We start from the raw sequence: 125089 nt of genomic DNA, 5'->3' as shown, positions 1-125089 counted from the left end.
TTTTGGTAAGCTAAGCTAAGCATTTCTATAACCATATTTTTGACATGCAACAGGTTCCACTTAAAACCCCAGTCATATTTCTGAGCCAAAGCTGTGTATGTTTACAATTGAGACACCACAGAAATGGCGGTTTCTTTACTTCTGCCCTTAACCCAGATTTGCTCCTTTAAAGCTCAGTCTGATTCCAATCACAAAACCAAAGGGCAGCACTCCTTCTACGCAACAGGAACACACTGAAAGGATCTATGTCTGTCTGGTAAAAGTTTTTGGTTCATTTTGTAAGGAGCGTGAAATGCCTCATTCAAATCTGCAGAGAGTATTTTCCAAGTAATGCCAGATGTACAGTACATGGTGCTATATTGTAAGTGTCCATAATTAAGGTGCTGAGCCAAAAACTCAGAGATTGCACCTTGGGTTAAACAAACCAACTCGGGGTCAAATTCTGAAACACATGACTCACTGAAAAGCCTTTTAGCGCTAAGAGCAGTCACAAAAATAGAAAATGGTGCAAGCTGAGCCGAGATTCAGTGGAAATAAAAGTACTCCAGCAGCACAGAAGATAGCTGCTGTAGGCACTACATGTATAGCATTTCAGGCTGTCATGACCCTTGTTACTCCAGCACCTTCGCGGAATGTGACTAAAGATTATGGTGCTTGGAAATGGCAGAGTGGCGCTGCTGCATGTTCACAAATTGAGATTATTACAGAACACCCTCAGTGCACTGAAATATAGATGAGGTAGAGGAGCATTTTGGCACTCAGAGCTGGGTCAAGCAGCACCAGTCAAGCAGCCTCTGTAATGCTCAGCTGTAATGACACGCACACAAGTAATTTCTTTATTTACGTAATGGTGGGAACTGATTACCAAAAGCAAAGAGACCTATGTTTTTTGCTGGGCTACAATTCACATATATTACAGTGACGAAAAAACAAGGGGATGAACATTATAGCGGAGAGGAGAATTCATTCGCTCATGTTCAAACACAGCATGAAAAAGAAGCAGAGGAAATGAGATGAAAAAATTCTATTCTATGAAGCAAATGTATGGCTTTTATAAGAGGCATGAACAAGGCTGACTGCCTGTCACATCCACTTCAGCAAATCACTGTGACAGCGGATGCCAATAAAGAGGAGGGGAATGTGGCGTTTGTGAGTATAGATGAGAAAAAGGAACAGAGAACAGAGCTGGGGAGATAAGAGGGGGGAGGAAAAGACAATAACAGGAAGTGAAGGAGTGAGACACGGAGAGATAGATAAACAAATATTTCTTGCCTGTAATGTTTGGCGAACTAGCACAACGGCTGGCTTTGTCAAATGGGCATATTAGATGAATAATTCAGGGCGGCTGGCACTCTGGAAGTTTGGAGGATGGTGTCAGTAGGTGACAGGGGGAGACACGTTACAGGCTCGAGTGGATGTCAGTGATGCATTAGAGGGAAAGAAAGTGTGTGTTTGTGTGTGAGTGTTACGATGGGAGAAAACAGGCTTGTTTTGGTAAGAATATGAGAAAAAGATACAGGGTGAAGAAGGGATTGTGTGTTTGTGAGCTTCTGAACCATGCATGAACATAGAAATACCCACACTCCAGAGGGACTCACATGCAGAGTTTTCAGGAGTCATTAGCATTTTTCGCTCAGTCCCTCTCATGACCGATCATGGGAGAGCTGCTACTGTTTTCATGGGATTTTTTCCGCAGCACAGACTATGGAATCAAGGTTTTTTTTTCCGTTTGATGTTGCAGACACACATTTCCCTGTGTCCATAAACCAATAAATCCTAAATCCTGACAGATCCGAGGGCTGTTATCGACCAGTAGACCTCAAATCCAGAAATGCTGCACTTCCTGGACCAGAGATAGAGAGGCGAGGGAGAACAAGAGAGAACCAAAGAAGAGAGGCAGAGATCAAGGCAGCTCAAAGGCTGATTTGATCTCTGCCATCGTCCTGAAGTGGCAAACCTCCAGTCTCTGTGGTGGTGGTGGTGGTGTGTGTGTGTGTGTGTGTGAGTGTGGGTGAGGTGTGGAGATTGAGAGGGTGCTTATGTTGAATTTAAAACCTGGGTATGGGAGTTTATGTTTTCACATTAACAGCATCTTGACATTGAGGCAGTTGGAAGGCGTCAGTACTGAACTTGGTGCCTTGCAGCAGGGAACTGTATCATTTGTCCCGCCCCCCCTCCACCTCAGTTGGAAAAGTTTTTCCACTGCTATTCTTTTTACACGTCTACAGCTGTGTACCTTGAAACAGCAAACAGGATGGAGGTTGAAACCTGCCACAAGTCTTTGCAGAAGTTTCTATCTATATCTCTACAACAAACACATTTTGACAGAGGAGGGGACGGTATCTGTTAATGCTGGTATTGTAACACCAAAGCAGATATTTTGTAATTTAACAGACTGATATCAGTTTATTCTCTGTGTTAATACAGAATTCGACACGTGGTTATAGCTTAGCTGGCTATTGTAGCTACTGGCTGCTGGATTTTACCAGCGAGAAAGAAGGAGGATGACGGTTTGAAGATGTTGCCCACATGAACTGCACTGCGTGAGCTGCTCGAGAGGATTGGATTTTCACAAAACAGAATAAACTGTTGCACTTTTAACCCCACCTCATTTCAATGGTCAAATATGTTTTGACAAAAATCGCGTATCAAAGATTACTATACTCCTAAAGCCATTTTCTCTTCTTCCTATGATATGCTGATATAATTTAAAAGTATTCATTGAAATAAAGTATAAACATCCTTTAAATTCCTGTTAGGCCTCTGTCTCCTTTATATGTGGACAAATGTTATATTGGATGGTACTATTAAGCCTTATGGTACACCCACACAGGTGTTTTCACTTTGCCTAATTGGACCTCTCATTAGGAATGTGTAGATACATACAGATTGAGCCGGATCTCCCTGACTGCTGTAAATCACAACAGACCTTTTTCTGGACAGACATTTTGACATCCAAGAGCTTGAAAAGCACAGGTAACAAACACACACACACACACACACACACACACACACAAATGGATGACATTTGGACTCGTCAAACGCATGTGTAACCAATAACATCAATCACGCCTGTATTCCTTTTAAGCTAATGTTTCAGGATTAGGTATGGATTCCTCTTTCATGCACAAATTCCCAGTCCTGGTGTTGTGCATAGTGGTTCACTCTTTATTCACTCATTCATGTTATTAGTCACACCTGTGTTTTTCCTGTTATGACATGTCAAAATGTCTGCCCTGAAAAAGGTCTAGGACAAGTTATGCTTATTGGTGCAGCGTCGAGTGACTTCACACAATTCCCAGAGAGGCTGAGCCCAAGTCTAATCAGCCAGAATAACTTAAAAGACCTGTGTGGGTGTGTAGTTCCCAATTAATTTAGTCTGTATCTATATATAAGTGATTCACCAGTGAGAGACGTTCAGCTACAGGGACTGTAAGTAACAATGCGCTGAACGCTATAATTTTATACTTAATTTCATCTTTTATTCATGACCATGTAATCACCTTGGATGAAAAGCGGGTTTGCTAATTAACATTAGTGTATGGACCTATAGTATGTTTTGAATTCAGGTCAGCTAGGCTAACCAGCTAGCAGAGGAAATGTCAGGTACGTGGTGTTTTATGTGATTATCAAGACTCAAAGTTTTAGGTCTATATTGTCAGTTCCAAAGGAGATGAGAGACAGGGTCAACGTTCACGTAGAAGACATCTAAAGAATCGCTTGCTCTCATTTTGACCTACCTCAGTTCAGGAGTACGAAAAGAAGGCAGCTGGGAGAGTGGTGCAAGGTCTGCACTGAGGCCAGTGTGCTTACCAAGAGTCAGTGGAGGTGCAGGCACGTAGTGAAGGTTTAGTGAATGCGTATATGCAGCATAAACACTACTTCACATACACACACACACACACACACACACACACACACACACACACAAAGAATTACACACTTATCCTTATAAAAGCCAGATAGCTGTCAAGCGTCTGATGCAGTAAGTCAAAGGCAAAGGAGGATTTCAAACATTAGCATTCCTCCATAATTCCTCCTAATCCAAACACTAACATAACAGTAGGAAGTTCAGTCTAATTGAAGAAGGGATGAAAGCCAAGGATATCCTGTGTGGGAAAAGATATCTGGATTAATTGGTATTGTTGTGGTAGTGTATGTGTGTATTTGGTTGTACGCATGTGCTTGAATATGCCAGTGTAACAGTATACGTGCGTGGACGTGTGTTAGTGTATTTGACAGTGTGCGAGAGGGTAATTGTTACTGTATTATATCCTATATGTGGAGCCGCCACCTCATCAGCGAATGTTCACTGTCGTAAGAAGCATGTTTGATTGGATTTTCCTGTTTTAATCACTGCCTCTATTTTTGCTTGTGGTAGTGGGGCCTGGCTAATTACAAGTACGGATTAAATTTGAATGTCAACATGTTAAAGGTATGCAATCACAGCCATAATGTGGGGAATCAGGAGGCACCATTTTAATAATGAATCTTATCGTATCCTTGTGAGGACCATGTTCATATAAGTGCATGTATAGGAACATGTGCTTCTGCATTTTGAATGTGAAATGAAAGAATACTAAAACTTATGCTAAAAATAAAAGTCCTGAACTGAGAGTGCTACTAAGATAGGTCTCAGATAATCTGCTGAAGTAGCTACAACGGCTGCATTCAGATCCATTGAAAATGTCTAAAAGTGACAATGTGTAAGTTTTCTCTGTAGCCGAACGTGGTTTCTTGCCGGTGTAGATGATTGTTGCTTGACAAAAGCTTCGGCCATCATCCCGTTTACAAGATTAGAGGTTTTGATACACCCTCTAAGCAGCGCTATGTGTTTCAGGGCAGTTGGGCAGGTGCTGGCTAGAGATGTCACAATACCAGAAACTTAGCAGCCGATACCAATACCAGTGAAATTCTGATTCTCGATACCTATTTCGATACCACAGTAAAAAAACAAACAAACAAAAAAAAAACAATAAATTCCATGTACTTTCTCTTTCACTCCTTTATTGAAAAATACGAATAAAAAAACAAAAATCAAAGAGCAGTGGGATGTAGCCTTCAAGAATTTAAAATATAATAAAAAAATTCAATTAGCTTTTCAGCTATAGTGCCCTGAGACAAAAAAATATGGACATATAATAGATATAATAATAAAATTAAACAACTTTTGACACTGCAAAAAAGAACAGTAAACAATACTAAAATATAAGCGGCAAACTTTTTATTGCACAGCATTTTAACCGTGGTTTGGAAAGTGCGAAGGCACCGTTTACAAACGGGCTTTTGCGGGTCAGTAATCAACCCCTCATCATCCGCCTCGAAAGCAAAATATTTCCATAGCCTGGTCGTGGACGTTCCTGATACCACGAAAAAACGGGTACCGTTCTGTTTTTAACCACGTGGCATCGACTTGGTGCCGAAGTATCGGTTCTGGTGACAACCCTAGAGCTGGCTGGTTACCGTGCTAGCTTCAGTAGCAGAAAAAAAACGTGATAGAAGAGTTAATATTGCTGTTGCTTCCAACAGCTGGAGACAACTCTCGGTGAGTAAAGGAATGAAGTTTGATGCTGAACTCGCAATGTTTCTTCTAGAATGGCAAGTAAACAGCTGTTAATGCTAATGCTAGCTAAATCACACGACGTTGACATGGGAGACAATGGTTCAAATCCCACACCAACATGCATACGTTTTTTATGCGTGACTATACTACAACATTTTTATGACTTAATACACTATATCTTCTTTTTGGGTCGGCTGGTTTAGTAGTTAGAACTGTCGTCTCACAGTGTAAAGGTTCTTGGTTCGAAATCCCAGAGCAGTGACCTTTCTGTGGGGAATTTATGCATTACTGTACTATGTCGATTTTATGACTTCTTATTCCATACTGTACTAAGATGATTTGTTGACTTTTCATGCCTTACTATACGACTATATGACGTTTTTATGTCTTTCAGTACTATGACATTTTTATGACTTTTTATATCTTACTATACTGTGAATTTTTATGTCTTACTACTGACGTTTTTATCCCTTTCTATACTATGACATTTTTCATGATTCTTTTATGCCTTACTCTACTATAATGTCTGATTGTATATTTGTACAATATTCTCACAAATCAAAAGAATAAAAGAGTAACTTGTTCATACTACTCTTTAATATATTATTTCACTGTGTATGAGTCGTTGTATAAGTACCTAGGTATGTCCTGTTTATCCTTATATTTTTTCATGGTTCCTTTTAAGTGAGGTTCTACTTCATCTCCAGGGACGAGTGCAATTGGCTGAGGTGCGTATACATATTAAGTCTGGGCTTTCTTTCTCCTCCTCTCATCCTTCTCCGAGAAACTGAAGAGCATTAATATTTAGAATGATTGTTGCCTAGTTTCTCACTGCCTTGCCCTAGAGGCGCATTCAGCGATGCGCAGCATGTCGGCACCCGTCAGTTTAGTGTGTTGTTAGCCTGCATCTTGGGTGCTAATGTTCCCCCACAGTTTATTGCTTGGTGAAATGGCTCCATTAGTGTTGAAACCCACAGTAATGGCATGCAGATGGGCTGTCATGCGCTACAGCAAGCCAAGAGTAGTGAGAGGGAATGCTGACTGACAAGCAGGAAGTCAGAATGTCTACCTAACTTCATACTCTGTGTGTTATATATACATATATATATAGTATATGGCCTTCACCTTTACATGTGAGTGTGTCTCAGAGTGTGTGTGTTATTATGATTGTGTACGTGTGTTAATATGTGAGCGTGTGTGTGCACATGCATGAGAGAGAAAATAAATGTGTGGTTGTGTTTGTGTGTGTGCCATCTCCTCTCAAGGGATAGCAGTCGGTGTAGAGACGTGCTCACTTCTATTCAGCTGTTACACTCTGCTGCTCCTTGGGGGTCTTAAAGAGGCGAGGCAGCAGTGAGGGGAGAGTGTTGTGATGACAGTGGGAAATGGCCGCTATGCCAAACTACAAATTGCTCTGCTGGCTAAAAGAAACTTTAAGTTGGTTAGTGATGGCCTGCAGGAACTCTGAACTTTCAAAGTTCTGTGAACATATTGCAAATACCGTGATGTGAAATACACCCAGATCTGCAGTGGCAGCATGTTGATGAAAAAAGATAGAAATAAGTCATTAACATGTTATCTGTGGTTAATGATATAACCCATCTTCTGGGAAGGATCAAATATGCGTATGATATTAGATGAACATTTTTTGGCTTTATAAGAGAGAGTCACAAACACTGAAAGCAGAATATTGCTGTACCTGTCCCTGTTGTGTTTTTTAATTGTGCTGTTGTTTACTTGTGTAATGTAATAACTGCATCATGCCTATTGGTTCACACAGGAAACAGACATGCTATGGGATTATAGATAATTATTGTGTTGCAGTCTTACTGCTATTTCACACACATCAGGAACAGAATGAGAAGCAAACTAAAGCTAAAAATATCGGATTCATTTTCATAATTTAAATAACGATTTGGATAGAATCCAAAACCCACAGAGTGACATTAAAAGGGATGTTGACACTCTCTGTAGCTGAAAAGTAATTTCCTGATATAAAACACTTAAGCTTGTTACCTAGCTTGGCAAACAATACACGCTTCAAGCTATTAAGCAGGAATATAATTTCCACATTCTCTCCCATATAACCTCCAGGATTTCTGTCAAGCGGAGCTTTTAATAGTGATTAAATTGTTACTTTTGTTGAAAAGGTTATATGTAAGTTTTAACAAGACTAAAAATATATACAGCCATGCTAGCAGCTCTGTGAGACTGTATTTATCCATAGCAGTGCTTTGAACAACATCAGCATGCTAACATGCTCATAATGACATTGCTGTTATTGGTCAGCAAATGTTCACCATGTTCAAAATCTTAGTTTAGCATGTTAGCATGCTAACATCTGCTAATTAGCACTACAAAAAGTTCGGCTGACGCTGATAGGAATGTCATGGTTTTTGCAAGTATTCAGATATAAACAAAAAACCACTGGACAAAGTTCACAACCTGACTTGATAATGGCACTAGAGAAAAAGTTATGGGATGACCAAGGTTATTATAATTAATCCAGTGGAAAACATGAATGAATTTACAAAATTTGGTAAGCTATCCAATAGTTGCAGAGACGTTTCACTCAAAACCACAAATATCAACTATATGGTGGCGTTAAGTCGAAAGTCATTGGGCTTCATCCTCTGGGGAACATGAATGTCTGTGCCACATTTAATGGCAATCCATCCGCTAGTTGTGTTTTGCGTTGTATCATATTGTATATTTCAGTCTGAACCAAATGACAGATTAGTGACACACTGAATAACATAGACCGACGTTACAATCCTGGGAGCTAAACGGCTGGTGTGGATAAATCAGGGGAAATGCACTTTGATACTATAGTGCTTAGAGGTTAGGATTGCTTAAGAGTAGTTTTCAGCCATGTTGTTTCAGTGTGCAGGCTTGTAACAGTGGAGCAGGAGTACTTGGAGCTATAAAAAAGCAAAAAATAAAAGCTCCCTTTGTTTATGTTAATACTGTTATGTGTGAAAATGCTGACATCATTAACAGCACTCCAACAGCTCTTCAGTAGCCGTCCTGGCAACTGAGCTAACTTTAACATATAGCTGTGGTGCTGTGATCACAGGAATCGCAGGAGACCACGTCAAGTTTGCACATCAGATGGACACAAGTGACGCAAAACTGTTGCATATATTGGCGCAGCGTTAGTTTAACGGAGCCAAAATGTTTCTCGTTTATCCAAACTATGATAAAAAAAGGTGTTGATGCTTTCTGGTGTTAGTTAAAAAAAAGTGTTACAGTACAGCCTCAATATGCAGCAATTATAGTTAATGATTCTGAATTCAGGGTGTCACCCAGCAGTTTATACTAATGCGGCGACACTATTGTCACTATATGTTACAATTCTCCTGCCCATTTCCTCACTTGTACCCAGCTGGAGTGAAACACACAGCATACTGTGCAGCTAGATGGGCGCAGGTGCTCCTTGTTGTCCTGACGAACCACTCCTGTCTCTCTCCGCCTCTCAGCCACTACATTCACATCCTGTGTGCTGGTAAATAACAGCGTTCGGCCATTTTTAGTCAGCAGGTGGCTAGTTGTTGGGGAGGTTGTGTTCTAGTGTCCAAACAAACTGTTGAAACAATCTTCCATCTTCACTTGGAGAGAGTGGGAGTCCGGTCGGTGGTGGTGTGAAGAACAGTATTGTGGGTAAATGTCACAGAGAGCCTTCTGTTCCATATGTGACTAAGTGAACAAAAAAAAAAAAAACCTCCAGTTTATGCAGCACTTTGTCTGCTCTAACAACAGCGTGACGACAGGACTCAAGAGCAGGAGTGGATTTCTGCAGAGTAATATGTCTGGGGACTGTCAATGTCATCTTTAGTACTGAGACACACACAAACTGTGCAGCCATTACATTTTCTTTCTTTTTTTTTCCCACACACGAACACATTGACTTCTTCCTCTTGAAATTGAAATTCACCTCTACCTCTTGCCCAAAGTTGTGGTCGGTGGACACTGCAGTGTCTCTCTATGGGGCACATGCAGACGGCACATGGAGGACTCATCTAACCGCTGACTGCTGCAGACATGTGGCTCACTTCCTGTTGTGGTCATACGTCATACGGGATGGATAGTAGAGGTGGAGAGATTCCCGTGTTCACAACTTGCGAGTGTTCACATCACCGGCAGTATGACGGCACAGCTGCCTGTGTGAGGGTTAAAGTGCTGTGAACTGACAACATATCACGATATTCATTAACTTTTTGGTTTGAACGACCTTGAAACACGTATTCTTAAAGAACAACTCCCATTATTCCAACAAGGGAGGGTTCCCATATTATTCCAATACGGTTACCCACATCGGTGCCGTTTGTAGTCACACCATATAAAAAGCCTAAATAGCTTTTGGCTGTGTTGCCTGTTTGGAGTGGAAACCAGTTGCAGACAAACTGCCTTATTAAATGAGCTGAATAGATCGTAGCTCCTATAAGTGTTAATATTGGATCATATTTAGTTGTAACTGGCAACAATGGAGGCAGTTACAACTAAATTGTGTAGCCACTTTAACATTGCTTCGTAGTCCTGTCATGAATGAATGCTTAAACACAGTTCCTATTCAGGATGCTGAGTGAACTGGGTTAAATGACTTTTTAAGTAAAAAAAACTTTTCTGCAGAATTTAAATGAGAAAAAAAGGGGGAGGCTTTTAGTTCAAGCAGGAAGACAATTATGATTTTAATTTTCTCATCGCACCCGGTCTCCACCTCCTAATTATTACCAGTGAACTCACTAAGTTATGTGCACGTACTTCTCTGTCAACCATGATTAACCTAGCCGTAGGGTATTTAAACTCTCTTACATGTTTCTCCTCCACCGGCTAGCGTCTCCCCCCAGAGATTTATTGCTGTGATCGTTGGAGAAAACTCTGAAGAAACCGGAGAAAAGAAAAGAACTGGAGATCGTGCGTCTGTGAATCCATCTCCATGTTTGGTTGCCGTGTTTTAATTTGTGTCAACGCTGCGTTTACCTCAGATCACTGGTGAGTGGAAGAGCGTATCAGACGAATCAGTACTATTCTATGAGGCGTTATTTATGGCCTTAATGCAACAGTTGGAAATACAGTACATCTGTGACCAGTCAGACTACGTGGCTGAAACCAACACGCCGCATTAAATAAAGTGAATCACGGACATTTTCGACCCCGCTGAATACTAGAATCATCAAAACACGCTCCAGCTTGGCAAAGCGAGCGGGCTGATCCCTGCCAGCTCTCCCAGTCTGTCTCGCTGGCTGCAGGCCCAGAGGGCAGGGCACAGCAATGGATGGGCCTGTCGCTGCCTCTCTGCTGCCCAGATGGCTCGCTCTGTCAGCGGGCTCACCGCCAGGAGGGGTGGCACCCTGACGTCAGGCCATGATTGGATACGCCAAGTTTCATTTGCTTCCCCCCCAACACCTGTGGACTGCACGGAGAAACGGAGGGGGGGGGTTGTGGTACTGGAGCCTTGCCGAGTGTGTGTGTGTGTGTGTGTGTGTTCTTGTACTTCTATCTAAATGTTACACTTGTAGCATGAGGATATTCACTGTATATCGAGGGTAATTAGAAGTTTTCGATTGTATCACACCAGCAGACAGAGTTTTCACAGTTGTCATGAAATTGTCGACGTTGAAATTTCCATTTCTCTTCAACGCTGCTGTAATCAACGTTTTCATATCAACAATGGATCAAATCAAATATGTGTGATGTGGAGGGGGGGGGGGTTTCATTGGAAAAACTGTGGAAGTAACTGCAGCTACTCCACGTGCCCAGCTGCAAACAGCCCAGAAACTTTAAGTGTTAGTTATGTTAGTTATAAAGTGGTGATGGCACGTGCGTGTCTTTGTACAAGCCGACATGGAAGCACCAAAAACTGCAGCTCTTTGAAGACTGGCTCCTAAAGTGAGTCACTTCCCTTTGACTCCCGTGTTAAAATGGTGAATGTTTATTTGACTCTTCTGTTTAAGTTTTATTATTAAGGCTTAAAGTTTGTGCCACTTTGAGAGACAGGTGTGGAGGGGGGGGGTATGCACTGAAGTCTCAGCTCCCCATCTCTTTGCCCATTTTTGGATTAGCTGGGAGTTCAGCTATAAGTTTAGTTTAGTTGTTGCTACATAGCCGGCGTTACAAGAAATGTGATGAAATGTTATGCGTCATCATATCGTTAGGAAGCTAAGGTTCTTGTGATTCAGTTGTGAGACACAATGAAACGTGGACAGGTGTTTTACACTTGTGCAGGAATGTTTTGGGGTCAACTGGTTGAACTCAGAGTTACTGGTTCATACAGTAACTTCTTTGGGAATAGAGCAACCGTGACCAGACATTCAATTCTTGTAATGCTTTCTACTTAAGCTGATAATCACACCACAGAATTATGCCATAACTACACAAATCCGTTTACAAAGCAATTCTCAGTTTGGGTATAATTTTTGATAAAGCTCTCAGTGGTGTCATTGTTTACTGCATAAATCTCTCATTTTCTGTGAGTCCTTCCAGACTCCGGCGTGAAGTAATTTGAGTGAACCAAACAAAAGTGGATTTAAGTCCTCAGGCATTATACTGCAGTAGATTTGTGTTGTGAAATTACTTTCTCCATTCCAACAATAGGAATGGGAGACCTAACTCATGGAGCATGTAATTTAACTGCCTCAGCTGTCATTACTTTGAGTTTGAAAACTCTGATGAACCTCGGATGAATAGAACCGTCCGTCTTCAATTTTTTGAAACCGGTTCCTCGCGAGTTTCCCCAAATACCAGCTCACAGTGTGGAGCCACGAATACCTGGCGAACCACCGTTGCCTTTCCACCTCCATTAGCAGCCGCAACAGTCAGGCGAACATAAACTCAGCTCTCGTTCGTGTCTCTGGCGATTCACCCAGCTCACTTCTGAAATGTTAACATCCCCTTCATGCTATCAAGCTGTACATAGACCTCTCATGTGTGTTCAAAAGCTGCTGACCTACGACCCCAGTCCCCCACGTGTACTTTTAGTGTGCTCTTCTATGAGTAAAAAACACTGAGGGAAACATCAGTGTTGTGGATTTTACACCCAGGCAGCTGATGAAAGTGTTGTGGAGAGACTTGTGTGTCTTTTATGTGTGTATAGTCTGTGTATGTGCACGTGTGCGTCTGGACTTGGCGTGCGAGCAGCGGAGGACACCGCGACAGCGTTTTGGATCAATAAACAGGAACTAGCTTTCATCTGTCACAGTAGAACAAATCTCCTGCAGGAACAAAGCAGAGAGCAAAGGTCACCTCGCTGACCTCAAGTCCGTCCAGAAAGCTGCCATCCTTTTTTTTTTATTTATTTTTTTTATTTTCATGTTGCAATATCTCAAAGATGAGCCTTCATGTTCTTTCAAAGAAATGACAGGGATGGTGATTTTTACAAATCATCGCAATTTCGCAGCAGAAAAGTACAGGGCTACACCTCAATTTCAGAGCACAACAGCTCTAAATGTGTGTGTGTGTGTGTGTGTGTGTGTGTTTCAATGAAGCGTTGTCCGGTAAGCAGTCAGACTCACATTCAGTCTCCGCTGTTGTGTCCAATAACAGCCATTTGTTCGACTGCAGAGTCCACGAGCAAAGCAGTCCCCACCTGCTCACTCCCCCTGGGCTGCGCTGGAGTCAGCTAATCTCTAATTTAACACAGATAGAGCAGAGAAAATATGAATACAATATGCAGCAGGCGTGAATTGGATTCAGTTGAAGATGAACGTGTTGATATTTTCATGTTGAAATGCCAAGTCTTATCAGCAGCTGTGGCGATACTGTATGTTTTTTTTTTTTTACTGTTTGTTATGCAAAGCCGATGATGCATCTCCAGTTTTGTGTGTGTGTGTGTGAGCGTGTGTGTGTGTGTGTTTTTGATGAACGAAGGATTTAAGAGAACAAACTTTGAAATGACGGATACACGTCATCGTCCATTTAGCCGGCGGGACCGAGGAGCCGGACGTGTTTGTGCTTTCTGAAGAGGATAAACCCAAACTGTGTCAGCACTAAAACAAACTGACACACTCCTGTTAAAATTTAATCAGTCTACATCACAGAAACACGGACTGAGATGTGTTTTTACAAAGGAGCCTCAGAAAGCTGCCTTTATTGTGAAAAGCCTGGTTGTAATGATCCTGACAACATAAATAAAACAACTTCTAGCTGCTTTAATTGGACTAATTCAAGTCTGGTTAAAGAACTGCTTTTTTTTTTTTAATAAGAAACATCAGACACAAATCATATTAATATGTGCTATTTCTAAATTGTGAATTAAACATTTAACACAGAGAGTAAAATAATGAAAAAACAAATAGGAGCTTTTGGCAGCGTGTTGTACAGCAGCAGTGAGCTCAGACTCTGACACCGAGATTAACTTGTTGCTGCTGAACGCCTCTGTTGACTCATGTCATCAAAGGTTCAAGTCCCATGTGAGTAATGTGAATCTTCTCTGTATCATAAGTGCTAAAGATGAGTGTACAACATGTAAGTATTAGTATTATGTAGAAACTAAAGTACTGCTCGGTTCGTACAAGATACATAACAGCTTCCCTGTGGTGAAGATACAGTTTAAATACCTTCAGACTGGCTTTCTGCGCTTTGTGTAATTTTAACAGACTTAAGATTTCTGAGTGTGTGTGGACACGGATTTATAAAATGTTGCTTACTGTGAGAATACAGCAACAGGTGAAAGTTTATTGATTTGTTTATATATTTAGTAACTTCCAGAGCCTTTAAAAGCACATGCTGTATGTTGACAGAAATACTACACAGATACTTCATGCCAGAGGTTTCCAAACTGAGATGCCCTCACAGCTTATGGTGGCACTTGAGCAGACTTCACTTTAGCCGGCTTCTAGCAATTTATGTCAGAAATACTCAAAGTCATAATTCAGTGGAGAAATCACACATATTTTTAGACTCAAGTATCATTATGTCCTCTGACCTTCGTGAACAAGCATCGATAAATCTGCTTAGAAACCAGAGAAAAAAAGATGCAACTTACATCTCCAGGACTCAGAAGTCTCGAGACGAACTAATAAACACAGCAACACACAGGAACCATTAGAGAAAATTTACAGAACATTTATTATAAAAATACAACCAGTTATGTCACAGTCGTGGCGTTCAGTCATTCATTACAATTCAACACAGGAACAAGTCAAAGTGTGTGATGATCCTCCAAATTCATAGAGCGAATGTGCTCTAAAACAAATTCTCACACACTCTCTCACACTCACACACACACACACACACACACACACACACACACACACACACACACACACAAAGATAAAGATAAAGAACAATGTGATTGGGCTCGGCTACCATGAGGATATAAAAATAGATAAGGACATAAGGTTCCTTCTCAGACAGGAAATGAAGGAGATGGACTGAGTCGTCTTTCACACATCACACTCATTATCCATTCCTCTCAGACGCCCCCTCCTCCCTCCATCACATGCTGACTTTTTGGAAAAGAGACAGAATCCGTCAGTGTGAAATGAGGTCAGTGATCGCGTCGCCCGATGGAAAATCACCTACAGTACCCACCAGACCACGGCTGGACACACACACACACACACACACACACACACACACACACACACACACACACACACACACACACACACACACACACACACACAGACGGGGAGTACGTACACTTTCTCTCCAACACTCGCAGTCTCTCTTTGAGACGCACACAGACACACAGATGTGTTGCTAAAGGGTTGCCATGACAACTCTCTTACATTCCCAGTCGGTCAGGGCAACTGTGAGAGTCTGTGTGTGTGTGTGTGTGTGTGTGTGTAAAGTGTAATCGAGTGGAGTCATTTAGGGCTCACAGAGAAAGTAATTTTGTTGCAGAAATGTTCATTTTTAAGACAATTTCAGGACTGAGCTCCAGAATAAGTCTGTAGCCAGCAGGCTGTAACACTGTTAGGCTGCTTCAGCTCTGACTAAGCAGTCAGGAAATACTGTTCCTCCCAACATTAATCACCAACACATCACTATCAGTTCTATCAGCCTGACACCAGTCCTTTAGTTTGCCATTCAACAACACAAATCACACTTCCATCTTATTTACTGAGCACTTCTCTGTGTGTGTGTGTGTGTGTACAGTTCATTGCAAAGGATCTCTAGCTGATGTGATTTGGTGATCTGGTGTGATTTAAATGTGAAGTGTTGCATCATAAATTTTGATTGAAACCATGGTGATGAAATATTTTCATCACAAAAACAGCACAGTGAGGGGAAACCACAGTCGGCTCCCGCAGTCGCACTTTCACAAACAAGTAACCAGGAGAAACCAAATGCATACTGCAGCGTTCCTGCTACAGAAAATAGACATTTGTGATTCTATTGACGGGCTCATTTTTCTCCTGCTATAGCCGTTCTCCGTGTTTGTATACTGTGATCACCTCTTCATATACTAGTTCTCCTTGTTAGTGGCAGAGTTTGCCGTTCCCGTGCTGGCTTTAAACGGCCATCAGTCGCATGTGAAACAAATTTGTTTGCAAATTTATGCAACGGAAATCAGCCTCATCGTTCACACGCTGGGTTGCGGGGTCAGAGCTTTCTTTAGGTGCTGCCACCTGCTTCATGTTAAAGGGGCTTTCTGAAAGTTTCCTCTGCTGCTGAATGTGGTTTCTTGCCAGGAGCGGGTGGCGGGGATTATCGCTCGACAAGAGCTTCAGCCATTGTTGCGTTTGCAAGACAAGAGGTTATAATACGACCTCAGAGCAGCGCTACGTCTTCAGGGGGAAACCGGAGGCTACAGTGAGCTGCTGGTTGGCGTGCGAACTTCAGTAGAACAAGAGACGTGATAAAGACGAGAGATAAAATTTGTGTTTTTCCACCACTGGAGACGACTCTTGGTGATCTTCTTGATGCTAACGTTCGCTACGTAGCAGCAGCACAACTTACAAACAGCTCCTTTAAAACGCAAAACACGGGTGGCTTTTATTGTGAAGCACTCCCAGGGAAGGCAGTGTGTATGTCGTGACAGTGACATCACAAATGCGTCTACAAAATAAGACAACAATCATTGGGAGCATTTATTTTCCTTTTTACTATAAATATTGTGACTTTATTTTTTTAATCAACCAGGACTTCTTTAAAAAACAAGATTTCCATTTTTGTTATAATCTAAATGGATTAAAAATAATCTCTCATATCAACATGGATTCTCTACAACAACAACAACAACAACAACAGGCTGAACTGTAAAATAAAAATCTCAGTTTTAGTCTCAGTTTCTATCTTTTTCCTGGACGGGCAGTGTGTGAGCTGATCAGAGGTCAGGAGTCAGCGCTGCATCTTCCAGGTGAGTCAAACAACACACCGAGTTAAACAAACAACAACAACAAAAACAAAACACATACACAATATAGTGATGTGATTAGTTTGCATAGGATGGCCGACCAGGCGTCACGCTGCGGCTACAGCAGACGTACAGTGTGGAGAGAGCTATCGCAGCTGGATGTTTTAGCATCATTAAAAGTAAAACTCCAACCTTCAACACCAAGATGAAGAGCTGAAATCCATCTTTTCATTGTCCACACCTCTGGAAGCTGCTCTGATCGAAATGTCAACATCTCAGGGACGACTCTTCCTCGAGTGATCTAACAGTTTGGATACAGTTTAAGTTACTCTGGCAACATCTGACTACACCGTCTTGAACCGTGAACATTTCACGCTGCACAGACAGACGGAGCGGGAGTCAGAGGAGGTAATGCTACTTCAGATATAGGAGGACTGCGCGGAGAGGTAGCGCTACTCCACAGAGGAACCACCAGCTTCAGAACACATTCACTGATCTTTGTGTGGCCCCGTCGGGGCAGCGGGAGCAGAGATAATAACATCCATTCTGCTGAGAGATAATCCTTGGGAAAACATTCAGCACAGAGAACATAAAACCCAGTTTAATTTCATCATAACACTCTATAATATATAATGTTTAGATGGCGTGTTGTCTTGTTTTTATGGGTTTAAAATCACTGCCTTTCTCTGATTTCTTATTTCAGGGCAAATATACAGCACATGTCCCTATATGAATCTTTAAGTTAATGTTTTTACTTTATTGAATACACAGATTTTCTGGGGTTATTGGTCAAATTCAACATTATTAATATCTCATCAACACACCAAACTCCAGAAGCCTCTAAGAACAGGGGCTCCAAACTGTGAAATCCAAAAAACCAAAAAACCAAAAACCAGAAACCAGAAACCAGAAACCAGAAACCCAGCCAAACTCCTCCGAACAGTCTTTGCTCCCGTCACCAGCCCTCAGGCCTGCAGGAGCTTCCTGAGGTCCTGGTCCACGCCTCCCGCTCTCAGCTGCTCCAGGCTGTGGTAGCGATGGACGATACTGTCGGCAGTCACCACCACCACCCTGACGCCGTGGGTGTCGCCGCCCAGCTGGCAGCCGATGGCCGAGCTCACCACCATGTCCAGGCCGTCGTGGCAACCGCCGGCATTTCGGTGGTAGTGGCCAGAGAAGACCGCCTTCACCCCTGTGGTGGAGAGAGAGAGAGAGAGAGAGAGGTGTGAGTGCTAAATTTGGTACAATGAAGAAATTATATAAATCCTGGAGGGAGAAGCCTGGATTTGTTTTTGTTTTTTTGGTGGTTTGTCTCCGTTTACGTCGCTGCTCTAAAACTGGGATGTTACCATAAATAGGCAACATGCTGTTTAAGGTGGCGTGTAATACACACCACGTCTGACCCTGCGTCCCTCATGTAGCCCAAAGAAAGGTGCAACACACTCAATTATTAATAGCTCATAACAGAAAATGACCGAAATATATCTACAAGGAGTTGACAGGGTTAGAGATCAATACCAGTGACTCAATGTTTACTCCAGCAGAAGACTTCTGTAAATAACTTCCCTCTTCAGCCTCTGGTGCATTTTTAAACAAGAACCTGCTGCTCAACTTCTTGGCACTTGACAGAGGGATTTACATTTAGCTCTAACTCACTTAGCATTAGCATAATGTCATCATTATTGGTGGCATCTGCTTAGAATATACATACATTCAATAGAGCTGAAGCTTTAATGGTAGAAAGAAAAAGAAAGAAAGAAAAAAGGAAAGAAAAGGAAAAGAAAACATACTCTGGAGCCTCGCACATGTAGAATATTTTGAAATCCCGGGGAACTTTCATTAAGGCAGCCACAATTTTCAATTTATTTTCAATTACCAACGACATGGTTAATAGAACGGTGCGGCTACGGCTCGGCCCTGCGGCACTGATGCTGTGTCAACCACAGTTGAAATGACTACACACTTAAAATGGCCACGCCAGACGAGCGCCACTTGGAATGACGGCTGCAGAATGAGTCGCTTTGCTGCGTGTGAAGGTAAAATTTGAGTCCGTGAATTTGTTTCCCCTGTTTCGTGGGAGAAACAATTTGACTCTCTGACAAGTTGGTGTCGGTTTTGGTCGGCTTCCACTTGAACAACAACATAATGTGAGGATTTGAATTGAGGGAAAAGATCTGGATGAAGAGTTATGTTAGGATAAGGTGACAATCATACCCTACACAGTGTGTGTGATTGCACATGTGTAAAGTATATGTGTGTGCTTGCATTGTCAACTGTATAGGTAAGGGGATCTTTAAAATGAGTTTACTGCAGGCTTTTGGCAGAGAAAATGAGCTGCTCTATTTTCCAACTGCAAGTGTTTCCATGGAGGGGAGTCTGGCTGCTCGCTGCCTCGTCTCCAGAGAGACACCCAGCCAAAAAAAATAATGAAAACTGGCAACAAAAGAGGATAAATTGCAGCATGTGCATGAGAAAGACATCGGTCTGTCCCAGAAATCTGCACAACAAAGACAAGGAAGATCCCTCCGAAAAACTCTTTTCTTTCCTCTCTCCACCGCTGATACTACTTCAGCTTCACTTTCCGTGAAATTGCCCTGAATCATCACGTCCGCCACTCTGCATAATCAAACAGCACCAGAATACGAATGTGACCTAAATTTATATTAATGTTCTGAGCTACGGGAGGACAACGGTTGCACATGCTGGACCATTAAATAATTAATCTGCCATAGATGGAAATTGATGATTTAGGCCCCTATGTGTCTGAGCTAAATTCATTCACAATCCAAACCTGAGGCAGCGCTGGCGGCCGGCCTGCAGCTACATCACTATGGACCATACATGAATCTGTTTGCATATACTTCTGTGTGGCCAGGAATAATAGCATTTCACATAACCTTGCCTCGGCTCTAGGTGACCGAGTAACTGGCCAGGCTCAACACGTGTCTAGTCATAAATGTGTGTTTGTGTAAATGTGCGTCCTTGGTGTTGTTTCTAGATGAGCCACAAATGCCCTTTATGCCTCTTGGCCAAAGCGGTTACTCATTACTCTGTATGACTGTGTGTACAGGTGTGTAGGTGTGTGTGTGTGTGTAGGTGTGTGTGTGTGTAAGTGTAGTTCTTCAGTGCTGATAGACACTTTAGTATTTTTTATGCGTCCTACGAGGAATTATACAACTCGTCTACAATTATTCAGACGCTGCAAACGAAAACAACGTGAAGCAGTAATGGTGTGTGTGTGTGTGTGTGTGTGTGTGTGTGTGTGTGTGTGTGTGAGCCAGGGAAAATGTTTGATGTGATCACCTGATGACTCAGTTAGCGACACTGATTGTGGAAACGTTGGATCTGTTTCAGTATCCACAAGAGGGTTGTGACTTCTTTGTCACCTCAGAGACACGAGGAAGTGGGAGGAAGACGCTAAGACGGCGATAGTAAAGAAGTGATAGACGAGAATTAATCCTGTAATAATGATGACGAACGAACCACCGGGAGAATAAAGAAATCTTTTTGAAGCTGAAATGGTTTTTCTGAACCTCCTCTAAAACTCCCAAAGATGCTGTGATTAATCATGCCGCCAAATAAAGTGTGTGGGAATGTGTAAGTGTGCATATGTATACATGTGTCAGTGTGTCTGAGTTCTGTTGCCACGTCTTTGATGATCTGCATCCCACACATACGCTGCACGACGCTACCACGCAGCAGCAGTGAGCTTCCCCCATATGTGTGTGACATATTTGTGATGCATCCATGTAGCCGAGTTGTGTTGTATGTTTGTTGGTCAGAGTGAGTCACAGAACATCTACAGGAGGAGCTGCTGCTGTTGGGAATGGGGCTGCAATTAATGATTGTTTTATCTATCAATTAACCCGTGAATTATTTCCGTCCATGGTGACATCATCACGTCTTTTTTTGTCCACCCAGCAGAGTAAAACACAAAGATATAAAACAGACAAAAAGCAGACAATCCAAACCACGAGAGGGAATTTTTTCTTTAAAAAAATGTCTCAAAATGATTAATTCACTATCAAAATAGTTGCCCATTAATTTTCTGTTGCCCAGCGAATCGATTAATTGTAATACTTAGTACTTAATATTGGGGAACGGGAATAGCAAGACATCAAATTGACTTATGTGACTTCTTGCTGAGAGTTTGAGCCAGCAGCTGATTAGCTTAGCTTAGCAAAAAAGCATCCGGCCCCACACGACCCCTCCTTCCGAGACACAGAGGTCCTGAGAGAGTCGCACCTGGCTGAACTCCCGAGTGTCCATCAGGCAGAGTGGGATCTGTGTTAGGTCGTCATTAAGCGCTGCAGGTTTTCTTTCAAACATCTGAAGTGTAGCTGAGGACTGAAGTGGACCGAATCAACAGACAATTTTTATGTTGTGGAAATGAATTGTCTCGCTCCGCCGGCTTGTCCCGCTGGCTCTTATAGAGCAAAACCGATTTCATAGAAACAATTTAGCACAGGCCCGGCGATAACACCCTGACCTGAATTCATTTGAGCACGTCCCTTTCAGAGCGGCATCATTACCCAGGCTTTAGAAGTCAAACCACTCCACCTGGGTCCTTGTCTGCTAAAAGAAAGAAAAAAACACTCTCTGATAGAAAGGATGGCCTGTCTTAGGAAGAAAAGCAGTTTCAATCTCCACAACATTGTTTATATGAATAAAAGATAGACAATTGAAAAAACAAAACAAAACAAAAAACAAAAAATAGAATAAAGAAGCCAAGAGAGCTTTTCCCTTCGCAGTGCACTTCACAGCTGACCTCTGAGATCGGCTACATGGAACTGAAAAACACACAAAATACAAACCAAAAAAAAACAAATTAAAACCCCTAAGTTGCCCTTGAATTGCCTCAAAGACTTTCTGCAACATAACTACTGATTGGTGGACAACACAGTGAGAAGGGTTACATCCAAACTGACAACCCCTCTGTCCTGACCTGGACTGAATACAAGCACCTTGGCTGTCTGAGACTGACCGAAGGATTGCTTTGGTGCGATCTGACCACTGATACAAAAGGTTACTCCATCGCAGCAGCAACAAAATTAGCAGCAGAAACGAGACTAACACGCTGTAAACACACTCAGACAGAGGCAGGCTGACCTGGCGTTGCAGCCTGGCGCCGCTCGCCGAGAGACAAAAAAGGAACAGTGGCACCACAGGTTGAAATTTAAGGAAAGCTCACCTTTATGCAAATCTCCCCCTATGCAATGTGATCAACAATGTTAGTGCCATGGCTCCAGCCACTGAGCTACATCAAGGATAAAAATCCTTCCTCCTTCCGCCGACATTATCAAACTAACCCCGTTCAACCACGCAGAGAATGGAGCATGTGACCGTGAGAAGTGTAAGTGTCTCGAGCTGAACGCAGACAGGAGACACTATACGTGTTCAGAGAAATCACATTCAGGAGAGGGACTGTCCAATTCCCCCCCCAATTTTTTTTGTCTCTTCTCCACGCTTTGCTGCTTTCTTTCCCTTTCCCTCCTTTCGCTGAGTGGGTGCTCTCGCGAAAACACACACACACACTCCCTGCGCTGATAATTCCACGTCTTGTCTCGGTCTCTCTGCGGAAATCCCATTTACCTATCAGCCTTGAAACAGTGCTGGTTTCTTTTGTGCTTTTCTTTGTGATAAAGACTCCCATCTGGGGACTGGCCTTTGCTTTGACAGACAGAGGTGGGGAGGGTGGAAAGGAAGGGAGGAGGGAGGGAAAGCGCTCAGAAAATACTCAGAGTAAGCAGTCAGAGTGATGAAAACATATTGAATGCAAACGGAGGAAAATTACCCAGAGTCAAATTGAATTCTGGTCAGGAGTTGCAGGAAAAATGCACAGCAAGGAGACGGGAGTCCTTTCCTCCAATATGTGCCTGTACTCTAATTTTATATGCTGAAGTCATTAGATCCATGTTCGTGTTAATTGGTGGATCTATTGGACACACCTTTTACTTTTTAAATGCTAATAGTCTACATTGATGTAGTCTGCAAAATAAAGGAATAAAAGAGGTAAAGAAACGCCCGTCCACATCAAATCATGTTTGATGTTTGTGCCCCTTCCTTCAATCTGCCCCCCCCCCTTCTTTCTCTTCCCACTCTCCATCATCTCCCTTTCATCTCTTGGTCACTCGCCGGCTACAAGATTGGATTTGCTAATTGCAAGCTAAGTTCTATCACTAAACCTCCTCTTATCGTTGATTACCTCTAGGAGAAGCCATTTTCCCTCAGACCTTTTCCTCCTTTTCTCCTACTTTCTCTTCGACACAAACTCCTAATGGAGTTCTGAACAGAGCTGTCATCTGCACATCTGTGAGAATGGGCTGCGTAGGAGTGAACATGCAACGTGTGCGCTCGTATTGAAGGGCGGTTGTCATTAAAGTGCAGGTCTGGGAAATAATTCATCATGAAATGGTAGCTGTTGATAATTTGCATGACAGAGGGATACAAAATGATGTAGCGTGGTGAGGCATGTTGCAGCCTCGGCTCCCCATAAATCACTCTCAGCCGTCACTGTGCAGCATCCCCCTTCCTGTGTCCTCCAGTCACACACATACACACTCACACACACACACACACACACACACACACAAAGGGAGCTGGGAAATGAAAGTAGTGAGCGTGTCATCTATCCCGCTATGAGAATGCATGTGTTTTGGCCCTTCGGTGCCGACTGTGGTACCTAATCATCCTGAAATCACCAAGCTATGATCCCTGTGTTTCTCTAAGAACCAAAGGCCTTCAAACAGTGAAGATGTCACAGACGGATCATGAGGGGCCTGTCGATACGACCGTGTATTAATCGTCAGACGAGAAAGTCACGTGTACTGAGCTCAAATGGAAAAGGAGTGGGCCTGTGTATCAGCTGTAATGTCATGATATCAGCTGGATGACATATACTTTGAGATATAAAGATATTTTTTGATTCAGGTAAGAAGCAAGTTCCATTTTGTGTAAGCACAAGAACTTTGCCTGAATGAAACAGTGTGAATTGAGTAAAGGTTTGACAAAATCAGCAACTGTCTGATCTAAAAATAAGTTAACGAGGTTAGGTAATCTGACCAGAGCGGCAATCCCAGGTATGGAAGCACTAATCATACAAGACGCAGAGACGAGCTGTGGGATCAAGCTGAAACAAGGCGCGGCCTTCATCAGCAGCCAAATCGATAAAATAGTAAATGAAGTGGAAGTGTTGAAGATTACTTACTTGGTCATCGTCCACTTTAATGACTCTGATGCTTTCAAGCATGAAGAGATGACGGATCAGGTCTCCGCTGCTTTGGCCAATCAAATCCATGCAAGTGCACTGTTCAGATACTTGTGCGAGAACCAGTGCAACAACTGTTTTCTGTCCGAATGCCCGGTAACTCGTCCCTAACCCCCCCCTACACCTTTGGGTGCAGCAGAAAGAGACGACGACAGAATAAGAGAGCGAGGTACAGAAAAAGCAAAAGCCTTATTCAGCCTCATCATTAAAACAATGGGGTTAAAGGCTTAACCGTGGCCTCTTATCAACTCCCCAGTGGGTGATAAATGTGTCCTCGCTTTTGAACGGAGTAGGATCCTCGCTGATAAAGACAACCGGCAGCAAGAGAGCGAGAAAGAGTGAGAGACATAGAGGGAAGGATGGGGAGAACATGCGGAGCAGCGCGCTGCTTATCTTCGCCTCTAATTAGCCACTGTATGTACAACTCTACAGCCGCGAGCAATGTTGGGAATTCCAATGAATTTCTCAGCTGCGCTCTTGTTTTTGTTTTGTTTTTCTTTCTTTCTCTCTACATAAACAAGGTTTGGAGGCGAACAGCGGCGGCAGGGAAGCGTGTATCCGTGTGTCTATCTGTGCATTTGTTCACCCGTCCTTGTTTGTATGTGTGCTGAAGGTTTCCTGAATGTAAGATATAAACCTGGGAGCAGGAGGAGGAGGAGGAGGAGGAGGAGGAATGGAGCTAAGAAATCTAATTACAGTACTCCATCTATGAGGAGAGGAGAGGCTGAGAGCACTGCTGGGATTTCTGCTACTCCACTAGCCTCTCAGAGAGGAGACATCGGTCCCCAGCCATGGGAATTCAATCTTCACTGAAGAGACTCCGGATGTGCACAAAACCTGTTCTCTCTAAATTCAACTTCTTCAACGAGCAACCTACAATTTTTGCTCGTCTTTCCTCCTTCGCTCGGAGTAACTAGACGCCAGCTGAGTCGCATCCATACAAATTGGCATAGGTAGGGGCAATAAAGCCCAAGAGAGCATTATTTACTATGATTATGGGTATGACAGTGACAAGGCAGCGCAGGAGTACATATAATAAGAGTAAAAAACTTCCTCCAGGGTGTTTAGGGCTTTGTGTGATTGTGACAAACGAACTGACTGTACTGTAGTGACTGAAAGTCTCAAGCAGTAAATAACACAAAACAAGTTAAAACAACTATTTTTGTTGTCATATCAGACTTCTTTGTGCATTTGACAAATATCGGTTTAAACTCAAAGATATTAGACACAGAGAGCGAGTGCAAAATTAAAGGTTAAATTAAAGATTTAACATCAACCAAATCACTGTCAAATCACAAACCATAGTAATTGCTTACGTAATTAAAAAAGGAGAGTGCGTGATACCCGACTTGTCCGAGAGGAGGGTCATCACACAGAGACAGTGCATCATTAATATGAGCTGGGTTGCAGGCAACAGTTCTCAGGGCGGAGCTGCTCGCTCTGATGAGCCAGGGGATGACTAACTGGTGTCACACCTTTCCCATGTGCGGCTGTTTTGCTGAGATAACATACAGATACTTGCTGCAGAATATATCATGCATAGAAAATGCACCACTGCACAGCGATTTATTTGCAAAATGCACACACACACACACACACACACACACACACAAAACATGCACACGCAATTACTCAAACATCTCTCGACACCCATATCCTATGAGAGGGAGAAGAAGAAGTTGGTAGGGGAATGAAAAATACTTCAGTGACGAAAAATCAATTAAATTTTCTTTGTCTGCAGGGGACAATATTCTCCATTTCCATCATGTGTCAGTGGATTGGTGGGGGGGGGGCTGCAGGAACCCAGCAGCAGTAATAACAACCTCACAAATGCTGAGCCAAATCCCCAGCTGCTGTAAGTTAACTGACACCACACACACACACAAAAAAAAAGAAAGAAAACCACACCTCTGGAGTGGTTGGAGAACTCAGTTACATACGGCAGCGTGTACGTACTTACAAAGTACGAGGACTGATTTGATGCCAAAGAAACATTTGTGTAACATCCAGCAATCCCATTACAAGGCAGCTTTCTGTGGAATTTGAATTAGTAGACAAAGAATGAGGAAAGTCATCCAATTTTACCTCTTTGTTCTTGCCAGACGGCTGTTTTGCTTTGCTCAAGTAAGAACATTAGGGCAGCCAACAAAGAAGAATAATCTTGAAGAGTTGTTTTTTTTTTTTTTAACAACACCCGTGTGTTATTGGTACAAAGAAACATTGTTAGAGTGTCATGACGCATTTTCCAGTGTTCCAATAAAGGATCTTGAAGCTCAGTACTTTTTACACCATAAAGTGTGTAATCCTTCAGCTGCTGGTACAGCTACATTTGTCTTCCAGGCCCCAAATTATACGAGAGCTTGCTGCACAAACATAGACTGAGACTTATCCTTGTCAGCTGCTCCCTTTAATGAAAAATCTCAGCAGAAAAATGACATTCATGCGTTATCTGTGCCCAAGCTTAACTGTTCCTGCGTGGACTTGAATCTTTCCGAGAATAACACTGGATACAGAAGTGTGTGTGTGTGTGTGTGAAGTTAATGATGCTGCCCTTTACTGTAATGACAGTAATGATCACCAAGGTACAAGAGCACATCTGGAGGATAGAGGATCACAGGGTGCAGCGGTGAGGACAGACCGACAGCGGAGGGAGGTGATGTGTGAATAAAGCAACGGCAAAGAAGAGGAAAAAAATTACCAAGGCCAATGTATGTCCAGAAGAGATATCATTTACCACGGATGAGAGGAAAAACAGCCCCTCACCACACGGACAGGAAGACAAACAACAAACACTTACCCTAGCTCTCCTTTTTCTTCAGTATGTTTTCTGTAATTCTTCACTCATTCTCATTGTTTTCTGCTCTGAAAAGGCCCCCAGTCTCTCCGCTGGGATATTTTTACCAGGCGCTTGCTCGCCCTGCAGGGAACTCCTGCTTCATGCAAGTTCATACAGTCCTGAATCTTGCAGCTAACATGAATAAAAAAAAAAAAATGCACAAGTAAATATTTGTTTCATCAAACTTGGTTTTGTGTGAAGTTCACACACAGAACTGGTGATTTATCTCTCTTGTGATGTGCGTGGGTGGAGTTGATTATGTATCAGTGCACACTGTCTTTGTGAAAATATATGATTTTCACATGTTAAAATTCCCAAATACTTTCAAACGCTTGCCTCACAAACATAAAACAATTAGACTGAGAGTCTAGAGCTCACAGCTGCTGTACCTGAGGCTGCACTTAGACACAGCAGTGCTTTGAGCTAAATGCTAATGTTAGCATGTGAAACACACTGATTATGACAATGTTAACATGGTGATGTAATGGTGCAGGTATGTGTTTACTATGCTCCCTATCTTAGTTTAGCATTAGGCAAATATTTGTTAATTAACAGTAAACCCAAGTTATAGCTGACGTCTTTTTTGGGGGTATTTAGTCATAAACCAAATTACTGGACAAATTAAACCTGATGACGCACAAAAAGGGAATCAGCTACTGAATGTCGGAATGAAATATCATGTCAAGGCATCACCAAAGTCATTAGGAAACGTCTTCTGGGGATCATGAATGTCTGCACCAAATATTATGGCAATCAATCCAACTGTCTGCAGGAAAGTGTTGAACCGAACCAACTAATCATTTTTCTAACTTATTAACACTTATTTGACGAACAAATGAGGTATATTCTCCGCCGCTAAATACCTCACTTTATGGCTAATTTGTAAGATTTGTCTTTCCAGCCACCGTGTCATTTCCTGCCCCGGCGGTGACCCTGATGATCACAGTGTATCTGGTACAAATGTGGAAGTCGCAGCTCTATCATAAACTGACACAAGAGTACGATGATCACAGGCACGCTCTTTTTTTTTTTACAAGCATGCCTCCAGGACAGACTCCAGAAGATTCAGAGTACAGATGTTACAGCATCAGTCATCACCAGGATACTGGGAGTAAGAGATGAGGGAGGGAGCAGAGGGAGCGTGCCAGAGAAAGCAGGGACTCAGAGGAGAGCAGAGAGAGAGACAAAGCCTGTGTTATCCAACATTAACTGGGTTGATTCTGAGCTGATTTTTGTCAAGTCATCAGATTTCAATTTTAGATTTTATACATTTAACTGACTCAAACGAGTATTTCATTGCTTTCTTGTAATTTTCTTATGCAACTACGTAGATTTCCTACAATCCGAATCTAAGAATCTTCATAAACGCACCAAAGCTTGAGGATAACTGTACTGTGACATTGCACTGAGCCCGTTGTTCTCTGTGGGAATGACAGTGATGAAGAAAACATGGCTGCTCATATATAAACCACAGAAATCACATCCTTCCTCTTGCTCTAGTAAGAAGTAACAGATATTGTACAAACACACATGAAGCTAAGTGTATATGCATACAAAACATGAGAAAACCATGTAGTGTACGCAGCCTTACAGTGAACGGCCGCATGTCTCTCATCAATTAATAAAAACCACGTGCATGTGAGTATGTATATAGTTCATACAGTACATGTCTAAAGTGCACTCTGAATCTATAATTGCGTGCAGGACGTGTGTGAACAAGAGTGTGGATGAGAAAAGGACACTCGCATGTAGCATGTTCTCCATGTGCAGCGCAGTAACACCGACCGTTCCTCCATGTAAAAAGCCTGGACGGACTGCCCTTTGAATGTTTAACCAGCTCCCTCAGAGGACCAATCAATTAAGAGAGAAAGAAGGGTCATCAGACCAAAACAGGCCAACATGGTTAAATACATGCTGGAATAATGGCTAGATAATGAAATGAATACAATCCCCTGCCAGTCACCTTGATGCATAATTGAGAAGCGTGTGGCGTGTGTCTGTATGAGAGGTCCCGTCAATCAGCTGTGCAGAAACAGCTGGACGTGATGTGTACATGAGTGATCGAATGTGTTTGTAAGTGTTAAGCCAGCGCTTACTTAAATACTTATTGTCCTTGTGAGAGTCTCCCTGCCCGGTGCCCTTGTATCACGCTCCTATAAGCCGACAACAGTGGATTTTCGATTATGGAATTATTCTTCTCATAGGAAGTCAACTCATTAATTAATTCAATTATGTCTGCATTGTTTGTGTGTGCGTCAGGAGCTCCTCCTGTGGTTCTGGCTAATGGCGTATTAATCCTCTGGGCTAGCATCTTAAACTGTGCTTCAGTTAGATATGCTAGAAGTGAACAGGTTTAACAGGAATATTAGCTAAGAATTATTAAGATAAGACATTTAAGACCACTTCACAGCGGCTTGAATCCACAGCCAGAGAATACACTGCTGATATTTCAGGGTTGTGGACAAGGCGAATCATCTCTTCAGTGACTTCTAATCGTAGGAAAAGAAAAAAAAAAACGCCACAAAACTGGACCCGAAGACAAAGTAGCTGGACGAGACAAAAGATTCGTCAAGTTTAGGTGCCCTTGAGCAAAAATACTGGACACAAACTTGCTCAGTCACTGTGAGCTGGTAAAGGCAAAGTAACCGGAGACAAAGGTAAACGAAGCCGTTCTCCTACCGGCCTTCTTGAACCTGTCCAGCAGGTTTTGTCTGACCGCCCTCTGCAGGTTGAAGTAGTCGTCCTCCTCATCAGGCGTCTTCAGGTACAGGGGAATGTGCTGGAACACCAGGACGTGTTTGGGTTTGGGTTCCTGAACGGAGACGGATGTGAGGGGGGGGGGGACGGGAAGAGAACTTTAAATTGTTGTGTCATACGGCAGCAGACAGCAGCAATTACCTAAACATGGCGTCCAGACACAGCAAAAAGAACTTTATCCGTCCTCATAAATCACACGAGAACAGGGTCGTGCCGCTGATGCCATCCTACCGTTGAAGAGGAGGCGGCGGCGGCTCTGCTCAGCTGCTCCTCCAGCCACGTCTCCTGGGCCTCCTTCAGCTGAGGGCAGGCCGAGGCGTCGTAGAACAACTGGGAGTTCAGAACCAGGCAGAGGACTCCACCCACCTGAGAACACAGAGAAATGTGGTAAATGTTAGTTATGTGTATAGTTGTAATAAAGGGTTATTTTTACGGTGCGTTTCAGACCACCTACACAAGTATTTTTTTTTTTCTTCTCCTGAACTAATCACTACAATTTAACTCCTGCAAAAGCCTAAGTTCTGCACAGAAGATCGTTGAATCGCCTTATTTTTAAAAAAAAAGTCTACTACTACACAGGTAAACACAGAGAGATGCATGAGCAAAGTGAGCAGGGCCCTGGAGTCAAAGGGGGCTTTAATGGCCTTAAAATGTTTTTTAAGTGGGCAGAAAGATGTAGAATGACCTACTACTCCTCAGTCAAGGAATTGTAAATTTAAAAAAGAAACAGAAGCTACAAATGCAAGACAGAGACAGAATCAGACAGTGTTACAGCTGAACACTGATATCGCTCTGATTTAGACGAATGTCTCTCTGATGAACTGATGCACTTCAGATGTTTGATCAGGCCTGACAGACGGAGCGCGCCTCCATCAAAGCTAGCTGGCTAAACACAATGCTAACTTCGTAAAAACCACCGCCACCACACTGACGTCTGAACATGCCGTCACTTACAGCCACTGAAAATCAACTCATCTGGGTGATGTTTTTTGTTGACTTGATGCTATTTTGTGTAGGTTTTTCTGTGTTGTCGTTTTAATTCCCATTAATGTTTTCTTTTATAATCAATAGGGTGACATTTTATTAAAATATCAGGATTTACTTGTGGCTTTTGTTTTGATTTCACACATGAAAATCATTAAGTGGTCATGATTAATCCTGCTCAGCCTGTAGCACAGTTTTATAATGTACGGTGGCTCTGAAGGAAGCTTTTTGAAGTCTGATAAAAGTAAGAGTTTGAAAAATGTGGATTTTCTAATTAATGACAAGTATTATTGAGTTATCCTCTTGAGTCGACTCATACTGGAGACTAAAGGTCAGGATATCTTGGAAGTAGCTGCTTTCGACTTTGACTATTAAAAAAAAAAACATCTGTCTTTATGGACGTACAATACTAAAATGTCGAATTACTCCTTTAAATATAAATAAACATATAAAAAACATGGTATACACAGAGCAAAACAGAACCAAAAATGTTCTACTACCTCTACTAAATGTCTGAGGTGTCTGCTTACCCAGAAGCTGAAATAGTCGTCCCCCCATTCACTGCAGTACTGCTCCACTGTGCCGGGGGTGGGTGTGTTGCCCAGGTCGTGGTTCCCACTGACAAACACCAGTGGGATTGAGGGATCTGCTCCCTTCAAGGCCGCCTTCAGGTCTCTCTCCTGACCTTCTCTGAACGGCGTGTCTGGCGGGGAGAAACTCAGCTTGTGTCATTGTGACAAATGAGGCTACAGTCTGTGGTTTCAGTCCACGTAGAAAAACAAAAATAATAATAATATTGACTTGGAGAAGCAGCTGCTCCATAACAAACAATAACAATAACTTGAACACGATAAAAATGAGACAGAGAAACAGAGAGAGAGAGAAACGTGCATGAATGCTGATGAACCGTGTCAGATTGAGAGTGTGAAGGGTGCTGTAGGTGAGAGTCGCCTTGGGGAAGGAGGATTATTTGGATGATAATGATGACAGCTCAGAGAATGATCAATGCTCTGTGCAGCTCGACTTTATATCACCATGGTTACTGACATGATGAGTAGTGTTCTGGTGAAAACCCTCTCCGCGGTCGGCACGGCAAAACCCGACCTCTCTCTGTGCGGAGCTGTGCGCAGGCCGCCCGCGTCCATCGGACGAAGACACGCGAGGATACTCGTCGTCTCACGAGGTCGTTTGCGTCGTGTTAAAAAATCCGGCCGTTCTACTCTGTTTCGCCTGGAGTTCACAAAGAGGAGAAGCATGTAAAGAGGAGGGAAATGTTTTGAGTGAAGTTAATTCAATCCCAGCATGGGTAAAGGGCAGAGAATGGTTGAGACTCAAATCTATTTATAATTCAGAATGTGTATCAAACAAACCTATCAGCCCCTGCTCTGATAGTTCTTAAGTTATTCCTTCCTCTCCCTCTTCTCCTCTCTCTTATTTCTTTAGCTTTTTATTCATCTGAGTAATTATTTTACTGGCCTACTTTTGGAGCAAACGTTTCCTTGGATGTTTGGATAGCACTCATTACGTAAGAGCCTCTTTCCGACAGAACATCTTGTGCGTGACAGAGTGAGAGAATGTGGAGTTTAAAAAACGTAAAAAAAGGTAAAACATCTCTTTCACCTCTCTCTTTTTTTTTTTTTTTTATAATTAAGCCACTGTCAAGACTCCAAACTGTCAATACAGCACACAAGCATGCACTCAGATGCAACGAGAGAAATGAAGGCCCTCTTTGTAATGTAAAACAGACTCTGTGACACATTTGTATTCAGCTTTAGAGAGTAAAGTGCTTCTGTGGAATTGCTTACGGTGTATTAATTTCCTCAAGTGTTAACAGGTAGCATGTCAACAAGTACAATCGGCTTAGCTAGAATGTGTTCACAGATCATCGCTTGCAGTCGGCAGACTTTTACCGCACATGACGGCAACGACTCGGAGCCGGTGAAATGTCATGATGGTGTATTCTGTCCCAAACTTTAGAAGAATTATATTGAAATTAGAGCTGAAATGATTCGTCGATCAAGAGATAATCATTTTTTAAAGCCAAGAAGTAACTGATTAAAAATGTGAATAATGAACTTCGTCTGTTGCTCAGACGAAACGAGACATCTGAAGATGGAACCTTGGACATGATGGAAAATCTGGCAGCTAAACACAAGACGCTTTTTGTGCCAAGAAATATTTCACGCTGTGGCAGACAAAGCGTTCTGACAATTAGGCATGAGATATTTGACACCCCGGAACATATTCAATTGCTCTTGTAATTATGGGATTAGGGGTGTTGCCATATACTGGTATTGACGATGACCGTGATACTTAATTAGTAATTTGGTGATTTTAAATGTGGGAAATTTGGATTTGTAAAATAAATATTTTATGAGAAAATACTTGAACACAAGTTTGAAAGATCGATGGTAGCTGTTGCAGTTATTTTTTATTGGCAAATTAACCAAAGGATTAGATTATTGTTAGATTAACTGAATAATCAAAAAAGTAATCGATAGATTAATTGATTAAAAACTGTTAGTTACAGCTCTAAACACATATATGCCTCCAGTGGGTGATGCACAGTGACGATTTGGAAAAAACAAAAGATGAAGGTTGTTCTCTTGGGAGCCGACAGTCTGAATCTCGATGAAAGCGATGACACCGACTCATTATTCCACAATCACAATATTTGACCGCTGCATCAATTACATACAAAAGAAACCTCATTAATGAAGCTGGGATGGAGAAGAGGGGGCGCAAAGGTCGTCATTTGAAAAGCCGAGGTCATTGTCAGCAGCTGGTAACTCTCAACTAATCCTGCTGTTACAGACAAGTGGATTTTAACAGATTCCATCCGTTTATTCACAAGTTTTTATTTCAGTGTGGTCCGTTTCCTCCGGTCTTCAATAATCTTAGAGAATCTGTTATGGGGAAGTGAATGAGAGGCGCTCTCCCCTCTTCTAAACAACATCAATGTGCCCTTCAGCAAGGCACCTGACCGTCTCAGCTGCTCCAGTGGAACAGCAAAGAACAGCAAAAAAAAAAAAATGTTTTCTGCTTGACACCATCCAAGTGTGAATGTGTGTATTCGAGTGATGCAGGGTGGGGCTCGTCGAGAGCATCTAGCACACACTTAACTTTCTCTAGATAAATAAATGTGAATAAATAGCACTGGTAGCCTCGCACAGTGGCAGGGACGCTGTGCTGCCTTCTGCTTCCTTGCACCTCCAGCTGCCTGCCCTCAACTGCAGCCATCCGCTAACACAGCATGTTCATGAATCATCCCTCCGCGCTACACGGTTCAAACCAACGCTCTACCATACAGTAGCCCTTCAATCCGCATTTGAGACACTTTGCTTCAGAGTAGCGGGATTCGGTAAACCCATTAAAGTAACAGGTGTCGATTTAAACAATCGTAGGTGATACGTTAAAAAACAAAGAAAAGAGTAATACAATTCTGCAGATACATTCACTTCATAAATAAGGAGGATTCCTTGTGCTCAGAAAACAATGAGGACTCATGAAAAAAAATGAATTTTAAGGATCCATTTTCTCACCCTGCTTTCCTCTTTTGGAATAAACAGTATATGTACAGAAAAACCAAAAACAAAGAAACAATGCTGCTCTCCGCCGTCTCCGCAGCTCTGACTGAAAGGCCTTGTTCATTTAATGAGATTGCAGCACTGTGATTCTCAAACCCTGACAGGAGACTTTGGCAGGTTCTCGTTCAGCTGTCCAACACTGTAAGCACTTCTCTCAATTTCCCCCAAAGACTGGCTGTCGACACTGCACATAGGTCTCAGTGCGTGGGGTCTTGCTGTCGCATACATTTTCTACACTTTAACAACTGTCTTCTGAATGTGTGGGGACCTCTATGTTTGTGATCGACTCGAGCATGTACCGGCACTGACAGGTTGTTCTGATCTGGCACCGGTTTGGCAGGCAAAGTGATGTCGTTTAATTATGGGGGATAATGGCAGACTCTCAGACTGTCACTCCTTGAAGGTAATACATCCAACAGCTGGACAATTCCTGCGTCGAATGAATTCGGCGTGAATGTCCGATCACTGGTTTTGAACGCCTGCTGGACGCCTCTCTTTAGAGGTTTTCTGGGACAAGCACAGTGCATGCTGGGAGGATTGCATATTCCCTCTGGTCTGGAAAAGTCTCAGGATGCCACTGAAGGACCTGGAGGATGTGGCTGGGGAGAGGGATTTCTTGGCTACTTTTCTTAGCCTGCTGTCATCATAACCTGGACTTGGATAAGCTGTCAAAAATGGATGGATGAATGGATTCACCCTGACATTTACCGGGGTTGTCTTACAGAGTCTAAGAGGATCTTTTCACACTGACATTTGAACCGTGTATCTCCTGGGTCTTTACAAAAGTGTGAAGGTGGTGACAGAGAGACATTTCTAAACTTAAACACTCCTGGCAGCTGCAAACCCCCCCTAAGAAACCTATTACTTCCCACAAGCCACCGGATGAGCCCATTAGATAAACTCACACAGAACATCCCCATTCAGCCACCCGCCTCCAAAAAAAAAAAAAAATCCAAAATGCTTCCACATGTCACAAAAACAAACTCTCCCTAGGCAGTCAATCCTTCACGCTCTCCTCTCCTCTGCTTCTGAATCCCACAGAGAGAACCAATTTATCTGCCTTCAATGGCAATTAAACAGGTGTCCACAGCTACAGAGAGGGGACAGGGAAGTCCCAAGGTAACCTCTACTTCACCTTTGTTGAGTTTTACACACGTGCGTGCACATACGCAGATGCACACACGTACTTGAACACTTCTCCGCGCCGTATCATGCTCAACATCCCTCGTGAACCCCAAGAGACGCAGCTTGAATCCTTTGTAGTGCTCATTAGGAGAGTGTTAAGTCCAGCATGTTTCTCTAATCTAATCAGCTCTGATATCTTCACCCACCCACCCACCTCCCCTCCTGCCGCTGTCCCCCCTCCCTGCTCTTTATCCCCTTCATTTGTCAGCTTTGAAAATAAGTGAGAGAAAGACACAAGAGGGTGAAAGCGAGGGAGAGAGAGAGGCAGAGATAGGGAGAGAACGAACGGCGAGATTGAAGGAAGTCCTTGAGATGAGAAAGCGTCTCTTGGGGGTTAGCTTGGATTGGAGAGAAGGCGGGGAATCAGGATCAAGGAACTTTCTGTCAAGTAAAGGTCTGGATGACATGATGCTGAGGGAGCAAATACTAGCCAGCATTTCTTTAAGGAAGCATGACCTGTTTAGTTTTGGGGAACAGGATTGTTCCTTGTGGACCATCAGGGTTCTTCTCCATCTTGTGTGCACGAGTGCTTCTGATCACTGCCTCACCGACTGCTCTTTGATGAGAACATGGATTTATTAAGTGGTGACATCACTATCCGGCCTTCAGTTTTCCTACCACGTTCAAAAAACCCATTACTGATGAAACACAAAGACCTCATTGTTTTTTCATGTTTGTTCCAGAACAATTACAAGAACAAACTTTTGATTCCTCAACACCAGACTTAATTCACACCGATGCTTCAAATAGATTAATCACAGGCAAGGATAAGTGAGTGTGTTTGTGTGCAGTGTCAGACTTGCAAATGAAGGTTGTCAAAATAAGGTATGAGGCATGAGACCTCAGCTGTTTATAAAAGAGAACAGACAGATGATGAAGGAAAGAGAGAGAAAGGAAAAGAGAGTGCGCGAGGAGGAGAGGGAGAGGAGAGATAGCGAGTGAAATCCGAGGGAGCAGAAATACAGTTGCCAATTTCCCGTCGCCGACAGGCAGCAGTGTTGACAATGCCGGTTGACAGCCAGCTTCCCCTGGCCGCCCCCCATTCATTCTGTATTGTAAATAAACAGTTTAAGGGGAAATGTCAGCCGAGAGACGGAAGGAGCAGCTCCTAATATCTCTTCCCTCCTTCCCACCGATGCAGCAGCCCAGTTGCCAGGAATGTGACGGACATGGCGAGTAATGAGGATGGCACACACAACCTGTTCTGCTGGGGCTGACAGTAACGAGGGCTGACGCCTCGGCGTTCGTAGGTCCCCGAGGCCTTGCAGTTTAAACCCCCTGCTTACACTAGCTACTGTCCCACTGTGCATCTGAAACAGATCTCGCTGTGACCTATAAATGCGACTGATCAGAGGGAGACGGGGAGACTGGTGGAAAATGGACGGCGGCCATGTTTTAGTCTAAATGGTGCAGTCATGGAGATGATAAGGATACTCGGACGCCTACAGCAAGACTCTTGGATGATAGGGCGAGACAGCTCCTGGAGTGTTCATGACTGTCCCTGTGTAGCTAAAATTGGTGGTCATTATGACCCAAAAAGGAGAAGAGCTGCTCTGTGACTAAGCTAAGCCAAATCTGTGTTGCATATAAATAGTTTGCCTTAAGTTAAATTTTAGAAACAGGGGCCAAGGACATTCTACACATGACACACTGCACTAAATATCACAAAATGTTCCACTTCTGCATAATATCTTACGTAATCTTCAAATCAGGATCGGGCTCAGCGATACTTTGATCATGATCCATTCAAACGTGTAAACAGATGCGGCGAGAGAGAAGATGTGCAGAGACGGACAGAGAGACAGGTTCGCCTGCCGACTTCTTTTCTCTCTGTGTGCCCATTCCTTGAGGCCAGGCAGTCAGGCAGGCACCTCATGCTAGCTCCCTAATTGTCATGCAAAGGTAGTTTGCATTGGTTGGCAGCTTGCGGCTCTTTTTTGCTGAACATTAACTCTGCAGTGGGTCCCGCCAGCCCGTTCTGCTTACCCTGTCATCGAATCAGGCAGCTGGACATCGAGAAAAAACTCACACCACACCGCAGTCACTCATTTCATTACAGTTACTTTAATAAAAGCATCCGTTTGCCTCTGATGCCTGCCGAGCTGCACAGTCAAGGTCTTCTGCTGAGACACACAGGATTGGCTGGTTGATGTTTACAAGTTAGCATTAATCATCATATCTCTAGTCACTACCGAAACCGAGACACAGACAGACAGAAGGGAGCACAATTGAACACAGCATGAGCCAAACACAGCATGTCAGCTCCAAACAAGGTAGGAAATGAGCAGCAAAATGATTATTTTGTTTACTTGGCCAGCCATTTGTGGAGGTATCCAACTATTTTCAAACCCTGTTCTATTCTGAAAATCTATTTGTCTGGCCAGAGAGTGAATGCATCTGGTGAATTGGGGAAACCAGCTGCCACTGTGGCAACAGAAGTCGGCTTGCTGTCCTGCTTCAAAGACATCTAACACGGCTAACTCAGAGCAGAAGACTGATGAGGAGAAACCAGTGTACACCACAGTTAGATATTATTGAAAAAAGAAGTGATGGAATACAAAGGTCTCACATTCTCCATCTGTAACCAGTTTCCATCTGCTGAAGCATTTCAACAAAGCAAAAATCTTTGCTTTCATGTAAACAGCTTCGAGGCAGCCAGGTGCTTTTTTTGGTTATAGAGAAATATCACACGCTGTTACGGGGGGTCTGATGTTAACAACCTAGACTCCAACATCAGGGCAGCGAACTAACTTTTCTACACTCCAGCTGCAGCGGGAACAGAGTAGGCGCTATCTTGTAGATATTTAGAATATAAAGTCTGGCTGGTCTGATCAACAGCTGAAAGCTTCATCAGCTTTCCTGTAGGTAGTGAGACAGCCTGTGCTTTCCCATAGACAAATATCAACTGCTGTCATAGGTGAGATGTTGTTTACAGGCTCTGGCCTAACGTTCAAACCTCTCCAACTGAACCATGCCTTAGCTGCTGCTCTTCACAGACTGCATTGATTAGATTAGTACTACCTCCAAGGGCAGCTGAGAATACATTAATCAATATATATATATAGATATATAAATATTCCGTTCTCTTTAAAGACTGATGAATGTCAGAAAGCTCTCTTGGCTTCTACTAACGACATATCTGAGATTCTGCAGCAGTGAAAACAGTGTGAGGAAGCTTTGAAAATTCAAGGCTTTCTGTATATTTACACACTCCTGGCAGCTGTGAAATAATTCAGTATAATACAACACCACCTCTATTATAGGTCGTCCCTTGTGGTTTTACCGCATATTTCGGTCAAATGGTCAAATTTCCAGAGACACATACATACATTGATCACAAACCTCTCCTACCTGCTGCACTGGGACGACAAATAATCAATTCAGCCTGAGGCTCAAAAAATGAAATTCAGATTACGCTGCATGTCATTTTTGGAACTCTATATGACAGAAAAGGCATTCAATTTTTAATGGTTTCAGTCAGAAACATTCGTCACATTTTACCATTATGACAAATATATTTCAGGCAGCCATCATAGCTCCTCTCAGATCAGCTTTCCTCACGCTGGGCAGGTCAGAAACTAAAACCTGCAGTGGAAACCAGTCTGACCTCGACACATCACGGGATAATATAAGGTTGAAATATCAGAGCAAATGACTGATGTATCACATATGTGTTTAGTTTAAGTTATAATCGAGTAATCTGCTTAAAGTGAAAACGCAGAAATTAACTCTACAAAATTATTCTAGGATCAATAGTTAATGTAATAAACTGAACATAAAAAAAAGTAGATTTCTTGTCAAGTTACTGTTTAAGCATCAGATTTCGTATTCAGACCAGGGCTCTCCACAAGGTGGCTCACAAGCTACCAGTAGCTCACCCAAAGGTTCTGAGGATGCACGGTTCAAACTTTAAGCAACACAACTTCACTCAGTAAATCTACTCCATATGCAACTGAATCTAAACAGAAACAACCACAAACAAAAATTTCAATGAGGGTTTTTGCGTGTTTTAAGGGTTTCCGCCACGAGGAGTTCGGACAGGAAGCAGGATGGCTGCGGCTTCCTTTTAAACGTATTATATAAGGCACAATGCGTGTGCTAAATGGACAGCGCGTGTTGTCTTGCACATTTGAAAGACGCAATCCTCAGTGCGCACCGCTCAGCTTGCACGTTTGTTTGCGGGTGATATCAAGTTTATGCACGTTTTTACACAAGCTTTAGTAAATCAGGCCCTAAGTGTATTGACTTAACAATTTTAAGTTCCTGTTTGTTATGTATCACTGATGTACTGACAATTTTCTCTGGACTGAGGAGCTTCTTTTGGCTCCGATTTCTAAGCGGATTTATGAGGTTAATTTGCAGCGGTGTTTTCATGTCTGTGTGTTCAGGTCTGACTGAATCATGACTCAGATTTTTGTCTGATGTGAGTTTCAGATGTTTTTGGTACAAAATGTGAGTTTTGGATATTGATATTTGATGACTTTTGCTCTGGAGATCAGTTTGACCGTTTTGATACGATATGTGAATAACTGTAATATAAGACACGAGGAGCTCTCAGCCCCTTTTTATTTTGTCAAAGGAGCTCTCAGAAGAAAAAGGGTTGGAGACCCCTGATTTAGACATATGGAGCGGAGTATTTAAATAGAACACTGTAATGTAATGTAATTGGTGTGTAGTTGGCTGAGACCAGCTGATGAGGGTGGCACAGATTGTCTTCTACTCCTGCCTGAGCCTACAATAAATCTTCTCCAGATCCATACTGTTAGTGTCAGACACCAGATCACTTCTTAGTCATAACAGAAATACTGATTAGCAGTGAATCTGATGTCCCTCGTTAAAAACCTGCATCGTGCGTATAGTTAGCAGCCTCATGACTTCAGTAGGAGGTCTGTTCACCGTCCAGCACTGCTCACTGAACTGTGTGTCTTTTGCTGAATACAAATGAGGCGTACAACAATGTGACTGGTGAAACAGCCTATAGTGTGTGAAATCAAAGCTCGTGTTTCTAAACAGTTTGTTTTTTATCACTCATTAGGGAGAGCCATTTCAAACACTTTGAAAATAAGTGCAGCATTTGCATGAGCCTGCGTGAGGTACCAGATGCCATGAGATAACACTCATTGGGCCGCTGCTTTATCATTTGTTTTGACTAAGAGAGCCTGAGCAGAGTTAAAGCTCACACAACTGGCATCTGTGAGTTCACATTATGTCCTCCAACATTAGGCGGATAATTGGCAGCTACCCTGGTTGATGCCAATATTTTGTTTTTACTGTCCATACGGCTGTGTGCCCGCTGGGCGCCTCTCTTCACTGCTGTGGCTTGTTTTCAATAGTAAGCATGTGCTGCTATAGTACAGCCCTCAGAACTCAGCAGGAATTTATCACTCGGAGAAGTATTTTAATGTTTAGCGAAAAAAGCAATGTACTTCAAACAGTGTCTCATCACAATGCAACAGCAGGACCCGCACTCAGTGCTTCCCCTGAACACCTGTTCAGGCCAACAGCTTAAAAGAGTGTATTCTTAAAAGATTGACACCGTCAGTTGAAAAGCTTCAACTATAACGTCTTTATTTTTGACGGAGGAGGGCAGCAGTAATCCTCGCATGTAGTTCTTAAACGTGGGTTTCAATTTTGCTTAATGTGCTCTATCCCTACCTGGCATGGCGTGGACCAGGTCCCCGCACAGCACCATGAACCTCGGCCTGGGTCTGAGCTGGTTGACGGCCTCCACGGCCTGCTTGGTGAGCTCAACCTCTTCGGCCCATTCGTCTCCTCCGCCGTCGCAGTCTCCGTCCCTCCAGGCCTTCATCAGCCCGAGCTGTGGGTCCGCGGCCTGGATGAAGCAAAATGGTCCCGTCCACTCACGCTCTGCATCTGAAATAAAAAACCTAAACTTAATAGCTGTGTTGGCAGAGACAGACACTCTGGTTACTACCAAGACAACAACGCAATGAAAATGATTTAAGGCTGCATCAGAAAACTTATGTTGTTAGTAAAAAATGGCGACGGCACTAATACCTTTAGAGTAACACACGATCAAGTTGCAATGTAATAAGAAGGGTGTTTCTCAATTAACCACCTGACTATGCATCAGCTCTCCACAGCATTTTAGCATCTTTCAGCTCATTGTTTTGCTTTCATGGCCAACAATGTTACTGTTTGCCAAAACAACTTCATAAGGTGATAAAGTGTCGGTGTTGTATTCTTCCTGCACTGCCCTCTGGTGGCCAAACAAATCAATCAATGCAGCTTTATTGATGTTGAGGTGACAGAATTAATACAGCTATAAATTTCACAGCATTTACCAAACATTGAAAAAACAAATTAACTCTAATTCGCTTCACTGTTTCAAATGTTTTTTTAGTGTTGACAAATTTATGGAAAAAACAGCAATTAATACTGATGTGCAAGTGTGTTTATGTATTTTTCAAAAATACAAGAAAAACAAGTGTCAGCTTTAGGGCTTCTACTATGAATTGCTTTAATTATTGATTAGTTTGGCAATTATTTTTTTCGACTTATCATTTTGTCTTTGAAATGTCAGAAAATAGTGAAATTCTCATTAAAAATCCCCACAGCCCGAGATAATGTCTTCAATTGTTGTTTTTTTTTCTGTTTTACCCTAAAAAAGTTTCAGTTTATTATAACGTGAGACAAAGAAAAGGATAAAATCCTCACATTTAAAACACTGAAATAAATGTGGATTATCTGTTGATTAATCAATGAATTGTTGCAGCTCTAGTCTATTAATGGAAAATGCGTATAGTCGTTAGTACTCTTTTGTTCAAATTTAAACTCGTTCGCCGAAGCATTTAATGGACACAACTTTTACTAGCAGCCCATCTTCTTATTTATCTAACTGGTATTAACGTCTCATTCTGGCAGCATCTGAATATTTTCATTTCAATACGTTTAGGTCACGGGATTCTTCCACAGAACACTGCACAAAGTAATAAGCAGCAAAATAAAAAGCTTTAAGGATTAGGTGTCATCACAGCATTAGTCATTCAGCGGTATAAGGCCTGCTGTGAAAGCTTCATGTAGAAACCTCATTATATTCATTGTTGGAATCCAAACAACACTTTATTTGTTGAAAGCACTGTGATCAGGATTTAGGACTGGGAATTGAAGATACAAGGAGGGAGGGGGGGGGTGAAGGGTGGTGGTGGGGGGTGTTACTCACTTCATGAGTAACCAATGCTAAATAATTAACAAACAGCTACATGTCAGAGAATGAATGGCAAAGAACAAGTGTTTTACATAATCCTGATATTACGTAACAGAAGGGCCCTACAATCTAATCACCCCTCAAACATTCATTGACAAGGCAATCTGCGCCTGGTTCTCCATGTAAGGAACGGAAGCAGCCACTCAACGCTGCTTGGCTGATGGTAATGACAAGGTATGACATGAAGGACATGAGAGACAGCCCAGCAAAGTGATATGGAAATGGAGAGATGCTAAGAGCAGATGCTAAGAGCAGGTGTAAACAACAGCTTTCTGCTCCACTCATTTCGTTTCCGGAGGATGTGGAAGCAGTGCTGTAGTTACGCACTGCTGTCAGCGTGGAGAGTCTGCATCTGCATTCTGCACAAATCCCCTCACTCACACTCAGCAGGGGCTAGTAGCTGTTCAGCATCCTCTGTGTTTAACATGCTCTCCATGTATCGCGCTCCCAAATGAGTTTATGATAATTCCGTCCTCAAGAGAAACTTGAGCAAAGATAGGAAACGAAAGAGCCACAAAGAGTGTGTTGCTCCTGGGATCTAGACAAATGTAAAATTAACAATGATCCCATTGGTATAATTGACATTTATGAAACCACTGGGGGAAACACATTCTACTTTTATGATTATCGTCATCATCTCTTCAACCAAATTATTTACGAATGCCGTCAGTCCAAACTAGCCTGGCCTTGATCTTAACTTTTGACCAGACAGTGAGGATTGCTGATGAATTCTGAATTTAAACCAGCTGCCATGACCATTGTAGAATAAAGTTAAGTTTCCTAACTTTATCTCAGCAGTCTTTGACTAGATCTGTCTTTTAAACAGATCAAAAACTTTCATCTTGATCTCCTGCAGCTCAGCAGAATACTTTTCAAACTCTGCCTCAGCTTATGAGTGTTTGTATATGGAAATCATTGCCTAACAATACATACCTCAGCAAGCAGATAAAACCTGCTCTTCTTTCCAAAGGAATGTATTCAAGTCACACAGGAATGCACATGTTGTGTGCACCTGCATACACACACAACATGTAGATGTGCATATACATCTCCATGCATGTTGGTCCTGCTCCTGAGTTATTAACCATCTTCTTTCGTTAGTGCTCCTCACAACAGGCACGATCAGTAAAGATTTCATGAATCTGAAAGGCACTCTCACACAAATCCTGCAGGCTTTTTGTTGCACTGAATATACTTTATAGTACAGTATCTCTCTCTGGAGTCAGATGTGTGAACTGTTTCACAGAAGAATGAAAAAGAAATTTAAAAAACACAAGGACTTGGAGGAGTCAACATGGATCCTACGACAGGAGATGAGAGGCAGCAGCCTTGTGTGTCTGTGCTGTGTGAGCACAACTTCAAACATAAATCGCCGAGATTTCTCAGGTGGCAGATGGTACGCTCCAAACAAAGCTAATCATCATTTGAGATGAAAGTGCACTGGGATTTGCTTTTGCAGCAAATAATAAAATACTGAACATTTCAATTTTTTCCCTTGGGTTCCCTTATACTAACAGTTTTCCTATACATGGCTGTAAAGAATTAAGCCGATATCAAGGTAGAAAACTGATGAAAAACATAACTGAGCTTGCCACAGTGATTATGTTTTTAATCCTTGAATATTCTGACTGCGAGGCTGCACCACACAGCTTCACAGACAACCCTCTGAAGCTAATTTACTCAACTTTATTTTAGCCACGGAGACAATAATTCAAATTGTGATACAACAGCCTGTCCCAGGGCGTTAGGTTGTGACACAAACATAACTTTTTAGTGTGGAGTTTGAATTATTAGCCCACTCCGTAATTATTCCACAGTAAATCACTACAAACTATCGCTATTACTTTCGAAACAACCACAACAAAGAAGTCAGCACTGTGCTGATTTGATTCATTACTGAAACAGAGCACAACACAACACAACACCGATGATTTATTTTGTTTACACAAGCTAGCAAGCTAGCCGTGTAGCCTAGCTTTAGTGGAGAACGGTGGCCCGGCTATTTAAACACAGCGACACAAAAGCTGTCAAATGACAGCGTTTGCCCTGTCACACCACTGACCTGTAGCCAACAGCAACAACTTGTATAACAGCCAAGCTACACAGCGCGTTAGCTAATGCGTTAGCCGGTAAGTTGGCTAACTGAAGAGGCTAAAACAGTCGGCTACCTTCAGTCAGTCCGTTGAATGTCCGATGTTTTGCCCTGAGAAAGATATCCACGCTCTCAGCCATAAGACCCACTGCTTAGCGAGTTGTCCGAGAAAACTATTTTGCCACTTGTGAGCCTCCAAGCAAGTTTGTTTGGTTGTTGTTGTTGTTGTTGTTGTGTAGCTCCAGCTGGCTCTGCGGCTAGCTAACACTGGTGACTATCGGGGATCGACTACGCTGCCTGTTTGTGAGTCTGTGAGTTTCGCTGCAGCGGCCCCCAGTGTGCCAGCAACACGCAGGTCTCACTAACATACATAGAGACAACAACGCATTCACATACAGGTATAGATCCAGCACACCAGGTACAACGTTTAATGTTTACTTTTTTAATTAGGTAGTTATAGCCTGCAATATCGTTTTCTTTTTTTCTTTTTCTTAATGAATACTGAATTAGCCTAATTCTCCGAGTGATTCCCTAACTACACCACGGGGAGGCCCCGGGTCATGAAGGTGCTGCGGGATATTTCAAAATTAATTTAAAAAAAAATTATGCTTTTATTCACAAACTTTCCCACAATTCCATGGTTACTCTGTAAACATTAACATTACGAGCAGGTGGTTCTTCTCACTAAGCAAACACATCTGCCAAGCGTCAACCTTAACAAACTGAACATCTGGAGTCCAAATCATTTTTGCATTGTGTTTAAAAAACTGCAGGGGGTCCTGTGATCGCCCGCAGCTACTTGTTCACCCAAAACTTTAGGGACCTTGGACAGAGGCTGGAATCTTTCAGCACCATGGAGAGAGGTCGCTCCAACCCCAGCATCAACCACCCATCCTCTTCCTGGCAGGGAGGGCGAACTGTTTATCTGGCTGTTTTAATATTTTTAAGATTTGACTGAAAAGGTCTTTCAAGGTCTGTTTTTTAACCACAACATGAATCTACATAGACCAGTTTTTTTTATTTATTTATTTATTTATTTTTACATCTTTAGGCTATGTGTGATTTGCAGGTGAAGGTTATCAACCTTTTTTGCTCTTGCAAGTTTTATGAATTTATTTGACCAAAAACTGCAACAACTGCATTTGAAGAACTTGATATATCCACTAAATAGAAAACTGACTCCTAGCTTTGCATTGTGTTTTACGCCTACTGTGTTTGCGAAATGCCAACACTGTTTTTAAAAAATATATATATTAGTTTTAAGGGACAGACATTTACAATCGTCGATGTACCATTTGGGATTGAGGCTTAGGATTCTAGCTTAAAAAATCCGTGTCAAGCACTGTGCAAGTTGTTTTGAGGAATGAGGAATAAAATAAGACAAACAAACAAACAAACAAAAAAACAAACAAACATATGACTTCTCTTCTTATTTGGTCTGTCTCTTGGTTAGGTCTGCATCTGGGTGAGTTTTAACGTGAAAAACGTTTGGAGAAAGTCCCCAGGGATCTATAGACATGATGTCTTGAGGGGACATTTTTGGTGAAGGAGCTTTTTTTAAAAATGTATCCCCTGCTTTTAGGAGCTTCCCATTGTAACACATGAAGCTACTTGTGATTTAAAACAATTGCAACCTACGACTGAAAATGCGTAAAGTGGGAAAAAAAAGGAGGGGGGTGTCTCCCACGCCTTTCCTCGACGGCAAAACAAAATAGTGATGTGCGTATTCCGGGGCTTTTCTCATATTTCACAATAAAGGCTCTCTCTCTCTCTCTCTCTCTATCTTTCTCACCCGCTATCCTCATCCCTCGCAGTCTTCCTCTCTCCCTCCCTCCCTCTCCCTGTTTTCCTCCTCCTCTCCTTTTGCGCACCAGGCTCTCTCACCCTCGGTTCTTCTCTTCGCTCACTGCGCTCTCATCCTCCGTGCGGCTCGTGTCTCTGCCTACTCCTGTGCGTAAGAGCGCACCGATGGATATGTGAAGTGATGCACTCCTGAAAAACGCCAGATCCGAGCCCGCAGATGTCTTTCTGGAAAGACGTGGCGAGCAGCAGAGAGCGCGCGTTGAGGAGCAGTTAGTCAGACTAAGTCAAGTTCATTCCACGGAGATTTGGTTTTATTCTGCGTTTTTTTCTTTCTTTTATTCTTTTTTCTTCTTTTGGATGATGATATGTTAGTAAAGATGTTCATCAGCGCGGATGACGGTGCGTTGCTGTTTGGATGTATGTTTCTGGACTTTTCAGCATATCATGACCGCGCGCCTTTCCTCCTCTCTCCAAGTCTTTTCGTTTCTGCGTGAAGTTGAACGGAGGGGAGAGCACAATGAGAGGGAAATACTTTCTCCTCGGCTTCTTGTTGCTCAAACTTATGGCTCTGGTGTGCAAGGCTGACGGGGAGCCGGGACTGTTAGGAGGATTCGTAATGATCTCGACCTCCAACGGCTCCAGGGAGGAGGAGAGCGTGTCCGAGGAGACCCCACACACGGAGGACAAATGTCGGGGTTACTACGACGTGATGGGCCAGTGGGACCCGCCGTTCATCTGCAAAACGGGCAATTATCTGTACTGCTGCGGCACCTGTGGCTTCCGCTTCTGCTGCTCCTACAAGCACTCGCGGCTGGACCAGAGCACCTGTAAAAATTATGACACTCCGGTGTGGATGAAGACCGGGCAGACTCCCTACAACAAAATGAACAAGATGCACGACAGCACCAAAGACAAGACGAACTTAATCGTTTACATCATATGTGGAGTAGTGGCCATTATGGCTCTTGTGGGGATTTTCACCAAATTGGGGCTGGAGAAGGCGCACCGGCCCCAGAGAGAAAACATGTCCAGGTAAGTCTCTCACTCTCTCTTCCTCCCATCCTCTCTCTCCCTCTGCCTCTCTCGGTGCGCTTGTTTACAAAGAGACTTGCAGTAGTAGCCTACGCACGGAGGGATCTGGAGCGCGCAACGTGTCGTTCACTCCTTCACCTGCCTGTGTGTGTGAATATAGAAGTATATCATGAGAATAAAAATCACATTGTAAAGATACAACTTGCTTTAAATGCACCGGTGTTGTCATAGTCCACACCCAGGCTGTGGTTTCTGGGCAACCAGAACAACTCTTCTATGTTGAGACTCTTTGTGAACAGGAGTGGATGCTGCACGCTTTCTCCACTCCTGTCTATCCATCCATTGTGATATAACATTACGTGAGCCACTCTCATCAGGCGGGGGCGGCTTCCTTCACTGGAGTAAGGCGGCATTGCGCTCCATCGTGTTTGTCTGATTTGAGATCGGTGAAAATGCTTTTCACACACCTCCATAGTGTAATGCAATAATCAAGAGTGCATGTGCAATGACTGCAGCAATAAAGAAAAAACAGCACAAATGAAACCAAATCTTTCTTCTTTTTTTTTTCCATTCATCAGGGAATCACATTTTTTTTTTAATGTACACTCAGCTGCACCTCACAGTGTCATGAAGAGATGCTGTGCAGCGGTGCAGCCCAACTGAATAATTAAATTAACCGTGTTATGCACAGTTCCTCATGTCTGCACCCCTCATCCATCACCGCCCCCCCCTCCCCTCCCCCTGTCTCTCCTCTCCTCTCTCCGTCTGTCTGACAGGGCCGTGGCCAGTGTGCTGCAGGGCGGGTGTCCAGGTGAGCAGTATCGGGGGGAGGAGGCCCTGGGGATGCATTCCCAGCACTATGTTTCCAGATCCACAAACCTCCGTGAGTTTTTTGTTTAAAATATTTTCTTTTCATTTTTTGGACAGCTCATTACTGGCTGTTGTGAACTGTGAGTATAACTTAAAGCAGCATATGGAAGTGTGGGTGGGGTGTGTGTGTGTGTGTGTGTGTGTGTGTCAGCAATAAAAAGCTGCTTATTTAAAGCGACTTGAATGTGTCCAGGTTGGTGTCAGAGGCCCCTCTGAAGGCTTTTGCAGTGATGTAAGGGATGTGAGGGATTGGGATTAAGTCAGTCATCTCAGCTGGACTCACCAAAACTCATATCTGGTGTGTTAGTCAGAAAATCCTCAAAGATACAGAGTATGTGCAGAGGGAGAACACACACATCCCTGCAGGCGTTTGCCTATTTTGTTTCAAATGACAGCATTGGGTTTTTGTTTTATCGCACACCGGCCAGATTTCATAACGCGCTCGAAAGAGAATATCTGCCTGCCTTTTTCTGCTGCTTCTCAAATCCAACCCGTATTCACCGTTTTATTTTGGTTCATGCCCACATGATATAATGAGAGAGAGAAAGAGGGAAGTGGGAGTGTGTGTGTGTGTGTGTGTGTGTGTGTGTGAGTCGGTGAGGAAGTGGTGGTAGTGTGTGTGTGTGTGTGTAGGGGGATTGGGATGGGGGCTGGCTGGGAGTTTGAAGGGTGGTGGTGTTGGTGGTGGGGGTAGAATACAGAGCACATGAATGCCATCTATTTCTGTTGCGTCCCGTGGGCTGCTACAGTACCAAGCTCCTTTGTGTTTTTTAACACCGAAGATCAAACAGATGAATGCACACAACAAAAACACACACACACACACACACACCAGCACACACACACCAGCACACACATCATGGGAACAGTGGGTACACAGCCTTCACATTCCCTCAGAGTTGCATCTCCAGTCCGTCTGTTTCTTGTGCCAAAACAAAAAAAGCAGATCTAAAATGAATCTCAACACAAATGATGCGTTCGAGACACTCGGAGTCTGCACCGACTTTTGTATTGTCAGAGCACTGTTTTTACCCTCATTTCTTGTGTTACTATCGAGTTATACATGAATGGCACCTTGTTCAATTCCATCTGACTGCAGCTGAAATCCTCCCACATCAAAAAGACTGCTGCTTGGCTTTTTGAGTGCATTTCATCACTTTGGTGCACAGCAAGAAAAAAATAAGCAATCTCACAATGTTATTTCATGTGAGTTTGAGTTTTTAAGTTGTGTTTTCATGAAAAGTAAGAAGACTTACCAGTTGGAGGAGATTCTTTTGGAATTTTCCACCTGGCAGCACGAAGTCTGACCAAATTGTTGACTTGCTTTCAAAATGTTTTTGCTGCTAAACACAAGATAAAGAAGTTTTTTTTTTTTCATGCCATTGTTGCCTTTTATAAGAACAGTTCCTGATTGGTTTATAGCACCAACAGCGTCGCCAAATCTCTAAATTTTTTCCCTCCAGTTCACAGTTTGTGTTTGGAAACCATCAACAGAGGAAGCGAGGAAGTGTACATGTAAGGAAGCGGTGGGGGGGTGGGGTGGGGGGTTGAGGAAGTACTTCTATTTGTGTGAATGAGATAAATATGTAATCCTACAACAGCTCCCCTGGCTAACGACAAGGTGACATAACCCTACTCAGCATGAAGCACTACGCCCACAGACACCATCAACATCATGATGAGAGCGCAGCTCATGGACGGGGGGGGGGGGCGGGAAAAAAAAAACCCCACGGGGCCCGGGGGGGGGGGGGTATTCATTTAAAAGGTTTGCTTTCAGAGAGGAGGGGGGCCAAGTCTTCAAAAAAAAAAAGAAACATTCTAATGTGAAAAGAGATAAATAACGCTTGGAGTAGGGGTCGGGGTCCGTGCGAGTCTTTTTCCCTCTCCTCACAGTGGGAGAGATGAGATAGCGTGGTGGCCTATCACCTGACCGGCCAATAGGACGCCGCTGTGAAATAGCCATTATTATTTGCAATGTGGATCCTGCTCCTCTGAACCCTTTAATCCTCGGGCTTGTGGGTAATCATGTGGAATGTCATTAACCTCTATGATCTGGCGGGATCCTCCTCGACGGCCACCTGATGGGTTTATGGGTCCCCTCAGTCGGCGAAGGAGGCAATTTATCACGGGGTGGGGGGGGATGGGGAGGGGTCGTAGGAGGAATTAGATATGGATTTTGCAGGATACGGACATGTTATTCTTGTTTTAAGTGATTAAAGGAAGATAAATAGAACGAAAAGGCCCAGATGATTTTTCAGTGCGGTTGTCGCTCTGAATGCAGACGACACATGAGGGAAGGAGAGAAGAAGAATGAGGAGAGTGCTAATTGCAAAGTGTTCAGGTTAAAAGGACCACGTACGTTTGCACGAGGGGACTTTGCCCAGTTATAGCGCAGGATTGTGCTGGAAAATCTATTTTTAGTGCAAACCACATATTGATTATAGCTTATGGCCAGATTGCCCTATTACTGGCATCAATGAATCTGGTCTGGCAGCTCTCTGCCGCTGCTATAGGAGGAAATTCCTTTGGGCCTCATGCGAGTGTCAGTCACAGAATGCTATTTGTCTGTAAAGGACTCGGAGATAACCTGCGCTGCGTAGCATTTATACGGTTCCCCTGCAGCATTTTATTCAGTTTATTTGTCTGCAGAGGTTTAGAACAGCGAGTGAAGCCTCTGCTCCCACCGTGTGCTTTGCTGTGTCTTGATAAGTCATAATCATTATCATATGTGCAAGTGAGAGACGCACACTGTCAATTAGCAGTACAAAAGCCTGAGGTTCGGCATGTGAATCGAGCATGAGCCCCCCGAAAACCTGCTGCATATTAAAAATGGACACTCTGGTAGCTTTGCGAACCAGAACCATGCCAGCCCACCTTATTCCCCAGCCGGGTCGGCTGGCAGACTTTCATGTCATCTCAAAACCCAGAGACTTTGTTTGAATCCTTAAAAGGCTGAAAATCCCGAGTCTCTTCGCTTTCAGCATCAAAGAGGCCGAAGAGACAAAGATGGGAGGAATGGAGGAAGAGAAGAAAATGAGATCGGGGAAGGAGAGCGCATGGTACAAATGATCTTGGTGGCAAACGTCCAGATTGATTGATTTCTGAACCTCTGAAGGCCTTTGTATTTATCATATGTTTCATATTAAAGCTCATGCTTGGATTGCCATGGCAACCTGTGAAAACATCTTTAGCCATTGCCATTTACACTAGAAGACTTGAGTGTTTGAGTCTACTTGACAAAAGCAGCAGCTAATTTCATTGCTACTACTCTTACTGTATAATCTAATGAAGATGTTAAATGTGAAATTTAATTGGAAAATCGAGGTTATACATGTGAATTATTACATCGAGCACTTCCTCCAGACCGACATCGCACTTTTTAATTCTGTAATTGTCATTTTGGGTTTCACACTAAAGAGCTTTAGGTGGGCAGCGCTGTTAGTTTTATTAAGACAAAAACATACACAGCTATGCACACAATCACACACACACACACACACACACACACACAGTGCTCTGTATTCACAACTCAATTCACCATTTGCAGGCTTAATTACCTCCCCAGCAGTTATAATCTTTTCCTAAACATTCAGAGATGGGAAGGATGAAATTTTAATAGGTAATTGCTTCTGAGATTGCACAGGCACGAGAAAAAGGCCCTGTCTGCAAAATACTCCAGCTCCGCCTCGCCACTGTGTATGTTTGTACATGTGCGCGCGCGTCTGTGAGCAAGCGAAGGTGCACGCGCGCGAGCACACTGTGTGCACGTGCAAGTGTATGTTGGCTTGTCAGAAGGAGCTGTGCGTTAAAAGTAGGTGACTGTGTGACCTTGTCTTCCCGGCTGTCATCTGAGCCTTCAGTGTGTCACATCTGATTGCGGAGTGTCAGAGCGGAAAGAGGAGCTCCAGCTTGTGAACCTACACACGGCCGTGGAAACAAGCAGGGAGCGGCTGTGAGGGAGAGAAAATGACAGAGCTGGAGGTAGTTATCTGTGAGGCGTCACTCCAGCTCCAGCTCCGTTTGAAGCTCAGCTTCTGTCCTCGTGTTCAAACAGGCAAGAAAAGCAGGTGCAGTTGAAGTTCCATCCCTGAGTTTGTCTTTCAGGCTCATAGCCCGCTGCAGTGACAGTAGAGCTTCCACTATATCTACAGCCAGTTTCCTTTGATCCAAACCAATCGAGGAAAATGTATGCTCGATCCATTTTTTAATTTGATATACTTTGCATAGTTCACGCTGCTTGCTTAGAGGAACACATCACGTCACACAGACACACACTAACTTATTTATCGGACCTTTCATACACACACATAACGTAATGTCTGTCACCCTGGATTTGGCTGTACCAATCACCACCGGACAGTTTATTCAAATTTGGGCGAAAATGTGGAGATTTAATTCGTGATCCCAAAGACTTCGGCACTAAGTTTTGATTTCCATATGAAGATAGTGTATATTTGTGGTTTTAAGGACCAAAAACAATCTCGAAATAGTTTGACATCTTCTCTCTCTAGCAAGAACAGGGTGTTTTGTGTCAATCTCTCCTCTGATTGGTTGACTATTTTCTGAGTGACACACGGCCAGGTCAGCCACAGGTAACGGACTGTAGCCTACAGCTGTTAGCTTGGTAAAACCTTAACCACTGGTCAGAATATTACTCCTTGGGAAGGCTGTGCAATGATATACTGGCTTCCTGACATCCAACAGTTGTGCGGTGTATCAGTGAAGAGGTCAGTCCGAAGCAACTTTATAAAGTGTGATTTGATTTCATGCTACGCCTGGTGTGAAAGGCAAAGTTGGTTTCCGTTGCTGAGGAGTGTGGAGCCTGAAACTCTTCAACGAACAGTGAAACAAATACAGAGAGTGATCGCTGTCTTCTTCTGTGTCCACACTTCTCATCAACATCTCCCGTTCAACCAGCGACAGACAGACACACTCTTTTAATGTGGAGCAGCAGCGGCAGCAGGACGCTCTGTTAGCAGCTCCGATGCAGCTGCAGCAGAGTGAACGGTAAACTCTGCGCTTGTTACCAATGAGATCAATGCGCTTGACCACGTGCACGCTTCCTCATGCGTGTAATCGTGCGTCATGTTCCGTGAATCCCTTGTGTTTAAGGCAGGCGATCTGAATCCAGGCAGACCAATAAAAATGTCTATATTGCAAAGTAATAATCTGAAAGTAAACACACTGAATGGCTCTTGCAGAAAGAAAATCACAAATATAAATAGTATCAAAAAAGAAACTGTCAAGAGACGCCTGTCAATCAAAAACACACATGCTTTGCTTAATATCTTACTAACTAGCTGCTGAGATCCATTCGCCCGTTAGCAGAACTGCGTCTCGGGAGACATTTGGATTCAGCCTCTTGGATTTAGAAATGATAATGCACATGTCCATGCTGTTATCTGGCAGCAGGTGACAGATCAGATGTCACTCCTCATGTTGTAACTTGCCTGAATTCTCTCCATTCTTCACAATACACCTTTTCTCCTTGCTGTCACACATCACTCTGTCTCATAACACTTTGCGTCTGAGGTGATTCGCTCGGTCCGAATAGCCTACCTCATCATCATACATTACATAGTTTTCACCATATATATATATATATATATATATATATATATATAGTGAGGGAGTAAATTGGGCTACAGTGACAAGACAGAGAAACAGAGAGTTACAGGCTCAGATTCGGAGAAACATCAGCAGCGTCTCCTCCTCCTCTCCAGGGCCTCATTCCTGCACCTTCTCTCTGCCTAATTATCTTAATGCGAGTCCCCTCAGCAGCACGGGGACGCCATTAGACTCCTGTTTATTAGGGCTCTGGGGCGGCACAGCCAGAAAGCATCGACCAACGGCAGACATTCACTCAGTTTAGACACAGAGGGAGGCCTGGGCCAGGGAGGTGTCAACACAGCCTGGGGGAGGGAGGGAGAGTGTGTGGGACCAGCAGGAGAAAATAGGCAAAGAGATTTGGAGAAAATGAGAAAAGAGACACGGAAAGAAAGTGTGTTTTTCCCCTTAGTTTCCTTTCCAAAATCCTATGGAAGCAGCAGACGACCCGGAGCTGCGTCACGCTGCTGTTCCTGAGCATCAGGCTCTTGGTGAAAAAGGTAAATGTAAATTGGAACAAGCGCTCATTCTGTGGACATTTCAAACAGTATGTTTAAAGAGCAGAGCGAGAGGTGTAACGCACGCCGCTCATCTCTTTTCTGTCCTCAGCGTTCTGCATCTTCCACTGTGTAATTTCCCATCTTGTCATTTTGGTGTTGTAATGAAAGAAGCAATAGGGACAGTGAATATCTTAACTTCTAATCAGCTCAACCCCCTCCCTCCTGCCACCCACCCACCCACCCTCCTCACGAATATTAATCAGTTCATTTACTCCCAGGAAGTCACATCTTGCATTTGACAGGTAATTATGTCTGTGTCTCCCTGTGTGTGTGTGAGTGTGTGTGTGTGTGTGTGTGTGTGTTTGCGGGGTGCGCACAAGTGTCCAAGACTGTGTTCACTTACATGCTCAACATATGCGCCCGTGCAGGCACATGCACGGGCGCATATGTCAGCTGCAGAAAAAATAAATAAATAAACAACCTGCGGTGCCCTTCAGTCAGATCCGGAGAGCAACGTTACATCCATCTATCTTCATCTATTTCAGTCTCATTTACGTTCGACTATCTGTAATGGAACAGCACTGGCAGGCAGTCATGGGATAAGGAGACAGACTTCCCATCTGTATGTTTGAACAGGTGGTTATCACCACTGGTTTCTAATTAACTGCTACACTGACTCTTCTTAATCGACTATTCAAATTAATGAGTCAAGCCTTTTGCAAATATTAGGATTATTTTCCGTCATATGAATTCACGCAAAAATTTAATTATTAAGGAACATAACTGCAAACGCTTTTCAAGCTGAGGATTTTTTTTTTTTTTTTTTGTAATTCAGGCTGTATTTAAGTTTCAAGAGGCGCTACGCTCGACGCATGTTCTCACTGCAGTGGAGGAGCTATTGAGAGAACAGCCATGATCCTTTTTAACAATAACAAGCTCACTGTAAGACACAGAGTGAAGCAAGCTGAATTACATAGTGGCATTATAGCTCTATTTATGCCCCCTAACATGTAGCGGTGTTACACGGCGTCTGAAATCCTCAGTAATCTGCAGCTATTGTCACAGTTTTCCTTTTGATACCGGTTCTAATGGGGAAATGGAGCTCTAATCTCCTGTGTTGCCAACAATAATAGTGCATATATATATTATATTATATTATATATATATATATATTCCTGCCACTTTCCAACAGTGTTCCAGCTGTGATCTGACAGTGTTCACAGTGGAAGTGCTCCTCTCATGGAAGGCTGTACATCGACCATTCCCAACCGTGGTGCTTGTGCTCCGAGGGGGGGCATGAGAGGAGGGTGGAGTAGCACAAGTAATTTGACCAAAAAATTTAAAAACACCTGCTCACCACCAGGCTGAGTTCTTCAAAACTAGTTAGCGGGCAAACAGAGAAGCTAAACAGTTGGATAAAAGTAACAGATAAGCTAATAGTATTATAGGAGCTACGCTGTGCCACTCACGTCTCCGTGTGTGTGTGTGTGTGTGTGTGTGTGTGTGTGTGTGTGTGTGTGTGTTGAAAGTCTTGGCTTTGAAAAAAGAACAGTCTGTTTTGGGTGAACCAGCCAAAGCAACAGATCACTTCCCATGTCCCTAAAGTGCTGAAGTCCCTTTTTCTTTTTTTTTTCTTCTCTCATCCTTATGCACACACATGCATATGGACACCAAAAAAAGCGCCCACACATGTACAGCCTCCGTGTGTACACACACACACACACACACACACACACACACACACACACGCACACACACACTCTGTTCCAGGCTTGCGTTTCGCTCAGGGCCTGGGGGCAGGTAGCAGATTTGCCTGGCTAGCTGACTGATGCCACCAGCGATGTTAAGTCACAGGCAGGGAAAGCTCATGCTGGAAGCACAATCGTGAACCACCGCCCCACCCCCACCCTTCTCCATGCACTATCCACACTATCCATGCCATCCCTCCCCACACATACACACCTATCACCAAACTCAGGGCGGCGGTCTTGGGAGAGTGAGCTCCACCTCCTTCTCTCGCTCGCCTGCGGGCTTCAGTATGGCCTGGCTCGCTCACCACCCTGCCCCCGAGGAGGTAGGGACACTTTGGCAGCCTTCCCGCCATCCTCATGCATACATATGGACACACGCAAACACTGCAACACACAAACCCGTGGACAGGCTTACAGCCCCCCGCTCCCACCACCCCTTCCCATCATCCTGCTGGGCGCTGGCCCACGGATAGGGGACATGTGGCTAGGCGAAATGCGTCACGATGCTGGGCTCTCACTCCGACAGATCTTGTGCCTGTCTGCCCGCCTGCAAATTACCAGCCTGGAACGCCTCGCAAAAACAGAGAAGGAGTTTTGTTTTCCACCCTTCTGAATTGCAGCAATCGCCCTGCTCTCAGCTCCCCTCGGCTTCTGGCCACTGTTGCCCGTTCTCTTGGCATTTCTTGTCTCTTATGGCAGTCGCTGGTTACAGAGTCTGTTCTTCTTTCTCCTCCTGGTCTTGTTTTTGTTGCAGTTTCCAGACGAGATTCTCACCATTTTTTTCCCCAGAGTATCAGAAATGTGTGTGTGTGTGTGTGTGTGTGTGTGTGTAGCCATTTACACTATACGTATGCATCACGCTTAGAAGGTGCTGATAAATACGTGCAGATTGGTGCATTGCATAATCTATCTTCTGCTGTGAGACTGCAAATGAGTAGAAGCTACAACTGAACAACAAATCTCCGTCCTTGGAGGATTCAGACTGGGAGATCAAACTGCTTTTTATTTTTTTATTTTTTGGTTTTGTTTGTTTTGGGAGCTTTTCTCTCAGGAAAGGTCAGATGTTGTCTTTCTTTATTTCATCCACATATAACCCGACGCTGTTAGAGAGAGCATCGCACAGCCAGAACCGCTCCAGTGTCAAAGAAGAGAGTCAAGGAGAACACACCGACCGAATGCTTAACTTTATCAGCGAGACTTTCAACTGTTCTCGGCTCAAAATCTTTTAAAGGACTGATCCACTGAAAACCTATTGTTAGAGTATAAAAGAATGTGAGTACAGAGCTCGCTTCCTCGGTAAAGGAGGGAAGACAGCTGTGCAGACAGCTTGAATTAACAACAGTTACAATGGATTGCAATGGTGACCCAGTTTCACAGCATTAGAGGAAGAGTTTGACATGTTACAAAACATGCTTGTTTGCTTTTCCTTGCCAAGAGTTAAATGAGAGAACAGATACCACTCTGATGTTAAATATAAAACTACAGCCAGCAGCCAGCTAGCGTAGCTTAGCATAAAGGGGAAAACAGCTACTGGTTGCCTAGCAATCTCATGGTGATGACAAGATTCAAAGAAGTCGTCGCTCCCAGCCAAGAAATAATCCAGAATTAAATGTTGTTTTTACTCTTTTTTTTGTTGTTGCAAGAATTCAAGGATTGAGATATAAAGTGTTAATTAGTGATCTTTATGGGTCTGTAAGTCGCTAGAAAAATGCAAGCTTTTTTAAAAGTCTACGCATGTGATTAAGCCTCAGACATGAATAAATAATATTTATGTTGCATTATCAATTTCAAACCTGATTTCTTGCCAAAAGTAAACTTGATTTTCATTTTTGATCCTGTTGATTCAATATGGAAATTCAGATTGTTTTCCCGCCCTTCCATTGGCCATGCATACTGTATATGCAAATGCACCATTTCAGTATCTTCTCATCAGATCACAGGCAGCGGCACGCCACTGTGTCTGCACACAAAAGCTACTTAATGAGTTTCATAATCCCAGCGGGCTTTACCTTATTGGAAAATCAGAGAGCGCATTAATTTCAGCAGCTGCCCAGTAACGTATGACACACAGTACTGGGCTTGTGATGATGCATTCAACTTTTATTCCGCTCTATGATGATGAGTAGGTAACTCTTGCATCGAGATTTAAAGACTTCCCTCGAGTGTCTACCCCGCGGCCTATAATCATACAGCTCCATACGTCGCGGCACACAGGATAACCATCTCAGATCACACAAGAAAGGTACTTTTTTTCACTCTGGCAGTTGCGAGTGCTGCGGAGAGGAGGAACAGGAATTCTACAGAAGTGTAAGAGACAGACATCCAGAGGGAGCGGTACCCTTAGATGTCACTGTCAACCTAACCAGCAGGCCGCGATTGAATCAGTCCCCCTTAGGAATCTTGGGAAATGGAAGTAGAGGGGATGTGAAAGTGCCCCCCCCCCTCCTTTTCTGATATACGGCGCCTGACGGAGAGTAGTCGTACCTGCCAAGTCTGAAAGATAGAGACAGAGAAAGAGAGAAATAAAATGAGGGAACAAAAAGGAGACGGGCAGAGTGCAAGTGGAGGTTGAGAGATGAGAAAAGAGCGGCTGAGGAGGAGAGAGAAGAATGGAGCCGACGGCGGGGAGGCTGAGAGTGTTTGACGAAAAGATGGAGTGAAGAAATCCATACTGAGAACATCGATCTCTCAGGCTCCTCCTGATATGAAAGTAGGAAGACACAGAGCAGATTGGGTTAAGACAAACGCTCCCTGTTGCGTTTTCACCTTCATGCACACAATGGCAGCATTCCTCTGTTATGGCAATGTGGCTTCAGTGCTTTGACAGTCATTTAGTCCTGAATTGGTCAAAAGCTCCTCTGTGTACAAAGTCCCCATTCGCTGGGGCGCCGGCGAGTGCGTCATGTCATGTATGAACAAACAGCATCGATGTGAATGAGGCGGCTGCATCAGTCTTGTATCGTGCAGGTCGAAGATGAGAGACATGGATTTCATGTTTTTGCTGGTAGACAATGAGTGTGTTTACTGTATCCCAAATTATCATTTCTACCAGCTTGTTTTTAGGGTTTATTACTACCTACGTCTTTGAATAGCTTTGGCCACCATTCTGGATGGCAATAATGACATTACACATTAAAACCCAATGAAAGACTGAAATCTGGAAATACTGACAAACAGTCAGGCTTCAAATTAGGCTTTAAAAGCCCCATATTTTACACTTTTCCTGTGTTTTATTTGATGTGTTGATGCATAAGAAGATATATTTGTGGTTGTTAGAACTAAGAACCATCTCAATGTAGTTTTTCATCTCCTCTCTCAGACTTCTCTCTAGAGATGGTCGGTGCGCTGCCATGCCTGAGAGTGTTGACTGCTTTGTTGTGACATCACAAAGTTACAGAAGTCCTGACGGCTCGTTTTAAGGCTCAGTCTCTGAATACAGGCTGTGTGCATTTCTCTGTGGACTGAGCGCTTTGATACTTTCACAGTGTTAATATAGAACCTAGACCTGCTTTATAATAAAAAATTTTTAAAAAACACATGGAAATTTCACTTTATACAATTTGGGACCTTCAAACAAATACCCAGGGTGACTAATTTTATTTGGAGAAAAGGTTAAGGGTAAAAACACTTTCCATTGTAAACATGCAACATATGCTGTGTCCCAGCACTACTTCTAAGCAGGTTTATACTACGTAGTGGGTTCACACTGGAAAAGAAACAAAATAAAGTACTGCACACTAAAAACATTGCATATATTTGCATATTTATATTTGGTTGTGCTGTTGATGTTTAACCAACTCCTCTCTCACAATTAAACTGTGACCCTCTGTACTTGCCGTAATTGTGTGCACACAATTTTCCAGTGCAATGAGAGAGACCAACATGTCTGCTGCCACTTGAGTTTATTGCCCAACAGACTTTGTAGAAATGTTGCTGTGTTCCCTGATCTTAGTAATTACTTTGGTAAGCGCAATCTTTCAGGTCTCTAAATGCCTACCATTAAATTAAAATGGCATCTTAAGAATTTCCTGTAGCTGTGATAGTGTTTTATACAAAACTGAGACCAAGTCATTTTAATGCACTGGCCTAATAATTAAATATTCAAGGTTTGTGGCTGTGTAAAGTCTGCCTGATGCTGTTTTATTCATTTCTCTGGGATTTTAAAATGTCAGAACTTGATTCAAGTTAATTCTTTAAACAGTTCAGCAAGTCTACAACTCAGGTTTCTGTCCACCCCATTACGTACGTGCATATGTATACGCAGGGATGTGTTTATGCATACGTGTTCTTTTGTGCAGTAGGTCGGCCTGAGTGTGACATTTTGCATGTGTGGCCTTGAGTGCAAACATTAGTCTTAGCGGCCTGTCTGCTCCTCGTGTTATTTCAGCATCATACTGAATTTCATCCTGCTGTACCTGAGTCATTTAGTGCAGCCGTATGTTTGTATTGATTTTAATCTGCACCCTCAATACATCCCCAGTCATCCGCCCATCCCATACTTCTTTCTCTCCGTCTCGTCCTCTGCTCCTCTCTGATTGTGTACATCGTTCCACCAGGCTCTGCGTCGCCCTGAGATCAACAGTTAAAAGCCATAAATGATGTATAATTCACTCCATGCAGCTCTGCCCGCGCAACAGATTACATTTACGCATGACTGCGTCCCCTGACCCACAATATCTACCTTGCTAAATTATACGAAACTTAATCTAGAATTTGTCATATTAAATGTCGTATCTTCATGTGACTTTTGTAAACAACTGACCCTTTGCTAAACCTCTCCTCCGAACAGCGATTGCCCGATCGTAGCATGATAACGATGAAACTGCAGGCTCGTCGAACTGTGGATTTCTCCACATGCTGAAGCCGTGTGCGTCAGGCTGTAGCAAGAGAGATACTCTGCATTTATACAGTTTGTCTTTACAAAACAAAAACACAAGCACAAAGGTGTAAAGAATACCGCGACGTTAGCATGCCAAGCTAACTAGCGTATTACCTGTGATAACCAAATGTTAATCAATGACTGTATATGGACGACATGACAGCGCCACAGTACAATCCAAGTACACGTCAAACACATTTCTCCTAAAGATGGTTTCTGTCGTTTAAGAAAGTTCTTATCATGCTGATGTGTGTGGGAGTGATGTCATGATTATTTACGATCGACAGCTGTGATTCCCATATCTGAAAAATTTTGGCTTTAGGTTTATACAGGAAGTGGAGACGTTAGACGTTAGCTTGTAGGGTTGCAAGTTACATTAAAAGAAACACATCCACAACCGCTCAGTAGTATGTCCCCCGTGTGGAGACCAGTCCCGGATGACAACTTTATGTGAGGGACCCATTAACTATAGTCATAGCATTATATGAAACATGAACCCATCCAGTAGCTGACATATTTAAGCCCCCCTACATCAAACAAGTCACCTGGAAAGAGAAAGCGTTTTCAAACAGCTCATGGCGCTAATGTTAGCTTAATTCCCATTCCGAGCTACACTTGATAAAATCTGCCAGCAACAGTCTTCCTTTCAGCCTCTGAAACTGATGGTCACCAGAGATGAGAAGTCTGCTTTTACCTGCCTGTCTGCCCAGCAGAGACTTCCAATCCTCTTTGTGATAATCTGTTTGTTTACGTCTTGTTTGCCTTTAATGGTTTATTGATGCTAAAATGCAGCACCTTTAATAGCTTATCTATTTGCCAGCAATTGCTGTTTGCAGCTCTCGTACAAGCCAGTGTTTGGAAAGAAGATTATCGTCATTATCTTCAGAAGCACGTGTTTACAGTGCACATCCGCCAACCTGCTAGACATGTATCAATATCAATCCTGAGAGGAAAATCAAACACATGCTGAAGTAACCTTCACTGGCTCAAACCCTACAGCTGCAGCCGGCGAGGCCTGGAGTGAATGTTTTAATACCAAGAGGTTGACTTCGGATTAAATTTGCAACACACGTCTTAAAATTTTTATAGAATACTATTGGTTTTGAATATCAACATACAGTTGAGAAACTGCGGCACAGCCCGCTTCGCCAACCACCACTCTGTCCAGAACCACCTCTACCATCGCAGCATTACCTCAGTCCTAAATTATTTACCGTCTTCCGATCGTGTTTGCCAACCGACGTCTCAGGTTTCCTCCATCACCACGTCCACACTCCTACACTGTCTACCCATCTGTGATTGATGGAATCCCACAACTGCTTTATCCATGAGCCTGGCCGTCGCTGCAACATTTGTTTATATCGGCGCTTATTTATTTTCTGGGATGATTTGCTAACAGCAGGCGCGGGCGACACAGGTTGATGAAGGTAATGAGCAGGGGAGGGAGAAAGGAAGGAGGAAACATGAGAGGAGAGGGAGAGACAGAGAGTGATGCTAGCTAAACCGTGTTTTTATGGAGGATAATTTTCCTCCCCAGAAGGCAGTGATTGGCATTAATTACCTAACAGGTGCTAACAGCGATGAATCTCATAATTAACCAGTTTAGATTTAGTTCATTTGGGAAGACATGAGTATGAGGCAGAGGGTGCAAAAGTGTTTATGTGTCTGAGCATGTGTTTAGTGTGTGAGTACACATGCATAGTAAAAAAACACCCTGAGAAGAGGGAAAACCCTCATCAGGCTGCAGACACTACTGTTTTTTGAACTACACTGAGCTATTGATTTATTATGTGTATGTATCCCAGCGGTTTGTTGCACGTCTTAAGGGCTTCAGAGCAGAGAAAATGTATTTGGCTGCTCGAGGATTCTCGGTTGTACAAATATGATACTGTGCCATGTAAAAATGGATCTTTCCACACCTTCAAAAAGATGCTGGAGTCGGTCGATATCTGGGGTAAAAAGCAGGAAATCTCTTTTTGTTTTTGACCAAGCAACTGTTTTGCACACAACACTAATGATTGCAACTAATGATTATTTTCATTATATCGATTAATGTGAGGATTATTTTATGTTTTTAATCGATCGTCTATAAAGTGGAAGTAAAAAGTGAATAGTGCGAGTCCAAGGTGAATTTTTTAGTGGTCTTGTGTTGCCTGACCTGCAACCAAAACCCAGAGATATTCCACTTACAATTATACAAAACAAAGACAGAAAAAATAAAATAATTTTCCTGGTTTTGTTTGGTCATGGTTGTCTGTTGCTTTGCAGGAAAAGCCAAAAGCGGCAACCGTGTTGAACCTGCAAGCCTATCGCCAACAATCACGCCACATCCAAAAGCACCAAGGTTATTCACGTGCCCTTTCCAACATTCAGTTACACTTGCTGCTTCGATTACACTGACTAACACCAACTGATGCACGAAATGCCGGTCCTCCACACACACACACACACACACACACAAACTCACACACACAGACACCCACATGTAGTCACGTGACGTGCAGCTTGTTACTTGCTGTACAATCTGTGTCGAAGCTGAAATTCTTCCAAACAAACTGGCAACTCAGTATAAATGTAGCCAAGCGTTTGTCCCCTCTATGCCTCTCGCTCGGGGCTCTGGGTTAGTTTTTGGAGGGCTGCTGGCAGTACAGGCAATGCCCAGTGGGATGAGGTGGTGGTGGTGGTGATGGCGGTGGAGGAGGAGGAGGGGGGGGGGGGGGGGGGGGGGGGTCCGTCCATAAATGTGGGAATTTTCCTTATGACCCACTTCTTACCCCCATGCTGTTGCACAGAAGCCATCTCTTGCCTGCCTCGCCCGCTCTGCAGCAACTCGTCAGGCGGAGGGAGGCGTCTTTGTCTGCTCGCACTGGTTCCCTCACACTCCCTGTTGCCAAGACACAGAGCTGTGCAGGAGAGCCGACAGTTACACTGCCACTCTGCAGGACCATTGCCTTGCACAGACCATTGCATGAATGCCGTCAAGTAGCATTCAGCAGATATACAGTGCAGTATATTAAAAAAAAAAGGAAAGCACAAAAGCACATGGAAAAAAACAAAGGTATTTGGGCGAAGAGACGCTATAAACTATTGCACAAATGGATGCAAACACCCATGTGAGAATGTGCCTCCATTCATGAGAGAAAACAGGCTAAAGCAAATAGCACATCCACTCACATACTCGTCACTATATGCTACTTATTCCTGTTGTTCTTCAGGCCACTGTCTCTCTCTCTCTTTCTCTCTCTCTCTCACAAAGACACAGCAACACACAGGCACATTCACCCAGTACCCTTTACACAGTACACAATTACACACACACACAATTACACACACACACTGTACACTTTGCACCCTGCCAGTGTTTGTGTTCTCCTGCTTACAAATGGAGCGAGGCAGCCGGTCTTTCTTCTGTAACCTACTTTTTCTCTCTCCCCTCTCCCTTTTTCACTTGCATCCCTAAACTCTCCGAGGGAGGATGGATGTCTTGCTCCAGTCGATTCCATCAGCCGGGGGGGGGGGGGGGCACATCAATAAGTGCTGTATTTAGTTTATATCACTAATAATAGAACATCACGGAGGGCATCTTTGTGGATGAATAGGCAGGTCCTGCAGTGGAGTGTGGGATTCACTAGCTGGCTAATCCGTCCCTCTTAGTGCGGAGATCCCTCAGGGCCACTCCGAGGTTCCTGAAATAATATCCCCCCCCACCCTCCTGAAATTTGATATCTTTCATGAGCTGCAGAAAAAGCGGGAGAAAGGTATCAGATGCCCCTCTGGTTATGTGCGTGAGTGTAGTCAAAGTGTGCTGACCTGCTCTTTGAGACGCAGCTTGATGGCAGAGAGACAGGCGGATAAATACTCAGGACGCTCTTGACAACAGATGGACGGAGAGAGCAGGGGATTCGGTGAGGAAGAGGAGGAGGAGGAGGCACGGACAGAAAGAGGAGACAGATAAACAGGTACACAAAACAAACAGGCGTGTGTTGCCTACCATGCGCTCGTATCAGACAGGCATATGGCGGCAGAGGCAGAGAAAGAGACAGAGGGGAGAAGAGGGATCACGCTAAACACCAGGCCTCTCAATCTGGCCCTGCGGTGGCCCTTCACCCGCTACTGAACTAATGCCACTACAATAAAGCACCTAATCACATTCACTTTAAGCAAATTATACTTTGCACAGCCCAGTGAGGAGCACGCACAAACACACATCCCAGAACATATCGCAGCCTCGGTGATGTGAAAAAGAAAAAAAAAAACCAACATCCCGCCAGATCACCCCCAGCGAGCGAACAGAAGGCAAAATCAGTGCTTTTAGCTAAAGGAGGAGAGGAGCATGAGACAGATTATCTACTTCACAGATGGAGCGATGTGCAGGATGCAAGGCTATTCTGCCGCCTCGCTTTGACTCACTCCATCATTGATGTGTTGTCTTGTGGCTTTTAGGGAGGGGGGAGAGGGGGGAGGGGGCGGGAAGACATGAAAGAGAAACAAAGGAGAAGAACGGATTGTGGTTAGTATGTTGTTGTTGAGGAAACTTCTAAATGTCATAAACTCTGCGAGCAGAACAAACCGCGTCTGTAGATGATGATAAAGCGTCGTGTTATCAAGCTGCTGTGCCGCCAGACAACGCCAGAAAAAAAAAGAAAGTATGTAACGAGGGGTTATTTGTACTGTCGCTCTCTAGACGTGCACCTAGAGGCCCTTTTCTTTCTTTCTTCACCAAACAAACACAGGCCTGGTAATTGCGGTCTAGGATTGATTAGATCGCTCTGATGCCGTGTGAACTGCACGAAGCCTAAGCCGTTACTGCTCGCATTCAACTCGCCTGAATTCAGCGATTATTGTCGTGCATTTCTCATCCTGCCGCCGCTGGCTGCGGAGGGATGAGCGAGGAGAGATCTGCCTATGTTGCCCCCCCCCCGTCTTGTCTTGGCAGGGGCCAAGAAAAAAAAAAGCCCCTCACAGCTGTGCTCCGACACTCGAACCTGCCAGGGATTCAAGCCCAAGGGCCAGGTGCAGCCGACTAAAGCTTTTAAACATAAAGCTTCTCTTCAGCGGAGCCAGAGGAGCAGACTGTGGGTCAGAGACCGCGGGGAGAATCATTTCTGAGGTTACACTAATTAAACACTATCAGAATCCCGACTTCAGTCTGGCTGCTGCGGGATAATAGAGGCTGGATTAAGTGTTAAGGTGAGACTGATACTGAGTTTAGCCTCTATTAAAAATCAGATACCAGCTGTCTTCCGTGTAGAACATAGTTAACAGCAGTTAATTTAATAAAAATGTAAAAATGTAATTAGCCATTTTTCACAAAGTAATCTAAGCTCAAAGGTCCAACTCGCTTAGCTTCTGAAGCTTTCAACTGCATCTCATAGTTTTCTTTCAGGGTGTTTTAGGGACTTTCCTTTTAAAATATTAAAGCGCACCTTCAAAAAAATTGGTCAAAATTCAGGCAAATGAGACGGAGACCTTCTGAGTTTTAGTCTGGATCAAGATTAAAAAAAAAATATAGTGAATCCTACATTTCTCATAAACGCCACACCTCCAGCTTGACCACCGCAGGCTCTCAGTTGAAATTCCTCAGTCTAAAGCCAAGATGAAAAGAAATAACCTCGATGACGTCATCGGGGTTATTCTCTCAAACGTCGGACAGCTCCCTCCAGAGCCACAGACGACATTATACAACTGTGTTCAGAGTCTTGAGTATTACTCCCCATGACAAGGAAACCGAAAACGTGTAAAATCAATGCAGTGCCTTTAATTCTGCTCCAATTCAGAATCACAGTGTATATATTGGACTTTTGCTAATTAGTTAATTCAAGCTTAATATTGTACCCCTTCAGTTTAAATCACGTATGTTTTTCCCTTTTTGTCACGATGAATACTGTAACTACCTGACATGAGCAACCATTGGAAAAGCAGTGTCCTGCCCGTCTCTCCGCTGTGGTATCTGGGTCGGCGCTGCTGACATGTTGTCAGAGGTGTCAGCCCCCCCCGCAGAGACACAAATCATTATCATCACCGTCTCCCACTGCCTCCCTCCCTATCTGTCTGTCTCTGTCTGTCTCTCTTTGCCTCTAGCAGCGTGTTGCCCTCAGTTGATGGAGCGGCAGTCCCACTGCTGACTCATAACTCTGGAAGAGTGGGGGGGGGGGAGAGAAACAGCATGGCCCAGTAAGTCAAGGTGGCACTGCAGTGGTAGCATCCTGCCAGTCAGGAAGCTCAGAAACACTCATATGAGCTCTTGGGAGAAAAAAAAAAAAAAAAAAGAGTCTCACGGGGAGAAAAAAAAGAAAAAGTTAGAAGGAGACAAACATGAAGGACACCAACTTTAAAAACTGGCCTCTTTTTCTGCCAAAAATTCATAAACAATCAGGCCATGAGTTAAAAATGGAACATTTTTCTGTGAGAGAGACAGAAGATCGTTGAGCAAAACAATGGGCCCAGATATTATTGCCGATGCTCTCTTTCCTTGAGTGGTGCTCCATCATCATGATGAATAAGGGCTCCTCTTTGTCAATCATGTGCTTTAGTGGAGCAGGTATTTATTTCTATGTTTTCGCTGTCTACCACTCTCTCTCTCTCTCTCGCCCGGTGACTGATGAGCCCTGTCACAGGGAGGAACACCCAGTCTGTAGCCACCGGAGATGACTGCCCGAGGCACTTATGACACAACAATCGTGTGACAGAAAACCCCAATAACTGGTATTTTGAAAATACAAAAGAAAGAAATTTAGTTTTTAAATTTGGTCTCTTAGCACTTCATTGTTTGGATGCACCAATCCAATGTTTTTCTCTCCGGGTACCTCACCTCCGTCGACACACGCCAGCATTCTCGGCGTATCAGATAAGTGTATCTATAAACATGTACTCATGGGCGACTGCTCTTCCTTTCTATCTTTTATGTAGGTGGTTTAAAGGTGCGACGCTCCCGTCTCGAACGGGTATAAAAGGCGCCACAGTTTATTTGTCAATGTCATTCAGTCAATCGAGTTTTTTTAGCACCGCAGCCTCAGGTTAGCTTACATAAAAATGATCCCAAGATGAGTTGAGGTATCTGGCAACTGGTAGGAAATTAAAGTCAGATCGATTATTCCCTGAATCCTCATTATATTCTGAGCATTTTCCTTTTCAGTGGTAATTTTAGCACTTGGAGTTAGAATAGCGCCTCATAACACCTCAGCGCTGGTCCTGTTGCCACTGATGTTCACTGAAGGTAATTCCGCTGTCACTCTCTCCACAGTGAGAAATAAGAATTAAGAAATTTGCCATTATTAGACAGCACTTTATCAATTTCTTTTATTATTATTTTTTTTTTGCACATTCTGTTTTTCCACCTGGCGCTCTCCCACACATCTGTCGGCGCTCGGCGGTGCAGGGGACTTTTAGTTTTAAGCATCTGATAAACGGGTCTCGTTATCCCGAGGTGTTATTCTGCATTTCATTTTGCTCTAATGCCCTTCACGTGTGAGTTGCTTCCATCCACTCGTGCGGTGCAGACGCCACAAGGTAGATTCTTTTCCGTCTAAATATGAGTGTGAAGTCAGTTGCGATGACACACTACAGTGCCGTTACAAATGGGCGCTCCCATCTGTCTCGGTTGAGGATTGGATGCAGATAAAAAATAAAAAAATCTAAGAAAACTGTCCTCGTGTACAGGTTTGCTTTAGACGCAGCGTTCAGGGAAATTAATGTTGAAATGGAACAGCGATGGTCATCGTCAGAACTGTTTTGAGCTAATCTTTAAAACACAACTCCCTTGGCCCGAGATATTTGTCTTTATAGATATCAGAGTCATATCTTACTATTGATTCAGCGACTTGCTTTAACAATGTCCCGTGAGACTGGAGTCAATGCATTGTCCTGTGACAAGACAATGCAAGAAGGAGACAGTTGTTGAATCCTGCTGCGAATGCTCCACTGTGAATAGGAGATGGGGGGGGGGGGGGACAATAGAAATCGATAGCTCTTCAAAATGAGGAAGGTATGACGGAAGGCTGTAATCATAAAAGGGTGCAGCGGAAGTCATTGTGCTTTCAAAAGGCTCAGGGAGGAACAATTAAGGGTAGATAAGCTATTCTCTCCGCTATCGTTTCCCACCGCCATTTCCCATGACAGACTTTTCAATAATACGGTTTCCCTGCATCGCGCTCCTATCTGTTTAATGGTCAGCCCTCACGAGAATTACTCAGAGATATGTGATCGCTTTCGTAACAGAGTTGGCTGCACACATTTCTCTGTATCTCTCGAGCATTTCACGACACTCTCTCCATCGTGCCCCCCTCCGAGCTCTCTCTCACTATCTCTTCCTAAATGGGAGTGTACTGATGCGCTAATGAGCGAAGACAAAGCAAGCAGCATATGGTGATGATAATGAGATGAACAATGTTTGGAAAACAAGGCCATATATAAGACGGAGGATGTGACACATTGCTTTGGAGCAGACAGACAGTGTTGTGTGCTGAATGCCGTACAGCAGCCTTACGGCTAAGCCACATAAGATAGTTTATTCATGGCCATGCACACAAGTCCTTAAGGCGCTGTTTCTGGGCAAACAAATGGATGCTGGTGCCAGTGACATGGCTTTAAAATAATAAAATCCTTTATCATATTGCACATGCCTGGATTCTCACTTTGTAGCTCTGAAACTGAACAGGCCTGATGAACTCAGGTGACCTTTCAATGACACCACCCGTCATATTCTAAATGTGTTTCGAAACCAGTGGTTATTTACCACTATTAACTACATAAAAGTGGATTTTTGCCACAATATTTTTTATGCAATCGAACTGTTGCTGGTTTTTAGGCTGGTTTAGTTAAGTTTGCATTCACACTACTAGTTGCAGTAGCTGGGCGTTTTAACCGTTTAGTCATTACCTTTAACCATTTCAACAATTTATCAATGCCTTTTAGCTAACCATTTCAAACTGCTTATCTGCTAGCTAGCTGCTAGTTAGCTATCTATTTTAACTTTTCACTTTTAGCAGTTTCACCATTTATCCAAAACTGTTTATTCATTTCTTTTAGCTAACTATTGATGCATTATTTTTAGCTAACTATTTCAACCTTTATTCATCATTAATAGTTATTTCTACCACATGATTTCAAGCTAACTGTTTAGACTTGCTCCGCTTGCTTCTATTTTTTCCTAATTACTTGAACTGCTCCTCAGTCTTTCCACACATCTCCTGGCCTCCGCAGCCGCTGGGATACGAGTAGCCCTGGTTGGGAATCGCTGATCTAAACGCTACTCTGTGACTTTTGAAGCACCTCTAAAAGCTGTGAGTTGTTTGCTTGACTCTCATAAAGCTGGCACTCTTTCAAAGTGTAAGCTTCGGTATCAAATAGTTTCTATCTGTGAGGTTTTTGGCCCTTTCACTTCAAACTTCCCACCCATTGCTGACAGCGCCAGCAGGTAGCAAGACCCGTGGAGCCTCGGACATCTGTTCTTGTTTCGCTCTCTGTCTCTACAGTAACTCTTGCTCGCAAACTTTCTCAATTATATATCACAAGCAGATGAATTTTCACATACATCTGACCCGTTCACTTCAAGGCCCAAACACACCGTCCTCGCTCAAGCCTCCACATGAACTCAACCACCTCACAGCCCATCACACAGAGGGGATTTTACACTCGGCTCCTGGACATATTCAATGAGGCGTCTCCTCACTATGTGGTCCTTGCTGTCCTCCATGCTGCAGGAGAGTGATATCGACCGAAGGGATGAGGTCAAGACAGAAGTGACGCTTCTTATGTAGTGTAAACAGACAGGGGCGCAAAATAAAGAGCAGGCTCTCGACTCCCGCCTCACACAGGCTCACACATAACCTGCTTACCATTTTTCAGTGTGACTAAATATGCATATGCAGAAAAACAGAGAGGACCCCACACACTCCTACTCACACACAAGTACGTGTGTACACCGTCATATAAGGGCGAATTATTTAGATAAGTCAAGAGCTCTTTACAGCTTCACAATAAACACAGGAGACTTTAGAAAAAATGCTTTTTCTAGTCATAGCTTTCATGTAACTGTTCTGAACTTATATCACGTAGATATTTATTTACTCTTGCTCCCATTTTCACAGAACATGCAGCAGCTTTGGACAACTGCGCATGTCGCATCTCTGGTTGTCAGGCTCTATTCACACAGGTTTTCATCGCCCGGCGCAGACTTCTGTGTCAACAGTCTATTCAATGTCAAAATGACTTGCTCGGTTCTACCAAAAGATGACTCATAAATTTGCTTTTTTACCAAACTAGAACAAGTCTTTCTATAAAACATGCATGCTTTTTTCTTCTTTTTTTTTTTTTGACAATGCCTGACAAAGCTGTTAGGATGTGACCTAGAACAAGCTCAGAGGAGGCAAGCAGACACGTGAAGAATAAGTGGAGAGCGATGAACAGACAGACCGACAGAGCAGCAGGCAACATAACATAGGTTGCATAACAATGACTTTTTCAGTACAGTACAGCCGGCCTGCCTGTTGATATGTGGGCGCGGGTGACTGCGGGACAATGCGAACTCGCCGTGTGCTGCAGAGCAAATACTACACGAGAGAATACTGTTGCCATGACAAGAGAGAGAGGAAGAGAGAGATGGAGAGGGTTGAGTAATGACAGAGAGGCAGTTTTGCAGCTGAAGGAAAAGAAGAGGGTTTATCCATTTGCAGAGTGAGGAGAAAGAGGGAATAATAGATGAGTCAGCTGCTTACAATTTTCAGCGCCGAATCAAACAAGCAGTGAAATTACACTGTACAGCCAGTAGCAATGGAGCCGGGCCAAGCATGAGAGAGAAGCACTCCTACATACATGTGCTCTGGCTCTCTCTTGATGTCTCCGTCTCTCTTTGTTTTTTCTTCTTCATTTTCTCTTGCACACACACAACTATACACTGTACACATCAAGGGACAGAGTTGAATGTGTTGTCTACCTCTACCCCACCCCCACCATCCGAAGCTTTTAGTCAGTCGGTCAGTTTTGATGCGGGGGTGGCACGTAGCCCGGGCCCACCGATTGACGAACCCCCCCCACCACCCTTCGGTGTGTAGCAGAAGAAAATATATTCTTGTCTGGGACATGAGAAAAGCACAGATATGGTTCCGCCCCGGGAGGATTGCCTCTCAGCTCCACGCTGGATGACTGGCTTCCCACGGGGGGGGGGGGGAACGACGACTTTGAAATCACTCAGTGTTTTGGTGCTGCACGGCTCTGCCTCTGCAGTCTTATGTTGTGCACACTCATGTTTGTGCATTGCTGACTGCACTGTCTGTTACCTGGTGGTCATAAGCTCATCATCCGCACGCTGTCTCATCAGTGCAGTCGCACTGACACTGTAATCCTGACATCCCCCTGCACCTTTGCCCCGCAGCGCCAGTTCATGTAAATATCTTTTTTTTTCTGTAACGTTGAAAATAAGGTTCAAACGGTGGCATACAGACCAAATGCAATTCTTCCACCTCGACAAACCCTTAAGCAGTCCTCTACGAATGCTTCATGTAAATAAATGCCCAGTTTCCTCCTGTCAGTGACTGATGTAACACAGCGATGATTCACTCTTAAGCCAATTTACTGCCACTTTTACAACATACTTCTGCAGACAGCCGGCGTTGTGAGTGGTTTATTTGGAAAATAAAAAATAAAATAAATGGTACACAGGAAGTGATAAATCTTTCATATTGGTCAGCAGTAATCTCGCACAGCCAGACGTCCATCTTGTCAAGCTCACAGAGGTCTGAGGAAAAATCATAATAAGTGACCTTTAGAAATGGTCTGGCACCTATTCAACTGACTGTGAGATGGAAAACACCCACCGATGGAAACCGTGAACCTGGACGGATTAGATCATCACTGAGGACTGTGGATCCCACACCTCGCTGGGAAAATACAATACAAAACATTTCTTTCACGTCAGTTTTCTGTGTGTGTTTTCTGACATGGCATTAATTGAAAATGACTCGCACTCAGCCAGCACTAAATATAACCCTAACACTTCTGAATTAGCGTGGCAGTTTTGTTGAAATGAATCAGTGGGCTTTACAATCGAGGCTTTGTTTTTCCCACCTTTCCAATGCAGCTAAAAATGCACAGATATCATAAACCCTCGTTGGCTACGAGCTAGTTCGCTGTTGTGTCATATGATTTCTGACCCTTTCTACCATAACTAGTCTTTGAAGTTGAATTTCCGTGTTGAGATGTTGCTTCAGCTTTGCGAGAATGAAGCAATAGTAACAGTGGCTGGTTTAAAATAACCAGCTAGTAAAAGCTAACAGCCAGCGCACCATCATTACAGACGTGAGCTTGTTATTGACCGTGAGATTGAATCATTCAAACATGTTTTTCAAAGGCTGATAATATCTCCTACACAAGGTGGTGGTTGTAGTTACTGTACTGTAAAAACTGCAGATTATGTAACCAGCCTCTGTCTGTTCATTTGTTTGTCACAAACACACACACTGTCCGCCAGACTGTCCACCAGGTTTTTAAAAACACATTTGGCAACATGAAATTTCACTCCATCAATTTTCACATTGATATAAATACAATGTGAAGAGATCCATTGATTTTGATGACCTCATGACCTTTCACCCAGCACTTTATGCAGCTGTCAGCTATCCAGGACTGCTTGGCTGTGACAGCACTAAAGAACTGAGGTGATTAGACTTCGGTGGAGGTTTCTGTTGAGCTCTACTGAGCAATTTCTATGTCCGATTGCTTCTGTTTCTTTCCTAATTTAATTTTTAATTTCTTAATTTAACTCATTGGATTTTTTTTCTTTTAAATTGTAGATTTAGCAATTTATTTTCCTTTCTTTTCTCAGACGTGACCTTAGAGGATCAGTTTGTTTTGGTTCAGACGGGTGCCACACTGTTGCCATAGCGGCAAACCCCCCCCCCCGTCCTCCAGACAGGGCATCCTGGTGACAGCTGTCCGTCGTCCAGACGAATGGGTTCATACGGTGATGATGTCATCCAGAGTGCCATGTTTGTTTTGACCCTGAGCCGCGGAGTGAGTGTGTGTGTGTGTGCGTGTGTGTGTGCGTGTGTGTGTGTGTGTGATCTTTTTCACTTTGATGAAAACGCAGTGACGAGAGGGTTTTGACTGAGATCAGATTAAAGTAGAAGAGTAGAACAAGAGGATTGAAGTAGTATAATAATTGGATTTTTCTTTATTCAACCTCTCAAGACTGTACGAGGCAAGGTGGGCGATTATCCATATTTTGGCTCAAATTCCCGTCACGCTTGTCAAGCTGCTGAGCATGTTTATGAAGCTTAAATAATTATAGTACTTTGTAAGCAAACAGGAGCGAGGAGAAAAGATTGCAGACTGTTTTCCAGAGTCAATACCGGAGGCGACTACAGGGGACTGTTACTGTGATTCAAGGAGAGAAGCAGTACACTGTTTTAATTCTTGTCTTGGATCTTAGAAGCAATGGATGTGAACTGACCAGAAAAATGCTTCTCAAGAGACAATTAGCAGCGTCATCATCATCATCATCATCACTCTTATGTCTCTCAAAGACTGGATCTTTACAAAGGTATGGATTAAACAAAGAAGAGCTTTAGAGGTACCGGTAGATGAATGCTGTTACCTTTGAACAGAGCCATGCTAGCCGTTTCCCCATCTCCTGTCTTTACGCTATGCTAAGCTAAGCTAAGCTAACCGTCTCTTCTTGCTGTAGCCTCATGTTTACAGTGCAGACATGTAAGTGGCCTGCGTCTCCTCATCTGACCCTCCGTCACGCAGGGAATAAGTGTAATTGCCCAAATGTCGCACTATTGCTTAAGACCAAATGTGCCGCGGTTGTAACCAGATGTTTATTTGTGGCTCAGTGAGACAGTGATTTGATTTGCCAGCTTGTCACAGCCAACAGCCATCCAACTTGGCGGAGCAGATGTGTCCAGTTTAATGCATTGTGTCTGCGGTGTCTGACGACTGAACTCTGTCTCACCAGCGGGTTTATTCATTAACAGCATAAGGATCGTTTGCATACAGTGATAATTATTATATTATAAATTACAGATGTGAGGTAGTCTCCTCTTCATCTGTAAACTGTTCACGGACTCGCTGAAAAGACGGAGGTGCACCTGCGCTTGTGTTCCTCAACCACACCACAGTTTGGCGTATGAAAGATAAAGCGGTGGCTTTCGTCGTCACTAGACTGAATGTTTTTCTTTTGAGAAATTCTATTAAACTCACGAGAGAGACGGGGTTTCGGCGTCACAATGGGTCAATGCCTTCAGCTCCATTTCCTCCTTATTCCTTCTACCCATGATTGTCTTTTCTCCTCTCTACCCTCCACAGCGTACGCCCGACCCCCCCCCCCACTCACTCGGCCTCAGTTTCAATTTACTTAAATTCATGTTGCCGTCAGTGAGTCAGTACATCACAAAGTGTTTACCCAAGAAGTGCATCAAGAGAGACACTGTTCGAGTGGCATTCAAATCCAATAAAATGGTCGGGGGAAAAAAAAAAAGATTGCGTTTTCCAGTCATCCAATTTCCATCTTTGGATTTGGCTTTTTTTTTTTCTCTCTCTCCAGTTGTCCATATGAACTTACATCACATGTCTTTGTCTTTCACTTTTCACCGAGCACCATGGGACATTTCATCACATCGGGGAATCTGGTCTCTTATTCTTTCTTCTACACGGCCTCACACTGTTTCTCACTCTGATGCTTTTTTTAATTGTCTCTACTCCCTGTCTACCTTGTCAGTCAGTGTGTGTGTGTGTGTGTGTGTGTGTGTGTGGTTTGAGTCAGTGCCAGGACTAAGTGATTAATTAGTAACAACACAACTTGCTTTGCCTTGACAGTTGAGCTGAGGAGGTTTACGGCCTTTGAGCGCACCTCACGGCTCAACAACGCACCGCTGAGATGAAAACAGGGAGAAAATGGTGGAGGAAATCAATATTGTCGGGTTGCGGCCACACAACTTCCTCTTCTGTTTGCTGCGGAGCAACAAAAGGCCATCTGTTTGAGCACCTACTGTTTAAGAGGACAAAGGAGGAGGAGGAGAGGGAGAGTTTGTATTTATAGGACTGTGTTGAGATTGTCCATCTTTTATTGTGTGTCTGTCTTCTTTTCTTTTGCTTTCCGTGTTAATGATTTTGTCTCTGTGCTTCACATATTTCCTGTATTTCTCCACTGGTCATTGTTTATGCATCCTCATCCTCCTCCCTATTTCATACTTCACCTTTTCCCCTCTCTCTCTCTCTCTCTCTCTCTTAAATTTTACTTTACTTTTTCAAATTATCAAGTGGCAGTACTCGGGCTTTTAGCAGAATGTATTCACTTAGCAAGGATACCTTTGCCTTCAGTAACAGGAATTTGCAATTATCTGTCGGGGTCCAGTGCGGCGAGAGAACAATGCTGGAGAGAGCGTCCTGTGAATTCCCACACATATCTTAAGGACGAGGCCGAGCTGTAAAAGTCGGACTGTGCCGTTCTGCTCGAGAGCAGTTCCCCGCCGCTCTCGTGCAACGCTGTGCAGCTGCTGGCGCCGCCCTTCATTTCCATCTCTACATTCGCAGACGCGTTATCCTGCCGTCTGGTGTGTGGAGGACAGCTGATCCATTCACTAATCAATTACGACCGTGGCTGAGAAGGCTACTTTTGAAATGTGCTGGGGTGTGGACGACTGATGATTACCTGCTAATCACAATCGGAACATAAAGCCGACTGCACTATTGTTGTAAATCAAAATCAAAAACAAGTTTTACTAATGACTCAGTTCAGAGACAGCAATTTTAAGCCACTGGATTTCTGGCTGTTGGTGCTGCAATGATTTTGGAGCACAAATTCATACGTGTTAAAAGCCATGTTACCATTTAAAGCCCCAAAAGGCAAATTCACATACTACTAGAGAGTAAAAGTAAAAAGATGTATCTCACTCAACTGTATCACTGATTCCTACTCAGGGCCAGAGTTGGGAAAATGTTTTGCTACTCATTACTTTACTTTGGAGGAAGTTGAACTACAGCAAAGCTAACCTATGGAGTTTGAGTAGTACACACTGCTTAATGTAAATTAATTAGCTGTAGTAAAATGATCAAATTGACAATTTACATCTGATACAAAATTAGAACATATAAGTATAAGACAAAAAAGAAACATGCCTACTTCTTCACAGGTCAAATTTCTTTCCTTTTGAGGCCGGAAATTGTTTGTACTTTCAGTGGTTAACTACATAAAAAAAGGTATTTTAACTAGTTGAATATGCACCTTAAATATATAATAACTTGATATTGAAATACATATGCACATCATGAGTGCATCAAAACAAGGAAGCAGTCTGAACAGTTAGCGAAAAATAAATTATAAGAAAATTGACAGTAGTGTAGTAAACTGTAGTAAACATTTACCCCCAATTACTTTTCAAGCTGAAACTGAAACTGAAAACTATGTCCAAGAACGATTGTCCCCAAAACAGCAGCAGGCTGAAGAGGCTGAATGTGACTGATTATTCTGTCGTGCTGCTGCAGCAGTAATAACCTCAGGTCAGCACTATAAAAGTCCCATAGAACTACTGTTAAGAGGATATGCTGAAAAACAAAAGGATCAAATTCTGCTTGGTTGGCATTTAGTTTTTTTTTTGTTTTTTCTACTTCAAAGTTGAAGTTTTAAAAAGGAGCTATTTGTAGGTTTTACTATTGCTACATAGCGTTAGCATTGACAGCTATTTAGATACCAGTCAGCATCAAACTTTATTCCTTTACTCACCAACAGCTGTGTCCAGAGGTGGAAAGCAACGTCAACGTTAACTCTTGTCTCCATCGCGTCTATTCTTCTGCTGAAGTTAGCACGCTAACCAGCTAGCCGCGGCCCCGTCTCATCACTTTCCATTAGTGACTCACTGTAGCTGTATTATAACGTCGTCTTGTAAACACAACAATGGCCGAAGCTCTTGTCGAGTGACAAAGACACGGTTGGGCTTTTAAACTTCAAACTTCCTTTATGGTGAAAAATCCTGGTAATAAGATTTTTTTTTTGTTTGTTTTTAAATGAAATGATGTGTCTAGACTGAGCTCTCACTACAGACACAGTTTAGAGGATATGTCTATAAAGCACGTCAGATAGTGAGGACTGACACCATTTACTTCCACTTATACTTCCATATTTAGGTTGATAAGTCAAATGCACATAAAAAAAATAAAAAATGAGCTCAGTAATATTCATAATATTTGTATTCTGGGACATGAGAATTTCAGCTCTAATGATGACACTAATGTACTGGCATGCACGGTGAATGTACTGGTAAAATCTCATGTAATACTGAGCAGATGCAGCTAATCAGTGTACATACTGTATACACACTGGATCCTGTCCAAATGTGTATTAGGCAGCATGGCATACATTAGGCTGCAGCTGTAGAAAGATGGCAAGAGTTCATCCGCTGATGGCAATGAATAAATGTTCACGTGTTCACGCGTGTGGACGGATTCTACCGCAGCAGATAATAATACAGTATTAAACAGAGGTGGTTATGTGAGTGGGTGCTGGAAAGTGTGAACGAGAGGTATTACCGTCGACACTTAACCTGATTTGTAACCTCGTCCTGTCGCATGTCCTTGTCCACAGAAGGCGGCCAGATCAACAACAATGTGGGACCGGGCCCGAACATGGGCCAGCAGCACCCTTACCCTGCGCTCAGTCAGCTGGCTCACGTCTACGAACAGCAGCATCATCAACAGCAGCAGCAGCAGCAGCAGCAGCATCAGCAGCAGCAGCAACAGCAGCAGCAAAACAAGGATCTCAACAAGTACGCCTCCCTGAAGGCTGTGGGTGAGTATCTGTCAAGCTTCTTATTATCTTATCATCTTTAAAGTTTCACACGAGGAATAACAGAAAACATTTTTACAGTTCGAGAGCGGCAGCGTACTTGATGTTGTGCAACTGATTTTTTTACGAGCTGTTGCCGCTGGCTGTGACTACAGCGGCGTGCGGAGAGGGTGCATCGTCGTCACAGCGAGTCTCGGGGCTTCCCCCCTTTTCTTGTTAGCGGAGTCATGATCGGATGTATCCAGAGTCGGCAGTGAGAACTTCTTGATCTTGAGAAATGGAGAACTGGGGTTGTGATTTATTCATTACTTGCCTTTTTTTTTATTAAATAGTTTTCTAAGGGAGTGTATCAAACATTATTGGGGGGGCTGAACCTCATTTAACTTTTTTTTTTATTGGCATTAAGCCCCATCCATAACTATAACTAACTATAAAGTTCCACGTCTACTGTTCTATTATAGTCACTTTAATTATGAATTTCTTGTCCATGTCACACAAAAAGCTTTTTTTTTTCTTTTTTTTTTTTTGAGTACATCTCTCATGAAACAGATGAACTAAATTATTCATCTGGGGGAAGAAAAAACTAACGATCATCCCCTCCCTCCCTTCAGCAGAAATTAAAAATACATAACCCTCCCTCTTTTTTCCTCACACCACCGCCCCTCCCTAATAATTTACGTACGGTCCCTAAATGTTTTGCCATCCAAACACACAGAGGGCAGCAGATGATTTTTTCCCCCAGAGGTCTCCAGGAATGATGCATGTAAGCAGTCTCCAGCAGTCCCGTGGGCTGATTTGACAGGTGTTATTGATTAACCAAACTGGAGCCAGTGTAAAACAGAAACAGCCTGCTTATCAAGCTGTTTGACAGCTTAATGCATGCCACCGAATTCAATGAGGTCATTTGCCAGTGCAGCTGATTTGAATTTGCCTCACCATGCCCGTATGCTATTGGCAGCGGCATCACTATTTCATAACCTGAATTAATTTGAGATTGACTGGTGAATTTTTCAGTGTGTGCGTCTTGTTTATGCTGGAAAGGTGCGGCGCCCTCACTTGACTCAGAACTCAGCCCACTCACACCACATATTAGCTACAAATACAGCCACAAGATGCCATTAGTCTGCATTTGTGCCCTTTATTAGAATAATAATCAGACGGATCGCGTCTATGAAAAGTCTGCTTGCCCAACAGCAGAAAAAGTAAAATATATGATTCAGCCGACAAATATAGGTGTGATCGTCCTCTGTAACCGGCCCCTAACTCACCGGTGGGCATGTTACAGTAATAGATCGCGCTTTATTTATGCTGCTTAGTGCCCCGGGAAGCGAGAGGATGTTGTGCAATCACGGTAGCAGTGTAACTGCCAGCAAAATTGAAAACAGACACACAGATGAATAATAAGTGAAAGTGGACAAATCAGTTTTTAACCTTAAAAAGGAACATCAACGAAGACGTCGATCAACACAGTCACCCTGAACCCGGGACTCTTTGTTTGCTGGTGTATTTTTAGAACTCCCTGATAACTGGCCAGCATTTTGAGCACAGCTACAACTGTGACTGATTGCAGAAAATTGTCCAGTTACCTGAAATGCCAACAGAGGATGTCTTGGTCTCAGACTCATGAAGGCTGGAGAACAAAGGGATTATTTCCCAGCGCAAAACATTTTGCGAGCGGTATTCGGCAAAAGAGAGAAGGAATCCATGATAGGAGAGGCAGAGATGCCAATTTGTTCACCGGAGAGGAGATTGGACAGATCAGAGTGGCAGTGCGGCCAAGAGACACGCTGCAGTTTGAGTAAGTGATGCAACCGCACTGGTTCTCAACTGGAAAAACCACACACTCTCTGATGTCGGGCTGCCGCTTTCCTTTCATCTCACCGCACATAACACCAACAGATGGAAGCAGCACAAGCTCTGGGGGCTGAGTGTGGCATTTTGGGAAATATGGGAAAATCTCTTACTGGTTGATGATGATGAAAAAAGGAAATTCAAGCTAAATTACTTGAATTTTTTAACTACTACAAATTGTCATGTTTTAAAATTGATTATATATATAATCCAAATCAGGAAACATATTATACGTACAGAAAACTTTTACAAAACTTCCAGTCAACTATGGTCGGAATATAATCGTAAAGATAATTCCCACACACCCTTCCTCTGCTGTTTGCTGTTCGACGACCTTCATCAAGCTAAATAACTGGCAGTTATGTTTCACACTGCACTTCAGCGGACTGATACTGGAGTTAAGAGCCTGAAACTACTGGCCCCCTTTCTTCACACTTTTGGAATCAAGAGTTTTGAGAATTGAGAATCGATCCTGAAGGGAATCATGACATCGACATTTCGTTTTCTTTCTTTTAGATCCCCGTAAAGCCGCTGTATTGTGACAGTGGCTTCTCCTCCTGGGGTCCTCATTCATTTATAAACAATACGACAATGACGGCAGACGCGTCAATACACATCCATATCATACTCGCTCAATAAGATCCGCCATACACAACACAACCCCCCTATGACGCACGACTCCAACTCAAAAAGCTAAAACATACAACAGCTCTATTTGATCATTTCATTAATTTAAAAGAAAACTAAATTGAAATTTTTTAAAACATATTTTACTATTTTCTTACATCAAGAAACTTGGTGATGAATTCCATGACGCCCCTGATAATTCCCTGTTCTCTGTATTAAACTAGTTCTATATGGTGGCAACGACATGGTCTCACCATCCAACTGTGAGCCCTCGATAACAACAAGCTAAATCTGTGAGTGTGAGCTGTTTAAAATTCAAATTCCAATGTTTTATTGTTCGCATGAACAAAAGAGGAGTTTTTCTCACTCCTGAATAACTATCTGATAAAAAATGTTCCCTGTGACTGATTATTATTCTGCACTGACATGTTCTGAAAGAGCGTCAGCCTGGAGAGCATGAAATCAGTCTAAAACGCAGCAGAATGACGGTTGCAAACGGTTGGAAGTAATCTTAAGTGTACACAATTTCAAGTTAATGGGATAAAAAGTGCAAAACTACGAGTATGCTTCAATTACAATGGGGGCAAATGTGACTATTTGGGTTTGCAAAAGACTGAATTGAATCCAGGCGGCAATGTAGAAAACGTATTCAACCCTTTTAGCACACGTCTGTCAATATTCTTCCCTTCCTCCTCTTCAGCTCCTTGTGAAGCCACTTCTTCATGTCTGCTTCTTTATATCTAAAATGGCCCTCGTCCTCCCTTCACCGCCTCTCCTGGACCACCCCCCCATCCCCCCCCCACCCCCATTTGCTCCTCTAACCTTTAATGTCTCGGCTCGTTTCTCTCTCCCTCATCATTTCCCTCCTTCAGTCCCTCCCTCTCCACTTCTCTGTCTCCTTCATTTCCTCTCACCTTTTCTACTGCTCCCTCCCACCTCTCCCAACTTCCCATCTTCTCTTCTTCCGTCTTTCATATTGTCGCCTTTATCATCCGCCTCCTGCCCTCTCCTCTGCATTTCCCATCACCTTTCCCCTTCTTTTGCCCCCCCCCCCGACACACACACACACACACACACACACACACTGACTCGTCTTCACCCGCTCCGTATCGCTCCTTAAAGAATCATTGGGCTGCTAATCTCGATCCTCCCTTATAGCAGCTCATATCTGATTCTGTTTCTGTAATTGAAGGGAGGCAGCCCCCCCCCCCCCCCACACCACCCCCACCACTTGACTGACAGATTTCCATTCCACAAGTGGTATTCAATGAAATGATTGGAAACCTGTCCACAGATATAGAGCACAGCAGCCTGGGATTCCATGAGGCAACCATTACTGTGAGTCCACTGATGGGAGCGTCACTCACAAGCTCTGGAAAATGTTTGTGGGTGTGAAGAAAGAGGGGGGGAGTGGGGGAGTGGGGGGGTGGGGGGGATAAATGACAGCAAACAAAACCAAAATGCCAGCGGTGGTTTTGAAGTCACCTTTGTGTGAGCTCTGTTAATCTTGAGCAGCATAAATGGACTTTTCTTTTCTTTTCTTTTCTTTTCTTTTCTTCTCAGCTGCCACACACTCCGGGGCTTTCACCGCCTGTTGACCCCATGGAATATAGAACCGCGTCTACGATCAACACCGTTGTCCCAACTGCCTTTTTTCCTTTTTCTTTAATTGCCTCCGCCGCCGGCCCCGACGGGCTACCGTCCAGCTGATAAAGCCGCACTTCTGTCAATCAATAGCCATCTCCACTGTCTCCCCCTTGTGCATCTATATAAGGTCACTTTATCGAATTCAAACTGAAACCAAGGCGAAAACCAACTAATACATGTCCCTGGATGCAGATGTGTGTCTCTCAGCCCGGAGGAGGACGCATTCTCCTACAAGTACAAATGACCAATTATGGCCCACGTCTAATACAATCTGCTCTGCTACATCTGACAACTGCCATAAACCCTAAAGAGACGAACTGCATGTTCCTACCTGCCTGTTAATAAATCAGTTTTCCACAGATGGTCTGAAAAGCTGATCCGCAGTAATTGGGGAATGAATTGCAGTTTTCTTTCTTCTTCTTTTTTTGCATCTTCCTGGCGTCTGAGGGTCGACAGCCACGCTAGGTTTTTACTAAAAAGCAAAAAATGTCAACCTCACGGTGGCGTCCTCAAAGGAAACGTCAGGGGATCACCAGCCGGTAGAATCCATCCTTTGGGTCTCACAAATGTCTTGTTGAAAATTTCATGTCAGTCAACCTAATAGTTGATATTTCAGAGTGGACCAAAATGGTGCATCAACCCGAGAGACCAACATTGTCATTCCCAGAGCCTCCCTGCGAGGGCGGCTGAAATGTCACATTCCTAAGTGTTTAATAACAAGCAGTTTACACCTGTGGCTTTAATTTTATTTGCTACTATTTCCAGTGGTTCAACCACTTTGCCTGACATCGCTGTGTTTCCACAGTGGCGGTAGCAGCTGATCCTCTACACAGGAGCAGGTTCAGATTAAATCTCACATCCTGTGCCAACATTGAATAACTATTTTCTTGGAATACAACCATTCAGTTGTAAAGAGTTTACATTTTTTCAGAGTGAAAAAGCCTCACAGGCAGAATTTACTTCATCATGAGACAATAAAACTCCAGTGAAGCTCAGACTAATGGATGTTGTTTGCTGGGGTGGCAGCACTATGACGGGGAGATCCACCTACTGATAGTAAATACAAAAAAATATATATATAAGGAATAAATTCAGTCGGATTTTGCAGAAAGATATTGTAAAATGTAAAAAGAAATTCATTGGAGGTTTTAAAGAGGAGAGGGAGCTAATAAGTCGTCCATCACCTGAGCAGAAGACGAGCTGATGGTCTAATAAGAAGCAGATTGACACACTGGTCTTACCCTAATAAAGTCTTTTGTGTTGTTGGTGCTGAGGGACTTCGCAGAAGCAGTGCTTGATTTTCTTTGGTGATGCATGATGTGTGTTAGTCTCTGTGGGGTGCTGGCCTTTCTCAGGCAGAGGCATGCAGAGCCCATACTGCGTAACAGCGGTGTTTTCCATTTCCACTCACGTACGCCGCTGGATGTGTGCACCGTTGAGCTGACTGCCGCCGGATTGATTCACCTGTCGCCTGAGCAAGTTTGATCCCCAGGGGCGGTCTAGCGGCAACTCGGCGGGTGAGGCACTGCCCTCTCCCCTCCACCCGCAGCCCCCCCCCTGCCGCCCCACTCTCCGCTATTCCTGCAACCCCCCGTTCACGGAGCGATAAACGAGATTTATAGCTACAGTGGCAAAGCAAACTCACTGAGTGTGTTAACTTTATCTTTGACGACGTGGAGGCAACAAGGGCTAAAAAGTAATGACTTGACTTTGAATGTGAATCCGACGGGGGAAAAAAAAAAAAAGGGGGTCACATTATGCAGCGATAAGAGAGACTGTAGCTCGGTGACAATAACTGACAGAGGGAGGGATGAATGTGAGGCATTAAAGCTGATTGCTCCGAGGCTGAAGACACACACCCGCAAACACAAACACAAACACAAACACACACACACACAGGTTTACAGAAGATCTGAGAAGACGCTTCAACCAGTGAGCCTGAAACGTCTGTGTGTTGATTCAGTCTGCATTTATGTAGACGGGTACATGCTGGTGTCTGTAGGGTGAGACTTTGTACGTGCATGCTTTTCTGCGACTCTCCGGTCTGATGGAAATGCGTCACATCCAGTCGTTACACTTTGAGGATGCATTTCAAACAGTCACAAAGCTAACACGTTCATGTGGGGTACACTTTGATATGAATTCACGACGTTTGTGCAGAGTGCCGAGCTCAACGACACTACGCTGCGCATGTCTCTCATAAACTCGCAGGGTTACAAAGCCACGCACGAGTATTCATCTCTTGAGGGAGGGTGTCGGTGAACCTACGCAACTAGATACGTGGCAAGTGGAACCATACACAAACATATACAAACACTGTGACACGTTAGAGGTCTTTAAAAGGTGCGAAATTTTGGACCCGACCGAATAGATCTGAGAATAATTAGACCACATCCAAAACAGACAGACCCTAACAAAGACAGAACCAAAACACTGGCAGCAGCATAATGTCCTATCAGTTAATTTGATTCATTTACAAACATCCACAGCCGAAAAGAGCAGCAGTACAGAACCCGACCGAATAATAATGATAACAATGTCCTCGGATCAAATGTAAAGTCAAAGCTAATGAAATAATTTGTTTATATGCGTTAAAGGCAAATTATTGTGAATAAGTGGAAGTCCAATTTCCACCTCCTGCAACACAATGAAACATTCAGTAGCCAAGGTAATCAAAAGCAGATCTATATGTGTGCATCAGAAAGCCTTCTACCTAACTGCCCTTCCCTAGAAGGAGCAGTAACAAAGTCTTCTCAAAATATCCTGCACCATGTTGGAGAAGTGGCCGCCACAGTGCATGTCGTAATGGCCGCCACATCTTTCTCCCAGATCTCCTTCCTCTTTTTATCATAGCGAGCACCATCCCACCACATAGAAATGAGATGTTTTCTTGGCTTTTATAAAAAGGGAGGACGAAGGCGAGGTGGAGGAGACATTCTGGGCGCTCCTTTTGATCTCACTCCTCCGGTGGCACAACAGGCCTCCATATGCAGGCGTTTACAGTAGCCCTGACACCCCTGGTTGGTCAGTTTGATCAGGGGAGGCTGACTAACAAAGTCAAAAGTATATGGGGTTTGTTATACGACCTTGTGGGAGGAAAAAGGGATGGGATGTTTTCTATCCAAACTTCTGTCTGTGTGTGTGTGCATGTCTTAGTTTGCAGCTGATATGCAAACTGCTGAAAGTCTTATTTTATGAGTCACTCTCTATAACAGTTTTATTCTTCTTTCTGTTCCACACAAGCACAAAACGATGAGCTGAGGATATTGTTTTTCCACAGCTGACAGTCTAAAAAGAGCAAACGGCCAAATTGGAGGAAGCTAATTCATTTAGATTTCAACATTTGACCCAAGATTTCAGCCGTGCTCTTTACAAGCTCTTTCGTGTCCACTTAACATTTTCATTAGCTGTCTTTGTCTCTCTCTCTCTCTCTCTCTCTCCAGCTGCCAAGTACAACGGCGAACTCTACAACAAGCGTCGGCTGATGGTGGAGCTGCCAACAAAGGGCGGCCTTCCTCTGCAGCCGATGGGCAACTCCAGACCCTCTATGGGCAACATGTCGTCGATGACCCCTCCGATGACCACCAATCCCATGGCTTCGAACCCAATGTCCTCCAATCCCATGAACCCGACCATCACCCAGATGACTTCAATGACCCAAATGACGTCTATGACACCCATGACCTCAATGACACCCATGACCTCAATGACACCCATGACTTCCCTCACTCCGATGACCTCCATGACTATGACTTCTCTGGGTCCACTGACTCCAGAGCCGGTGGCCACCTACGTCACAGAGATGCCCAGCATCTCCTCCGTCTCAACGCTACCGACAGAACGGCACATAGCTGGCGTGGGAGGAGTCGGGGGACTTAAGCCGAACGGCCAGAAACCCAAAGGCAGTCATGGCCACGCTGCCCACAGCTCTCACAGCTCTCACAGCTCTCACGCTCACGCTCACAGCCATAGTAGCAAGCCGCCAGGACTCGGGGCTACCTCCCTGGCACACATGGCGGGGACCATGCCAGGTGGCACGTCCCTGGGCATCTCCAGGGCTGCCGAGACCACTATTGGCTCCAGCTCAGCTACAATGGGCCGCCCATTGGCATACAGTTCCAACACAATTGCGGCCGGGCACGGGATGGGGATGGGGCTGAAGGGTTGGGACGGGACTGAGACGGTGGGCCGGAGGAAGACCTACGGGCACAAGAGGCCTCAGTGTACCGTGCTGGAGCCGAACCAGCTCCACGGCAGCAGAGGCCAAAGCCACAGCCAACACTTCCTCCCCACACAGCCCTACTTTGTGACCAACAGCAAGACAGAAGTGACTGTGTGAGAGAAGAAGAAAGGGAGAAAAAGAGGGTGAAAGGATGCATGTGGAGCGGTGGCACAAGTAATCTCTGCGTGGAGACACCAACTCCCTTGGGTGGTCCAAAGTGCAGATCTGTGTGTGTGTTTGTGTGAAGAAGCTGAGGCCCGTTGGTGTACTGCTGAATGTGGTGGGACAGTGACACTGTGTCTGAGTGGTCCTCATTTCACAAACAGAGAGTTCACCGATGAAATCACTGAACAGACCTTTGTTGTCAAGAGGATGGCATCTGTAACCATAACAACAAAGCGCCTATAGAGCAGGGATGTCTGTACACTTGTGGTGATTTTAGAGTATCGTCTCACGGATAATATCTACTCTGTAACGATAACAGTATCTGAGCATTACAGTGCGACTACACACACGTGATGAGGAGGTGGGAAAACTGCTGATAATAAAAATGGATTGGCTTTATTGTACGAACCAAACCTGAGAAGCAATATAAGGGATCAAGTGTAAAGCAGCAAAGTATCATGGGAAAGGAGAAATACAACAAGTTTACCCAGTTCTGCTCATCTGCCCGACAAAGCGTAGAATGGTTTGGAAGGAATAACGTTCCCTTATGATTCACCCCCAAATCTCCCGAGGGCTTTGAAACAGACACACACGATGAGGGCGCTGGGCTTTGGACTGCAGACATGCAGGGCTTTGTACTGTGGCTATTCAGAAGCGCCTTCATAAGCTCTGCAGCTGAAGGTCGCCCTTTTTCCACAAGGCTCCGGCACAGAGAATGGAGGCTGTCGCACTGGCATTGTTCTGTTCTGATCTCGTCTGTGTGGTGACAGCTGGCCGAGGGGAGGGATAAGGAGGCAGGGAGGCAGCATCTGGATGATGCTGCAGCTAGCAGAGGCTCCTCGGAGCATCATTCTCATACACATACACACACACACACACACTCATAGATGCACACATTCAGAAATGTGCACATGCAGACACATGTTTTCACACATACAGATATACACTGTAGAAACACCACATACGAGATTGACTGGGTTTTGAAGAATGATACCAATTATTTTAGATTTAAGTTACAGATGGATGCTAATTTATTTAATTAATGTATATTTCTTATCTTTTCATTAGACTGTTTAAAATTATGTTCAGTGCTTCCCCAACATGATATTCTTGTAAGCGAATTTAGGCCATTGCCGTATCTAAAACTCTCTTATAAGACCCCAAAAAATTAAACATTTGGAAATGGCAGCTGAGTCACAGTGACCCACTTTATCATGACAGGGTACATGCAATTTCACTAACTTAAAATTTAAAAAAATAGTTGAAGAAGTGGTTTCATGATTTGGAAAATATGCTTATGTGTTTTATTGCGGAGACTTAGATGAGGAGAACGATGCCTCTCTCACGTTCTCTACACTAGACACATATGAAGCGACAGCCAGCAGCCAGTTAGCTTAGCACAAAGACTGGAAAAAGCTAGCCTGGCTCTGTCCAGTGGTACAGCAACAAACTCAAGCCTACCAGCACCTTTTTAAAGCTCACTAATTAACATGCTATATCTTCTTCGCTTAATTCCTGGAGTCTTACTGTCACAGTGGGGTTGTCAGGCACCAAAATGTTGAAGTATTCCTTTAAAAAAATGTACAAAAAAAAACAAAACTGTTTTAATGTAGCTGTGTAGGAACGGCCTTCATCATAAAATGACATATTTGAATAAAGGAGCTTGTAAAGTTTTGCTATTGTTACATAGCTACTGTTAGCATTAACAGCTGTTTACTCACCAGTCTTGCCGAGAGCTTCAGCCAGTATTTTGTTTCTAATACATTGAAGTCATAACAGCCCGGACGCTACAGTGACTCTGTATCGGAAAGTGACGAGATGGTCCGGCCAGACCCGGAGCTAGCTGGTTAGCTAGCTAACTTCAGTAGAAGAAAACAAGTGATAGAAATAGAAGCAAAAACAATAGGTTTCTGACGAGTAAAGGAAAGAAGTTCGATGCTGAACTTGCAACGTTTCTTCTAGACTGGTAAATAAACAGCTATGAATGCTAACGCTGGCTATGTAGCAATAGTAAAACTTACAACTAGCTCCTTTACAATATATGTTTTATACATTATATATCAGCACACGTAAGATATGGGCCAATTGAGCAACTATATGCTGAAAATATTTCATTAAGTGAACCAAATGTCAGCTGTTGCTTCTCAACATTTAATTTCAGCACAAATTTTGCATACAATGTTTTCTACTTCTCTAGTTTTAGACAAAAGCAAGAAACTATCGTGAAAAGTGGGACTAAAAATACCACCATTTTTTTTTTTTTTGGGGTGGTAATGGAAAACACTGCCACAAGAAACTAGACTTGATTAGATCACTCACTGTACTCAAGCTCTGGCTGAGAAAAAAAAAAAAACATCACAACCAGCACGAAAAGAAAAAAAAAAAGAATAACTGGGTCACATGACTCACACATGAAAATAAATCCTCAAGTCTGACAAATAGGCCAAATCTTCCAAAGGCTCCTCTGAGCCTATTTGCTAGTTTTGTAATGATGTGGTACTTATTAGCAACTGCAGCCACTGTTATCATTTTAACCTTGTTATCTAAAGAGTTGCTTCCATCCGTAAGACCCTCTTTACACGACGCGATTAAGATGCATTTTGAAGTGATCAGATTGTAACTGTTGCTTAAACCATCTCTGGAGGGGGTCAGAGAGGCATTTTATTTGGCGTACGTGTAAATGCAGCTGTGTCTTAGAAATGTGTGTGCGGGTCCAACTGAAGCACAAGCAAACAGGCGATGGGGGGGAAAAAAAAAAAAAAAAAAGTGTTAAATGTCCATTTTAAAGCTTGTAAATATAAGAGGAAGAGGTGCACATGACAATCTGGTGGGAGAACAAGACACTGAATTTCAGCGTGACACATTTTATTGCCAGGTCGAGCAGAGCTGCACTCATTTTGGGTAAAATGTATAAAAAATAAAAGGAAAGTGGGGGGGGGGGGGCACCACTGTGTTAAATCAAAAGCCAGATGAAACAACTACGCCAGCTGAGCGCAAGATATGGGGGTCTATAGGAGGGGATATTTTTGCCTCATGCTGTGGAACCCCTGCTGCCTGCTGGGTCACATGACTGCAAACCTGAGACCAAACTGAGGCTGTGGAACAGGATTTAAGAAGTCATCAGAGCATTAAAATGTGTCACCTACCTACACACACACACACACACACACACACACACACACACACACACACACACACACACATACACAGAATACATTACAGGGTGGACTCTGCTTTCCCTCTGCTCCCACGGTGCCGAGCGGCAGGCGTCATCACAGCAGAGAGACAAAGCGTCAGCACTGTTACTGCGCCTGTTGTACATGGAAGACTGTGAAACTCCAGACCTTGGCCCTTTGTAGCGATAACCGATATTATGCTTTTTATATATATCTAAATATACACAGCCTTTCTCGCTTAATCTCTTTCTTTTCATGCTTTCTTCTTCTACACTTCTTTTCACCCTTTTCTTATTCTTCTTCTTCTTTGCCTCCCTCCACGTCTGAATGGAGAGCCGAGATATCCGAGAGAAGCAAAAAAAAAAAGAAAAAGAAAAAAAAAAAAAGCGGGGCTGTGATGAATCTTTTCTGTGATAGTGGCGTGCAGTCCTGATGAGACAGTGAATAATAATAATTCACCCCCATCTAGAAAGGCATGATTGGTTTTCCCCATTGTTCTAGCAGGAAATATTAGTGATTGATTCTGTGTGCCAAAAAAATGTGATTCAGTTTGCAATTTTGTACCATTGTGTGTCCTCTTGAACACTGCGCACATTTCACTCTTTATAACTGTGTGTATGCCTGTGAGTGTGTGAGTGAGTGTGTGTGTGTGTGTGTGTGTGTGTGTGTGTGTGTGTGTGTGTGTGTGTGTGTATCCAACTTTGGCATACGATTACTGTCTCTGAAGAAGTCAAAACTCAAACAAACCAAAGTGAATCATATATATAACGGAGTTCACAATCCCATAAAGCTGTTTGCTTCCGATGATAATCCTGTGCAAATGTTGTTTTTTTTAACTCCTCCGTGTATCCATCGCCTCCTTCTCTCGACAGCTGGTGGTTTGTTTTTTTTTGTTGTTGAGAAGCAGGTCAATGTTCGCTCAGGATGCGCATTACCCGACCCAATTGACTTAATCCAGCAAGGCGGAAATGTGGAAATATGAACCCCCTTCCTGCTGTCCCATACTGCTCCACCCTTAAAGCTCATTCAAGCTCTGCAAAAGCAGCCACTGGAACAATTGGTAAGCAGGCAGGGCAGTAGAAACTGTAGTTGGTAAACAAAACAAAACAAAAAAAAAAAAACCTCATCCCTCATCGTAACTGCCAAAATAAACCTGATAGAAAACGGGGAATTGGTTGCGCCGGCTGGGTCACGGTTGATAGGGTCAGGGCCACAGATGAGTGGGTGCAGGAGGCGGCCATGTCTGACATTTTTCATCAGACGAGTCGGTCAGACAAAAAATGCCGCAGCAGAGACAAAAGAGACAGCAGGTAGTCTCCGGGGCTCCCAACCAGATAAGTGACAGAGCCGGAAGGTTCCCGCGTCCGTCCATTTACTGAAGAAAACATTATTTGGTGATAAAATGCAGTGTTTGAATTTACTGTCAGGTACAGGCTCAACATACTGTAATATTGAAGACATTCAGTGCATACAAATCCAGAGGAAAAAAGAGGCCAGTTTGCATTATTCCTCATGAATCCTACTCACTTGGGAGTTGGTTTAAAAATCTGAAGGACAATTTTATGGCTGAGAGACGGTTGCTTTCCTCTCTGGCATGTTTAACTGTCTGCAGAACGATCGATCAGCTTTTTACCTCTTTGGATTTTCTGTTGATGGAGTTTCTGAGAGTTTTTCACGGTTGATGCTCGTGCCCACAACTCTTTCTAAAAAAGAAAAAAAAAAAAAAAAAAGAGACACCCTTATTTTTTTTAATTGGAGAACGACACAACAGATCATAACCAATATACAAACTGGGTCACTATTATATGATATCATCAACAAAGATATACGTATAATCCTTCATTTTAACCCAAGCCTGCGAGTAGTCATCACGCCACAGAACGTCTAGAACCAAATATTTTTGCAAAGACACGTGGATGATTCAAAAAATTCGGTCACCGAGCAGACGGACAGGGATCAACCTCACCTCTCAGTGTCTTACCACCAACCATGACACTGCCAAATGAGATCTAAATTTAGGGATGACCACTCAGTGACAACTCATGCTGCTCCACCGTGCCAGGTCCTGGCTGCAGCAGCGTGAAGCTTTTTCATCTCTATTTCTCCTATTTTTTTTCCTCCTTCCTGGCTGAATGGAAGTCAAATGAAGAGTGGAGGTGCAATTGGTCTAATTATAGGAATCAAACCCGAGTTAGAGGGTGCAGTGGTTCATCGGTGCATCGATCAGCAGCAGCAGCGGTGGGAGCAGGAACAGAGCCAGTCAAGCATGCAACCCGAAGGTGTTAACGCTTGTGCTGAATATGCTTTGGCTTCGTGACCTGGAGTTAATGAGTGATATTACTCAACGGTGTTTGCAGATGCAATATTTTGACTGCATCTGTCACCAAGTGGGGCCACAATAGAGGAAAGTGAGAACTGTCCCTCTTGACACTTGAACACTTTACATCCCAACGTTAGTGATCTTTTCCCTCTTTTGCCCCTTTGATTTACTTTGCAGTCACAGACCAGCGAGCAGGGGAAGTGAATCAATGCTGTGGCATTGATCCCCCAGGTCACGTCCCCGTTTGAACAGGGGTTTTTGCCCCAAGCAACCAATGAGAACCGCTAGTCAACAATGATCCCTCACTGGCTTCCCACCCGCAAAGCAGTGCTTATTGTGCTCTGTCCAGAGTTTAAACCTCTTTAGCCCTGCGTCACCTGAGCCACCACGCTACAGGACTCACCTCCCACAGCACTAGAGGAGAGGAGAGTTGTGAATGATGGTCGAGCTAACGTTGAGTCAGGGAGTTAACTCACGGGCCCAAAGAGTGGCAAAGTCTGCTAACGCGTCGAATTAATAAGGGCACGGAGAAAAGCAAACAACGAGAGTAGAATAAAGGTAGAAGAAAGAAGAGAGATTTTAATTTTAATGAAATGTCTCAAAACGAGATGGAGAAAAGCTGGAAGGCAAACACCTTGAAAAGTCACCCACCTAAAGTACAAGCAGTGAAAAAACTGAATAATAGAAAAGTTTATACTCCCACTAAAGAAGAAGAAAGAAAGAAAGAAAGAAGCAGGTAACAGAGAAGGCGCTGCAGTCAGAGGAGATGTGGATAGGATACTTCTCTCTTGACTTGGCTCAAATACAAAAAAAAAAAAAAGTGACTCCATTCAACAGGAAATCAAACTCTCTCGTTCAGCAGAGCAGCCAGCCGCCGGGAGAAACAACCCGCAGTGGTATATCTACAAGGAATATTCAATATGAGACAGAACAGGAGCTGTACTGGGACCAGTTGGGCTGGGGGGGGGGGGGGGGGGGGTTCTCACTGTGGTCTTTAATCACTGAAACCCAGAGAAACGTGGAAGAGCTTTGGTGCCGCGACAGGGACTCAAGAGTGGCACGCAAAGACTGAAAAGGGACCTAATGTCAACACTTGATGGGCTTTGAATTATTGATATTGCAAAACGCTGGCGGTGAACGGAACGTGAGCTCAAACAGCTCCATTTAGAAAAGCTGTGAATCAGAGCCTGTTGGCGCACACACACACACACACACACACACACACACACACACACACACACACACACACACACGAACTCCTCTGTCCATTGATTTCATGTTACTACAGTATTGTTACCCAGACATGCAGACTCTCAGACTATTGATCATTGATGCAGCAGCTCAGCAGATTCTCAAATCAATCACTGATTCCTCCAGAGAGATTAAGCATTTCTAATATGGACTGGAACATATTTGTCTGGAATATGTATCTCCTGTCGAGTTGAGTATTTTTTTTACGCTCATTTAAAAAGTTGAAGATGTGAAGCATGGATTGTTCTTGATGTCGGTCTGAATCAAGACAGTGCCGTTGTCTGTAAATATTCATCTCTTGCTGGGGAAGTAGTGAAGAGAGACTCTTTTTCTTTCCCTTAAATCGCTACAGATAAAATGCAGTATACTCTTTTCATTAACGAAAAGAAAGAGCAGCGTTGCCATGATCAGAAAGTGGGATATGTACAGTACATCAGAGATGACACTAAAGGGCTCAAACACAAGCTACATTTTTACCAGATTTTCCTCCGCGCTTTCCTTTTTTTAAAATCCTTTACCGCTGCCGTTCGCTGGACTTGATAGCGTTGTACACACTACAGCCTATGAAGAACAGCATCTGTATGATCAAGAAATGAATATATCACTATATTATCAAAGGGTTTTTTGTTTTGTTTTGTTTTTTTTGTCAGCTACGTTTACGACTTTGTATGGCATCAGTCTTTATGCGCAATGTTTTTCACCGGTTATACGGAGCTGTCTACTTATGCACACGCAGACAGAGGAGGTGCAGTGTTTGTTGTCCAGTGACGCTCAACATCTGTTTTTAAACAGGGTTTGCTCCTATGGTGTGCTTTATACAGTATGTATGATTTTGATCATAAACCTATATTGAATATACCTGCTGTTAGCATTACGAGAAGGGTATCAATCACAGTAGATGTGGAAAAACAACTCTGGTTGCTGACCTCTGCTACGGTTCAGAGCCAACAGATTTTCCATTTCCTTTGAAGAATCGATAAGCTATTTGCGATATGAATACTATCCGTTAGCAAGCATATCCTTTTATAGAATAACTCATTGATTAACTGATTTTTGGTGTTAATCATGCATTACATACAAAGTTATATGAGATCCGATTTTCTATTTTTGATGTCCAGACCAGTTTGTGGTATTTATGCATACGTGTATATGGATACATACTGTATGGCCCCAACACTGCATTTATGCGTGACTAGTAAAGCATATTTTCTATGGTAGAGCCCATCTCCCACTATTGTTTGCACAGTAGCTTATAATATGCACCGTGATGCCCCATTGTCCTTTTACTGTTTACTCACTTTATAATTTGTGATATTACGTTATGAAAAAGCTGTATTTTGGTACTATTCAAATATTGTTAGAAAAAGAGGTATAGCAGACGTTTTGTCCAAGAAATATATTACCATAGTGTTGCTATGAATTAGTCTGTTTTCCTTATTTTGGGGAGGGATGACAGGGATATTTTTGTTCTTCTTTTGTTGTTGATTTGCAATCTGACAGTATATCACCATTGTTCTATATACGACTTTCTTACGTGGCAATAAAAGATGACTTCTGTAAAAAAAAAAAAACGCTGCCTGTCTTTGCCTTCCTTTGGTGTCTCTTGTTATTCTCTCTTTCGTTTCTTTGTCCTTTTGTCCTCCAGAAAATACACTGTACAGTCCTTCAACTGCTCTTTATTCCTCCTCCTCCTCGTCTTCATGCTGTATCTCCCCTCCCACTTCCCTCCTCCCCGTTTCCCCTGGCACTTCCCAGAAAAACATCCGATGTTAAATAGATGTTGTTACTCTGGCTTGGACTAACTTATTGAAAGAATGTTCATATATATATATATATATATAGCAGCAAGGTAAAAGTTGAAGCAACGTTCATGCTCAACTGTCCGACACATAAACACAGATGTCATTCAAAACAAATTCCAAATGTGTTTTTCCTAATTTTCTTTCACAGTGAGCGTTTGGCAGATGGCTGTGTGCACAAGGTCACCAAGATTGGCATTAAACACCTTCTTGGTACTATGTCTGGTTTGCATTTTATTCAGCAAATGACATTTAGGATATTTACATTCAGTAATAACCTCTTTATACAGTAGTTTTTAGTTTTAGTGACGGAGTCCGCCAGTCTCGCACAGGCTTTATATTCCCTTCCTCAACATGGGAGTTTGTAAGTTTATCAGCCTCATTGTTCAGTGTTAACTCTCCTACAGCCCGACTTGCTGAATGTATGCTGTGGGTATAAACCTGCCATCGGGCGCCTATTCCAGGCAGCATTCGGGAAACAACAACAACAACAACAACAACAACAACCTCCGTGCTAGCAACCTACACGCTGGAAATGGCGAGATTTTAATTAAGATTTTAATCACAGAGTCGACATACATCTTTGCTGTTTTTGTGGTGTTTTCTTTGTGGGGAACCAGACATTTTAATAACTGTGCTCTCTTTTATAGGACTGTATTATATTGTTTTATGTCCCCAGAATTCTGGGACCTGTAGTATTAAACCACACTGGTTGTTACCACTTGTTACCATGGATAGTGCATCAGGCCTGAAGTCTCAAGGATTATAATTATGTAGTAGCAATTTTGTCGTAATTGAGGCAGCAACACATGTTTCCTCAGCCTTATTTTCATGTTATATTTATATCACAACCTTTATACTTTTTTTTTTTGCATGTGGTTGTATCAACATTACCTCTTGAAGTTTCAGATTATTTTCGGCAGCGTGACGTTCATTGATAATAACTTTATACATAAAAGGACCCAGTGTAGATGAAATGTACTTCAGTCTACAAAGTCCTATATTCAAATCAACATCTATGCACCATAAAAATATCTCCTCTCCTCTCATACCTCTTTCCCTGCCGCGTCTCTCTGTACATGCAGAGCTGAAGCCAGAGAGTTAATGTGTCCTTGGGCTTCAAACAGAAGATCACTGCCAGACAAAATCAAACTTACTGTTTTGGTTGTAACTGTAGTTTGCGTCGTGCATGTGCATAGTGCATGAAAGGTATAAAAAAAAAAAAAAAAAAGCGACACAATGTGCACAAATGCTGCTTTCACTCCCATCAGGACACAAATACACATTGCAACAGACACAAGTGTTTGCACAATGTGAGTTTACGCTGATTACTCAGGCTGCCAGTGCTATTGGCAGTGAGGAAACAGTCCAGGGAATTTAACTCAAAACAAAGCAAACCTGCTTTTCGTCCCGCTCCCCTGCCAATCCTTCTCTACCTTCCTGAATCCTGCTTAGCAGAGCGGAGCTGCACAACAAGAGCTCTCTGTGTGTTTAAAGCCATCTGGCACTGATCTCTGCTTCAACCATCAGGGGCATCATCATCATCATCATCATCATCATCATCATAACTATCATCAGCATCATAATCCTTTGGTACTTGTTCTTGGTTTTGCAGTCACTGATGTTTTTCATCAACATGGTCAACAACACTGTCACTATCAATACAATCAATCATTATCAATATGCTTTTAGCTGCAATAACGATAAAAATGCAATAATAATATTTAATTGTATAACCAGAGTTATGCAAAACCAATGTATCACAAATGTATAGTGAAGATAAAAGTGCAAAATTTTCTCTTTTCCTGCTTTTAGTTTAAAGTTTGGCAGCTTCATTTTTGAGTAGTATAGGACTAGTTACTATTTGGAGCCTGATGAACTGGCGTCAGATTTATAAAAGTAATAAAAACTGGGCCCTTTAATCCAGAAGAAACTGTCCTTAGTTGTTTAACTACTGCTTTAAAGATTGTTGAATCTACACCACTCAAATGAAACACCTGATTTTTTCCCTCATATTTTTTTTTATACAAATTCTAGAGCTTAACATCTAATCTAAGTAAGCTGTCTTGTAAACTGTGAATACTTAACATGTTGAAAATTATTTGTTACTAGTTTGATTTCTAGAATGTCAAATCAATATTGGAACCAATTTCTTCTAACAGAAATATGCCAAGCATATATTGTAATGCAAAACAAAAAAGCGTTCAACTGTCTTCAGCTTACTCATTATTGGACTGAGCAATAAATCACACACCTCATATACTGAACATGTTAACCTGCAAAACATCTCTGTGAAAATAAAAACAAAACAGGTTTTCCTTCAGAATACAGTACACTTCATTTCAAATGAGTTAACAAGGTGATTTAATAGAATGAAATTCCCTTGCAAACAGTAAAACAAGTGTTCCTCATAAAAAGTGCAGCTAGTCCACTTAAGACTTATTTGCAAGCTGCAGTATAAGTGATTAACAACTCCCCATCGGAGGCAACATGATGAAAGAATAAAATTTGAATTCAGCTAATGTCTCCTCATGGTTTGTTAACGGTCCAATCTGTATGTGTACCGAAGAAAATCCGGTGTTCCTACTCAGCCCCGGTTCTGTAAATGAGAAACACAAATTGGCTCGGGCTGAAAATTCAAGCTTGTCAGCAACAGGGGGGGGGGGCGCTCGTGTTCATGCACCGCACAAGGGAAAGAAGAAGAGAAGAAGGGAGATGGGGGAAAGGGGGGGCAGCGGGAGTGATAATTCTGACACATGCTAACGGAGAGTGCCAATTTAAGGATTACCAGGGGGAAGGAGAAGGATCAATCTACCCTCCTGACGCTGCCACACCATGTGGAGTTTTGAACGGGATTGATTGGCAAGTGCTGGTGTATATACTCCACAACATATAACCATCACATTGTCAAGAAAGAGAGATGGAGAAGGAAGAGAAGATCAGAGCAACAAAAACTGAAAAAGAAGTGATATGATCAGGCAAGAGTGAAACTGTGTTAACATCTGTGTGGAGACTGCATGGTCATACTGGGAAAGAAATTCAGCCCTGGATTAATCCAATGGGACCGGTCGCACCCTGAATGACAGGCACACCACAAAGAGAAGACTGTTAGGGCAATGCACATCCATGAATTTGAGGGGGTGAAGCTGAGGAAGAAGAAGAAGAAGAAGAAGAAGGTGCAACAACCTGGTGTAATTAAAGGAACACATCATGTCACAACTAAAGAAACACCAATGAAAAGTTACTTATGGATACATCGAGATTTCCACTTCAGCCAAGTGTAAAACAATAGCATTTGTTATATGTTTATTATATATTATATATACACTTTTATTTTTTCAAATTTTCAGCATTTCCATACAGGTTTTTATATGTGCAAATTAATAAATGTGCATGGAAACAGGTGGGTGGAAATGCACTTAATGATAAGATCCTCTGTTCAGCATTCATTTAAATAAAATTGCAGACACCTAATCTTTCCTATCCGCTAGACATTTACCAGACAAGACAGATTAGAGAGGTATTAGAGCTTCACAGGGAGATGTATTAGAGTATTGTTCAAGTGACAAATGTCATGCAACAATCTGTACAAATGACCAAGGGGAAGCATATACAAGGAAAACAAGATTAGCCCCAGAATTGAAACCTGGGGCACTCCATATGTTATTGAAGCTAAAGAGGAAACAGTGTCACCAACTGAGACAAAAAAAAAACCTGTTATCTGACAAATATGAAAACCACTCCAAGGCTGCATCCGATATATCAACCCACTGTTGAAGGGTGTTTATCAGGGACCCATTATCTACTACACCAAAAACTGCGCTGGAAAAAGGAGAATATAGCAGTCTCCAGTATCTGCATTAAAATAAAAGGGCGGCTGTGTTTCCGAAACATTGCGAAAATGTTTCATAACATGATTATCTAACAGAGCCTCCAGAAGCTGTAATCAAACTGTATTTTGCCAATAACAATGATAATTTTATGTTGGTATATCATCATCAATAATCTTTTACTGCCTTTGCCAATGCTCCTTTGGTGTTTTTTAATAAGTCTGCTGAAGCATTAGATTTCACTGCACAGCACATCAATTATATAGTGAAAACAGCACTCAGCTTTTCAGAAATTGCATATGTTATTCTTATGGCCCAGGGCAGCAAAAATCAGGATCTGTGAAAATGAAACATTCCCTTCCAAGGTTTCAGACCAGGAGGAGTCAGACTCTAATCTGTGAAGAGAAAGCGATGTACAGCCTGGAGGGATACCACTGACAGTGATGACGGGACTCACTTTGTCGTCTTTTACACTGTTTGTTTGAACTTTGAGATCCAAGGGAGCTTCACTTCATAACATAGTAATGTTGTCTGTTTGAAATTAGAAATGTGCCCTGATAGTCAGAAGAGACCCTGCATTATAGGCCTCTAAGAATGGAAGAAAAAGAGAAAATATCAGGACTAAAAAGAAGGTTTAAAGAATCCAGAGCTGGATGCTTGAGGTTCTGCAAGTTAAAGAGGTAAACTTGAATTTACTAATAGAAATAGATAAACACCGACAAAGAAAGAGGCTTAGACAAAGAAGCATCTTGGACAAAGTACATTTTTCGTGGAGAAGTCCTACATTGCAGATGCAGTGGCCTCAAAAGCAAATTGTGAATTATAAAAAAGGAAAAAGAAATATTACGAAAAAGAAAGATATATTCCAAAAGGAAGTATTTTAACAAAATAATAAGGTTTAAAGAATCCAAAACGAGCTGAGATTCTTCAGAAGTTAGAATTATTATACATAAATGAATACATACATACATACATACATACATATGGAGCTGCTGCAGCTCAGACCTTTAACCTTTTACTATAAGTGACTTATATTGTTGCTGATATAAAGATGTCATTGTCACACATGTCAATGTCAATATAAAGCTGAACTTGAGCAGCGTAACTAAAGTCAGAGCCAGGCCTGTCATTGTGCGCACGCTGCACATCAAAGTGTGTTTTTCTTCTCCCATGACCCTGCTACGGCAAATTATCGTATGCAGAAGGCAGTGCATTATGGGACCATCCCCTACACAAAGTTCAATGAGTCATCTTGTCAAAAGGATTGACCTGCCAATCTCCCTTGGGGACTTTCTGTCAAGATAATACAGTATTCAAAGACAGAGAGACAGAGTGGGCTCTGGGCTCTCAGGGATAAGATACACAAGGCTAAGCCGGGCTCCTCTGCCTGCTCTTTGGAAGGATATATAATGTGGAGTAGTTGAATATATAAGTTCTACTTTTTATACCCTTCTTTGTCAGACTCTGCACTTGTTCAGTGAACGTCTTGCTGGTGTAAATGAGAGTCAGTGTGTATCGTGTGAGTGTTTTTCTTGAGAAGCCAATCTTTCACACTCACCTATTTTTTTCCCTTATCGGTGCAAAGTGACGCAACATGGCAGGTAACATAAGACACAGGAGATCACTAATGAATGCAGGGAGAACAGAATGCGCTGCGTGCAGCTGGGTGACATCAAGACAGTACAGCTGCAGTGATAAGTGTGTTTACTAAAATGTGTGGGACTCAGATTTGTACAAAGTGAGATGAGATGCGGTGGCATGTATGGATGCGTCATTGTCAGGGTATAGAAATAAACTATCAACAGTCCATGCTCACTTCTTCAAGCTGTTTTAATCATTATTATCTAAATTAAATCTAGGCCTTACTCCTGGGGTTAAGATTACAACCTTGCTTTGGGTTTGGCTAAATAATAGCTTCATGTGTTAATAATAATAATAATAACTTTAAACTAGATCTGCAAGCAGGTAAACTCTCAGGTTCGAGCTCTCAGCACAGGATGGAACCGACAGCATAACAACCAGGAGCATCTAGCTGCATGAGGACATCACTGAATAAGCTTTAATAAGGTTCTGGGGTAATGTTAATTTCGGCTTTGTGAAAATGGGAAGAAACAGTCTGAACAAACATGAGTTTAACATCTTATGTCAATAGAGGAAAAAAATGACGATGACTATGACTGTATATGATAGTGACGAACACACGGATAATCATCACCCAACTGAAATGTTACTGTTAGCTGACATGTCAGCTGTATCAGCTTTATTAGCTTTATTAGACAGTAACATGTTGAAGAGCTTCATCAAAATCATTTATGGCTAATGCTGGCTATGTAGCGATAGTAAAACTTACAAATAGCTCCTGTAATGGAGGTTTAAGATGCAAGTTTGGGTGATTTCTGTGATGGTGCAGGTTGCATGTGTTGCTAGCAGAACCAAGGCATAAATAAGATTAATAACACTCAACAACACAGTATGTTATTTGACCATGAAATACACGATTTTGCTTTTATTGCATGGTGAAAACATTGCATGTATCAGGGAAGGAAACGTCTGTCTGTAAACCAAGGACAAACCATGAAGAATTGATTTGCACCACACAGAGCTACAGTGCACACAAAGTGCAACCAACATGTTTCCCTAGAGTCGCATTGAGATCCACCTGTGAACTGCTGTTTCCTTCTCTGGTGTGAGGACTTGCAACATAATCACACACAGATTTTTAAAAATAAACTGTTACAGACATCTACCCCCTCTATTAACAAATTAGCCTCAAATTAGATCAAGAACATCCTGCTTGTCTCTGACAGAAGAAGTAGTCTATCTTGTGGCTACACAGAGGAATGGCGCTATCCAGAACAAAATGGACGGCAACAACAACCACACTTCAATCATCCCTCCTGATGAAATCGATTTTACAAAAAAGGAGAGCTGCCGCCGCGGGTCAAGCAGCCTCCCAGGGGTGAGAGTGAGAGAGACACGCAGACAGTTATAAAGAGGACAGAGCTAACAGGAGTGAGGGAGGGAGGGAGGGGGAGGGAGCCAGTGATGCACCTGGACACCAGATGGTTCATCAGCAGGTCTCTCTTTGTCCTCATTGACAGGAAATGGATCGCTGAGGGCCAGACTGTTACCTAATTACTACAGGACCACACACACACACACACACACACACACACACACACACACACAAAAAAAATGCAAACAGACAGACAAATTTACAGTCTCACGAACACATACAAGCACACACCACACACAATACATGCATGCTTGCTGTACACACCTGGATGTATAACCAAACAACACACACACACACACACCATAGGCAGCGCACTGGCTGTCAAATAGGCCACTCTCTTGCTTTCCTTTTCCTTTTCCCAGAGTGCATTTCAGCACTGGAGCTGTCAGATGGCTCTTTATTTCCGACTGTCCCAGCGTGCCCTACCAGGCCTCCCCACACACACTGTGACAGCACCGTTTACAAGCACACACACACACACACACACACACACACACACACACACTGTAAGTAGCTGCACATATACAGTAAGGATGCGCCTGAGGTTTTCATGCACGAACACACACTCACCATATACTTTTTTCTTTTTAAGTATATATATGTTCTCACACACACACACACACACACACACACACGTAAACCGACACACCAACTCAGCATCTCTAAACAGCATCTCACAGCGTCACTGACATACCACACCTGTCGGACACAGTGTCAGTCCATCATCTCTGTAATTAGACAATCGGCTACCTGCCTCTGCCGAGCGAAAAGACAAGTCACAGCAGAAAGGTCAGCTGATGGACGGGAGGGAGAGGAGAGCTCCAAGCAAACATCTTTACGCTGAAGACGTGTTGATTTGAATATCTGGTGATTTTGCAGGATGAGGGTGAGATCTGTTATCACTAAGTTATCACTAATTAAAGCCAAATCGCCAAAAAAGTAACGTCTAAAACTCCAGGAGGAGATACTAAAAAGTAGAAAATGCCGAGGCAACATCTGTGCTTGCAGCTTTGAAATTTATTTTTAAATTGATCTGCGAGACATTTAGGTCTCAACCTCATACGACAATACGAAAAAGCAGCTGACGTATATTTACTCGGCTGCTATATATAAACATGTTTCCAAAGTTAGTTCAAGGCGTTCTATCAATATCTCACATCAAAAAATGAGCCGGAAAGTAGAGAGAGCCGAGGGAAACGGAGACGAGGGAGGTGGAAGGGGAGAGGGAGACTTCACTGTACTGTACATTTCAAATGTAAGAAGACTCACTGCAAGAGACGAGAAGAGAAGAGAAGAAAAGAGAAGAGGCTGCAGCATGTTCAACAAGCTACAATGGCATCAAGCCATTTTTCATTACTTAACAAAGAGCATAACTAAAGAGTACAAAACAGAAAACATGATAACACTGATTCCATTCTGTTTTGCAATTAAATGAGATCTGGTATCTATTCCACCTCACAAAGAAACCAGAACAAAGCAGAACAGAAAAGAACAGCAAACAATCGGTGTCCTCAGTCTAACAGCTGAAGCGGTGACGTGACTCAGCCGGCCCTGAACTGTGACAGAAGCGTCTCTCAACATACAGCCGGCGTTTCATGGTGACACAGCAACATATGTGTCTGATGTCATCCAAATCTGCATGTGTGCATAAATAATCCACCCGCCCGAGGAAAGTATTTTCCACGATTTAGAGACCCGCACCCGATCACACATCACCATTATTTTTAATGCATTCAAACTAAAATTCTGAATGTCTATTTGAATGTCTAATTTAATTTAAAAGCTCATAATGATGTTCGGCCGCTGCCCGGAATAAATGATAAAACATAACGAGTTCAGCAGTCCGCAGGTGTTGCAGGTGATGTTACATGTAATAGTTATTGCCAGGAGTAAAAATACTTAGATATATAGTTAGATATAGTTAGATACGTCAGTGATAACTTTGTTTTTGCTTTCAAGGTTCCTCTCCTCATCGCTTGACAGGACCCTAACTTCTGTAACTTATACAACTGTTTTCACAGGCTGAACGTTTCTCCCTGTGACAAGTAAATTGAGCTTCATGTGTAAAACAGCTGAATTGCCTCCCTTTTTTCTGTATTTGACCAATTTATTTTTCTATTTTTATACCATGCCTGACTTGAAATGGTTTTGTTGTCATTGTGTCGTGCGAGTCGCCATGACAATGAGGGTAGGGAGGAGACTAATCTGTCAAGACGATACCCAGAGAAATCTTTTGAACAGGCCTCGATGTGAAGCTGTATTTGAAAAAAAAAAAAAACTCATTGACACTCAGACAAAAAGCTCTGAACAACAAAACATTGACACTCTTACACGAGTATAATCAGTTGCCGGAGTGTTGATGCCAGCGTTTGGCCTGGTGAAAGTGTAAAATTCCCGACTCCTGCCAGAGCCATCCTGCCAAAACACAATCCCATTAGCGTGACATCTCTAAAGTGCATTTTACTCACTGGCACAAAAGATCCAAAATGTCAAGTCTCCTGTTGCTGTTGTAATAAGCCGCTCAGTTGCCAACTGGCTGCCGTGCCTCACGAGTGGCGCGCAGTTTCAGCACCAGCTGTGCAGCATTAATGTTTGCAGCAATATCTGTGTTCCACCAGCAGGTGTGAGCAGACAATTATGTGCACAGGTAGAGGACAGTGACTCTCTGCCACTTTCCCCTCATCAGCACCATTAACATGAATTTCTTTTTTTGATGGATGTCAGTCCTGTTATCCTTCCCCCCATTTTTCTATTTAGAGGGAAATCATGTTCTAAACTTTGGACCTACAATCCCTATAATGCTTCTGGGGATACCAGGAAGTATAGAGCTGCAAAATGAAAAGGGCCGCTGGTCGTGGAAGTGGTTTCCCATTCTGTATTCTCATTTCAAAATGTTTCTTTCAAACCATATCCTCAATGTTACTGAACACTGAGACACAAGGCTTTAGTCCCCTTTTTGCTGGAGACACCCAGGAAGCCCCTCAAGGATCCCCCACTTTGAGAGCCACTGGCTTAAAAATACTACAACACCCATGAGCCTTGGCCTCTGTTGCTATGGAAAAGAAACCAGAAGCTCACATCAGAATGATGAATAGGTTTAAGCTGCAGATTGTTGTTTTCAGTTTTTCTCATAAATCCATCTTTAGCTTCCGCTCATTAGTGACGAACGCAACTGATATTGAAGCTCAACGATTGAACGTCTCTTGACGAAATGCACTTTGGGAGTTGTAGTTAACCTCTCCCCCTGATGTTTTTTATTCACACAGGCTCGCACCTTTGACTTTTTAATCAAAGAACCAGATAATTTCCAGTGGAGTTGCTCATCTTTTATACCGATGATTCAACCAGGAGAGATTCCTGCTAATGGCTCCAGTTGTGAGTTACATAACACTGTCTCTGAGAAAAATGCTTCTGGAACACGGGGCGGCCAAAGTAGTTTTTTCTTCTTCACAACTCCATATTGCTGTTGTTGAATCAGTTATCCGAGTTATCTCAGAGTTATCTGTTTGTAATTTTAGCCTTTATTTGTTTGCATTTTGGCAAATTTGCACCCTTAAAAATATATGTTTGCACGGTAAAAATGGATGAACAGGCAACAATTAAGCAGAATACTTTTTGATAAAGAAAGAAAACATGATCATGAGGCTAAATCTAAAGTTAGAAGGGTCCTATTTTTTCTTTCTTATCCTGTTTATTCAGAGTTATGACCCTGAGAAGGACGGACTGTGATTTTAGATGCAAACTAAACAAAACCAGAGAGAAAAATACAGAAAATGATTCTGAAAGACAGTAAATCCATTCCAGTCCAGACACTGATAATCTCCACAGCCCAGACCATCACTGCTTGAGACAAACCCCAGGTGTCTGCCTTTGCCACAATCAAAACACTGAATCTACAGCAGTTTCACCACCGCAGACCCTCCATCTTGGAGTATCTGCATCTCCTCCAGAGCTCGCTGATAGAGGCATCAGCACTTGAGCAATTTCTAGCCAATGGATGGCCTCGATCTGACGGTGGTCAGTGCAAGCCGGCTGGAGTGGACCGGAGGGCGGCGCGCTTCCAACAATGGCCTGGAGGAAAGCCAAGCGTTGCCACGGTGACAGAGCTGCGAAGAAAATCTCTTTGTATTGTTACCAAGGCAACGACTGTGGATAGGTGGGGAGGGAGAGAGGGAGGGAAGGGTGGATGGATGGAGAGAGGAGAGTTGGCGAGGGGAAGAGGAAGGGAAAAAAAAAAAAAGAAAAAGGAAAGGGAGAGATTGAGCAGAAGAGGTAGAGGGGGAAAAAAAATAAGAGAATGGAGGTGAAAGAAAAGGAGAGAGGGGGATGAGTTGTTGTTTGAGGCACGGAGATATGAGCCCAGGCTTTATTATTCCCTCCATCTCTGCCTTGTTTACGCTGGATGATTCTCGACTGCGTGGGAGAATTTACAGTTTGCTGTAACCTCATCCCAAACAAAGTTACTCAGCAGATTCTTTTGAGCCAGATGGATACAGCAGCGCTTCTTTGGGAAGGCAGCTCAAACAGGACACAATAAGTCAATGGCTCCTTTACCGACTGCATGTCTCCAGTCGACAGCAATCTCCCCCGTCTATATCTTCCTCTCTCTACCTGTACTCCTTTTTCCTCTAGGTGCCTCTTTCTCCTCTTCCTCTCCATCATTCTCTCTCTCTCTCCCTCTTCTGTCTCTGACTCCAAGATTTTCTTTTTTTTTTTGAGTTTGAATTGTGACTTAAGAACATTTACTGGAGTCATTTTGATAACTTTTGAACTGCTTTGCTCCGGGGGCTTCACGAACTCCCACTGTGTTTGAATTGATTGCATAAATCTAGCAGGGAAGACTAACACTGTAGACATGTTTCTTCTCAGCATTTCAGGATTCAGCATATGTGAGTGTGAATGTGTGCGAGTCAAAAAAAAAACAAAAAAACCACTAATCTAAGTGGCTCCATCGCAGCTATATCTACACTATAATAAATATAATGAATAATGTAACAATTTGACTTTCTTACGAGGCCGGAAAAGTGTAAGTTGACAGAGAGACTTGACAGAGAGAGGATGAATGACTTTATTTCAACATGCTCTTGGTTACATTTGGGTTATGTATGCAGATTTATGCAACCCTCCCGTTTTCAGGCTGCTCGTTACTCAAAGCAACTGGAAATTTCTCATCAGTACCCCCCCCCCCAATTCTACACTTCACACGCAGCTCCACACATTCTAATGTGCGTGAGGGAGGGAGATTAGAGGGAAATTGAATCAAATCAAATCCCCCGAAATTGCACGGAGCTCAGTGGAAAAGGTATCTGTTATCTAACGCCAGCATTGCATCTCATCTCATCTCTCCCGACTGCCTGGAGACAATCAGCCACTTGGTGAAGGGGAGAACAGAGGACTTCAGCTCAGCACAGTCTTTATGCTAAAATCTCCCATGGTGGTACAAACTTGGTCAGACTTCACCTTGTGCACATGAAGTGTTTCTTTCTTTTGTTTTGTTTTTTTTGTCTCTCAACACAATCAGGCCGTTGGAGCGACAGGAAATGAGCACAGCGGGAAGGCAGAGCTCCGCCTTGGTCTTGATTGATATTCCAGCCGAGGAGTTGGAATATTCAAATGTCAGTAAGCTCCGTTATCTCACTCGGGAGTCGGTAGAGATTAGGGGATAGGTGAACGAGGGGCGCCGGGAGGTATCGCACTGCGTAAACTCCACGCGTGCAAACACACAAATTTGCGCATGTGCACTCGTGCGTAGATCATCACAAAAATACACATGCAAATACTTTTGCGCACACACACACACACACACAAACACACACACACAAACACACTTCAGAAAAGTCCTCCTCAATCCCACAGACTTCTTTTTTCACATGCACAAACTTTTCTGCACATATATAAAAACCAACACACACACACATTCGCTTTGTCACTCAAATACACGCACACACACACACGCAAACACACACACACCTCGCCTCTGTTTTCACATTGTATGTTTTGTGCTTGCAGGAAGGTTGGTGAGTGAGGGCTATTAGCTCAGCCGAGTCTCTCCTGCTGTCTGTTCGGGCTCAGCTACAAAGACGGATCACTGTTTCAGATCAATATTGCTGTGGCCAGATCCTGGCTGTTACGCAGAGAACAGTGTGTGTTACTAACCCTCAGCTAATGCCAAATCATCAGTTTCTCCCTCTCTCTCTCTCACACACACACACACACACACACAACTCTGAACTCTAAATGTTAGTATTTTTCCTTATTTTCTGAGTCAGCCACGGTCTGCATATTACAGTGTGAGTATGTTGTACATGTACATGATACCAATGAAATACTCATCTGGTCACCTGGTACCTGTTGGTAGTTAAAAGACAAGGAGTACAGGAATAAATTAGACTCTAAGTACTTTTTAAATTACCCAAGAACCACAGGCTTAACCTATATATCATTTCACAGCTTTAATATTTTCCCTTTTTTTTTTTTTATAGTTTTCATAATTAATGCTACATGTCATAGAAAATACTTACTTTGTAATTTTAGCATCAATGAAGCTATTTGTAAGTTTTGCCATTGCTACATAACCAATGTGTATTTACCAGTCTTAAGAGCCTTAACCGTTGTAACATTTACAAGACAAGAGGTTATAATACGCCCTCTGAAAAGTGCTACGTCTTCAGGGCAGCCTGGACACTACTGTGGCCTCGCCAGTTAGCGTGCTAATTTCAGAGAAGAAGAAGAAAAGTGATAGAAATAGCTTGCTTTCCTCCACTGGAGACAGCTCTTGACAAGTGAAGCAAGGACTTTGGTGCTGAACTGGCAATGTGTCTTCTAGACTGGAGAGTAAACAGCTTTTAATGCTAATGCTGGCTATGTAGCGATAGCAAAAACTTGTAAACAGCTCCTTTAAGGGGGATGTCTGTGCACCCTATAACTACACTACGGCTGCAGAGAAGACTGAAACAAGTCTTCTCACACATTCTCACTGCTCTGTCCTGAGCGTAGCGTGGTGTCACTAAAAGGTAATGCATGCTTTTCTAAAAAATAAAAAAAATAAATCAATTGTTTTGTAAAAGATTTGTCAGCCCACTTGCAGTACCTTGGCGGCCCACCAGTGGGGTCCCGCCCACAGGTTGGGACCCGCCGCCATTACTAATTGTACTGCAATATCAATACAGACACCACTTTTTTTTCTTGGCTTGTTACCGTGTAATAAGGTTTATGTGCTGTGTAATAGCTGCTCGCTGAGTAAAGAAAGTGTCATTTAAGTCTAAGTCCTGTTTAAACACAAACATATTACTACCTAAACTCTTGTCCCCCTTACCTTGTACTCACACACACACACACACACACACACAGGCCATTGGAGGGCCATTTTGTTATGGGGGGCCATGGAGCTGATCCAGAGAACAGCTTAGATATTTACACGGTTTTCCACTGAGACTAAATGAAAAAACAATTAAAAGGCACAAATAATCACATACACATGGATAAGCATTATGCGCGCACACACACCCACACACACACACACACACACACACACACACACACACACGCTCTTCCTGTACACACTCCAGACCTCCTACTAGCAATGTGCTACAAGAATCAAAGGTTTAATACACAGCTGACATTGTTCCCCCACCTCCTGGCTTCACTACAGGCAAAACACACACATACCAAAGCACACACACCACTGATCCTGTGCGCTGTGTGTGTGTGTGTGTGTGTAAATGCTGGATGACACAAGGAATGTATAGAGGGCCCCTTTTTATGAAAGCATGCAAATTTTCCATTCTGCATGTAATTATGAAATGCACGCCAGGAGCTACAACAGTACGGTGCATTTACATGTATGTATAGTTGTATAGGTGGTTTCCACTTCCGCTTCTGCATATTTTAACATGCGGAAACAGGAGCGTTCATCAGCCCCAAGGGGACAATTGTATAAACAAAAGAAAGTTACGGGGAGATTGGGAAGTCATTTTAGCTTCTCTAGGTTCACTGATATTCACCAAGAGGATCAACGGGAAGATGAATGTTTTAGATGTTGTATCGACTGAAACGGGTTTGGAGCAAAATCGCAAAAGAAAAATGAAACTGGACACAACGCAGGCTTCTCTGTCCTGGAAAGTTTCACAACATGATAGATACAACAGCGTCCGAACGTCTGACATACTTTGCAGGCAGTGGAGCTTTCGCTTTCGCTTGAATAGGAAAGTGGTCTCAGACCTTTGTTTTAGTCTGTGATAATGCTGTTTACTCTGTATTCTCGACCTTTACTACTATAAGTTCATCTCTGGCAGCATTTTCCACCCAGTAAGGATTCATCTCGCAAACCCTCGTGTCCCTCTTACAAAGGAAAGACCTCGACACAGCTCCCACTGTGTGTCTGATTCTTCATCAAGAGAGAAAACCGCTGGAGGTTCAATTTTCAATGCACCACACAGCTATGATGTCGATATGTTGCAGTGAAATATGCAGAGTGCAAATGTGGAAATCCAAATACATTATGGATACATTATGCATTTCAAGCTTCTCTCCTAGAAATATTACATTTATATTCTGGTTTGCTTTGCCAGTTACATTTTGAGGGCAGATGTAATTGCGGCCTGTTTAGCAATAAAACCACTTTAGTTCAGATTGGGGGAAAGATTGTGGTTTGGGTTAAATGTTAATAAAGTAAACACGTTGTTCCTTGTGCCTCAAGTCACTGTTGACATTTCCATGACCTGCGTCTTTCCCGGACTTTAATTGAGTGCTGAGAGTACCTGCACATCAACAACAAAAAAACATGAATTGTATTTTAATCTCTATGAGCAGATCATGTATTGCAGAGTTGGTATTATACAGACGGGTGATAAATTAATTTGTCGTCCTGTCAGATTATTTTACAGGTTCTTCCTTTAATTTGTCACCTGTCTGTGTGTGGTCAGTAAATTATTAGCAGATCGATTCTTGCAGATACATAACTGGACGGCATTACGTTTTTCCTATTCCGTATTCGACAGGACAAGGTTGCGAATTTCCCTATTTCACGACGAACTTCTGAAATGATTATTTAGTGTTAGAGTCATTATTTTGTGCCGACAGGTGTAACTTTTACTATCAACAGTTTTCATTTTAATATGTTTTTGTGATTTGTGTGAACTGAACCTCTAAGCTTGAATGCTTCATCTGGAGGGAAGCCTGACTATTTCCTTTTTTGCAAACAAGTAAAATGAAAGTGCTGATGCCGTTTTAAAAATCGTAGCTCATTATATATTGCTCTGTATTTTTCATCAAGATCAAGATATCCCTGATGCATTGATACAAAACAGCCGCATACTGAACGCTAAATAAATGTTTGAGTCAAATTTGAACCAAAAAATAAATAAGAGTCTAAATAAAAGGTTAAATAGCTACTTGAAGAGAGATGCTGTGGTGCCTTCAGTATATTCCATATTGCAAATATTGCACCAAACAAGACCAAGCAAGAGGTGATGACCGGTGGGAGTTGTGTTTCTTGTTAAAGGAGTGAAGACTGAAGCACCCAGGAGTTACCAAGTGGCAGCTCAAAATCACCTCCTGCCATGAGAGTAGCAACGACTTGTTCAAGAATCTGACAAAAAAAAAAAAAAAAAAAAAAAAAAAAACAGGGACAGTGAGATTCAACACAGACTCTGACAGAGAAATGTCTGAGTTCCTGTTCCGTGTGAGGAAGTCACAACAAGACTTCATTGTTGGCCTGTTTTAATGAGCTCAGCCAGTAGCCCAGGGTAGAAGAGCAGTTGGATCCAGTGATAATGAGAAGCATAATGCTGCTCCCGCTGCCTCCTCATGCCCTCCGTTAAAATGGGACCCGATACTCAGCTTCGTTTGGAATTAGATTTAAAAGAAAAGGCCTGAGCTCGCAACAGTTTGGTGAGGCGAAGAACACTAACACTAAAGAACAAGGTTAGATGGAATTTCTTGGTATTTATACGGAGGGAGCTCATTTTGATAGCTTTGCGTCAACCCTCCTCGGGCAAACTGTCTTCGTCCGTTTCATCTCCGTGGCCGATTTTTTAATCTTTGAACAAAGAATTCAAGTTTACCCTCTTGATCTTCTGTAGTCTGAACGCAAGGCTTTTGTCACTCCTGTTCAGTAATTACTCATACAAGTAGTCACTCAGTCTCTCTCTCTCTCTCTCTCTCTCTCTCCGTCATACTCACTCTCACTAACTCAGTAATTAACAGACTGATAAGGGAGATTGTCCCCTGTGTCGTGAGTCTACGGTCTTATCTGATATGAATATATTTCAGCCGCGATAATAGATGTGCAGAATGTCGGCTCTATGTTGATGTAAATTTACTTTGTTGGTTTATTCAACACGACAGTTCACAACAAATTACTGGTGAGGATTGATCGGTAGTTCCTTGCCGATTGGTGAAACACAGATACCTAGAAGAGAGTAGTAGAACTATACACAGCTACAAACGACATACGTGTGACTGAGTCGCTTGGGGTTATTAACATTAGCATTTATTTTTAATAGTGTTTTTGGCCACCTGGGTAATGCAAGTTCAATATTCACTCTCCTTTAGCTGCTAAATTCTCCACTATGTTCACCAGTTAATTGCTAACTTGTTCAGTCTGCCATTTCATTCTGGGCAGGTAGGTTATATGTAGGTAGTGCTGATGATAAGACTGATCCCTAAAACAAAGCAAACTACGACAACGATAATCCTTTGTGACGATACAAATGACACCTTTCACATTACACTCAATCATTTCATCCTTTGTTGATTAAAAGAATATTAATTGGTGCATCTTTTGCTTCTTTGTGCTTTTTCATTCTTACTGAAAGGGTGAATCGGGGCTTGTGAATAAAAATCTCATGAATATACAGACAGCACGTCGTCCGGACAGACATTTAATGACTTGTCATCTTGCCAAGCTAAGCATAACTGACTGCGATTAACAACTTGTATTGTTAACGAGCATCTTAACTCTAAGGGGTGTCACAGTGCTCATTAGGAATCGGTGGACAAAGCGAACGGAGCAGTCTTTAGATGGTCAAAAAGGCAGGATTAGAGTCAGCGTAGTGAGGGCTGTCAGATTTAGAGACAAAAGAGAAGAAACAAAAGACTAAAAACAGGCAGGTTCATTAGAGGATCCTCAGAGAAGAGAAGTCAGGGTGAAATCCTGAGATAACTTGGCAACAGGGTCTGGAAATCAGAAAGTGTCAGTTCATTTTATAAACTGAGAATAGGTGGTCAGAGATTGTCCGGTCGTCTGGGCAAGAATTATTATGACCCATAGTTGTGTTTTATTGTTAAAGGAGCTATTTGTAAATGTACGTTTTGCGATTGCTAAATAGCCCGCATTAGCATTAACAACTGTTAAACTTACCAATCTAAAAGAAACGTTGCGAGTTCGGCATCAAACCGGTGCTAATGTTAATGCTAATGTTGGCTATGTAGCATTAGCAAAACTTACAAATAGTCACTTTAATGACGAAAATAGATGTGGATGAAGAAGAATGGAGGATGGAGAAATATAATATATATAGATACAAGCATCAGTCCAGACTTTATTTTGCCCTCAGTTCATTTTGTTCCACTCAGCTCTCCAATTATGAGGCAGTGCTGGCCAACACTTGTCAACATCTCTCCCCTCGTAGCAACAGTCTCAATGCATTTTGCAGTTATTACTTGTAGACGGTTTGGAATATGTTCTCATCTCTCCACAGTGTTTTATAGAAGAGAACACTGGCTCTTTATTTGGTGCCACCTGAGTGCAAAAAGGCAAATGCTGTCATATATGAACGTACCCTCATTAAATCAGCTCACTTACCTGCTTGCTAATTTCATTTTATATCACTTTTATATCACTCACACACACACACACACACACACACACACACTCACTCAGGGCCCCTCGCTGCTCGTCCGTCCTGCTCTGGGCGAGGTGCCAGTGCTCACAGATGGCATTAGAGGAAGATGAAGTGCCCGTCTTGCAACCAGTGAAATGCGGATGCCAGTTAGTGGCCTAACTGCTATCTGAGGCGCCGTGCTGAGCCTCAAAGACTTGTTGACTCAGAGTAGAAAGAGCTACAGGTACACACTGCTACTTACCCCCCAAATCCCTAAATAAGAATCTTTAATTGCTTATTACTCGACATATAGGGCAGATCACTGAATCAGCTGTTTACAAACACGTCTCATTGCTCCGCAGAGTATTAAAGCACAACTGGTTTACAAACTCATCAACTGAATCGGACCAGAGCAAACGAACTACGCTTCTTCACGAGGTTTAACAACATGGTGCTTAAAAGAAAGACATCAAGCTATAAACATCAAGATATTTATGACAATGGCAACAACATCCACTGTAGTGGTCTGTCATTTCAGTGACGGACATACAGTTATAATGTTTTCATTTCATGATTCACTGCTGACTCATTTGTTTTCGTTCTGCGTGTTGTAAAGTTTGAGCTCCGAGGACAAAGTCAAGAGGATAATTTCTGCACACTGTTGTGAGAGGTGAGTCGAGGCAGTTGGAGATGACTGTGACTACCAGGCACAACCGCTGCAGGTGAGAAGTGGGCTGTTTGTGAATCCAGAGCCGTGTGAGTGGCTACTTGTCTTTTATTCCCCTCCATCCCTGCCTTGTTTATGTCTGATTACGTGTGACTGCGGGGGTGGGTTTACAGTTTGCTGCAACCTCATGCAAAATAAAGTTACTCAGCAGAAAAGTGACTCGGGAGAGACGCAGCAGCAGTGCATCTTTGAGGCAGATGCTCAAAAAGAAATACAGTACGAGCGTCTGCTCTCCCTCTCTCCGGTTCGGCGTATGTTTCCAGGCTGGATGGAAGTGAGATGTTTGCTGATGTGTATTATTAGTGGAGAGGCTGAATTTGTTTAGCTTGTTTCTCTTACGAGGAGGTGTGCGGTTTTTGTTTTTATTTTACTTTTTTTTACAGTGTGAGAGACCTTCAGATAAATTCACCTCACGGATTTTATATCATTGCAGAAGCTCATCGATTGCCACTAACAGAGCCGTGATACAGGAACTCACCACTTCAAAATTACAGCTTCTGCTCCAATACACACACCTGTCACTATGGCAACACACCTGGATCATTTCAGATGCTCAGCAGCTTAGCAAAAAAAGACCCACAGATTGGTAATGGCGTAGCATGGCAGTAAGGAAGGTGAGCCACAGAGACCATCAAATGGTAAGCACTCACTCACACACACACACACACACACACACACATACACATACACATACACATAGTGCACATGCCAACGCAGTGAATTTAGATGACTCATTCCTAATCAGTTCGGGGGAGAAATTTAATATTAACCTTGTGGATCTGTTGAAAGGGACTAAAAGAATGTGCAGCTTCCCTTTTTTTACCCTCTTTATTTTCTCTTCTCTAAGTTGGAATGTTTATTGATCCTTCGCAGCACTGTTAGGATTTAGAGGGGATGGGTCAGCTAACAGCGGGAGAGATAAGTTGGCTTTTCACTTTTGGTGGAAATGGAGCTGAAATTACTCTTTTGAACTTTGGTCCGACTGCAGTTCTTCTGCCGCTCGGATCTCCTGCTGGCGCCGCGCGGCCTCTGCCTCAGCGCTGATTGAAAACCGAGGTCGTACCAGTCGCACATCATCAGATCTATCCGTCTTCCACAAGATTCCCTCGGGTATGTCACTAAAGGATCTCACATACGGCCTCATTACCTTTACATGCATTTTAAATGATTGGCAGCACATGCATATGATCAAATAAGTAGGTTAAGAGTTTTGTTCTGAGGCAGTTGATCAGTGTTTCAGTGTAATGAGCAAACAAGTCAAAGTCGGACTCCTCCTCAACGTTATCAAACATTCCCTCATCATAGCATTCAAACCTGTTACCGTCTGTTGTTTTGTTGTGCTACGCTGTTCATTTCATTCTGAATACTGAGCGCTCTCGGCGCTATGCAGAGTACATTTTTCTAGACACAAAAGATAAACAATTTTGTCTTTTTACACATTCCTCCCAGGGCTGCTTAATAAGTCTGTTGGTCACATACAAAAAAAAAAAAAAAAAGCAAGTGTCCCCATAGAGGGTCTATTGCTCATGCTATTTTCAATTAGCACTAAACACAAAATACAGCTGAGGCTGATGGGACTCTCATTAGTTTTGAAGGCATTTGGTCGAAAACCAAAGTTAAGGTGTTCACCTGAGGAGTATGTAACGAAATCTCAGCTCCGCACACGCCTCCTCCTTTGGCCATTTTTTTTTTTTTTTTGGATTAGCTGGGAGTTAGGGGCGGAGTCAGGCTCTGCCAAGGTGGCGACAGCAGGGCAGCTCAGTCTGAGCTTCAAAACTGCTCTTCAGAAACCTGTGGGTGACGTCACGGAGACTACATCCAGTCTACGGTCTGAGCTGTTGGTACCATACAACAAAGCTGGGATTTTATGAGGGCTTGTTGTTTTCATTCTGTATTTTCCTCACATCAAGAAGTAACACAACAGACAGACAAACCAACACATTCACACTTACAGGCAAAATAACGCCTGAATTTCACCTGAGTGCTTGTATGCACACTGCGGGAGTGTGGATTTTTTTCACATTTACACATTGATTCTTGCATGAATGCCCTATAAAGCTTTTGTTCAGGCATTATGACTGTTTTATATGCATGTTATATTAATCGTATGCCCCCTCTATTTGCCACAAATTGTATTATATCCTAACACCGCTGTCTGCGCGCATTTACATTTACATCACTCTCCTCATCAGCGCAACTCCAAAGCAATCAACAATTGACACAGAATGCCATCAGTATTAACCAAGTCAACTGCAGAAGATTACTGTGCATCTTTGCTTTACTATGCATTAATAAAGACTGAATTTATTCTGAGTAATTAGTGGCAATGTTCCAGCAACACACACACACTAAAACACACACACATGCAGTGAACTAGAAATGAATGTAAGTCTTCAAAAGCATTACATTTGCTCTACAGTGACAGATTATCTCTTTTTTCAGAATGCAGATTTATGAATTAGAGCCAATAATGCTTTGATCGATGGGAAAAAATAACAGCCCCATTTTGCAGCCGGTGAAAAACAGCACCATATGTCAGTGTCATGGTGCATTTTGTAATTCCCCGGCTCTGAAAACAGGGAGGAGAAAACATTTGTTTGGTGTTGTTAAATCACCTATCGAAAGGCTTGTGGAGGAGGTTTCGAATTCATAAAACTGAAACGTGGAAAAAAAAAAAAGAAAAACTTATCATATCTGCCAAGTATGCGGATAAGTAATTAAGCATGCAGACTGGCAGACACACACACACACACAACCGAAGGCACGCAACAAACACCCATACACACATAAGATGATTATTTACATGATTCTGTAGTAGTGGACCAACTGTTAGATTGAACCTCTAATTTGGGTTTCAATACTTAATAATTAGTTCAGGCAGCCAAACTTATTTGAAACAAAGTAAATCTGCAAAGGTGGGAATTGAATTCTCACAACACTCAATAAACCATAAATAAACGTACATCCTCCTGAGATGAGTCAATTCACTGATTTGTTGTTTCTCCAACAGGTAAGAAAAAACTATTCATCCAAATAAATAAATTTCTGCGTTCATCCAAACCACTCAGACATGATGTAGACACTGTACAATATTAATATGATGTCCAATGTTGACGGGCAGAGGATGAAATGTCTTATACCTCAGAACAACACTGTTGTCGTGAAGCAGAGCATTATGGGAACAGAAATATACTGGAAAAATGTATGTAGTTGCATCTGTTGCGACCTCCAATTGTGAGTGGGTTGCCCGGGCGCCCAGAGATATCACATGTTGCCACCATAACTAGAAAACTGACACGAGCTACAATTGAAATATGAAAAGGATAATATGATAGAAACGGGCATCAAACCAGGATTAAATGATTAAACACAAGAGTGTGTTTTAAAAGCCTAATTAAATCTTAAAAAACGTAGCAACACTCAGATGTACCTTTGCACGTACGGGCCGGTCTGTTGAGAATTTGATAAATGCTTTAAAATGATCCAGTTTCAGTTCCAGCTGCAGTTTATGAAACTGGGACATGAGCTTGTTTTTCCCCCACAGCTCTGCAGGCCACCAGCCAAACACTGTGGTCATCCACACATGGACACTAAGTGCATCTCCATCCACCAGTTTTCATGCACACACACACACAATTTGCACATTAAAAAAAATGGAGCGGAGAAAACATCGCAAAAAGTTTCGATGCTTGGCTGAGGTGTGACAGTTGATGTATTGAGTGCAAAACAGTTAAGTTTTAACCATTCTTCCTACATTTTCATAGTTCACATGTAATTTAGAGATACGTTTCATTTAGAAAGACTGCTTCAATTGATTACAGCTTCCTTTATTTGTTGCATCCTTTCTCTACCAATCAGGTTCTTCCTTTTTAAAGCCAGAACCTGGTCGACACGAGCAACCGAAGAAGGACACAACAGCAGTGTTCGATTTGACACTACCCTGTCAGAATCTACACACCGCTCCAGTTAGTATAATGTGTGCACACAGTGTACTTCATGTAACTGAAGTATCCGATTTGCAACACAGCATTAATCTTTTTTTTTATTTTAGCGAGTATAAAGAGTTAGGAGCTTGTGCAGCAACCGCTTCAACACAGACGACTGAGATTAAAAGAGATTCACGCTGAAGGTTGGAAAAGATTCCTTGTCACCAACATCACGGTTATTCCAACAAGTGGATATCCTTCACTGTCACAGACTATCAAAAAGTGCTCCTGATCAGTCTTCCACACGTAACTCTTTGATACGAAAGACATGACAGGAGAAAGTTGGTTTTCACACGCCAGCGCAGGTCAAACACACGGCTGAATGATGATGAATCACGATGCGATGAGGATGACACGACCGACTTCAAAGACTCCGGTGGAAATCACATTAACTTTCTGACAGCATTTTTACACATGGCTGGGATGTGCCTCACGCAGGCCTGGGTGCACGTGAATTATCACACCCACACACAGACAAGAGGCAGACACATTCATACACACAGGAAGCAAGCAACAGACAGACAGACACACAAGCATACAAAAACACATCAGTCTTTTCTCTTTCAGCTCTGTCTCGCCTTTTCTCTCTCTCTCTCTCTCTCTCGCTTTCACATACAAACACAACCACTCAGGTGAGGTAATTGAATGTGACAGCAAATCCTGAGAGGGTTGTTGGCAGGTTATCAGGTTAACCTGTGAAATTTAGGTTAACCCACCTGACACCAGCAGGTTGGCTCTGACACCTACAGAAGACACGGTTGAATCATTCCAGCAAAGACTGGAGGCTAAATACAGGAGCCTTCCTCTCCTTCAGCAGAGGCATTTTCACTGTTCATCTTTGAGGCAGGATGACCGTGGAGTAACAAAATGAATGTGATCACACTTTATCAGAGCCGACATAAGACTGCAGACAACTCTATGTTTTTCAGAAAGGGGATAAAGATGGATTCAATGATATGTGACAGGCCCAGTCACATAAGAGAAAAATTCACCTGCAGGTCCTAACAAAATATGTGGCTAAAGAAACGTGGTGACTTCTAGCAGGGTTTGCTAGAAAATTAAGCTAGCAAGCAAGCAAACAGCTAACACGCTAGTCGGCTGGGAACACGCTATTTCTTAGTTTGGCACATGCAGAGCTCATCTCTATTTTCTCTGTGCTGCGCTGTTTGCTCCGCTCTGGCATTTCATGGCTGCCTACATCATTTTCAATACGGTGGCCCATACAGGTCAACACAAATGCAGAAGCCGCAACACCAATGCAAATTACAGCTACAACGGAAGCGAGCATCGGTCACTCCATATTATTACTATAACTATGAATATGAAAATGAGAGCAAGTATGACAAAAGTACATAAATATGAAAATATAAATACATGGAAACACATTGCTCATTTGTGGCAATCACATAGCAACATTAATCAGTTATCCAGCAACAATGTTTCACTTTCATTAATTGGCCAAGCAACATTTAGCAACTTTTCAAGCGGACTTTAGCTGCTTTCATTTACAGCTTCCTCCATTTCTGACTTTCTGAGAGCCACAGACCCGATGTTACACCAGGGCCTGTGTTCCACCAGCTTCTGTAACTTAGTGCAATCTCTCGCTGAGCATTTCTGAAAAACTAAATCCTGTCTCTCTGCTCTCAACGGTATTTGGCTTTGGGAGCTTCAGGAGATTCAGCTCCAGCCACTGGGAAACAGCACAAGTTACCATATTTGCATTTGATTGGATTTATTTTCCCCACACACACACACACACACACACGCAAACCTACTGATTGTCCATCAAAATGATTTCATCATTCAACGATGGGGCGATAGGGTTACTGAGTGATTAACTTGGAGCTTATTTTTTTATTCAAACACAAAATTTAAAAAAAAAAAAAATCTCCCTGAATTTGCTTCTCTAGTCTCATACATATGAAATCATTTTCATGATGTTCAGTGCACTTCAACAGCAGCACATGCAGAGAGAAGAAGATAAACTTCCACACAAGTGTAAAATATCTTTGGGATATTAAATTGCCGCCAATATTGTACAATCTGAGCTATGCAACATCTGGAAAACCCCTCTCTTATCTACAGTTCATCTCCTCCTTTGAGATAGATGTCGGTCCATAAGGGATAATGGCTTTTATACCTGGATTTACAGTGTCAGAAACATAAAGAAATGCACTGTGAAAGAAGATGTGCATCACAGTGCAATTACACTTCTCTCCTCTGGCATCAAAGTACTGTAACAGTTAAAATGGGATTGCAGTTGCTGTCAATTAATGGAGTGTGATGATGATCTCCAGCTAAACGCAGCCGTCATAGACGCCTGCCGCCGCCGCCGCCGCGCTCCGTTTATTGACAGCTCCAGAAACAACAACACACCCATAACCAATCAGTCCATGATTCTCATTTCAGCTGTTAAAGTCTATCTGCAAGTCTACAGCAGTTCAGCTGACACCAACTAAGCACATGCATGATGAAATGCAGCGCAATCACTGGGGGGGGGGGGCGTTATGTGTTGTTGCTGTCAGCCACTTCTTCCACACAATGACGGAGTTTTAACTCAGCAAGCGCCACAAACATCAGTCCCTAGTGTTCAGTCACTGATGGCAGCTTTGATCTGCGGGATAAAGGTGACTTTGAGGCTATCTGCATGCAGCCATCACACGATAATATGATGATGACAGAAAAATGTAATGATGGAGACGGAGATCAGTCGGAGGAAGGGATGGAAGTTTGCTGTTGATAATAGTGGTAGTGATGGAGTTTACGAGGAGGATAAGGAGGAAGAGAAGGTCTGTGAGCTTTTGATCAGGATTATGATGATGATGACGGCGACGCTGTTTGCAGTGACAATGATTCCTTCAGATCCTAAAATGAAGAAAGGCCTGTTGAGCCACACTAGTGGCGCAGCGGTGTTGGTCATTGAGTCCCGAGTGAAATATGTCAAACCGCTGTTTGACGGATTGCAAAGATATTTTCTACAGACGTCCATAGAGAACTGATTCTCAACCTCGGGAAGTTCAGGGGGTCGCAAGATTATTTTCAGCTGATTAATGAATGAATAAAAAAGAAACTGATGAATATTTTTTGAGAATAATTCTTTTCTGAGATCCCTATGAAACTCACCACCTAACAAAGTTGGTTGGTCAGAGACAGAGGCGTGATAAACAGTTACCTTTTCATGCATAAAGCTCTTATTGGACATTCACCACCCAATATAACATCTATGCTGGACTGGAGCACAAGACACTACCAAACTCTAGTAACTGTCCTATGCTTCAAGTTCTGCAGGTTTACTTTGAACTAGGAAAATCTGCCTTTAGTTCTTGTGCACCAAAGACATGGAATGATCTGCAACATGCTCTCAACATGCCCCCCACGATTCAAGATGATGATCTCAAACCATCTCACTTCAGTGTGCAAAGGCTTTCACTGAGTGTTGCTCTCTTTTGAATTTTAACTCTGTGTATTTCTGTGCATCTCAACATCACTGCAAATGAGGGAAACCTCAATGATCTTTGAGGATTTCAGCAAGTGAGAGAAATTAAAGTGTGTGTGAATCTGGGAGGGAGAAATCGTCTCCTCCAGCTTGAGTGACAGACTGACTGTGGCACAGCACAGCGGCAGGGACAAAACGTTAGCTAACTACTTCAAAGTGGCTGAATATGGAGCAGTGGCTCAAGATGCAGACCAAGGAGAGACAGAGAGTGAAGGTGGGCCAACTGAAACACACCGTTACACCGGAGAGTTCAACCGGGAAAATGCAAGGTGCTGACGGCTCTGACAGCAATGTTAGTTTAGACGGAGGGAGTCGCGAACTGCAACTTGTTTGGGCGGCTTAAAAAAAGGTTGAGAACCACGGCCATAGAAGAAGAATCCTACTTATCCTACTGGTGAGTGGATGGATTGCCATGAAATGTTGTACAAACATTCATGTCTTCAACCAAATGTGAAACATTTATCTTTTAAGGAGATTCAAACTTTTTAAAGAATCAATCTATGAATGATAGATAAGTAGAATTGTAATGTTTATTGAGTTAAATTCAGGGAGTCAGGGATGAGTAAATGTGTCTCCAAAATTTAAGAGGAGCTTGAGACATTTTCTGTGATCTGTCAGGGAACTGTGCCTTTTCTCTTAGTGACCAACTTCACACTAGTTCTTTGAGTGCTCTGTTGTAAACACTACCTCCTGCAGTTTGTCTCCTTGCTGAGAAACCCTCTATAATCATGTCTTTCTGCATTTTAGATGAATAATGGCTGGTTATGACCCCTGCATTATATTCAAGAGCTTACCTGGCTTTGATCTCATTGATCATGCCATACATATTGCCCGTAATCCATCTCCACGAATCAATACAAGCATTGTGACACTGTGAAATCATCCCTGCCGTGCTTCACACATGCTCATGTCTGATAGTCATAGTGCTGAGCTGCAAAACTCAAAGAAAAGATTGCAAAGTTTTTACCGGAGTGAATTCTCCTCTGAATTTATTTCAAGCTTCCTCAATGTGCATAAAGGGAGTGGGGGGTATTAGAGAGTGGATCGCAGGTGTTTGAAAGATAGATATGGCTCTTTAATGCATTTATGCACTTCACACACTTGCACATGCACACAGACATTAATCTGTAGCCAGGGGCAACAGCTGGATCCATTCCCATCCCAGGAGCTAGCGGTAGCTTTGGAGAGCCATGTGGCGTTTGCATATGCATATGTAAACATGCACTCATTGAGCAATGCTGGTAAATTCTATCTGCTATCCGCATCAACAGTGGCTCAGAGGTATGTAGCCACCACGCGTGGAGCTCTGTGTAAATATGCTCCCGTCCCCTCCCTCAGTCTGTTTGGAATTGCAGGTCTATTGTTTGTTTTTGATCGTGCAATTTGCCGTAACAATGGTATCTGAATTGCAGGACAGCCATCAGTTATTGTGTGTGCATGTGTGTGTGTGTGTGAGTGTGTGGATAACGTGTACATTTGGTGTGCATTTGTAGATATTTGTGCTTTGTGACTGTTTTGCTTTGAAGCTTGCCGTCTGTTGGAGTTAAATGTCAGACTGATCATGCCTAAAAATATGTATTCTGAAATACATTCGTCTCACAGTTAAATGTTCAGTGATCAAAATAACATCCTCCGCCTCTTTCCCTGTGTGCATTAAAAGAGACATCCATGTTCGCCTCGTGCTCTGGAGCCATAAGGTCCTGATCAAACTATGACATGTGCAGTATCTTGTGGTTTGATCCTGCAGAAAAACAAGAAGCTCCTAATAATGCAGGACTCATCTGATTATTGTAGAGTGAGGTTTATACCCCGTGGGATGCTCACTTGGGAGCATCTGGTTCCATATTACTGTATGTAATATACACATATAGACAAACACAGCAGCCTGCCTGGATGCCAATCTCTCTATTATGGCTTTGATGTGCGTGCGAAGCAGCGCTCCCGCAGGACGCGCTGTGCTCGCTCCAGTGTGGATTGGCATTACTGGCATTATTACACACAGAATTATTATTTAGATTTCCTCAGAGGCAAGGGGAAAGGGGAAACTGCACCAGGGAAAGCTGGTATATGTATACTGTATATATATATATATATAGTATAAAAGTGTGTTTGTGGGAGATGCAGTTGTG

At 43.0% G+C, this 125089-nt stretch overlaps 2 protein-coding genes across 2 annotated transcripts; one reads left to right on the top strand and one right to left on the bottom strand.

Moving 5' to 3' along the window:
• Positions 1-16018: 16018 nt before the first annotated feature.
• cpped1 (calcineurin like phosphoesterase domain containing 1) lies at positions 16019-45106 on the bottom strand. The gene is made up of 6 exons (XM_022743507.1): positions 44878-45106; positions 41137-41355; positions 31240-31412; positions 29957-30091; positions 29648-29780; positions 16019-18057 (listed from the first exon to the last, which is right to left on the bottom strand). The coding sequence occupies exons 1-6, from the start codon at positions 44939-44941 to the stop codon at positions 17831-17833; spliced, it is 951 nt and encodes a 316-aa protein (XP_022599228.1). The 5' UTR covers positions 44942-45106; the 3' UTR covers positions 16019-17830.
• A 1925-nt stretch (positions 45107-47031) lies between these two features.
• On the top strand, positions 47032-87926 carry shisa9 (shisa family member 9). The gene is made up of 4 exons (XM_022743362.1): positions 47032-47636; positions 48413-48519; positions 78822-79025; positions 86591-87926. The coding sequence occupies exons 1-4, from the start codon at positions 47122-47124 to the stop codon at positions 87484-87486; spliced, it is 1722 nt and encodes a 573-aa protein (XP_022599083.1). The 5' UTR covers positions 47032-47121; the 3' UTR covers positions 87487-87926.
• Positions 87927-125089: the final 37163 nt, after the last annotated feature.

The sequence above is a fragment of the Seriola dumerili genome, unplaced genomic scaffold, assembly GCF_002260705.1.
Source record: "Seriola dumerili isolate Sdu_G_001 unplaced genomic scaffold, Sdu_1.0 BDQW01000068.1, whole genome shotgun sequence".
NCBI classification, from domain to species: Eukaryota; Metazoa; Chordata; class Actinopteri; order Carangiformes; family Carangidae; genus Seriola; species Seriola dumerili.
The sequence above is the reverse complement of the archived record's forward strand: the minus strand, read 5'-3'. Positions and strand labels throughout refer to the sequence as shown.

Bases quoted from the DNA above. Each gene is read 5' to 3' on its own strand.
- cpped1 (XM_022743507.1), bottom strand. From the start codon at position 44,941: ATGGCTGAGAGCGTGGATATCTTTCTCAGGGCAAAACATCGGACATTC. The intron at 41,356-44,877 runs GTAGCCGACTGT...TTTTTATTTCAG, and splicing joins ATTCAACGGACTGACTGAAG to ATGCAGAGCGTGAGTGGACG. The intron at 29,781-29,956 runs GTAGGATGGCAT...GTCTCCGTTCAG, and splicing joins CCGCCGCCTCCTCTTCAACG to GAACCCAAACCCAAACACGT.
- shisa9 (XM_022743362.1), top strand. From the start codon at position 47,122: ATGAGAGGGAAATACTTTCTCCTCGGCTTCTTGTTGCTCAAACTTATG. The intron at 48,520-78,821 runs GTGAGTTTTTTG...CCTTGTCCACAG, and splicing joins TTCCAGATCCACAAACCTCC to AAGGCGGCCAGATCAACAAC. The intron at 79,026-86,590 runs GTGAGTATCTGT...CTCTCTCTCCAG, and splicing joins CGCCTCCCTGAAGGCTGTGG to CTGCCAAGTACAACGGCGAA.